The following is a 133,394-nucleotide window of genomic DNA, read 5'->3' as shown; positions in this document are numbered from 1 at the left end:
GGGGGAGAACCTTCCACTGAGAAAACTCAGGGGCAACAGTCATCATGCAGTGGAGGGTCTGCAAGTTCAGACCCCAGCTTGATGAGTGTAGGGGAGGCGCTGTTGAAGCCGTGTTACCTCAGATAGATTTGGGGTCAGAGACAGCATCTCTCAGGAGGGACAAACAATCAAGGAGGCAGGGTGGGGACGCAGAGAGGACACTTCAGGCTCCAGGTCTGACGGCCACAGAGCCTGGCGCTGGAGGCAAAGGTGAGTGAGCTGATTTCATCAGGAATCAGTGAGACTTGGGCACAAATGGTTCTACTCCCACCACAGGTGAGAAGTGCCCCCTGGTGTCGGGGGGTAGGAGGTCTCCCATTTCCATACGGCACACAGAGCGGCCCTGACACAGCTACGGGTAAGCGCAGCAGTGCACTCCGGTCTGGTGAGTCACAGCCATGAAGGTGTGCACCCCCTTCCTTCACTTGCAGACGATAAGAAGTGGAGCTGGACAGAACGCACCTGCACACCTGCTGTAAACAGGTGTGAATGAATCACCTGGGAGACACGGGCTTACGGCAGGCAGAGGTTCTGACGTTTTGGGGGTTTTGCTGGTACTCTGGCCTGGTGAGGCTTTGGGAAGCTCAGGTTACAGGTGGGAAGGAAAGATCACAGAGCCAGACAAAACCCGTCCTGGGTCACTTAGCCACACGGTGACCAGCACTGCCACTTTAACCACACAGCTGCTACTCTTCCTATGACTGGGTCTCCATGCCTAGGGCAGTGCACCTGCTCTGGGCCAGCATTCTACCCCCAGGCATGGGCCGAGGGGCTTGGAGTTCAGCCAACTCCCCAGGCCCAATGTCTCGGGTCTGGAAAAGTGACACTATGTGTGATGCAGCCAGACTCCAGGCTCAAGAAGGACGTACAATTACCAGGAATCAATGAGAGTTGTGAGTGTCCATGCTTTGCAGACCACGAGCACCCCCATGCTCAGATTTTGGTCTCTAAAACCAGCCTCTACTCAAAGGAACCAGGGCTCCTTGGAGAAATGGCTGATTCCAGGTCTAGGGGCAGAGAATGTACAAAGTGATCATGGGACATCTTGTGCCAGAAAGCAAGGAAGCTTTCCAAGACTAATAGGGTCATGTCAAAAGGACACAGGAACCAGCTCAAAGAGGGTACCCCTGGCCAAAGCTGTGACCATTTGAGCATCAGAAAGAATAATGATTGAAACACACTGGATATATAAAAATCCATTATAATCAACAAAGAAAAAGCAAAGACAAAACAAGCAAATAAAACCTTCCCTGCCTTTCTTGGAAATTATTACACTTACTCCTTAATTTGAAAACAGGATATAAAGAGAACAAATGAAGTGTCAACACTGCCACTCAAGTAGGAACTGTATTTAATGACAACAGAATGGCCCAGTTGATGAGGCAAATTCTTCTTTCAGAAGAACGTCAAGCAATAAACGTAGAACTAGACTAGAAAATCCCCATTTTGTAACTCTGAATGAAACGACTGATTCAAGCAGGGTCATCAGCAGGTGCTGGTGACAGACTGGCAGGGAACTACATGTTCTTCCTGTGCCACAGTGTCCCCCATGGGTTACCCAATGGCCCCCAAGAGGGGAGCCGTGGCTTTAAGAACGGAGAGGGCCAGCTCTCACCCCCGAGCCCAGGGACCAACCTTAGAATCCCCGAGAGGGGTGTCACCACTGGCCACTGTATGCGTCCTCATGTGACGCATCACCTACAAGACATTCCCGCCAAACGTCTAACCTTCTGCTTACACCTCGTTCAGATCTGACACCCATGTCATAGCCAATGTGGGGCGACAAAGCGAGTAACAGCAAGAGGAAACAAACAAATCCTGAAGGTTGGACACTCTGCAAATCACCCGGCCCAGTCTCTTCCACAGTCAGTGTCATAAAAACAAAAGGGGAGGCGGGTCTGGTTCTAGGTTACAAGTGACATATGAGACTTAACAACCCAGTGCAAGGCACCATCCTTGATCACATCTTGATTGAACAAGTCAGCTCTGAGAGACATTTGGGAGATAACTGGACAGATTTGAACATGGACCAGGCGCTCAATGACATTAAGGAATTATTGTCAATTTTGTTAGCTGTGATAATGGCATTTTTGTTTTGCTTGGTTTCGTTGTTTGGCTGCGCCATGTGGCATGCGGGATCTTAGTTCCCCGACCAGCGCCCCTTGCAGTGGAAGCGTGGAGTCTTAACCACTGGACCGCCAGGGAAGTCCAATAATGGCATTGTTGAAGTAGGAGATGTCCTTTTTTTGGCCATGTTGCACGACTTGTGGGATCTTAGTTGCCTGACCAGGGACTGAACCCAGGCCCCGACAGTGAAAGCACCAAGTCCTAACTACTGGATTGCTAGGGAATTCCTGAAAATGTCTTTGTGTGTGTGTGTGTGTGTGTGTGTTACGCAGGCCTCTCACTGCTGTGGCCCCTCCCACTGTGGAGCACAGGCTCCGGACGTGCAGGCTCAGCGGCCGTGGCTCACGGGCCCAGCCGCTCTGCGGCATGTGGGATCTTCCCGGACTGGAGCACGAACCCGTGTCCCCTGCATCGGCAGGCAGACTTCCAACCACTGCGCCACCAGGGAAGACCGAAAATGTCTTTTTTTGAAGATACGTGTACTCAAATACTAAGGGCGGAAATGTCACAAAGATGGCAACTTACTTTAAAATAATTTTGGAAAAACCAGATGAAGCAAATATGGCAAAATGTTAGCAACTGCTAAATCTAGAGGATGGATGCATAGGCATTTGTAATGCTACCCTCTGTACTTTTCCATATGTTTGAAATTTCTCATAATAGTCTTTTTTAAACTTTCAATAAAGATCAAGTACAGATCACATGGGGGACATGGGCGTTGTACAGCACACAATTACAGTGGCAACAATAAAGAGCAGTCGATGGCCCTGACGTACAGGGAGTAGCCGTGTTGGAAATTCCACGTGGGTGCTTGGGAGGTGGGGACGGGTGCCAGAGGACGAAAGCCCTGGGGGTCCCGGGGGCACCTTCTCCAGGGCTCAGCACCAGGTCCATGGCTCCCACACCCCACGGCCAGAGTGGAGACGGAGGAATTGTATGACTTGTCACAGACCACATCATTAGCAGGTGAGGGAGCTGAGTGTTGAACAACAATTTTAGAAACTGGAGAGCATGGCAGCCTGGGGACACTTAGTGAAGGAGCAACATAGGGGCATGTGAGTGGGGAAGCCCCGGTGCTCAGACTACAGTCTCCACCTGAGACCTCCGCTCCCGACCGAGCACAGCACCTGCTGAGGCTTCTGGCCAGTTCAAGGTGTTCCTTGAGCCACACGCCCCCGCAGGCCAGTCTGCGCCCTGCCTGGGGGATTCTGGCCACCCCTGACCCACCTCCAGTTTCATCGTCCCATTGGGAGGATTTGCTTTGTTTCTGGACAGGAGCTGCCTGTGTGAGGCTGGCAGGATTGTCTGGTGATGTGCGCTGCAGGCTCTCCCTGAGCCACTTTCATGGAAGAGGCGCTATTTACCCTCTCAATTCGTTTCCAGGGGGCTGGGGGTGTGGGAGCCTTGCCAGGAAAAGTACTGAGAAACTGCAGTCTCTGAGAAAGGTCACTGGTCCCTGCGGCAAATGCAGCGGCCCGGCTGGTCCGTGGGTGCCCCCAGGTCACTGCCCTGGAGTGTGCACAGCCGTCCTCGGCTACAGGTGGAGGCACAGCGAGCTGTCCCCAAGGCAGCCATCCCGGGAGCCAGATCTGAGGACGGGAGTGTCGTGGGCACATGCGCTAGCAGCCCTGGCTCAGCTCGGGGGCCATGCATCTACCCGGGTTTCTTCCGAAGGCTCAGCCATCTGGGGAGTGGGCGAGTCTGGAGTTGGCCCTTCGGAAAGGCCCAAGGCATAATGTGACACCCCAAATCAAGGGGAAGGTCTCCAGGAAGGAGTGCTGCTCTACGGAGTCAGGTTTGCTGACATTTAAGAACTAACGTAATCCAGCTATAGGTATTGGAGAATGCAGACTTCTACCATGTTATTATGTTCATTAGCTTGTCTCTCAAGTTTCAGGGGACCCTCAAGTTGGTCTGAGTCCTTTGCCTGGAGGAGCCTCGGCTGCTGGACCCCAAGGGGCTGTGTGGCCGTGTTCCCAGGACCACAGCCGCAGAAGCAGCCGGCGGCCCTTGCTGGCGTGCACTTCCTGTGTTCTGCTCCCCTACTTCTCTCTTCCCTCTGAGACCAAGCAGGCCTCCTGTGGCTGTGAAAGCTGGAGGGAAGGGACAGCGGAGCAGACAGCCTGTGACAACACCCGGCTGGGCTGAGCTGGAGCCCGGAATGGCTCTGGGGGCCTTGCTGCAGCCGAGACCCTGCAAGTTTCAGACTAGCTCTGGTCACATCTGAGAAAGGAACCGAACCCTGAGTGTGACTGCAAGGTCCTCAGGTCACCATGAATCATTGTCATCACGGGCTTCCTCCAGTGGCGAATATTTATAAAAGACTTGCTGTGTATGTGTCAGGCTCGAGGCTAAGCACACCATGCACGTGAGCTCATTCCACCCGGAGAATAACCCTCTTGAGATTTAAAGAGGTCCCATAGGGCTTCCCTGGTGGCGCAGTGGCTGAGAGTCTGCCTGCTGATGCAGGGGACACGGGTTCGTGCCCCGGTCCGGGAAGATCCCACATGCCGCAGAGCGGCTGGGCCCGTGAGCCATGGCCGCTGAGCCTGTGCGTCTGAAGCCTGTGCTCTGCAACGGAAGAGGCCACGACAGTGAGAGGCCCACATACCACAAAATTTTTTTTTAATTTAAAAAAATAAACAATAAAGAGGTCCCATAGCTTCCCCAATGCCGGACAGGTAGCCCGTGGCAGAGCTGAGGCCTGCAGTCCCCAAGCCCTCGCCAGCTCCCTGACACCTGGGCTCCCGTGTCTCGGTCTGCAGACGTCCAGCCTGCAGGCATGAGACAGGACACACGCAGACCCCAGGGCTGTGGGACGTGCCTGAATGAAGACAAGAAACCCCCATCTGGCTCTGACCGAGGCCGTCCCAAGGGAGTCGGGAGAACAGGCTGAAAACAGGAGCGACGCTCTGCTCGTCTGGGGCAACTTCCCTCTGATGTGCACGTCGTGTGCCGGAGCTGCTGACCCCGTCTGGATGACAACGTCAAATGCGTGACTGGATGCATGCGCCCTGTTCTAGGACAGACGGACTCAGGCCTTAGGGTATGTCTGACCCCCACATCACACGCACACAATTCTATCGCTGCCCCCAAATAACTGTATTCGTGATGTAAGGAAATTCCCCACCATGTCTAGTTTCATTTATTAAACAGAAAATCAGGAAGTAACCACAAGGGGAATCTGGCATTACTAAAGGATTCTTTCTGGGGGCTCCTTTCTACACCCTTTTCCCAGAGCACATCTTCAAATCTGATCTGATCTACTGGGAAGGTGTTTACTGAGGAGCCTGCAGTCACGTCTGGACCTTGAAGTCTGAGGTGAGTAGTTACTGACGAGGATGGGGATGAAGAGGGTCCGTGAGGCTGAGCGTAACAGCTGGAACAAAGGCGGGCACTGTCCGGAGGTGAGCGCGTTACTGTCTGGTCCAGATGTCCCAGCCCGGATCTGCAAGGCTGTGTTCTCTGTGCAGGATCAGGCAGGGGAGAGTCCATGTCGGGGCCTGGAATTCAAACTCCCTTGGCTCTTGGTCCAGCCAAGGAGACTAATTTCTGCCCGCCCCAAGCGTCTGCAATCTCAGTGACTGCCGTGGGAGAACTGGACCTTGGAGGAGTCCGAGTTGCACCCTTCATTAAAACCACACTCCTCGCACTGGCTGCTGCACTTGCAATGGGCAGAGCACCGATCTGGGGGCCCAGGACCAGAAGCCAAGCTCCAGCTCCGCTTCCGTGGACTCGCTGTGTTACTTTGGGCAAATGTCTTAACCTCTCTGGACCTCAGTTTCTTCCTCCCACTCATGAGAGTGCTGGATTAGAACAGCAACTGGGGATGGTTTCACCCCCACAGAGGGGCAGTGCACAGTGTATGGAGACATCATTGGTTGTCACAACTGGGGGAGGCTACTGGCACCTGGAGGGCAGAGGGCAGGGATGCTGCCAAACACCCTACAGTGCACAGACAGCCCCCACTGCAAAGAATGATCCCGCCCAGGATGTCAGTGGGGCCGAAGTTGATGCCATTTGTCAGGATGACGGGGCAGGACCAAGGTCGTAGCCATCCCCGGCTGGGCAGGACTCACCCGGGGAGGCGGGGAAGGCTCACTGCCCAGTTCTCCCCCCGTCCTTGAGGGTTTCCAGGGAATCTGGTGACATTCCAATGGGATTCCCTCCAGCTCTGGGAGCAGCAGAGAAGATGTGGGGAGCTGGCAGCCGAGGCTGGAGCTCGTGACAGTGAACCCTGGGAACTCGGGGTCAAAATGTCACATTCGGGGCTCAGAGTACAGGGTGACCGAGGCCTGGGCCTGCCCTCTCTCCTCCATCCTGCCTTCGTTTGTTCATTTCCTAATAGCTTCAGAGACAGGTAGGCACCCCTTTAACCTGATAGATGTTCCCTGCCTATTTCCAGAGGCAGTAGAAGCAATATTCTTTATGTGGTTAATAAAAACCCATGTGCCTCTTTCAGATCTGTATTGGGAATCAGACCCTGCCCAGGAAACAGCCACCTGCTCCAGAAGCCCAAAATTGACCCCTAACAAGTGACCCACAGCAGAGTAGAGCCAATGTTTTGGGGCAAAGCCTTCCCCACTTGTCTATAGTTTGCATTTTCTCTTCAGCTTTCTCTTGTAATTTTTCCAAACCAAACAGCGTCCTGGGAAGCATACTGAAGTGTTTTAAAATGAGGCAAGGGACCTCCCTGGTGGTCCGGTGGGTAAGACTCCGTGCTCCCAATGCAGGGGGCCCGGGGTTCAATCCCTGGTCGGGGACCTAGATCCCACATGCCACAACTAAGACCCGGTGCAGCCAAAATAAATAAATAAAAAAAATTTTTTTTTTTACAAAAGACCACTTGATTTAAATAAATAAAGTGAGGCAATAAAAGAAATCACTTGTCATCGGACAACAGCCGCTTAGTTACCTGGCCACGTATTTCTGGGACTCAGCACTGACGCGGGGATGCTGCCAGCTTTGTGTCCACGTGAGGGTGATCACGACTGTGGCCGCTGGGTATGGAAAGTGTCCACAGTCAACACCTGAGCCGACTGGCATTAGCACTGCGATTTTTCAACCCTTAAAACTGTCTGTTCACAAGCAGCTGCCCAGCTGGCCCTGGCCCTCCCTGGGGACCTGCTACTGTCTGCCTATTTCTCCCCGCCCTTCCTACCCCCCACTCGGCACCAACCCCTAAAGGATTTCTCACGAGGGTCTCAAGGAGCTGGAAATGAGTTTGGCCCTGCAGCGGCTGAATCTAGAGAGTCACTGAAGATGAATCAAAAGTCACTACATAGAAACCAACATCTGATGCATCAGAGATTTAAATGTGGAAAAATAAAGCCATGAAAGCACCTTAAGAATGTAGGAGATTTTTTTTTTTTTTTTTTTTTTTGCTGTGCCACACAGCTTGTGGGATCTCAGTTACTCGACCAGGGATTGAACCCGGGCCACTGCAGTGAAAGCCTGGAATCCTAATCACTAGGCCACCAGGGAACTCCCCAAGAATGTAGGAGAATTTAGCATGGGGAACTTCTTTCTAAGCAAGATGTAAAATCCAGAAGCTACTAAGGAAGAGATAATAGAGTTGATCTCATAAAGATAAAAATTTTCTGTTCAAAAATAAAACAAAAAGTCAAGGCCAAAGGATAAAAAAGACACTGCTCCCACCTCATTCAGAGCTTAAGCCAAAAAGCTGGTGGCCTCGCAGGACCCATATAGCCTTTGGGGACCTAGCCTCCCCTCCCCCCGACTCTGACCTCATCCCTGTATTTGTCAGGACAAGCTCCTTTCTGCAGTGGTGACAGATAAACCCTGACGTCACAGAGGCGTAATGCAGTATGAATTTACCCCCACTCACGCCAAGTCCAGTGAGAGGCAGGCAGCAGCCACTCCACACGGTGACTCAGGGATCCAGTCCATCCTGGGCACGGGGTCATCACTGTTTGAGCTTGTCCAGAGGCAGCTCCTCTCCTCGGTACCAGGTCCCCGTCCCTAACAGCCAAGTCCTGCGGTGCCAAAATCAAAGTGCAGGTGAGGGAGAAAATAGCAGCAGGTGCCTGTCCACAGACTCACACCTGTCCTCGCTCTCTTTCCCATGCAGAACTCCAACTTGCCCTATTTCGCTTCCAAACACAAAGGGTCTCCTATTCGCTTGTCTGTGGGTCGGCAGAGAGCGGTTCTGAAATAGGTAATCAGGTCCCAGGAAGCTGAGCACCACCCTCCACATGCACCCACCCACCGACCACCAGGGACCCTTCTCCTCCTCCAGGCTTCTCCTACATGGTCTATAGGGCACGGATCCTCCAGAGACCTCCGCAGGGTCAACACAGACCCAACGGGCGCACATACACACACACGCACACATGCATGCACACGCATGCACACACATGCCAATGCCTAGGGCCGTGAGGGAGCGACATCCCCTCTGGGAAGCGCTGCAGGGACAGGGCTGCCCGGCAGGGCTCAGGGTTTACCTGTCAGCGGGTGGCTCCGGACAGGACTTCTGGAAACCTGGCAGGCGCCTCCCCTCGCCCTCTGGGCTGCCCTGCCACTGGGCCAGCGCCGCCTTCCTCACCAGGCCCGGGAGGCCGGCACCCAGGGCCCAGGATTCTTCCGGGGGCCCCCAAACGTGTCTTAACTTCTCTTAAAATCAGAAGGAAACATGAGCACAGCCGTCCCTTGGTTTCTGGGGGGAGTGGCTCCAGGTGCCCCCGTGACGCCCAGACCCCGCGGTTGCGTGAGTCCCTCACCCAGAATTCTTCCCGCGGCTGCGGATTTCGCATTCGCAGATTCGCTCCAAGCAGCCACGGTCAGTTGAATCTGAGGATGCGAAACCCGCGGCCACGGAGGGCCAACTGTGTCCCAGGGCTGAGTGTATAATGAGTCCAGACTGGATTACGTGCATCTTTATGCCTCCAGACAGAAACGTCCTCAGCCACCTTGTCGAATAGAGGAAAGCAAACGTGCCCAGCCCATGGGGTCAGAATAACGCCCTGACTGCGAGGCCGGAACGATGAGAACTCCACTTTCACTGCACAGATATTTTGGGATGTCTGCCCTGTGGCAGGCACTGTCCTAAGCCCCAGCAGGACCAGAGCCACGGGCTGAGCTGAGCGAGCCCCCGCCCCTTGAGCGTGGGAGCCTCGTCACGCCTTGTGCTGAGCGCCCCACACGGAGCGTGATGAGTGAGGCCAGCAGGAGGCCAGCGTGAGGGCAGAGAGAAGGTGCCAGAAGGCCTGGGAGCAGCTCTCCCGGGCAGCCACCTACCCGCCCCCCCAGCCCCTGGCTCCAGCAGCAAGCCGTCAGACGTCCTCCGGTTCTCACGGGCGCCTGAGCAGAGGGACATTTACCCCTGTGGTCGTCTCATTTCCTCCCCTGAAGAGGGAAGGGCGCCACAATGCTTTCTTACTGTTTGCCCTTTCTGATCTCCCCTGTGGTGGCCTGCCTTCTGTTGATGCCGAGCTTGTTCTTCTCCCAGAGGACCCTCCCGCGCAGGCATGGCGGGGACGGGCAGGCCCTGATGTCTCCTCGGACCTGGGCCTGGCTGTGCTCCCAAGTCCTTGGTGCACCCCGGCTGTACCGTACTCCCCGCGTTCGCAGAGCGCTTGCAAGTGTGTGACATGCTCTAGTATCGCTTGCTCATTGTGTCTTGACGACGACCCGAGGAGATAACCTGCTTCTTCCCACTTTATGATCAGCGGCAACGACAGCGAGATGGAAGGGACGCGGGAGCTCTCCCGGCTCAGCCTTCACGGTGGGCGGATGAGAATCGGGGCTGAGGAGGTGGACTCACGGCCACCTGCTCGGGGAACACCCCCCCTCACCCCTCTGGGCTGCACCTTCTCAAGCTGCAAGAGCTGGAACCAGATCAGGCTAAGCTCTTTGCCCAGCTCTGATGGACTGGAATTTTTTTTCTTTTTTTCTTTTTTCTTTTTTAGAAAATTTAATGGCTGCTTCCTTTTTTTAAAATTTATTTTGGCTACATCGGGTCTTAGTTGCAGCATGAGGAATCTTCACTGCGGCGTGCGGGCTCTTCGTTGTGGTGCGCAGGCTTCTCTCTAGTTGTGGCACACCAGCTTAGCTGCCCTGCAGCATGTGGGATCTTAGTTCCCCAACCAGGGATCAAACCCACATCCCCTGCATTGGAAGGGGGATTATTAACCACTGGACGACTAGGGAAGTCCCCAGCCTGGAATTTTATTCTACATGAAATAAAGAAGGATAAGTCTATTGATAGAAAAAACCCAAACCCAAACACACACACACACACACACACACACCAACGAGATATGATTCCAGATTAACCAGTTTTTGGTAAATGTCAAAGGCTTTGCAATGCCAGGACTTTGGAGCAAACTTCCTGTAATCGGTCAAGGTTCCACAGAGACACAGACCCAATAGGATGCCTATATACAGAAAGAGGCTTATTATGAGGAATTGGCTCATGTGACGATGGAGGATGACAAGTCCAAAGACCTGCAGTGGGCAAGCTGGAGACCCAGGAGAGCTGATGGCATAACTCCCATCTGGAGGCTGGCAGGCCTGAGACCCAGGAAGAGCCAGTGCTCCAGTCCAAAGGAGAGAAAAGCCAGTATCCCATATCATGGCCATTGGGCAGGAGGAAGCCTCTCTTACTTGGGGGAGGGTCAACCTTTTTGTTTTATTCAGGCCTTCAACTGACTGCATGAGGCCCACCCACATTAGGGAGGGCAATCTGCTTTACTCAGTCTACTGAGTAAATGTTACTCTCATCGAAAAACACCCACACAGGGACTTCTCTGGTGGCACAGTGGTTGAGAATCCGCCCACCAATGCAGGGGACACGGGTTCAAGCCCTGGTTCGGGAAGATCCCACATGTCGCGGAGCAACTAAGCCCGTGCACCACCACTACTGAGCCTGTGCTCTAGAGCCAGCGAGCCACAACTACTGAGCCCATGGGCCACAACTACTGGGCCCACAAGCCACAACCACTGAAGTCTGCACACCTAGAGTCCATGCTCCGCAACAAGAGAAGCCACCACAATGAGAAGCCTGCGCACCACAACAAACAGTAGACCCTGCTCGCCGCAAGAGAAAGCCCACGTGCAGCAACGAAGACCCAATGCAGCCAAAAATAAATAAATTTATTTTAAAAACACACACAAAAACCAAAACACCCTCACACACTCAGAACCTTAGTTTGACCAAATATCTGGCCCATGGCCCAACCAAATTACCACACAAAATTAACCATCACACCCCTCCCAAGGTAAGATTTCGGTAGACATGTGGGCTGGAGACTTTGCTCCCATGGCTCGGACTCCAGGGGCAGAGCTGAAAGGAGCAAAGACACGCCCATCGCCCCAGCTCAGTGACCGGGATGCGCATCTCCCATGTGGCCACAAGGTGGCGCCCGCGGAGGCAATTCCCTGGATGGAGCCGTGACAACCTGCAGCCGGCTGGAAAGGGGCTCCACCTGGGGGCTGAGGTTGGGTTTCACTCTCTGGCTGTAGCCCCAGGGACTCAGATCTAGAGTGTAGACCAGCCTTGCAAAAGGGAAGGAGAAGGACTTGGCAGCCAGACAATTCCATGGAAATCTGAAAGGCTCTACAGGTGGAGCTGAGAGGGTCCTCCTTTCTGCAGCCAGGCACTTGCCCCTCTTTGGTTCCCAGAAATAGCCCAGAAACCCTCTGTGCTTGTGTCTCACTTTGACACAGAGTGGTTTGGGGCTGGTGCACAGAGGCTGAGTAATTTGAATCTCCCAGGGCTCGTAGCTGGCTCTCTGTCACTGTCAAACTGGGTCCTGGTGACTGACCGAGCTCTTAAACCCAAAGGCAAGGTCAGAGTGGGAAACAGTCTAGTTGCTTCTATTTGAAGGAAGAGAAAGGACGGGTCATGGGCAGCACATGTCAAGGGGCAGAGCTTTAAAGGGATTGGCCTCAGATTTTCTCCTGGAGAACTGCAGGAGCCTTGCTGTCACTTGTCACCAGCTGGGTGACTCTGCTTTGCTGTCCTGGGCACAGACACAACAAACGCAGGATCAAACACTAGCTACTGCAGGGTACAGTGCCTGGGCCATAGGTGCCAGCAGTCCCCACATGGTGATTTGGGTAAAAGGAAACTCCCAATTCAAGAACCTGCGTTACTTTCCTTGAAGGCAAACTAACCCACCTAAAGCCCTAACTAAAACAAAAAACCTTTCTATTGTAAGATAAAACACAGACATGGAAGAGCACACATGTCGAATCTGTGACTCAGTGAATAAGAACTGCCCCACGCCTCCCATTCCATCCCATGCAAAACCAACACTGAATGCTATTTTCACTCTCTGCCTTTCTTCATGAACGCAAAAATCCTCTTCGGAGTTGTTACCGAAAGTGGGTATTAATGTAGGTCTTTCATAAAAGCAAAATGGTGCAAGACGAACTCTAGGAAAGCAGGCTATACCTGTATACACACACACACATACATACACACAAACATGTTATATATGTATCCACACATATATACATCAACATGGCTATTCTTAGTATGTGACCTATGTGTCTATGTATGTGTATATATGTGTGTGTGTACCCACACACACCTATTACATACCAAGACGCTCAGAATAACCATGTTAATTTCTTGCATATGCCGTCCCCACTCTCCCCTCATTTTTTTGGGCTGCGCCTCATGGCTTGGGGGATCTTAGTTCCCCAACCAGGGATAGAAACCGTGCCCCCTGCAGTGGAAGCACGGGGTCCTAACCACTGGACTGCCAGGGAATTCCCAGACACTCCATTGTTTAACATGAGTCTTGTGACTATAGCTGGTTTGTGCCTCTATTTGGGGCTGATGAGGATACCTTATCCCCTAGCTTTGTTGTAAATTATGTCCATAGTTTTTTCTTTTTTTTTTTTTAACTGTGGAGACTATATAAGCTTTGCCATTTAACTATTTTCTAGGGTACAAGCCAGTTGTACCTAGTTTTCAGGTTCCACATTGGTCTTTCTGTTTTCATGTGGGGATGACACTACAATCTTCCCAGAATCCCCTGCTTTCCAAAGCCCTAACTTTTCAAACAAAACTGATTCATTGGTTTGTTTCACACCAACACTTTACCGAGAACACCCCTGCCACGACTCAAGATTGCGATGCGGCCTGTGGTTAGGCTCTGTCGTCTGATGAGACCTGGTGTTAAAGGGAACGACACACTTACGGATCAATACATGTTACAGCTTGGTGGCCCGGTATAAAAACCTGACGCCCACTGTCAGGATGCCCCGTTTCACTGTGGCCCTGAGATAGTCAGGGACGGGCAGCGGGGGACAGATGCTCACAGCCTCACCTGCTTTTCATGTTGCTCTGGTCACCGTTGTGAGAACCTGACGCTAAACCAAAGGCTTGGTAAAGTGGGCCCAGGAGATGGCAGAGCTCGAAGGAATTCGTGGAAAAAGCCTTTCCCTTCCCTTGGGGACAGGCTGGCTGAGTCATCAGTTGCACGTCCTGCAGGTGCTGCTGAGGGAGGACTGAAGCCCGTCTCCTGTCTCGACTGCCGGGGGGGTGGGGGTGGGCTCACAATCCAGGCTGGGCCGCGGGCGTGGGGGCTCATGCAGGCGTCACCCGCTCCCGCCCCGCGGCCGGGCCGATCCCACGGCCGCTGCCACCAAGGACGGGCCCTCGAGGCTCCTGATGGGGTAGGCACTGCTCCTGCATCTGCGGCACCCCAGCCCGGCAGGCCCAACTGCAGGAGCTGGGGACAAGGCGGCCCAGGTTTCTGAAGGTCCACGCCGGCCACCTGATGGAAGGACCCATTTTGTTATTAAAGAAACACTGCATCGTGGCTGAGTCCTGTTCGACCTCATGGAGTTTAAGGAAAACTACAGCCTGTTCTCTTCCGGGAGCGAGGGAGCTGTAAGTACCGGGCTCCGCACTCCTGAGGAATCGGCAGCCCACAGCTGCGACGTGTGTGCAGGACAGTGTACAATGGCCCCTTACAAGCTAGCCAGTGTTCCCGAGCTTCTGGAACACCAGTCCTCTGGCTCCAGAATCTCCCCTTCCTTCAATCTCTAAAGTCTCCTAAGGACGTCACACTCTTCAAGGGAGACTGCCGATTCATAGTAAGAAAAAGACATTCTTTTTTTTTTTAAACAGTTCACATTTATTATTGATAACAATAAAAAAATCTTTTAAAGACTATCAGTATTGTATTACCAAGAGTGAGGTAATATGTTTACAAAACATTTACAGAATTTGATACGTAAATAATGAAATTAGGAAAGAAAGTGAATTAAGACACTAGTAATAGAGGGGAAACCAAAAGGACCGTTAGTGCTGAAAACAGGTGCAATGACAGCAGCGTTTTAAACAGAGGGCAGGGCACTGGAGTCGCGATAAACTGCGTGATCGAAGCCTACCTGCCTCACAGCCCCCTTCCAAGGAGGACGGGGCGATGGGTACTCAGCAGTACCCTGTAAGTATTTGTGCAGTGATGTGCTGTGAACGCTTAAGGATGCACTCAACTCTTTGGGGATAAGACAGTGCCACTTCTGAGTCAACTCAAAAAGAGCCGCTCTTCAGACTGGGGGACGGGTGGCTGCAATTCAGATAGTTCTACAAGCGCCCCTGGGCTGATGTGGACTGTCGAGTGAAGTGTTTTCTTGGCAGCTGTCAGCAAAATCGCCATCTGAGACACAGAGAAAGAGACAGAGAAGGAGAGAGACGGGACCGTCTTCAGGTCCTGAGAATTTGGAAACAGGAAGCAGCACGGATGCACTAACTAACCCTACTGTGCTTTCTGGAAACAAGCCTTTAGGTGCCAATGGTGAGCTTCTCTTGTGAAGGAAACGCACAGCTGTGCTCCGGACAGGCCAGCAGCCCTGGGAGATGCCCAGGAACGTCCTCAGCGTGCAGGCAGCCACCGAGCATCGCTGCCCGGGAGGGCTGCTCCGCCCCTCCGGAGACCTGCGGACACCTCCCCGCGGGCGCACGCTCGTCCACACAGCTCTCCTGCCACGCGGCACCCACCCAACACCTCCAGGGCAGGTTTACAACAACGCAACTCAGGGTTTCCGTGCCCATCACACGCTGACGATGGCCGCCTGGCTTCTGGCCCAGATCCTTAAAAGCACAGCCTCCGCCACGCACCCACCACGGCACACGTCTTCATTCACCACGGAGACTGACCCAAGGCAACACCTGGACAGATTTCGCAAAGAACCTGCTTTTCCCATAACAAGCTGAGAAAACGAGGGCCAATAAAAGGTAGACCAGGCTTGGTAATTGGAATCAAAAAGAAAAAGTAAAAAGCAGACCAACCTCACAATCTGACCTGCTTCTATGCAATCGAACCCTTCATTACTTGAACTAAGTTTCTACTCGCCCCGTCCCCCCACTGACACACACCCACCCCAAGACACACACGCCTGCAGGCACACACACACACGCCCACAATATCCTGTCACAAAGAAGCAGGGCTCCCCCAGGCCACAGGCTGTCCCGACATGGCCACACAGTGAACACAGGACAGTTTCAAAACGGCAGATGGGACTCACTGTCTCTCAAGTACCCTTCTAGTGACTAGAAGAACCATTTGGGCTCTGATGCTACCAAGCTGTGAGGGGCCCAGGGGAGGCCAATCTAGAATGAGTTCAGAACTAACGCGTGCAGGTAGGAAGAGCAACACACCGGGAGGAAAAGGGAGAGGACGGCCTCGGCCCAAGTTCATGGACAGAGGAAGCCTGCTCTCAAAGTACCAAAAGGTTTGAAAGGAGGAAAGAGGAAATAATGTTTAATGATGGCGGTGTTCTTCCTGGCATTGTGGGGAGCCCGCGAGAGCCCCTGACCCCCCAGACCCACTTTAAAACAGTGGGTCCGTCTGCCCCGGAGCCGGGCCGGGGTGCCCACAGGCTCCCTCTGAGTCCTTCTGATTAAGCGGTGTCTGCTCAGAGGAAAAGGAGCCTAGCGGGCAGTCACTGAATCCTCGGACCGCGTCGACCACCGGCAGGGATGAGGTGAGGGCCGGATGCAGGGCGGGGGACAGGTTGGCAGCTTCTGCTCCGCGGAGGAAGGTGAGTCACCTCTGACAGGTGGTGGGGAGTTCATCCACTAAGGGATGGTGTGGAGGTGCTTGGAAACATTTTTTGCATCAACATTTGAGACGAAGTCAGCCTCTTAATTGGTATATAAACTACTTTTCTTTGAAGAGAGAGCCCTTGTGCTCTGGTTGGATTTTGTGCACACTGTATACAAAACCTATGGCTATTGAGCTAGAGTTAAAACTACCTGTCGAGATCGTTTCGGGGTCAGTGACTACGTTTGCCACCTGGAGAGCTACGTGCTACCTAGAGGGCCAGAGGAGTCCGCACAACGCGGCTGCTGGGCGGGCGGGCAGCGGCCCGAGGCGGTGGGCCGTCCCCTCTGCGCACTGTGTGCTACCTGGAGACCATGGAGCTGGAGTGGGACTGGCTGGACGAGGTGGTGGCAGCGCTGAGCTGGGAGAACCCGCTGTGGCTGGACTCCAGGCTGGTCATGGAGCCTCTGCAAGAAGCACGGGGAGGGGGGGTGTGTGAGGACCCCACCGCGGCCGCCCACCACCTTCCTGGCTGATCCCAGCCCGCTGCCCGCAGCGTCCCCCAGAGCCGGGCCGGCCGTGCGGGGCCCAGGGGGACACAGCCCCCCACCACCCTCCCACACTGATAACGCCGTGAACTGCCAGCGACAGGTGGCCCGGAGGCCGCCCCGGCCTGGACCCCGGCCTCACGCACCGGAAGTCCTCGGACCCGATCACTTCAGTGTAGTACATCACTTTGCACTTGTGGGAAGAGACCTGCAGGGAGGCCAGCATGTCGTCCATGCGGGGCAGGCTGGTGGCAGCACAGGCCGGCATGCTGTGGAACTTCCACTGCAGGATGTAGAAGCCCGGCCACCGTGTCACGTGGGAGCCCTGGAACGAGTCAGGCGGCACCAGCTGAGGACCTGCTTCCCATGCCCTCCCACAACGGGTCTGACAAACGCCAGGAGACCGGGTCCACTCGGATCCAACACTGATTACTGACCATCTCGAAGCACTGGCTGCCCTGATTCGTAATCGGGGTCCATCCCACGCTGCCTCCCGGGTGTCGGCCCTGCAGCCAGGCCTCTGCCAGGCACTGGGGAGGCCACGGGAGGGACCCTCAGAGGCTGTCCGCCCCCAGGACTCCGCCTCGGGAGGAGGATGCAGGCGCCCGCAGGGTGGGAGCGCCCGGGGGTCCTCTGCTCACCCTTGAGGGCCTGGGGTCAAAAAAGGCCACTTGGACCAGGCAATGCTCTCTCTGATGTGCTTCCAATGACCTTACCGGTGTATTCTGGGTTAAAAGGACATCAATCTAAAGTAGAATGCCAATCTGTGAAAACTACTTTCTCCCTTTATTCTGGAACTAAAGACTGTGATACAGATTAAAATGTTCATTATTTAGAAAACTGAATAAAATACTCTCTTTTACTCTGCTTCTAAGACCACCAAAACACTGACAGGCTTATCCCTGAAAACCGTAAAGACCGCAAAATTATGCATCTATTATGAAGGCCAGAAGCACCCGAGAGCGACCATTCTGAGCTCAGGCGCTCTGAATAACAAGCCAAAATTTTAAACGAGCTGACAGAGCATTTAAAATAAATGAGGAGGCTTAGTAATGAGACCTAATAGTTCCCTAATGACTTGTTTCTCTCCCTTCTATTCGGGGTGATTTCCCTTGAAGAGAAGAATGCCGGCAGGTCAAAGGCCGTCTTAGCAGAAGCCTTCTCAATCCCAGCTTTGTACGTGTACCGAATGCCTTTTCCTTTCTTCCATGTCGCTTTTGTGAAAATACTTCCAGAAATAATTCATGACTTTAGATACAAGTAATGGATTCTGCTGAGCTCCAGGTCCCTCTGGGATTCGCTCGGCTTCCTGAGCGATTCTAACCGTAACCAAGAGGACACACGGAGCTGCCTGTCTACAGACGCAGGGCAGGGCCGAAGCAAGACTCCTTCTCGGACGGAAGAGCCGCGCTGCGGGGACTCCCAGGAGACCTTACCTGCACGCTTTCCCCTTCTTTGCAGATCAGAGGCGACTCCACCATGCTGTAGTCCCGGCCCAGCTGCCAGATTCTGTCTATCAGCTGCACGTTGTTCCCTCCTGGGGAGGTGATGCTGTGCGCCCCCAGGGAGTCCTTTTTGGGTGGCTGCGGCGACCTCTTGGAGTGATAGATGTTAAAGACGATGTCCCCTTTGCACACATCAAAATCCCAAGTGATCACCGAAGAGGCATCCACAATCTGAATGAGAATCTGGAAAAAGAGGTTCCATCAACCCACCAAAATGAGCGCGGGCCTCTGAGGCGACGCCGCGGCAGCAGGTCCCCTGGCAGCTTTCCCCCGGCCAGGGGGGCGCGCGTGGCCAGCCCTCCTCGCTCAGACTCCTCACCCCACCTTCCAGGCCTCTGCTCGCTCTTTTCGTTCTTTCACCCAACTGCCGCTGCTACACGTCAGGGCCAAGCTCAGTGCCCTGTCAGCTACACCTATGGTCTGAGCTTCCCCTCAATTCCCTGAGTGCTTTAAAACACCCAGTACTGGCTGTAAAAAGTGTCTTAATACAAAACAGAAATAACGCTAGACACCACAGAAGTAGTTCCGTGGGTTGCTCTGGGCTGAAGGGCACAGGGAAGGTCGCAGAAGAGCCCAGGAGGGACGGGAAGGAAGCATCCAAGCGGGGAGCGAGGGTGGACACGAGCGCAGGCTGAGTGGCCTCTGGCCGTGGCCGCTGGGCTGGGTGGGAAGAGGGCGCCACGTGGCCCGGGGGTGGGGAAGGGCCCCGGGTGTCGAGTGCCAACCTAAAAGCTGAATTTCATGCGGCGCCCATACAGCTTCCCCACAGGGAATGATCAAAGTTATAGTTTCAAAAGATTACTGCGGGAGGGATGTGAGAATTAAAACCAGCTGTAAAAAGTTATGTATTCACTAAAAAATTCCAGCAGAAGCCAGGCCCCGCGCCCCACCCTGCCCTGGAAGCCTGCCCGCTGAGCCTTCCGGGAGGCGTGTTAGCGCTTTGCTTCTCGTCAAGCAGCCCTTTTGGTCCCACCACGGCCACTTCTCACCGCTGACAGACCCACACAGAATTTCCCTAAAGAGCGGATTCCATAAGCACAAGAGCTGCATCTAAGCACAGCGGTGGCACCAAAGACACCCAAGTGGATCTGAGGGCAGAGCTCCCTTGGACGTCAGCCCCTCTGTGGACCGGCACTCTCGCTCCTGCATTCACAGCGGGGATGAGGAATTCAGTCCTCAGTTCATGAGACCGCCGTCCTCGATTTGTGCTTTACTGAACCCCCAAAGCAGAACTGCAGTTTTCAGTTTTGATGTAGAAACACTTGCACAGATACCCTGTGACTCACAAGAACACATCACACCACTGAGTTCTCTACCCTGGATGAGAGCAACCACAACCTAAGGAAAGAACTTGGTCTCCCCGCGCCTGCCGGCCTCCAAATAAAAAACTAATACAAATAATCCTCAAGACACAGTCGACTTCCCCCTACAGAGGCTGTGAATAAGGTACATCGAACCTGTCTTTTTTGCTCGCTCAAACCACAGCCCCACGTCCACTTGCCCCACGAGGCACGGGTGGGCCGTGCGGGACACACTCCGGCCTGGAGGATGGAGACAGCAGTGTGGCGTCAGCTCCCGGCCGCCACTGTCCACCCGGCCAGCAGCCCAGCCCGCTGAGCAGCCTCTCTGTGCCAGGTGCCACCCCTCCCTCGATCCTGAGCCACAAACCTCAGCCCGAAGTCCAGGAAGGGCCAGTGAGTGCTGAGTCCCTCGTGACGCCACAGCACACACGCGTGTGAAAACACAGGCACACTCTTGCTTCCGCACCACCACGTGACAGCAAGGAGAGAAAACACATGTGCTAGATTCTCCTCACTCCATCAGATTTATAAAAACGGGCAAATTCCTTAAAGGTAATAAATAACCAAATCCAGTCAAGAAAAAACAGAAGATGCGACTGGTCCTGATCACTGAGTACATTAAACTGAAGAGTTACAAATCTTCCCAAGGGGAGACCTGCTACGCGCCCCTGTGTGTCCAGGCTCTCGGGTGAACTGGACCACGAGCTGCCTACCCTCCTTCCGGGCGCCCTGACCAAGGGCAGCCACCTTCCCCTCTGAGAGAGCCCTGCCCTCCTGTGTCGACATCTACCTAAACTGCAGATCAGTGTCAACACAAACCTAAAGACCAAGACCAGAGAAAAGCATCTGATTCTCCTAAACTACACCCCACTGGGGAGACCCACAGAAGAACCATGGTGGGAAGGGGGGGCCCAGCCCCTGTGGCTTCGTGCCGGCACCTACCTCGTGCGGGGCCCCTTTGAAAACGCTCGCGGACTGGTAGATGGTTTCGGTCCAGAGCTTGAGGTCTTCGTTCTCCAGCTCCTCCGCAGTCCTGTACAGGGACTTGGGCACCAGGCCCCCCTCCGGCACTTCACACTGGAAATGTAAATGCAGTCATCCGAGCTGAGCCAACACAGGCCACTCCTCTGAGAACCAAACGCCGGCAGCACCATGTCCTGACACACGCGACTCCTCGGAGCCGCTTAGGAAATGGACAACACCTGCCACGTCGCAAAACACTCTACACTACTTAGCAAAATAATTGTGAAAAACCACTTAAATACGTGTGTCTCACTTTAAATAAAAGAGAACAAGTTGAAGCTGATTTGCCACAGAATTCACACTAGTGCGTATGAGGGACTGGATCCAACTACTGAAGCTGGTTTATATAAGAACAGTTAAGTACGTATATTGCACCGCAGAAGAAAACATTATGTTAAGAGTTTTATTCTCCGCAGCTACAGACACTATTCTTATTATATACAATTACAGTCAAGATATATAATCTGTAAGAAAGCTTTGTGTCTAAGTCAGATCAAATGATCAGTCCATGACACCAGCCAAAAAATAATAAAGAGCAGCAACTTTCGAATTTGCTTGAAACAGGCTGAATTAGAATTTGCACATTTCATAAATTTCCTAACTGACCTGGATAGAATGACTTAACACTCGAGCTCGTAAAATCCAAGCACTGCCTACATTATCAGCCCTGGGAGGCGAGCACACAGGAAAGAAACACAGCCGTCTACAGCGGGCAGTGCAGCGGGACGCAAACACGCCACAGCACCGAGGCCACGTTAGATGGCAGCAGGCAGAATCGAGCACTGTCTCTTCAACGCCAGCCCGACAGCGGCACGGAAGAGCAGAGAGGGAGCCTTAACGGCCGGCGTGGGGAGATCTCTGCTGACTACGGGACTCTTAGCATCCTCAACACCTCATGGGGGAGTCAGGTCTGCTTCTGCTGCAGCCCAGTTGCTTTCGTCGTAACTGGAAGGGGCAACCTCGCCGGGTCCTGCTCTGATGTAATCGAAGTCTGTGGGTTTCTACAGATCTGACCTCGTGCTTTAATCTCACGGGCGGCTGGGTGAGTGAAGGTCCTCTACCTCACTTGCTCCTTTGTGCTGCACCGCGATTCCTTGGAGCAGGACTGAAGGCCTGAGAGCTGATTCAAGTGCCAGTTAAATTCCTCGAACAATCCAGAGAGATTCTCCCGAGCGCCCAATCATTAGCTAAATACATGAGTCAGCCAGGGAGGCCACATCTCAACATCTCAACGGCTAACCTTATTTACTATGAAGGAGGATGGAAGTCCCTTCTCTGAGAAGAACCACTACTCCCTGCTGGTGCCCGTCACCTGTGACGTCAGCAAGATGCGTGGACCACATTTCTGTTTCCTTCACCACCCCCGTCAGGCCGTTGTGCCCCCGAGGCTGTACGATCCTCAAGGAACTAAACTTCTCTGACTCCCTCGCCACAGAACAGGGTAAAGAAGTGAGCCACCTGCCTGATAACCTAGCAACTCAATGTATTTAAAGCCCCACATCACATACAAGAGAACTAGTTCCCTTAACTATTCCTTTTAAAATGTTATCCTGATTTATTGTCAAGGGGGAAATCTTTTTGAGAATCAATTTGATCTTTTTTTTTTTTTTTTGCAGTACGCAGGCCTCTCACTGTTGTGGCCTCTCCCATTGCGGAGCACAGGCTCCAGACACGCAGGCCCAGTGGCCATGGCTCACGGGCCCAGCCACTCCGCGGCAGGTGGGATCTTCCCGGACCGGGGCACGAACCCGTGTGCCCTGCATCGGCAGGCGGACTTCCAACCACTGTGCCACCAGGGAAGCCCCTGATTTTTTAATGTTTTAAAAAAATGCACAGCTCCTCTAAAACGATTAAAGAATCTGATTCACACAAAGCTGAGTGAATAAAGCAAGCTGCAATTACACTGATTGTAAAACAAATTCTCATTAGTATTTAACAATGAAGAATGTGTGTTATCAAAAATTACCTAAATGGTTCTGTTTAGTTTAACCCAGTATCAGAGAGATGTCAGCCAAAACAAAAACTGAAAGACAATCAAATAATCCAAACTAAAAGTTCTGAAAATCCTTTGTGCAAACCAACATCCACCTCTGCTACCCTCGTAAGCAGCCAAACGTGCAGATGCTTTCCTAGATACATACCATGCACTCTCCACTCAGGAAATCTGGAATAATCTCTTTATCGATGTAATCCAGCAGGCCTCCAGGACCCTGGTAGTCATTTCCTGCATAAATAAGGAATTTCCTTCTGGTGTTGTCATCAATGAATGGACTAACCTATAAATAATTAGAAAAAACCATGTAGTCATATTTGCTTTGCTGTCTGTATTTCAAAGATTAAAATTACACGGTGATATTACGGGGGGGGCGGATTCAAGTTTGATACGCTTTTTCTGTAAAGCCCAAGTGCATGACATTAGGATCCTCGGGAATTCTTTCTTTCCTTAGATAATCTGAAAAACTTTGATGTCTCTGTGCTTATTTTGCTTTATGACTTCGAGTCACAGATGCATACACATACATGAACGCATGTGTGGGCACCTTCCAAGCGGCTACCAGTTATGCAGAACAACACAGAAACCCACCAGAGTCCAGAGGACAGGAAACACCCTGGGGGCACGCAGGATCAGAAGGCGGCCCAGCGTCTCGGGGTAGTTGGCCTCCACCACCTCGATGATGCGCAGCAGGGCCTTCACGCCCGGCCTCCAAAGGTGGCGCATGTTCAGCCCTTCCAGGTCCACCAGGCAGGTCCACGAACTGCAGGTGAGATGAACTCCGTTCAGTACACGGCACACTCGGCAAACCGCGGCCCAGAGCGACTTGCTTTTCTTTTCAACGTTATATACAGTCATTTGTATCCATTTCCAAAGATACACCAGGTTTTAAAAATCACAGTGTAATGAACTCTATTTATATCCGCTTGTATCAAGACACGGGATGGGTGTGGTAGGACTAATCCCTGAAACCTCAAAGCCGCCAAGAGCTAAGGGACCGTGACTCAAAGCTTCAGTCTGACGCACTCAGCAATCCAGCGAAGGAGGCCATGTGCTGCCCTTGACCTGCTGAGCCCCCTCTACTGACCCAGCGGGGTGTGTGTGTGGCATTTAAATACGTGGTGTGACTGAACGATAACCTAGTCTTTGACAAACGTTATTGAGTCAAGCGCTGTGGCAGGAGCTGAGAATACAGCAGTGAGCAAAGGCCCTCAAAGTCCCTGCCCTCCTGGAACTTATGTGCTAGTTAACCATCTATTCCCTTCTCTATGCCAACCTCTGAACCACTGCACATTTTCAAAAGAGTTTACCATAACTAGAAGTTTGGTTTAATAGCACAGACCAATTTTTTTCTGTCCCACCTCCCCACCACCAAAAAATAAAGGAGCAAAAACCAACCACCTGTGACTCTGGGCTCCCAAGGACCATGCAGACCTCAGATACGCCAATCCACTCAGACCGAGGGGATGGCAATGCCTGGGGGCAGAAACACCAAACTCTAGCAACGGTCCCTCACAACTGACTATATTACATGCTCTATATGTTTCTCTCTTATCTGCCTCCTAGAGCATTATGGTAAACAGTAAACTATTTCCACTTGGTCCTATAAAATCAAACCAGATTTTGGTTCTAAAAATCAACTAGAAATACTTAACTCATATTCTCAATAAGCTAGCAGGACAAACAGCACCACACAGCTACCTGATAGGCCGGCCGAAGACTTTTGTATTTTCTTCACACCGTCTTAGCCCTTCTTCATTTATGGAGAGAACCTACGTAAAAAAGGGCCATAAAGATTCCATGATCAGTCTAAGAAGCTATCACGATGGCATCAAAGCTATGCGACTGACAATAACACGGCGTGTTTTAGGTAGGTGTGTAAACCCAGTCATGTATTTAAATCTTGACACATTCATACACACAAAACACAGCACAGACGAAGAACATCTCTTTCAAAGAGAACGAGCGCTGTCCTGTGTGGCAAAGGGGACAGCTCCCCAGTGAGATGACCGGAGTCTCCAGGTGGGCGGGGAGGGCACGAACTGCTGACCTATCTCCAGAGCAGACACATCCCGAAGTGTCGGACGTTAAGTGTGCGTCAAGTGGGGACACTGTGATGCTACACGTACCAGCCAAGAGAAAAGGCAGTGTGAGAACTGACTTGAAGTCCAGCTGAAGGGAACCCTTCAATCTGGAGTAACAAGCCCTTCCCCAACAGATGTAGTCCACCCGTATCTTTGTGCGCACACGTGTGTACGTGTGGATGCGTACGTACGCCCACGTCAGCACACGCACAGTGGCGGGCGCTAACAGAATATGCAACAAAATGCCAACAGTGGATATTTTGGGATAATGGATTATAGATATGCCTTTTAAAGTTTTTGCTTGTTCATTTCTAATTTAAGGACAATATTCTTCTCTTCATAGCTGCCCACGTGGTGGAAGCTGCCCTGGAAGGGGTCAGGGAGACAGGGAAGGAGACATGGAAGTAGCCCTGATGAAAGATGCTAAGAGCCTGGATCAGGGACGTGCCAGTGGAGAGAGTGCTATTAAGAGGTCCGATCTGAGGGGCATCTTAAAAAGAGAGCGAGGGTGGGAGGGGGGTGCCCAAGTCAGTGGGAGAGAAAGGAAAAGGCGACTCAGGACCAGCTCCCCGTACCCTCTCAAGGGGCTATACTGATTTTTCTGTTCATGCTGCCCCACCATGAAAAACACTTTTATAATTTTTGTGCTCTCTTTTGAAGTTTTTGAAATATATTAATAGATCTTCCTTTCTAATTATGAAAGTAAAACATGCTGTTGCAACAGGACAGCTGTCCTCGCCCACCCCTGCGGGCAGAGAAAGAAAGTGAAGCCACAGTGGAGCCTGGTGTCCTCCGCAGGGAGCACTCACGTATCTCAGCAGGGCCTCCTCGCCGAGGGCTCTCACCAAGCCTTTGGTGTCCATCTGCCCCAGCCTGAGCACGTAGAGGGGCCGCCCGTCTGCAGGGGGAAGGACAGGCGTTGTGAGCGCCATTCCTGACATGAAGCTGGGGACACAGCTCCGAGGCCCTGACAGGGAGACGGGCTCACCCAAGTTCCAAAGGAGCTTCAAGTGCTCTCCCGCTGAGAGGCAGCGGCGGCCTTCTGTGGTGCCCACAGGGCCCCCGCAACCCTGCCCCACCAAAGCCAGCCGACGGAGCAGCTTATTAGCAGGGCCCCGGAGACGCTCTGCACGGAGCGAGGGGGCCCAGCGGAGCTCTGTCCTCCATCCGGCTCTACCACGCACACCGCGGCCATCGCCGGGCTCAGCCGTGACCCCACTCCACCAGCCACCAAGTTGAGTCAGGAAGCACCGGGCTCGCCTTTCGACGGCGCAGGCTGTCCTGCAGGGCGCCGTGTGCAGGGTAATCCAACCAACCCACGCACACCCAATCATTCATTTTAGGGATCACTGTTCTTGGTTTAAGTTTTGTTCACTCTCCATGTAGAGCTGAAATTCTGATGTGCAAAACCTGGCTACACGTTTTTACAGATATTGCAGGGGTTAAGTCACTGGGAAGTACCTCTCCTAGCACTGTGCTCCTGAGAAATCTCTGCCTTCAAAGTTTTTTAAATAAAGTCAAACTCCACACAACTAAGGAACGCAGTAGAGCAGGCTGCCCGAGGGCAGCAAGAACGGTGAGGGAGCAGCAGCATCAGGCCCTTCCTTCCGCTCTACGGGGCACCCCCAGGGTGGCGGCGGCGGCGGCGAAACGGGCATCCACGTGCTCAAGCCGGGGGAGGGAGGGGCAGCACACCCACAGGCCTGCCTGTCCCTACACGTGTCCCGATGCCAAGTTCCCAGCTACCTTTGTCGTGATGGTGCCAGCCTCCCGCGTAGTAGTCCTGAAGGACCTGGGGAGGCTGCCAGGTGTCGAGGATGTAGTCCACCTGGTGCTGCTTTCGCCAGGTCAGAGACTGACACAGGGTCTCTCTGGCTTTGTCTATGTTGAAGTCCCGGGCGCGCAAGAACCGGAGAATATGCTCATCTTTCGGGATCTGTTGAGAGAAAGAGATGTTTCTAAGCAATGTTAAAAGCTGCTAAGGGGAAAAACCAAGTTACCAACGGAATAAGACTCTGAAAGTCTCACTTCTTATCAGCAGCGAGCTGCACTATCGCACTATGTAAAATTAGCCATTACCAGAAACACGTTCCTTAATGCTTTAGAAAATCAGCATGATTAGTCTGAATAATCTTCATCCTATTCCCATTTTAGTTTCAGCAAAGTACAGTGAAGGCATAAGTAATTTCTTAAACACCAGATGCTTCAATTCACTGAGCTAACCTACGAGTTATTATGATCTGTGCACTTTTCTGTGTATATATTACACGTAAATAAAAACCCAGAACACAAAACAGTGTTGTTGGTTTTGGTAGTGGTGCTGGTGTCCTGACACACAGGAACCTTCTCCAGGTTCCGCTCCTGGCAATCGACAAGTTCGACAGGTCGGCTTCCCTAAGTAAAACACAAGGCCAAGGCTGTGTCTGGGTCTCCCGTGGACTGGCTGCCCTTGACCCCGGCCACGCACTCACTGCCGCACGCTGCTGGTGCACAGATGGGGGGCGTGTGGTTGGCACCCCCTAACTACCCCACTCCTGGGAAAATAAAGCACTGAGATGGCATCACCTTCTCTCAGAAAGGACCACCGTTACCAGGAAGTGGCTAGGAATGTCGGTTCCAGGACCAAAAGGCCTGGCTTCAAACCCCAGCCCACCACTCACTAGACGTTAAGACCCTGGGCAAGTTACTGAACTTCTCTGTGTGTACCACAGGGGTGATAAAAACAGCACCACCTCATAGGGCTGCTGGCAGGATTTAATTAAGATCTTAAAAGAGAGTCTGGTGCACGGTCAGCACGCAACAAATGGCAGCTCTCACCACAGGGGCTGTGTTCTCAGTAACTAATACAAACGGTCCTCTGATGTTGGGCGCTAGTGACCGAGACTGACCGACATAGAGAGCAGGCCAGCGAGTGAGTGACTTCCCCGACACACAAATCTGCCTCTGCTCCACACTAGTCCCCGTCAGCTGGAGGATTACAGAAGTCTAATTCCTTATGAGGCTGCTTACCAAAAACCTCAAAATCAAAGCCCAAACAGTTCTAACCTCTGAATAATCTGTGAACCACTTCCAAACCTTCTGAAAATTAAAATGTATGAATACTTGGAACACAATATTGCTTTGCAAATTGACATATAATTGTTTTTCAGCAAGCCCATCCTCTGTAACATCTACGAAAGTACAGCTAATTATACACAGCAGGGCATCATAACTTGCCACGAAGGACTCGGGTGCCACACACAGGGATACGGATTCAATGCCTTTTAGACTGGAAGGGACATTCCCAGCTATGGCAATCGGGCACATTTGCTCCGAGTCACTATGAACAGGACCAGGGATCCGAGGTTTCACAACAGCACCCCTGCACATGAGTGTGAATTCTCACTTTGCCCTTGTGGGTCTCCTGGAGCCACTGGCGAAGCCGGATCAGGCAGCTCTCCTGCAGTGGAGTCAGGTCACCCAGGTATCTCTTGATGTAGTCTGCGTCTAGTTTGTCTGGAATATAAATTACAGGACATCATTTACAACAAACAACACTGAAGCTCGAAGGCTTCCAAAGTCTTCCTGCTTGGTGACGTTCCTGTGTGGTCCCGGAGTCTGAAAGGCGACTGAACCACAGGGAAGGGGGACTCTAACCAGCCACCCCAGAGACCCCCAATGACAGTCTTTAAGCCCAATCACTGCCAGAGCCACATAGAAACGTGCCGATTCCTTCACACCCCCCCGACTACCACCAGATCTACTCTGTTTGCAAAATATCAACTCTATTCATGACAGAATGACGGCTGTTACAGATATTTAATGATACTTAATTCAAAGTTACATGAGGAGGACGCACATCATATAAAACTATGAAATAAAACAAGTGGATCTAGACCTATTTTGTCTGTTCAAGAACACAAGAAATCTTCCTCATGAGGTAACATAAACTGGAAGAATGAGATTTCAAATTAAGCATAGCAAAGAAAAATTCCCAAAGTGAAAAATAAAACATATTGCCAAACTAACTAAAATACCTGCCACCTGCCACCTGTTGAAAAGTAACCAAGGGCACAGTTGAGCCACAGAGAAGAACGTATGGAAAGATAAATGCCAATAATTCAACAAAACTTATGAGGGCAGAATTTCTTGTATTTTCTTATTTTACAATGGGCACAAGGTTGAGAAATAAAAAAGGGGGGTGTGTGCGTGTGTGCGTGTGCGCGCACGGGCATAACGCACAAGAAAGGCGGCACGGCATGGTGGAGCTTGCCACTGAGCCTTAGTTAACTCATGTATAAAATGAGGACAATAAGCATTTCCTACCTAAAAGGAACGATTATGAAATGAGTGAACATTCATAAAGTGCTTAGAACAGTGCCTTGAACCTAGTAAGCCTAAAATGTGTTTGGTGATGATATAATTGTGTTAAAAAGATCAGTTCCTACCTTACAATTCCCTGAAGATACCTTCAACTAAAATGAAAAACATTTCCTGGTCTCAATAAAAGAATAACTTGATATGCCCCTTCCTGCCCATTTTTTTATAAACTCATAAAAATAAGAAAAACATTTTTTTCTTAGAAAGAAGTTTCTTCATTCTAAGAGAAAAATAAAATCAACGTGTTATATAAGCCAGAGGAAAGGGGACAGTAACAAGATCAATTTTCTGCTCGTGTAACCTCTAAGCGTCCCGAGAGGCAATGCGTCGAGGTAAGCCTGGAGTCTTGCTCTCAGAGCGAAGCCTCTCTCAGACTCACCGTCAGGGGTCCCAGCCGCGGGCTCGGGCACCCCACTCGGGGTGCTGAGGGGCTCGCTGCTCAGCCCTTCCTTTAGCGCAGGGTCTGGGACCACTACAGCCAACGGCGCTGCTGGTTTCTTGCAGGATGAGGACATCTCTGAAGAGGGTGCAAGGGAAGGTGGAGTCCAGCGGGGCACAAACGTGATGCCTTCTTCTTCTAGCTGACGAAGGTAGTACTCAATGATCTCCTTTCCCTTTGAAGCAAAAGCGGTTTTATAGTTAGTATATACTGAGCTTTCAAATTATTCATCCCTCACGGGTTTTTAAAACCGTGATAAAAACTGAGTTACATAAATAGGAAAAAGAAAAGCCAAATGCCTTTGTGGGTTTTTTTTTTTCATAATCTTACTTCCTCTTCTCTAAAGGTCTAAGACATCATATCTAAGATGGAATTTTTTATATAACTAGTTAAAAGCACTGATTTACCACACTGGTACTCAACATGTGCTTTGTGTCTCAATCCGAATGCTTTCCAGTAGCATTTAAAACAAGCCTTCAGAAAGCACTCCTAATCCCATACTGATACAGACCCCTCCTCCTCCGTCCCCCAGCGACCAGCATCACCTGCAGCCCCGCCCACCCCTTCCACCCCCGGGAGCCCTGACTAACCCATTCCCAGACTCCGGAAGAGACTCCCGCCCACCCTCTTCCTTAAAATCCCAAGACATTTAGGTCTTTAATCCATTTTGAGCTTATTTTTGTGTATGGTGTTAGGGAGTGATCTAATCTCATACTTTTACATGTCCCTATCCAGTTTTCCCAGCACCACTTATTGAAGAGACTGTCCTTTCTCCACTGTACATTCCTGCCTCCTTTATCAAAGATAAGGTGACCATATGTCCGTGGGTTTAACTCTGGGCTTTCTATCCTGTTCCATTGATCTATCTTTCTGTTTTTGTGCCAGTACCATACTGTCTTGATTACTGTAGCTTTGTAGTATAGTCTGAAGTCAGGGAGCCTGATTCCTCCAGCTCCATTTTTCGTTCTCAAGATTGCTTTGGCTATTCGGGGTCTTTTGTGTTTCCATACAAATTGTGAAATTTTTTGTTCTAGTTCTGTGAAAAATGCCAGTGGTAGTTTGATAGGGATTGCATTGAATTTGTAGATTGCTTTGGGTAGTAGAGTCATTTTCACAATGTTGATTCTTCCAATCCAAGAACATGGTACATCTCTCCATCTATTTGTATCATCTTTCATTTCTTTCATCAGTGTCTTATAATTTTCTGTAAACAGGTCTTTTGTCTCCTTAGGTAGGTTTATTCCTAGATATTTTATTCTTTTTGTTGCAATGGTAAATGGGAGTGTTTCCTTGATTTCACTTTCAGATTTTTCATCATTAGTATATAGGAATGCCAGAGATCTCTGTGCATTAATTTTGTATCCTGCAACTTTCCCAAATTCATTGATTAACTCTAGTAGTTTTCTGGTAGCATCTTTAGGATTCTCGATGTGGCACATATATACAATGGAATATTACTCAGCCATAAAAAGAAATGAAATTGAGCTATTTGTAATGAGGTGGATAGACCTAGAGTCTGTCATACAGAGTGAAGTAAGTCAGAAAGAGAAAGACAAATACTGTGCTAACACATATATATGGAATTTAAGAAAAAAGAATGTCATGAAGAACATAGAGGTAAGACAGGAATAAAGACACAGACCTACTAGAGAATGGACTTGAGGATATGGGGAGGGGGAAGGGTAAGCTGTGACAAAGTGAAAGAGCGGCATGGACATATATACACTACCAAACGTAAGATAGATAGCTAGTGGGAAGCAGCCGCATAGCACAGGGAGATCAGCTCGGTGCTTTGTGACCGCCTGGAGGGGTGGGATAGGGAGGGTGGGAGGGAGACGCAAAAGGGAGGGGATATGGAAACATATGTATATGTATAACTGATTAAATTTGTTATTAAAAAAAAAAAAATCCCAAGACAGACTCACTTTTTTAATGTTGCTGGTATACTGTTTCATTGCAATTTTTTCCACTGTACTTTCAAAACCAAAGAAAGATTTAATATCTAAACTTGCAGACTGTTCAAAACAGGTCCAATCTTCATTTTCAGGGTGAACCTGCAGGCAAAAGAGAAAGTATTCCCACTGATTATACTGACAACTGAGAATATCATTTGCTCCTCAGTCAACTGGTACCCAGGAAAAATGCTTATTTTACTAACAATGTTATTATCATGAAAACGGCGGATGGAAAAATTACACAGAGAGGTTCAAATTCATGAAAAGGCTCAAATAATGTTTCTAAAAGAGTCTAAAAGTGACTACTAGAAGGAGAGCTTCATTTTCGTTCTTGGTTCAGTCATTCATTTATTCATTCATTCACCATATTCATCGAGCCATGTTCTCCACCATGAACAAAACCAAGATCCCTGCCTTGTGAAGCTTCCAGTCTAGCAGGGGGAGACTGATAATTGGCCATAAACATACAGGTAAGAAATTATATCATTGTTGGAAGATAAGCACTATGGAAAAAAGGAAAGTTGGTGCAGGGTTAAAAGGAATGGAGGACAGGTTACAGAACTGAATAGGGCGCTCAGGGATGGCTTCCTCGAGAAGGGGAGATCTGAGCGAAGCTGGAAGGAGGTAAGGACGGGAGTCAAGCGGAGCTCTGGGGGCAGAAGGAGCAGAGGTCCTTCGGAAAGCTCGCCTATGCGACCACAGTCAGCGAGACAGCGGGCAGGCTGTGCCCAAGGCAGGCAGGACAGCAGAGGAGAGATTAGGAGAAAACGGCCTTGTAAGCCACTGCAAGGCCTCTGGGCTTTTCCTCTGAGTGAAATGCAGAGACACTGCAGGGGTTTGAGCCCAAAGAAAGCATGACATGATCTGACATACTTTTTTTTTTTTTTTTTTTTTTTGCGGTACGCGGCCCTCTCACTGTTGTGGCCTCTCCCGTTGCGGAGCACAGGCTCCGGACGCACATGGCTCACGGGCTCAGCCGCTCCGCGGCATGTGGGATCTTCCTGGACCAGGGCGCGAACCCGTGTCCCCTGCATCGGCAGGCGGACTCTCAACCACTGCGCCACCAGGGAAGCCCCTGACATACTTTAAATGGATCACTTTGGATTCAGTGTCGAGGATACACTGTAGGATAGTAAGGGTGGAAGCAGAGAGACCTATTAGGTTTTCCCAGTAATCTGGTCAGAGAAGTTCTTGAAACAGGGTGGTGAGCAGTGAAGACGGGGGGCAGATAAACACACTCGGCTCCAATCTTCGGGGGACACAGTAGCCTGGGTCCCTCAATACACATTTCTAAAGTGTTAGAGTGGCCAGAAAAGACGTGGCATATTAGTATTAAAGAACAAGTCAGGCCACCACTTGGCCACCTAAACTGCGACAACAATGTGATCCACCCTGCAGTACAGCACACCTGCCGCTCCCGCGCATCAGAAACCAGTGACTTTACGTGATGAAGAACTGCCCTCTTAGACAAAGGCAGCCCTCACGCACTGATTAAAGCAGTGGCCAAACAACTCTCAGAAGCTCCACGCCAGCACGCTCTGTGCCTCTGCCTGAGCGCCGGTTACTCACGCTGTAGCAGCAGTACTCGTTGATGATGACACGGTTAGAAAACGTTTCATTACGGGCCTCAATGTGCAAAGTACGTTCCTGAGAATTCAGTGAGTTTTTCTGGATAAAATAAACATAATCGACTCCTGCAATCTTTAAAACAGAAACAGAAAGAAAACGGGTTAATAACAAGAGCAACAGAAGCTATAAGCATAAATTCATTTTGGTTTTGGGGGGACTGCCTTTTAAGGTGTCCTTTTCAGTTACCTTTTTCAACAGTCTAGGGGCATCTATATCCAGTTTGCAGCGCCTTTCTATAACATGAACAGCCCCATCTTCACTCTTGAATTCATTCACAGTGTCACTGTCCACAAACATCGGAATCAAAGGACACGTAGGGAACCTCCTTTCATAGGCCTACGAATAAAATTTTTAAAAAGGAACTGAACAAAGATGCAACCTGACAGTCTGTCATTGATAGTCTCCCTGGAATAAAATCACCTCTTAATACATGGCAACACGTTACATCACAGCTAACTTCATCTTTACACCTTAAGCTTTCATTATTTTAAAAAGAGAAAGACACTCAACGTTAATGGACTGGAAGACTCAATATAGTAAAGACGTCAATTTTCCCCATATGGATACAGAGTTTTAACATAATTCCTATCAAAATCACAGCAAGATTTTCTTCTGTAGCTTATAGACAAGATTTTAAAATTTATATGGAAAGGAGAAAGAATGAAAATAGCCAAAACAATTTTGAAAAAGAACACCACATTGGGAGGCATCCCTCTCCTCGGTATGAAAGCTTACTACACGGCTACAGGAATGCAGGCTTTGTGCACGGGTGGAGGGAAAGACACACAGGTCAACGGACAGAGCAGAGAGCCACAAGCTGACCCACACAAACATGCCCAACTGACTTTTTTTTTTAACAAAGCTGCAAAAGCAATTCGATGGAAGAAGGATGGCCTTTTCACACATATTACTGGAGAAACTACACACCCACAGGCAAAAAAAAAAAGACCTCAACCCCTCGACCTAACCCCACACCTTACATAAAAACTATATCAAATTGAATCGTGAACTTAAACATTTCTTTAACATTCTTGAAATGACAAAATTATAGAAATGGAGAACAGATGAGTGGTTGCCAGGGTTAAAGAAGGGTGGGGGGTGGGAGGGGAGTGGGTGTGACTATAACAGGGCAACAAGACGGGGGGCACTTGGGAGATGTTCTGTCTTGACTGCATCATGTCAATATCCTGGTTGTGATGATGTACAACAGTTTCCCTGGATGTTACCGTTTGGGGAAGATGGGTAGAGAGCGCATGGAATCACTCCATAATATTCCTTGGGAATAACATGTTATTAATATACTACGAGTCTACCATTATCTCAAAATGAAAAAAAACTTAATTTAGAGAAAAGAAAGAAAAAGACTTGCTGCATAATTCATCCAAACTTTTAGAGAATGTACTTAGGCACCAGATTTAGTTTGCTCTGTAGCAATCTGTGAAGATTACTGAACTAAAGATACTGTTGAATTCACACTAAAACCTAAGCCATCCAAAGGATCACAGGTGTGCAAAAACAGGAAACCATAGGGCGTGCGATGACAAGTGTCTGGCTGTAAGAAGAAACGTGAAAAAGGAAGCCCAGGGCTTGCCTCGCAGCTCTGCCCCCCCTATAATAAGGGACGGGACCGTGAGATGTTGTCGTGTTAGGTTGACAGATGCCACGCCCCTCTTATGCGGGAGTGGAAACGGGAGCAAGGGGAATTGAGACACCCCATCTTACACCCCATCTTAAATTAGTGACAACCAAGCACAGATTTAAGGAAGAAATTCACGGTGTGGAAAGATCAATGAAAGTGTGGAAATGGCACAGATTGCTCCGACTGCACCTCTAACAAGGTGCAAGTAGTTTCAGAGCACCATCATACCAAAAAAATTGGCCTTCTTGGAGAAGTTACCTGACGTTCCCCTTCAACAGGCTCGACCATTTGGATGTAAGCACACTCATCACACGAGCGCTCACAGAAGACCCCGTAAAACACCAGAGTGACCTAGCAATTCCTCCACCCAGGATGTTCACGATCATTTCATTCCAAGTAATTCTCAGTTTTCTGGTATCTCATCTTCTCTCTGTAACATTATAAAGTTACCCCAATCTGAAAAATGTATGCTGCCCTCCTGCTGTCTATATATTTATACTGTACCAAGCTAGGCAGCATGGGAGGGAGAGGAAGAGGAAGCGGACAGTTCGGGAAACGGTGTCAGGAAAATGCACAAGAGTGTCCTAAGAATAAGCAAGTGCTGTAAGGGCTTAAGGAGAAGAAAACACACAGCTTAGAGGAACAGAGGGACAGAGGCTTCGGAAGGCTTCCAGGGAGAGGAGGCATTTACACCGGGCCTCAAAGCGTGGAAAGGGCTGTTCATAGTCAGTGATGAGGGGAGAGCATTTCCAGGAAAGTGAACCCAGGAGCGTGACTTCGAGGATACCTCGGGGTGTGAGCACAGAACCACAGCAGGCAGAGGAGGGAAATGGGGGCCTGCAGTGACGCCGTGACAAGGAACATCCCTGCTCAGCACCAGCCACGTAGCCAGGCCCCGAGAGCACAAAGGGGGTGGGGGGTGGGGAGTGGGGAGACCAGGACCAACAGAAGGCCCCGCCCTCTTCTTCAGGGAAGGAGGGAACGCCACCATGTGACCAGATGGTCAGGAAGGGAGGCAAAACCCACATGGTGACCAATTACATTTGCTTTTTTTTTTTTTTTTTTTTTGCTGTACGTGGGCCTCTCACTGTTATGGCCTCTCCCGTTGCGGAGCACAGGCTCCGGACGCGCAGGCTCAACGGCCATGGCTCACGGGCCCAACCGCTCCGCGGCATGTGGGATCTTCCCAGACCGGGGCACGAACCCGTGTCCCCTGCATCGGCAGGCGGACTCTCAACCACTGCGCCACCAGGGAAGCCCTACATTTGCTTTTTAAATGTTTTTACTTTGGGAGTTGAAAATATATTCTTCATACTTATGTACTCCCCACCATTCAAATAGATTCTGAATTCCGTGACTGCTACCATGGGATGATAAATCACACGATAATTCTCTTAATGCATATTATAATAAACAACATTTAAGAAGTTTATTCAGCTGCTGAGATTGTAACATAGATAATTTAGGCCTCCATGAGGCCCTAAAATTTGTTAGTATTAAGTACTGCACACACAAACAATTCTAGAAAAAAAAAAATTGCTGACTATCATTTGTTCTACACACTGACACTGTCTAAACTGACTTTTATATGTTACTACATTAAAAAAAAAAAAAAACTGGCTTTGTCCATTCCAACACTATGACATATCAAGAAACTGAGAATACAAGGGCTTCAAACAAAACAATTTCTTTTTAAGTTACATAAAAGGTAGAGTAAGCACTTAGCAAGAAACAACCTAGGCTCGGATCTCTCCTATTTAAGTACCTATTATATATCATTTTCAAAATACCCACATCTTTAAATTCTTGAAATAGAGTGGTCAGCACAAGGCATTACCCACACAAGTAAGCCCTGAATTTAAAACATAGTAAAAAATTTCCATTCCCTGTAAAATTATCCCCCCATGTTTGCAGAGACATTCATTTTTACCTCGGTATGCCCCAACCAAATGGCATCTGAGGCATCCAGGCTAACGGGCCACTAACACAGGAATCGGTATGTTCCTCTCCAAAGCTCTGTCGTTGTGGAAAGTGGTTAGTTAGCATCTACCCTCCTCCCTCCACATCTGTCACCCTGCCACCAGATGCAGGGTGACACTCAGCCACAGGGCAGAGGCCAAGTCCTTTTTCTCTTTGATTATCCAGGAGAACAAGGACCTTACTGAATGCCTAGTAAGAAGAGAGTCACTGTTCAATAAACATTTTTTGAAATACGGAATAAAAGCTTCCTAAATAAACCAATGAATCCAGCTTTTTGCTTCTGTGCTCACTTACCCTGGCCTATCTTTCAGAGATATGTAAGGTTAATGAGTCCTGCGTGCAGTTAGCATAGAAAACCCTAACTTTCTAGAGGGTTAAGGAAAAGGAAGACTGCAAGAAGTTGACAAAACTTTAGTCTCTGAAACTGCTTAGGATACCAGTACCCTAGTTCTTCAGCATGAACTACAACCTATAAAGTTTCTGAAGCCTCTGAAAAATAGCAGCATTCTGATTTTATTAAAAACATTAATATATGCTCTAGCTCTATCCATAGGAAGGGCCTAGAAGTGATGACACCTCAGTTGCAATGAGCAAACTTGGCATCCAGATCTTGTTTCCTAAATACCATTCTCTACTAAAAAGGAAGCTGTGCGCCTTGGAGAAATGGCTGATCACAAGTCTGGAGCAAGGAAAGGTCAAGGTTAGTCTGAAGTATTTCTTACCAGAGATCAAGGAAGTGCTCAACGACTGATGGGGAACCAGCCTGAAGGGGTTCCACTTGCCAATCCCGGGATAATTTGAGCACCAGAAAGAAAAAAGGTGGTAAAGCTTTATAAATCATAGAGTGATCCTCAAGAAAAATGGGCAGGGGAGGAAATTTTACAGAAAAAGATCACCTAATAATCATAGAAGGAATGACAGAATTAGAAAAATCATCATTCTGCAACTATCAATTTATAATAACTGATTCAGGCAAGGATCATCAATGGTTGCTACAGAAAGGTAGTTGTTGGAAGATACCACAGTCTCAAATTATCGTCCTGCCGATCATTAGTGACAAAGGCACAACGGTACCTCTATAAGGGAAAGATCTAGTAGACATCACCTTAACCAAACGATTGAACTTGGGACAATCTGACAACCCAATGGTTGCAATGGAAGCACACACAAACCCACGAAGTCCCCACGACGCAAACAGCAAACTAAAGCTAATCATGGGGAGCAATCAGACAAATCCAAATTATGGAATATTCTACAAAATAACCAGCCCGGACTCTTAAAAAAGAGAAACTGTCCATGTCTTGAAAGGTGAACAAAGAAAGCAGGGAAGTGTCTAAATAAAGACAACTGAAGAGACAGGACTATGGAATGCAATGCTGTGCTGGTTCCTGGATTGGAATAAAAATAGCTCTATGTACTCCATATTAAATAATATTATTCTATCAGTGTCAACTTTCTCAGGTGTGATAATGATGACAGTTATGTAGGAGGACGTCTGTTCTTCAGTATTTAGGGAAAGAGTGTTAATACTCAGCTTACTTTCAAATGGTTCTGCCAAAAAAAAAAAAACATGGTGTGTATGTGTGTGAAAAAGCGAGATAAAGCAAATGTGGCAATTTACCTGGGTGAAATGTATACAGGTACTCGCTATACTTTATCAACTTTTTTTTTTAATGACATTTGTTGTTGGCTTTTTAAAAATATTTATTTATTGGGCTTCCCTGGTGGCGCAGTGGTTAAGAATCCGCCTGCCAATGCAGGGGACACGGGTTCGAGCCCTGGTCCGGGAAGATCCCACATGCCGCGGACCAACTAAGCCCGTGTGCCACAACTACTGAGCCTGTGCTCTAGAGCCTGCGAGCCACGACTACTGAGCCTGCGTGCCACAACTACTGAAGCCCGTGCGCCTAGAGCCCGTGCTCCACAACAAGAGAAGCCACTGCAATGAAAAGCCTGTGCACCGCAATGAAGAGTAGCCCCCACTCGACGCAACTTGAGAAAGCCCGCGTGCATGCAGCAACGAAGACCCAACACAGCCAAAAATAAATACAATAAAATAAGTAAAAAAAAAAAAAAAAAAAATTTATTTATTTATTTGGCCGCGCTCGGTCTTAGTTGCGGCACACAGGATCTTTGTTGCAGCATGCAGGATCTTTAGTTGCTGCATGTGGGATCTAGTTCCCTGACCAGGGATCGAACCCTGGTTCGATCCCTAAGGCTCTGTGCTCCCACTGCAGGCCCCCTGCAATGGGAGCGCAGAGCCTTAGTCACTGGACCACCAGAGAAGTCCCTTTTTCAACTTTTTTTTAATAGAAATTTTTCAAAATAGAAAGTTGGGAAAAATATTAATAGGAAAAGGTAACCCTGGGGGGAAAAGTCCACGTGTAAACCAACAGTGCTTTTGCAAGTAACTGATTAAATACAACATTGTCCCATTTTATACGTGAAAATGTACACAAATTTTAGGTTTGCCCACAGCCCTAACCCAAGGCGCACCTGCTCCTCCTTGTGGGGCCTCCTGCCCGCGGCTGTTGACTGCAGCTCGGCGGAGACGCAGGCCCAGGGAGCTCCAGCTTATGGTTTTTCAAGAGAAGCCAGCAATCCGGATTTTATGAAGCTTCCCTATTTTTATAAAACCCTGTTTGGGCCAAAGAGCCCACACTAGCAGGCCTTCAATTTTATCTCCGCAGGAAGAAATCTCTAGGACAGAAGTGAGGAAGAACCCCATGTTTCAACGCTCACCAGGTTCCAATCACTGCGTCAGAAGAGCAGAGGTAACTTTCAAATGTCTTCTTCTTTTTTTGCCAACTATCTGCAATATTATCAAGTCATTTCCTAATCACACTCAATATTTAACAAATACAAAAATCAAGAAAGGCCGAACAGGGCTTCCCTGGTGGCGCAGTGGTTGAGAGTCCGCCTGCTGATGCAGGGGACACGGGGTCGTGCCCCGGTCTGGGAGGATCCCACATGCCGCGGAGCGGCTGGGCCTGTGAGCCATGGCCGCTGAGCCTGCGCATCCGGAGCCTGTGCTCCGCAACGAGAGAGGCCACAACAGTGAGAGGCCCGCATACTGCACACACACACACAAAAAAAACCAAAAAAAAAAAAGAAAGGCCGAACAAAAGTAACTCTTCCAGAAGTAATTTCTTCAGAGGGGGAGAAATGTTCTTTGATGTCCCCTCCTCTTAAAAGGAAAAATTACTTTTGGAAGAGAAATAACCATTGTAGTCATTTGCTCACTCTTTTTGTCTAACTTAGCAATCATTTCAATGGTAAAAGCAGCACTAAAGCCTTTTCCACTTGCCCCTGAGAGGAGAGTTGCTTCTGGGTAACAACTCCCGCCTACCTTCCTACACCCACTCTTCCTCTTTCAAAAGGGATTTCTGAGCCTGCAATTTGGGAGCTTGGCAACAGTACTTTCGGTTTTTAACCAACCTCTGAATGCAATTGTGACATATTAAAAGCTAGTACTGTGCTAAAGAAAACCATATTTTAGTGAAGACATTTCAACTTGTGAATTAATGAGCTTAACATTGCACAGTGCCAGGAAAACCCATTTAAAAGAAATTCCATTTAAAGAACCTACCTTTAAATTGAACTATGTTCATACCCAATTTAGCCAACAAACTAAGCCAGTTGCTTTCCCTCAATTTGGCTATCCTGTGGCACCAGACTTGACCCTCATGAACAGATAGGGTTCTACCCTGGAAAGAATCAGTAAGTGAAAAAGCTAAACATGGCTTAAGTCTCTCTTAGAAGTTGCCAGTGTTCAAAGAAATATACAACATATCAAGAAAACATGGCAAGTTGACCAAAGTCCCTCAGAGTTATATTTCTACAATTCACGGAGTCTCAAAACAACAGCTACGTAAAGAGGGCCTACCATAACGCAGCCCCTAGGCTAAGGTTCTGGAAAACACTCTAGTGGAAGACACAGAAACACACGACTGTACACAAGGGCAGCAGAGAGGCCCCAGGGAGAGGTGAGCCACCACCGAAGGGGCTGTATGACAACAACGCCCCGGCTGGGTGGTTCCAGAGGCTTCTTGGAGGAAGTACGTCTGCCGGGGGTCTTCAAGGGTGGGCAGCTTTACAGAAGTAACCTAAAGAGAAGGAAACATCCCTGGTGGGAGGGACAGGAGCAGAACGAAAAGGAAGCCGAGCTGGGCGAGCCCCAGGGAGGCTGCCAGGTTCCCGGGGAGCAGCTAGAGCGCGGGGGTCGCTGCCCCGACAGCAGCAAGCTCCACGTCTGCGGCTGAAACTCAAAAGCAGATAAACATCCAAGCTAATTCCAGACGTGAAAAGTGACAAGTACCCAGGGAACCCGGGGGCCCTGCACTGCACCTTCTCACAATTCAGCCCTCAGTGGGCCCTCGCACTCCACCTCTAAACTGAGGTTCCAAATCACAGGCCATTTGTGAATAAATGTGTTCATACTTAACAAGATATTGATAAAACCAAAATTTGTAGAAATTTGAGCCCTTTTAAAGAAAAGTTATAATCCAGTTAGTCATGATATACTTCATTCATCCAAATACTTATTGACAACCCTATCAGATTAGCTATTTTCAAACCAGTACAAGACCAACAAAGGAACAACGGTAAAATGGCACACACAATTATAGTAGTAAGTGCTATATTTAACCCAAAGTCATTTCCCTCAATCACCAGTCTTCAGATAGACCAATATATCAAGTCATAACAGCAGGGTGGATACCCACTGGTAAAATCAAACAAGAAAATATAATGATTATACTAAAACTAAAAAGATATATATAAAAATTTAATATACTCCAAGCCATTCCCTTTAAGATCAAACATATCTGAAGTTTAAATTATGAATTTCATCTTAGACAACCTCAAATTCCATGGTCCTGATAACACACTTTTTTAAAAATTAATTTTTATTGGAGTATACTTGCTTTACAATGTTCTGTTGGTTTCTACTGCACAGCAAAATGAATCAGCCACACACATGCATACATCCCCTCCTTTTTGGATTTCCCTCCCATTTAGGTCACTGCAGAGCAGTAAGTAGAGTTCCCTGTGCTATATACACTATGTTCTCATTAGTCGTCTAGTTTATACATAGTATCAATAGTGTATATGTGTCAATCCCAATCTCCCAATCCATCCCACACCTCCCTTTCCCCCTTGGTATCCATACATAACACACTTTTTCCAGCGGCAGTATTTAGTCTGGAAAAGACCTGAGTTCAACCTATGGTGCCATAATGTCTAAAGAAAGGGCATCTAAGAGGATCACATAACCCAATAAGAGGTTGATTTCTTTTCTAGAAACTTCTCGTTGAAATGTGATTTTGATGAATATTGTGGAGGGCACAATTATAGCTGAAAGAACAGATGGTGAATGCACTGCTCACATACCATGCACCAAAACTCTTGCAACTCCAAACATTTTAGACAGTTTTACCAGGAACGTATCCCTTTCTCCCAACACGCACTCTCACAGTGCACAATGATATAAACCAGCTCTGTTTACTTTTGATAAATGAGCCATTTCAACATACATTACTCTGCACAACAGAGGGGGAATGCGCAAACACTGAGAAGAAACGTGGGGAATTTTGCACCAACACATCACAGTTTCTTTCACTCATAAATCCACTCCTTTGCTTCAACAGTCCTAAACATGAAATATTTTTGTTAAAGGATAAGAAACTTCAGAACTGCTTCTAAAATCCACATCTTTTCTCTTGGGAAACAGCACACAGCCGCGGGGCATTTGTGCCAATTGGCGTGTCGGGCCTGCAGGAAGGAAAGTCACCACTTCCAGTGACCGTCTGTGTCCTCCGCCCTTCACTCACACTGGACTCTACCTTTACCACCCACCTGCCCCTTAACGGGCCTTCAGATGGCTATTAGCAGGCAACAGTGACACAATTCTAAAGGACCTGGTAAAAATTACCCACAAAATTAAAAGACTTCACCAGTAAAAAGTTTTAATTCCACAGAGAGGTCAATAATCTGATTTATCCATACTATGATATTTTAAAATAGTATACAAAAAGAAAAAAACAGTAGTAGGGTTTCTTTGTATTTTGTTTTATTTTGGCTGCGTTGGGTCTTCGTTGCTGCGCGCAGGCTTTCTCTAGTTGGGGTGAGCGGGGGCTACTCTTTGCTGAGATGCACAGGCTTCTCACTGTAGTGGCTTCTCTTGTTGCGGAGCACGGGTTCTAGGCTCGCGGGCTTCAGTAGTTGTGGCACGTGGGCTCAGTAGTTGCGGCTCACAGGCTTAGTTGCTCCGCGGCATATGGGATCTTCCCGGATCAGGGATCAAACCTGTGTCCTCTGCACTGGCAGGCGGATTCTTAACCACTGCGCCACCAGGGAAGTCCCAGTAGTAGGGTTTTTGACCTCTTAAAATATCTGGTTCGTGATGCCCATGTACTTGACTCTACTCCAAAAGGCAGCATTCTTGCAGATCTGAATGACAAGTGGGATGGAAGCGCTCTGAACCCAAATTCAGGGCGATGGTCTCGTTCTGAACAGCCACACAAGTTGTTCCTAGAGAGTTCTACCCATTTTAAGATTTTTTTTTTTTTTTTTTTTTTTTTGCGGTACGTGGGCCTCTCACTGTTGTAGCGTCTCCCGTTGCGGAGCACAGGCTCCGGACGCGCAGGCTCAGCAGCCATGGCTCACGGGCCCAGCCGCTCCGCGGCATGTGGGATCTTCCCGGACCAGGGCACGAACCTGTGTCCCCTGCATCGGCAGGCGGACTCTCAACCACTGCAACACCAGGGAAGCCCCCATTTTAAGATTTTCTACCACAAATTTTCCTAATCCTTTGGGTCCTAGAAACAAGCACTAGTTCATGACCTCCCCCCGCAAAAAAAAAATATCAGTGAGCAAAGAAACAAAGGAGTGGGTACAACAGAGCAGCAGGCAAATATTAGCAAAGAACTGGGACGTCGCCCATAAAGTATAATTGCACAGTGCCCGCCACCCCCTAAACTCTCCCTGCAATATACAGTGAATTGTGGTTGTGATTTTACACTGCACATACGACAGTCACGTGTCCTGCTAACAAACTGTTCCTGGTTCATGGGAAATGTCTACATGTTATTATTTTATAATGTTCAGCAAAGAGTACCATGGCATCTAAGTATCTGAGCCATTGCTATGAGGTCAAAACAAGTAGGAAAACAAAGAATTCTGCTTAGAAGAAAAAGAATCATCTAAGCCTGCTTACAAACTGGCTTGTTTACCTTGGCTAAAGCAAGACTAGCACAGGGCTCTTGCTTTAGATACAATGCACAACAGGAAGCCAGTCTCAGGTGGGCCCTGGTTGAAGACGGAGCACACATTCTTGTGCTTCTCTCCTTGCCAAACCTAACACGTATGTGGATGCTGTATCGTGAAAGCAGTGACTCAGCAAGGCCTTCCAGAATATTGTACCTCGAAGTTCTTGTAATGTGTTCCTCTTCAAGAATTTCCAGGCAAGACCACTTGCAAACTTTTGTTAACACAATTTAATAGACTGACAGAGTTACTGGGTTTTCAAATAAAACTCAAAGGATAATGAGTATGCTTGATTAACTGCATCTTCTGCATTTTAATTTAGGTTAGAAAACTATAGCCACCCTCACTTGTCCAACTGTGTCACTTTCTGAAAGATCTCAAGATTGACATCTAAGTCAATACCCTGGGGGCTCCATACTTCCAGTGGGTTTATTTTCTTGAAGATAATCATTGATGACATTTCTGACTGGCTTATCTGGGGTCATCTGTCCTTTAAAGCACTGTCACTTGGTGTTCTGTGTCAGAGGTTCCCAAATTTCGGTTCACAGCACCCTTAGAATCTCAGCAACTTTTTCACAGTGCCCCAAGGCCAAAAGAAATACCATTTATTAGATTATTAGGTCCAAACAATTTAAAAAGCATTTGTGTCTTAATAACTTAGTAACCATGTGAAATAAATAATGTACTTAAGTTGAAGGAAAAGATGTTTTTGTTTCATTCCTAAATAACTAGAATTACCTGAGGGTGTGTGCACCTCTTAAGAATCAAGCTGGAACCACACTGCTGCCCTAATTTCCTGTTGGACACCAACTCCTCTGTGGCACTTGCCTTTTAGCATAGCAACCACTGCAACCCTAGCTTCACCAAGATGTGACACCATCAAAGGAAATGAAGTGTGATCCTGAAACCGTGAACTACCTTGAACTAGGAGTCTGCAGTGTTTAAGAAATGTGGAGTATCACTATGCTTCCTCAAAAATTAAAAATATCCCATAGCACTGGGGTGCTCTGGGGTGTCTCAGAACAGTCTGGGAACTGTGGCTCCAAGTGCTTTAAATTTTATTCATTTATTCACAAATCCCTCTGCCTATAAATACATTATTCAAAATGCAAACAAGGGCTTCCCTGGTGGCGCAGTGGTTGAGAATCTGCCTGCTAATGCAGGGGACACGGGTTCGATCCCTGGTCTGGGAGGATCCCATATGCCGTGGGGCAACTAGGCCCGTGAGCCACAACTACTGAGCCTGCGTGTCTGGAGCCTGTGCTCCGCACCAAGAGAGGCCGCGATAGTGAGAGGCCCGCGCACCGCGATGAAGAGTGGCCCCTGCTTGCCACAACTAGAGAAAGCCCTCGCACAGAAACGAAGACCCAACACAGCAAAAATAAATTAATTAATTAATAAACTCCTACCCCCAACATCTAAAAAAAAAAAAATGCAAACAAACGAGCTTCAATCCAAGTGATTATGCTCTACCATCAAACTCTCAAAGGGTCCGGTGTTCAAGTTAAGTTTCCAATTTCTGCATAAAAGCCTTCAAAAATCTAAGAGAGGAGTGAGCAAACCTTTGCCATAAGTGAAGGGCCAAATAGTAAATATTTTCAGCTTTCTGGGCCAGTCTCTGTGGCAAATATTCAACTCCGCCTTTTAAGGACAGAAACTGCCACAGACAATATGTGAACAAATTGAATACAGTTGAGTTCCAATAAAACTGTATTTATAGAGACTGAAATTTGAATTTCATATACTTTTCACATGTCATAAAATAGTCTTTTGAATTTTTCCCAACCGCTAAAAATTGTAAGAATGATTTTTAGCTTGTGTACAAAAACAGACAGCAGGCCATCGTGTGCCCACTCCTGATCTAAGAGTAAGAGATTAACTGTAACAGGTTCCATTTAATTATTTTCTCACAAAAATTCAAGAGTTATTTTAAATGCCAACCAGTCAAAATTGTGAAGGACAAAAACTTGAAATAAAATAGAAAGGACTATGAAACCAATGGACCGTCACTTACTGTACTTGTACTTAACTAACTGTTCTCCGTTATACAGAGTGGTCCCAACAAATGTACATCTAACTTACATACACAAATTGGACTATGTACATTTAACCCAAAAAAGGAAGTGGGGAGGAGGGGAGAGGAAAGAATGAATGTGAATAATGAGGGTAACTCCTACCATTCCACTCAATGAACAGATGCACTCCAGAACCATCTCTTCTATAACCTGCAGCCACCAACCACATGCGGCTATTTAAATTTAATTAAAAGCAAATAACATTAAAATTCAGTCCCTCAGTCTCAGTGGCCACATTTCAAGTTCAAGAAGTTGCTCTGATCTTCTTGACTGACTCACCACGAATAACTGAAATCTGCAGCAAACACTCTGACCTGACAACTACATATCTCTGTCCTCGTTACTGTCCTTAGAATGTCTGTAAGGCTGTGGCGGCACATGCCCAAAATAATAAGTCTCATGATAAATTTCTTCTCTCCATGAAACCCAAGAGTCATTCGTACTTGTTGATAAATGAATCTAGTATGAGTTTCAAATCTGTCTGATCAACTAGGCTTTTTTAATTAAAGCCTTTTGTCTAGAAGCAGAATAGAAGGCTGCGCTACCTATTTAAAATTTTCTGGCATCAGAGGGAAATTTTTTAAAAAACAGGCAGCCTCTGAACGCACGCCAATCATAAAGCCAACTTACAGGTAAACATCAGCTAACTCGTTCAAGGACAGCTGACTGAGGTGGCTCAACGGCCTTTTCTGAAGAGATTCTGGGGGCAGAGGGACCACTGTCAGGCCACCGGCCCTGCGTGCCTCTGGAAGCCACACCTCCCGCCCCTGCAAGCTCCCTTCCTGTTCAACTCTTCCCCCAACTTTACCCACTGTATCCCTCCCTCTCTAGCTCCCCAAGAGTTAAAGATCTAGTTTTGTTTTCTGCCTAGAATATAACCTCAGTAACTGGTTTTTTCTCTCTCTCTCTTTTTTTTTTTGGTTTACCAACTGAAAAGTATCCCTTTGTTTTCTAGTTTACAAATATTAATCCTAACTTGAAAATAAATGATAGGTTTTACTCTTGATTCTAACATCTAAAATATTAGAAAGGTACTACTGAATCAAAAAGTATTATCTTTTTTTAATGCCTATGTTTTCCACTGCAATGTATACAAATAATGGAACACTCTTCAGCAATACAATGTAATGAACTATCTTTCATCCACAATGAATGAATCCAAAATAATTATGCTGATTCAAAGAGGCTAGACAAAAAAAAAAAAAGTTTATGATTCTATTTCCGTAAAATTCTAGGAAATACAAACTAATTTATAGTAACAAAAAGCAAATCAAAAAAAAAAAAAAAAAAAGCAAATCAGCGGTTGCCTAGAGGTGGAGGTGTGCTGGTACGGGAAGGAGGTAGAAATTACAATGGGACATAAAGCACTTTTGGGGTGATGGATATGTGCACTATCATAATTATGGTGATGGTTTCACACGTTTACACATGTCAAAACTTATCCAACTATGTATTTTTAAAACATATAGTTTATTATTTGTCATTTACACCTCAATAAAGCTGAAAAAAGCAATAAAAACATAAATACATATAGTTTTAATTGGCAGGCCAACTCAGGGAAGCATTTCTAATAGTGACCAGTATTTCCTGATAAAGAAGCTTGATTCGCCATCATCAGCACAGCTGGAAAACTCAAGGTTAAGTGAAAAGGAACGCAGCATAAAGGCTTTATTCATAATTGCCCAAAACTGGAAGCAACCAAGATGTCCTATGAAAGGTGAATGGATAACAGACAGTGTGTGGTACATCCACACAATGGAGTCTTATTCAGCAACAAAGAGAAATGGGCTATCGAGACACAAAAAGATGTACTAGAAACTTAAATGATTATTGTTTAACGAAAGAAGCCTGTGTGAAAAGGCTGCAGACTGTATGATCCCACCTATCTGACGCTCTGGAAAAGGCAACTCTACCGAGAGAAAAAGACCAGGGGCTGCCAGTGCTGGACGGGAGAAGGGAGGGATGAAGGGGTGGGGCACAGAGGAGTTACAGGGCAGTGAAACTACTCTGTAGGACACTGTCCTTGTGGACACGTGACATTATACATTTGTCAAAACCCACAGGCCTGTACTACACAGAGCGTGAATCCTAATGTAGACAGTGGACTTTAGTTAATAATAACGTATAAACACTGGCTCACCAACTAAAACAAACACACTACGCAAGATGTTAATGATAGGGGAAGCTGTAGAGGGGTGTATAGCAACTCTGTACTATCTGCTCAATCTTCTGTAAACCTAAAACTGTTCTAAAATCTATTAAATATGAAAAAAAAGAAAGGGATCGAGTAACACCTTGGCCAAAGGTAAAAGCCTATTAACTACCTGTGGTGTAAGAAAACAAAAAGAAAAGAAAAAAACTTCTAAGAAGAACCTAGAGAAATTCGTAACATCATTTATTCAACAAACATTCACTCCAGTGCCCATGACAGGCACTGCAGAGCAGGCACCAGGGACGCAGGAATGGAAGGCCAGGGCCCACCCTGCCAAGAGCTCTCACCAAGGTGGGCAAGGGGGAAAGAGCCAGCACCGCCTCCCCACAGCCACACTATAAGCAGGTTCGTGAAGATTAATGCATGTACTGGGCAGACTCTTCCTGTGAAACAAGTTTCTCCCCACTTTAAAATGAGGAAACAGGGGCTTCCCTGGTGGCACAGTGGTTAAGAATCCGCCTGCCAAGGCAGGGGACATGGGTTTGAGCCCTGGTCTGGGAAGATCCCACATGCTGCGAAGCAACTAAGCCCGTGCACCACAACTACTGAGCCTGTGCTCTAGAGCCCATGTGCCACAACTACTGAAGCCCGCGCACCTAGAGCCCATGCTCTGCAACAAGAGAAGCCACCGCAATGAGAAGCCCGCGTACTGCAATGAAGAGTAGCCCCTGCTCGCCGCAACTAGAGAAAGCCCGCACACAGCAATGAAGACCAAACCCAGCCAAAAATAAATAAATAAAATAAATAAATTTATTTAAAGTATATAATAATAAAATAAAATAAAATAAAATGAGGAAACAGAGGTGGAGAGAAGTCACATCCCAGGATCTGAACCCAGGCGTGTCCCAGAGCAACGTCATGTCTCAGAGCACAGGCCCTGGGAGAGAAGACCTGCCTTCAACCCCAGTCCTACCATCAGAAGAGGGCCTTGGGAAGGTTACTCAATTTCAATGAGCCTCAATTTCTTCATCTTCAATTCATCTTAGTTTCTTCATCTTCTTTAACGTACAGAATTGTGGAAGATTAAAAAAAGAAAATGTAGAGTGTTTAGCAGCCCTGACACAGAATAAGTACAAAACTCAAAAAATGTAGCTACTGTTCCAGGCTGCGCACAAACTTCTCAAAGAAGACAAAAGTGATCACTAAGCAAAGACACTGCCACCCACAGTCCAGGAACCAACTTGGCTCTGCACAAAAAGAGGAAGAGAACCTTTCTAATGTGAATGGCTTTAAAAACTAAACATTTTCATTTGACATTTACCTTCTCTACTATACTTTGAAAATGCACCCCCAAAATCCATGTGTTCACCAAGCTAAAATGATAATTACATTCTCCATGGCCCTAAAAACACAGGATGTAAATATCACGAGGCTTGGTTGGAAACTAATTATTTTAAGTTTATAATTAGCCAACTGAAAAAAAAAAAGGAACTAGGTGTAAGTAATATCATATAGGTCTCTTTCCTTCTTTAAGGAAAAGAAAAAGCCAAGAGGGGATATAGAAATGATACTATTTCAATTTAGGCACTGAGTAAAATATTCCCTCTGTAATATGAAATACAAGAAACACATGGATTTAGTTATATAACTCATTAATTAGCTAAATATACTATACTCAGTTGCTAGAAGCAGAAAATATGGCCCCAAAGATAAACGACCAAAGCTGGGAAGAGAACTTTCATAAAATAAACGCGGGGAAGGGGAGTTGCTGAGGAATAAGATGTTCTCTGAAAGGTTAGGGTTACAGGTAGCCCTGAATCAGGCTTAATGCTCATGGTATTAACATTTTCCACAGAATGAAGAAACACAGTATACTTGGAAGGGAAAGAACTCGCGTCAGGAAACGAATTGCTCAGCTCCCATCGTGGCCTGAATGAAGGTAAACATCAGACTGCTGTTCCCACAATCCTGGAACGTCATCTACTGTTCCAAGGACAAAAGCCTTCTCTGGGTAACCTTGCACAACTGCCTACCCGAGGGCGCCAGCACTCATGGCCTCACACTATTTTAAACTCAGAGCTCCTAGCGACTTGCCGTCCACTCCCTCCCTGCCACCCCTGCCACCCAATTACCAGGTATCCACCTCAGCTACACAACAGCGCCCCTTCCCTCCTCTCCACCAGCACCGTCACTTCAGGACTCAGACACAAACCAAGGAGCTACACGGCAGAGCCAACGGAGAGCCTGGGCTGGAGTATCACCAGGCCTTGATTTGAATCTCAGTGGTACCACCTACAAGCGCCAGCCTTCTGTTACAGAAAAGAGCAAGAAGGGCTGTGAGCCACCAAAGATGGAGCATTAGGGGGAAAGCTTACTGCCCAGCTGGGAACCAGGTCAGACACAGACAGATCACAGGGAGAACGAGGCTGGGGGAAGAGGACCAGGGAGGAACTCCAAAGCAAAGACTGCAAACTAGCCCTGTCCAGAATCAGGAAAGCCAAGGGTCTGAGCGCTGCCTGCGGAGGGGCAAGATCGGGTTTGCCTGGAGGTGAGCCAGCTGCAGGCGGTCTGGGGTTACATGCAACCTGATCAGAACCATGCTACCTGGGCCGTCTGCACCACAAGTCAGTGGGCGAGGCAGCCAGGGCAGGGATGGTTACTTGGCAAGCAATTTAAATCTCAGTTTCCTCATTTGTAAAGTGGATTAAGATAAGAGCCTATCCCAAAGGTACAAACTTCCAGTTATAAGCTAAGTAAGTCCTGGGGATGTTAACTATACTGTATTGTACATTTGAAAGTTGGTAAGAGATCTTAAAAGTTATCATCACACACAAAAAAAATGTGTAACTGTGAGGTGATGGATGTCAACTAAACTTAGGGTAATCATTTCACAATATGTACATAAACATTACATTGTTAAATGAATACAATGTTATATATCAGTTATATCTCAAAAAAGGGGGGGGAGGAGAGGGGAGAAGAGCCTACCCCACAAAGCAGGTGTGAGCAATGAATGAGATACTGGCATACAGCACCAGATACATGCTCGTCATTATTCTTAGGTCTTCTAGATGTTCTTTAAGTGTTTCTTAAATGGTGGTTCAGCTGTGAGACCCCCGTCTGCCCACAGGGGCCCAGGCAACCAGGTCTCCTCAAGGGGCTGTATGCTGTCCGGCTGCCCACTGCATGCTCAAAGCCTAGCACAGAGGAATGCCCTACCAGTCCCCTCCAGGAGATAAGATAAGAAGACCTCTGAAGGTAGAACTCGTTTTGAAATTGTTTCCCATCCCCCTATGGCATCCAGGCCTACTTTGCCTTCCCATTACCTGACTAACATTCTCCAACGAAATTGCCTTAAAAGCTTTAGGCTTTAAGTTAAAAACATGATACAGTTGTATTTGAGGGCCATTCACAATCTAAAATTTCCTTCATGAAAAACAAACATGACCATGAGAATCACAAACATAAAAAGATATTTTTTCCCCACCATTCCCCTGTATGGTGACAAAGCAGAGTCAAAATGTTTATGTTGTGTTAATTTCCACAGATTTAAGTCACACCCGGAAGTTGAAGACACTGCTATCCCTATTTTCCATTTTCAGACTCACCAGTCAATACTCAATTTTAAGTCAAAGAACTGTGACTCCTGATCCATCGTGTGGAAGGGCTGCCCACTATCACTGAAAACAGTTGAGCCAACAAGCCACTCAAGTGAATGTTTATCTCCCTCCCCACCCTCTGGTTGGTTTCAACCTTGGCTGAGTGTCAAACAAAACCCAATTCAAGGACCTAACTGATTTGGATTCATGAAAGTATAGCAAAATCTATCTCAGAGAAACAGTTTGAGTAACGTACAAACTCCTTTTAAAAGATAAAAGTTTCCTTGGACCTTTAATGTTAACCAGTTATTTTTACTATAATGTTACTTAAATATGTACAAACTGGGCAAAAACTCATACAATTATAAAATTCAAACTATCCATATAGGGACTTCCCTGGCATTGCAGTGGTTAAGAATCTGCCTGCCAATGCAGGGGACACGGGTTTGAGCCCTGGTCCAGGAAGATCCCACATGCCGCGAAGCAACTAAGCCCGTGTGCCACAACTACTGAGCCTGCGCTCTAGAGCCTGCAAGCCACAACTACTGAGCCCGTGCACCTAGAGCCTGTGCTCCGCAACAGGACAAGCCACCACAATAAGAAGCCTGCACTCCGCAACGAAGAGTAGCCCCTGCTCACCACAACTAGAGAAAGCCCGTGCGCAGCAACGAAGACCCAACACAGCCAAAATAAAATTAATTAATTAATTAATTAATTTTTTTAAAATAAAAAGATACATGCACCCCAATGTTCACCACAGCACTATTTATAATAGCCAAGACATGGAAGCAACCTACATGTCCATCGACAGATGAATGGATAAAGAAGATGTGGTGTGTGTTTATGCACACACACACACACACACACACACACACACACACACACACAATGGACTACTACTCAGCCATAAAAAAGAATGAGATAACGCCATTTGCAGCAACATGCATGGACCTAGAGATTATCATACTCGGTGAAGTAAGTCAGAAACAGAAAGACAAATACCATACGATATCACTTATATGTGGAATCTAAAATATGACACAAACGGGCTTCCCTGGTGGCGCAGTGGTTGAGAGTCCGCCTGCCGATGCAGGGGACACGGGTTCGTGCCCCGGTCCTGGAGGATCCCGCATGCCGCGGAGCAGCTGGGCTCGTGAGCCATGGCCGCTGGGCCTGCGTGTCCGGAGCCTGTGCTCCCCAGCGGGAGAGGCCACAGCAGTGAGAGGCCCGCGTACCACAAAAAAAAAAAAAAAAAAAAAACACAAATGAACTTATTTACGAAACAGAAACAGACTCACAGACATAGAAAACAAACTTATGGTTACCCAAGGGGAATGGGGGTGGAGGAGGGATAAATTAGGAGTTTAGGATTAGCAGATACAAACTACTATATATAAAATAGATAAACAACAATGTCCTACTGTATAGCACAGAAAACTATATTTAATATCTTGTAATAAACCATAATGGAAAATATGAAAAAGAATATATATACGTATAACTGAATCACTTTGCTGTACACCAGAAACTAACATAACATTGTAAATCAACTATACATCAATAAAAAGAAAAGAGTACTGTTTGGTGCCCCCAAAATAAACTTAAAAGCAAAACGTATACTGTCTAATAGCACTTAGCTATGAATATGATAGGTATCCAGATGATCTCAATGTGTTTATTTTTTTCAATTATCAAAATAAAAGCACAACATTAACCAATCCGTGTTAGAGAATTAAAGGATAATAGTCAGAAAAAATAGAGGTATACACATCTTTAAGTAGATCTTTATACTTAAGATATCTTGTCTCTGTCAATAAATCTTGAAGGTCAAATGTTTCACAGGCCACAGTTAACTTAAGTCCTAGGCAAACAAGAATGTCTGGAGTGCTATGAAGGGTTTCTCTTATCTTCATTTTTTGTATTTGAAACAGTCACATGACTGATCCATGACCCAACGGAATCCAAAACATGCCATGATTTTCCAAAAATATTCCTAATCCATGAAATTTTTTGTCTAATGGAGAGCAAACTGAGTATATGTGACAATAAAAATAGCAGTTTTGCATATTCTTCTTCAAATTAAGCTGTATTTGGCAGAGAACTGTTTTACTTTCCAGAGTGTAAAAAATAAATTCGTGGACTTCAGAAGAGCATTTGATATTCCAGGGACCTGCAGCTGTCAGCTTTTAAAGATGCCATGTGTTTGCCCACATAAAAGAATGTAATGAGCCATGGAAATATTATCCGGTCTCATGAACCAGAATAAAAAATCCATCATCAGTAGGCTGATAGTAGGAGTTGGTTTACTCTATCAGGAAAATATCTATCAAGCACTGCTTATTAAACGCCTATGATACGAGTTGTACCTCACAGACCTTGACGTGTTCGGTTCTCTCTACCACTTCCCTTCCTTTATGGCATGAGCCCCCATTCTGCTTCAGTGCATGCCCCCCAGCTCATCATTCTACATCTACTTTCAGATGCTCTTCTTTCTTTGTTAAGAAACTAACAGCAATGGCAATCATGAGATGTAACTTTAAAGATCTATTTTGAATAGGTGGAATGAAATACAGTGGTTGAACTCCTCAAGGAACTTGTCTTTTGGAACTGGAATCTATCAAATATAAAAGACCAAAAAAATAAACCTAGAGAGATATGCACTTATTTTTGGTTGGCATAATAGTCAAAAACCAGACTTTAAAAATGTACAGTAAACACAATAGCCAAAAGGTGGAAACAATCCAAGTGTCCACTGATGAATGAATCGATAAACAAATTATAGTGTGTATATCTATATACACACGCATACGTGGGATTATTCAACTTTAAAAAAGGAAAAAAACTTTTGACACGTTACAACATGAACGAACTGTGAAGACATTATGCTAAGTGAAATAGGCAAGTCACAAAAGGACAAACGTTGTGTAATTTCTCTTATGTGAGGTATCTAGAATAGTCAAATCTATAGAGACAGAAAGTAGAAAAGGGGTGGGGCGTGCCAGGGGAGGGGGGAGGGGGAGAGGGAGTTAGTGTCCAATGGGGACAGAACTTCCGCTTGGGAAGATGCAAATGTTCTGCAGACGGATGGTGGTGATGGCTGTACAACATGTGAATGTACTTAATACCACCGAACTGTACACTTGGAACTGGTTAAAATGGTAAATTTTATGTTACGTATATTTTACCACATAAAAAAAAGTACAAATCTACTCCACCTGAAAATTAGCAAATAAAGCCATACAAATAATTCAGTTAAGACCAGTTCAAGGAAGCACATGCTTGTTAATATAATTTTGGTATCACTAAATAAACTCAAGAACAGCAGTCTGGAGAAGCACATAAAGCAAACAGTCTCCTTTTAGTGTATGTTCAATCCTTCAAAAGAAAACAAAATGTAACAAGAGTCTCTCTTACACAACTGTTAAAGAATCTATCCTTTCAAAATTTTTAAATTAAAAAAAGTTATAACTGAAACCAACTTCCTTTCTTCCTATTCCATTTACTACAAACCAAATTAAGGACATCTAAACCAGTGGTCCTCAAACCTGAGCAGGCATCAGAACCATCTCCAGGGCTTGTGAAACCAGACTGCTGGGCCTGCCCCCAGAAATCCTGATTCAGTAGAGAGTCAGAATTTAGAACTGTTAGAATTTGCATTCTAAACCAACTTTGTGTTCAGTAAAATGAAGATAACATGCATTTGGGGAAGAGCTTTCTCAATATTAATAGCATATATCCTGCAATGCAACCATCTCTAAAATCAATTTACTTCTTAAAATATGTACCTGTAGCTTTTAGTTCTGGACTTGGTTTTTAAAACATATATAGGCATTAAGCTAGCAAAAAGAAAAACACACAGTTTATGATTAGGAACACCTTATGTTACAGAGTAACTTATTAAGAAAAAAAGAGTCATGCATCACCAACCTCTCAGGTTTAAACCTGTAGAGATCTCAAAAAGAAAATTAGAATACCATTCTAGCAGAGTCAAGAATTTTTTAATGAATTTTATGTTCTGTAGGAGAACCACAGGAACAAAATTTTTTATATACTTGGCATTCATTGCTATGGGAAAAAAGCCACTCAAACACCAAGTGATACAAAAACCAGGACACGTTTGTCCGTCAACTATAGTAATTATAGGCTTCAGTTCACTGAACATAAACTCTATTTTACTCACAAAAACCAATTTGTATCAGATTCCTTCAAAACATGATATAAGTATAAGCAGTAAATCCAACCAAAAGAGTATGTTCCAATGTGACCTTTTGTTGAAATTTTCACTGCCAGAAGCAGAGCAATGCAGGAAGCGAGAGCACGCATCCCAGGACTCGCTTATTCTTTAGACACATCAATTTCTGGGGCCTTCCTCTATGCTCAGGGTAAAAAGCAGAACATTTGGTTCCCACCCTCAAGATGCTCGAGTGTAAGGGAAGGTGACAAGCCTAGCGATCCCAGGAAGGCAGGGACCAGCGAGGTGACACTGGGACACCAGAGCCCAGAGCAGGAACCCCTCTGAGAACAGGATCTGACCGGTGAGAAGGATGGAGAAAGGCCCTCCAGGCACGAAGGCCAGGAAGCAGAACGGCACACTTGGGAAGCGGCCAGTGACCCCACAGAACTCGTGCAGGGAGCACATGAGGGTCTCGCCTGCGGAGACGAGGCTACGAGAAGACCTTAAGAGGCAGAAGGCAGAGGGCTCCGGGATGGAGCTAAAGGGTCTGAATTCGTCTCGGAGGTGAGGTGCAGCCACTTGAGAATTTTAAACTAGCAAGTGGCACGGTCAGATGTACAACTGGAAGCCTCGACGGCAGCAACCCCAAGAAAGAGCAGGTGGGGGAGACGGGGCTGAGGTGCAGAGCCCGCAGCAGGGCCTGGACGCGAGGGGACGAGCTGTGCTCTGAGGCTGAGCCAACAGGGCCAAAGGAGCAGATTCAGACCCAGGTCAGAAGACCTCCTCAACGGGAAGGGTCCAGCCGTCACCAGGGCTGAGTGGGGAGGGGGGCTGTCAGGGCTGTCTGGGTTCCGGGTCTGAGGGCTGGGCACGTGGCAGTGGCACTCATCAGAAGCAGCAGCTCGGAGGAAAAGTAGAGCTTTTCAGAGGAATTTTAGTGTGTGTGTGTGTGTGTGTGTGTGTGTGTTTTCTGTTGGTGTGCTCTTTGTGGGGCAGGAGGAAGATGTGGACTCTGTTTCAGATGTACTAAATCTGCCTTGAAATGGCCAGGTGGAGATGTCCTGGCAGGGAGCTGGCTGGAAATCTGGAAGCTCCTGCGTGTAGGATTCAGATAAGCTTTGAGAGCTTTGGTTTATAAAGCAGTTGAAGCCACGGGTTTAAATGAGGCTGCCCAGGAAGAGATGTCAGGTGAGAGAGAGCTGGATATTCCTAAAATAGCATTAATTACCAATTAAAACACCTGTGATGTCCAGAAAACACAAAATATTCAACTAGGGCATCTCAAAATAGCACAACAAGTTATCATTAGAGGAAGAGTCCATCTGTACCCAAGAAGGCAAGGAGGTGGGTGGAGTAACAAAGGGCGACCAGAGGGAAGGCCAGAGACCCGAGAGGAAGAGAGCTACCACCAGCCGTCTAATCAAACATGCGAGACATTTAGAACCGGACACTTGTCAATCACTCAGATCTGCACTATGCATGTGAACAGTGCACTAGGGATACTCTAGTGCAAAAGCATGTAGGAGAGATCTATGAAATACTCGTGGCGGACTTCAGAATGGAAAAAGGATTCAGTACATATCACTATATATATAGCAATTATCTTACAGAGTGATAATTACATAAACCTACATACGTACATACAAAAAACAAAAACAAAGCCAGTACTCCTAACGTCAAATTGTACCTTTCAAGAGAACTGTAATGAGATACATGCTTTCTGTTGCAACACGGAAAATTATTCCACTAGAAGTATATAAAATTGTCAGTTTCACTCTCGCACAGGTTAAAAATCAAGATAGAAGGATCAATTATCACACCTGCCAACGCAAATCCTCTCTTCAGTGAATTTCTCTGTGGGCACTTCCCCAACTAGACCGACATCCCTATCCGGGGCTCTAATGAAAGAAGCACAAACAAAGGACTGGCCAGCACCACTGCCCCCCACCCCCACCCCGCACCTCAGCAGTCCCCAAGCGCTCACAGCAGACCCTACATAGAAACCCTCTTAATCAGACCTGCCAATAAATTAACTCCTTTCAACTGCTCACTATAAACAGTAGGATCAATGAAGTGGGTTACAAAGTAACTATAAATGCAAAGACCCAGTTTAATTTGGGAAACAAATGTTTTGCATCCTGTTTGCAACTCAAAATTACAAAGGATAATCACCAGGACGAAAAAGGACCGGAGGTTTTAACCACTCACTTCAATCTCTATCAGCGAATGTTTAAACAGAGCTGCTAAAAAGATGAACTGATTGATCTGAGGCCTGTGTGTCCTCCCCGTGCCTATGTGCCGTAATGAACAATTAAATCAGCAAAAGGCTAAGGTAATTGAAAAGGACAAGTGACCCAGTTTCTGTAACAAAGCCATGGCAGGAAAGGAAACAAAGGAAAAGGAGGATGTAAGGGAACAGAGGAGGCTGAAGAAACATAATAACCAAACGCAAAGGTTTATTTGAAGCACGATCCAAACAAGTTATAAAAAGACATTGCTTAAGGGGCTTCCCTTGTGGCACAGTGGTTAAGAATCCGCCTGCCAATGCAAGGGACATGGGTTCGAGCCCTGGTCCGGGAAGATCCCACATGCTGCAGAACAACTAAGCCCATGTGCTGCCACTACTGAGCCTGCGCTCTAGAGCCTGCAAGCCACAGCTACTGAGCCCACGTGCCACAACTACTGAAGCCCGCTCGCCTAGAGCCCGTGCTCCGTAACAAGAAAAGCCACAGCAATGAGAAGCCTGCGCAAAGCAACAAAGAGTAGCCCCGCTCGCCGCAGCTGGAGAAAGCCCACACACAACAACAAAGACCCAACGCAGTCAAAAATAAATTAAATTTAAAAGAAAAAGACATTGTTTTAGACAGCTGAGACAGTCTGAACATGGACTTGCTATTGGATGACATCGGGGAATTATCAGTACTCTTGTCGGGTGGATAATGACATGGAGGTTACCTTTTAAAAAGAAAAAGGTCCTTATAGTTTGAGGTGCGTCCTGAAGTGTTTTGGGATGAATTAACAAGATGCCTGAAATTGGCTTTACATACACCAGCGGGGGAAAAAGTGGGGAGAGCAGATGAAACAAATTGGCAAAATGTTGATGCTTTTGGAGCTGGGCCATGGGTACCTTTCTCTCTACTTCTGTATGCTTGAAATTTTCCATAATACAGGGTTTACCTGTTTGTTTTTTTAGACAAAAACAGGTAAATCAAAGAGGCAAGGAGCTGAATCAGATCCTGCTTTATTTCTTCTTGAAATATCTCCTACTGAACCATAACTGTCTTCACCCTAGCACATTAAAAGTAATTCAGAGTGCATAATGTATTGGGAGAGTGGGTTTAAGAGAAAGGAAAATGCCTGGTTCTGTACAAAATAGTGTACAATGGAAGTACACTATAATTGCTCATTTTCAAAGATAAGCAAGTCTGACTACAATCCCAGCTTTGATTAAATGCAATAGCATTTACACTATGGTGTTCAAAAACTTGATAAATGAAAAGAGTACAATCTCCCCCACTAAAAACTGCCCAGGATCCTCAATATAACATTAGAGAAACTGGACCATTTCCCTTCACTCCTAGACTGAATAAAACTGGTTTTAAAGTTAGCGACCCCAAAATGCAGACTGCTTATTCCTTCGAGTAAAAACAAATTCTATTGCATATTAGGCTCACTGAAGATCTAACAATACCTCAATTAATGAAAAAGATGTATTTCAACATCACACCTAACCATCAGAAACTTGGAAACTACAAAAAGGCCCAGGGATAAAATCTAGGATGAGAGGAAGAGGATGTGCTTCGAAAAGAAAAGCAAAAGATGGAATGAAAATATTTCATAACTGAAATAAAGGTAAAAACCCAATATGCATGGGACTCAGGTCAGAGGAAGAAAATGAAATCAGAGGAAAGGGGACTGGGGCTCCCAATATCTTCAGGCAAGGAGGAAGGGGTGGGTGAACACACAGGGGCTTCAGGAGGCAGCCACCAGCCTCGGAGCAAGAAGGTAGAGCAAGACGGGCTCCGGCAGGACCCCAACCAACAGAGGAACAATCTGGAAACGGCTGCATGGGGGGGGCCTCCTTGGGAAGCGCTCTACTGCTGGGATCTCTGTGCACCTCGCCCCCGCCCCCGCCCCAGAAAGAGCCAACTTGATTGCCCTTGGTGTGAGGCTCCCCTCAGACTGCGCTGCGATACACGAGCCTACCCCAGGGTCCCCCACGTATCTCCCCAGCTGTCCTGATGTATAAACTGTGAATGGATGAAATAAAGCTTAAATATAAATACAAATGTCTATTTAATCTAAAAGAGACACACGTTCAGAGTTTATATGCCAGCATATGACTCTGCTGATTCATTTCACCTTGTATGTGGGAGCGGGACAGGGGCTGGCTGTCAGAAAGGGATGGGGGAGGCTGTGGATGCTTCCAGGCCCTGCCTCACCCACCGTCACGTCTGTGGTCTGCTTAGTTCTATCACGTCCTCACAACAGTCTCCACTAGTGACCGGCCTAGTCACTAGGTTACAGAGCACGTCCGTGGCAGGGCCCAGCTCTGCACCTAGTATCACAGCAAATCTCTTTCTCCTCCCTTCATCCTCTAGTCTTGGTGGGAAGACATGAGGTATCTGAGGAAAGAGAAAATGAACGGAAAAAAACAGAGAACAAAACAAACAAGAGAATGAAAAGAGCAGAAGCAAATGTTGTTCTGGGGGCCATTCAATCAGGAACCACACGCTTGCAAAGAGGGCTTTTTGGTTACTCAACCTGTAAAAGGGCATCACTTAAACTACTACGAAATTTGTCAAATGGGTTTTGCATAATTTATGAAGATGTTAAAAAAAAAAAGCCAACTTCATCACAAAAGGGCTTTGCTTCTAAGGGAGGCATTGGTTAACTGAAGGGTCAGAGCATGTTACTTCTTTTCCACAGGGAAAACATAAATCCCTTGTCTGAAGACAGGCCACAGATCCGAGCTTCAGCCACCAAACCCACTTCCCATATCCTCAATGAAAAGCTCAAGTGAACAAACAGACACCAGCTGATCAAAGATGTGTGAGTGCCCGCTATGTGCTTGGTACTGGAGGGAACTGGAGGGAACAAGGGAAAAAACAAAGCCTCTGCCCTCGAGAAACATACAAAATAGAGCATAAAAGAGACTAATCCCTGCCACTGACTGCACCATTAAGGAGGAGCCGGAGCAAAGGGAGAGAAGCACGAAGGGCTTCCGAGCAGCAGCAGGGAAGCGGGTGGGCCAGCAGAGGAAGATTAGACAGCGGGGGGGGGGGGGGGGGGGGGGGCGGGGGGGGGAAGGTGAGCAAGCATCCAACGCGGGGAAGGAAGTGTCAAAAGAAAGGGTGGGGGCAGGAAAAGACACCGAGTGGCAAAACAGGGACAGCACAGAATAGAGGTAAACATTCATGCTGGGAAGTCTGCATAATTACGAAATAAGCTTAAACAGAGAGGGTAGGACATGAAGGGCCCTGGAGAAAAAGCAACACAGTTTAGAACGGATATGACTGATAACAGAGGTCACCTCAACAGAGGGCTCACAAGTGGAAATAGTGTCTGGCAGGAGAACACAGTACGGACCAAAGGGAGGCACGTATAAGTAAGAAAATAACAGCTCTGGTCACACCCTCCAAAGGCTGGACCGAAGGCGGTGCTCAGGAGAGAAAGGGACAGAGATGTGACTTAAGGGCACAATCTAAAAGATACATCTGCTAGGGATACAGATGGCCAAGGGGGTCTGGGAGCACGATGACAGGATGCAGAGAACAGGGAGGGTGTGCAGGTGCGGAGAGGAGAGAGCGACGTGACCAAGTCCGTCGGACGACAGGAAGCCCGCTAGAAACGGGGCTGGACAAGGCAGCGACTCGTGGCACGGCACAGAGAGCAGTGGGGCCTCTCCTGTCACGCGCTCCAACTAGTCCCAATGGCAGCTGTCCCCAGACAAGAAAAGGATCAGAGACAGGTCCTCGCCTCCCCCGCCACCGTGACCACAGCGGCCTCAGCCCGTGCCCCGACCCCCTGCCTCTGCACTTTACTCTGTTCCATGGACTCTCTCTCCTTTGTCCTCCCTCTGTATCCTTTATGAAGGGGCCGTGAACACCAGGAGGGAGAAAGCTGAAAGTTTTAACATTTATATTTTACCTCAGAAATTTCAAAATGAAACACTCAAACCCAAGCATCTCGGAACCACGCCTCCCACCTTAAGTCCCTTCTCTGCGGGCACCTCACTAGGCCCGGGTGAGACCACAGATCCCTGAAGGCACAATCCATTGGAATGTTGTTCACTGATTAAGTTCTCCTCCCACAAGTCAGGCAGAGCAGCCCCAGGAAATGTTTCTGGTTGAGCTTGGAAAGGTCACAGACATCTCCAAGGACAAGAACCCTCATAACACATTCCAGGATACACATTATGATAAAAAGAACACCAAACTCTCTACCTCAGCTAACTGTGCAAGCTTTAACTTCTCTGAGGCTCAGACACCTCACCCTCAAAGGGGGCTGAGCTGGGGGACTTCCCAACTCACTGAAGCACCAACAATTGTTTCTGGGCTCACATCTAACAACAGAATGTCCCTCAGTTGCCACAAATGCCTCCTGAAACACCTTCACTTCAGTTCTGTTTCTTTACCATTAACATTTACACGATTTCTTAATTCACCCGTATATTGACCCCAAAACAAATCATCAGTTGTCATTAAATCAATCAAAATCAATTAACATACTTGATACCCACTGTATACCTACTGACACAGGCACTTCCTACCTCAGCATATCCTGGCAATCCTAAATTACGACAAAACTCTTGGTTAAAACAAAGGCCTTAACTGAACGGAACAGCATCTCCTCCAGCAGTCATCACAGGACCCTGTAAATTAGGACCTGGATCCACCTGTCAATACCACAAGCTGATCACCTGACGAACACTTCCGTCACTGTCACATGCTGTGATTACTGAAGCACAATCACTTTTTGAGGTTCTCAAAAATATTTCTGTTGAAGCTATAGCTCCGTTCTTGCATTAACTATATACCTCTTTGCTCATCCTGAATGAAATGAAAAGAACGTTTTTAAAGTAACTCTTTTATACCACTGTTTTTCATCAATAAGAGAAAAAACAGAGCAAGGAAAATACTGAGGGTTTTATGTTGTGCAATTACAATCAGAAAAGCTGCAAGTGACACCACAAAAATCACTACAGGCTTAACGAACATTCAAGTCTGTACCTAATTCTGGAAGGAAAAAGGTAACATATTTCATTTTCAGAATAAAAAATAATTTCTAACAACTCAAAAAAAATTTACTACTGCTTAAAACAAAAGCAAGTGAAAAATCAGTTAATTTTAAAAGATTGAGGGGTGGCTGAGAATTTCAATTTCAATTTCTTCTGTAAAACCATGCATAAAAGTGGCAAGGCAAACTGTACCATTTTGAAAACTGTAAAGAAAGGAAAATAAGGAAGCTGAACATTAGACAATCAAAATACCTCTTTATTAAAGCTAGTGTCTGCATAAGAGATTAGTCTTTGCCTCAAATGATCAGGGTTGATCAAGATTTTAAAATTGTCCTTAGCGTTCTGGAAAACATAAGACACCAGTCTCAGGCCTGCCCGCTCCACCCCCGGGCACCTCCCGGGCTCACTGCCCTCCACGGCCACACACCAATCCCCCAGTGCCACCAGCCCCTGCCAACCGAAAAGGGATAGGTGACCAAGCCCCACAAGGAATCCACAGGCCGGCCAGCAACCGACTTCCTGGGCCCAGGGGGAAGGACCAGATCTAATCTCTCTAGAATCTGAACTAGGAAATGTGACAAGAACCGGTCACTTAGAAACTGAAAGAAGGCAACAAGAAATGCCACAAAGGCAAACTGGAGCCAGAGGGGTTATGACCAGCTGAAAAAGCACAGGAGTTGAAGCCGCAGAGGAGGGAAAGGCAGCCTGTTGGTGGTGGGGGGAGAGGCAGATGGAGGAGGCGGAGCCCGGGGCGGGGGCAGGAGGTGGCGGGGGCAGTTCCGGGGACAACTGCTGCCGGGAACCACCCGCTGATGCGGGGCTCTTGGAGCTCAGCCCTGCCAGCTCGCATTCCTGGATTTCTGCGCGATCTCATCGCACACAGCATGTGTTCCACCGACAATACCCCCTCTCAGGCCGGAGTGGGCCTCTACTGCTTGTGACCAAATGCCAAACCAGCACCCAGAACATGAAACAGGAAGCAAGCCTTTCTGATAAGCCCTAGACATAAAATACTGAACAGTCCTAGTATTGAAGGAACATACAGAACTAAAAAGTACCCCCCCAACAACAACAAAAAACCCAAACCTCACACCTGACAGAGAAGGGGCACAAGGGAACTTTCTGAAGTAATGGATGGAAACGTTCTGCATCTTGTCAGAGATGCGTGTCACTCTTTTTTTTTTTTTTTTTTTTTTTTTGCGGTACGCGGGCCTCTCACTGTTGTGGCCTCTCCCGTTGTGGAGCACAGGCTCCAGACGCGCAGGCTCAGCGGCCATGGCTCACGGGCCCAGCCGCTCCGCGGCATGTGGGATCTTCCCGGACCGGGGCACGAACCCGTGTCCCCTGCATCGGCAGGCGGACTCTCAACCACTGCACCTCCAGGGAAGCCCGCGTGTCACTCTTTAGTCAAAACTGATCAAACTATAAACCTGTGACCATTTCACTGTCTATAAATTATACATCAATTTAAAAAACAGACGCCCTAAATCTAAATTGTTCCCTTGAGAAGACTTGAGTTTTGTTTTGTTTTGTTTTCCAAAACTAAATTGATCTGGATAAATCTCACAAACAATGCTGAGCAGGAAGAAGCCATATGCAAAAACACCTGAATTTCTATTTATACACGGAACAGACACAGAGAAATTCATTTCCACGTCATAGTCAGAGTAGGGGCTAACTATGCGAGACCGGGAGGAGCCCAGAGGGGCTCTCGTCGGGCTGGAAGGCTCTGGTTTCTCATCGCGGTTCAGACTGACACTTTCATCAGGGCATACTTCATGACAGAGGCATATTCCTGTACATCCACTTATATTACACCTTAACAATAACACAAAAGAGAAGGGAAAGGAAAGAATACCTTATACTAATCTAAAAGGGATTGGCAAAAAGTTTGTTTTGGGTTCTGGGGGGATTTTTTGGCCTCTAGTGAAATGCTTATTTTGAACCAAACTCTTTAGGCAGTAACAAAGAAAATTAAGACTTTAGTTACCCCATTTGTAGAATTCTAATATGACTCATGAATTTGATATTAGCGGAGGAAATTCATTCATCAGAGTCCTTAGAATCTGGTAAATTAAACTCCATCCTATAGTGAATTCATCCATAATCTAAATGAGCAGCAGAGGGGAAAAAACCACTCTCCACATCCCTTTTCTACTTTAACAAACAAAAAAAGAGCAAAATCCAGAGGAAGAATTATTTAGTCACAATCCCACTTCTGTGTTTTCAAATGGAATTTCAACTGAAATTCATACATTACCCTGAGGTGAATTATTTTAAAATAAACATGCTGATTTTGATTTTCAGAGACTTATAGTTTAAAAACATTTCACAAACTCGATAAAGTTCAAAAGCATAAAAACAGAACAAGTAAAAGTGGAGCAACAGGTCACCAAATTTGAATACCTAAAAAAATAAGAAGCTGAAGAGTAAACTGAAAAGTACTTACAGCCATAATTAATTCAAAGGGGTGTTTATACACCCTCACTGGTGACTGGTATTTTTGCACCATGATTGCAGTAAAACAGCAATCCTCTCACACCTGCAAAACACAAACATTTGTGATAAATAAACATGATGTGGAAAAAATTAAATCTGCATTTACACAACATACTACAGTCTAAGGAATCTCAGTGGGTCGTAATTCTATGCACGCAAAAGTCAAGACGAGGCTTAATTATAGAAGGACAAGGGAAGACGATAAAGACAGTAAGAAAAGGTGAAGAAAGCCCAAGTGGAGTGAGGGAAGCAGCTCTGGTCTGAGGACTGCTCCACTGCCCTACCTGTCTCACCGCCTCTCCCCGGGCTGCCCTGGGTCCTTCCCAGCAGTGAAATGTCATGATTCCATTATTCTGATAACCCATACAATTAGTTCTTGAATCATTTTCTCTTCAACAACTCCCATTAGAAGCCAAATAAAAATGGTGGCACTTCAAGATATTAAGCCCAGGACACACAAAAATAAAAGTGGAAAAAAACACTAGTGTGTCTCAAATTATGGGATATTCCTCAAAAGCTATTTTCAAAGGAAACTTGTCAATCCCCATTTTCTAAGTGCAAGACCACAACTTCAGGGACTTCCCTGGTGGTCCAGTGGTAAAGAATCTGCCTTCCAATGCACGGGAGGTGGGTTCCATCCCTGGTCGGGGAACTAGCATCCCATGGGCCGCGAGGCAACTAAGCCCACGCACCACAACTACTGAGCCCGCATGCCACAACTAGAGAGAGAAAACCCGCACGCCGCAGCTAGAGAGAAGCCCACGCACCGCAACAAAGATCCCGCATGCCACAACTAAGATCCCACGCAGCCAAGAATTTAATTTATTTATTTATTTATTTATTATTATTATTATTATTTTAAAAAGACAACTTCAGGGATCTATCTTCAGATGGCAGAGACACCACCAAGCACTCTGGCTAGAGGCTCCACTGACTTCTCCAGCCTCAAATAGCTGTAATATCAGGAAGCAATCAACTAAGTGCTGAAGCCTACTTCAAAGTCAGGAATCCTCCTGCCAGGGACACATTTACACACTGGCCCCAGCCTACCTGGATTTTTCTGAAAACACACTTTTATTTGGAGTCCTCTATGGGACTTCACTTCCCTATTTAAAAGGGAGGAAGAAAAATAAATCCAAAGAGCCTACCTGTCCTGCCGAAGATAATCATTAAGAATGTTATTTTATGCTGAATATGGTGAGAGGATATTCAGAAGTACAAAATGTAATATCCTCAAGGAGTCCAAAGTCTAGCTGTAAAAAAAGAAAACTTTACGAAGGTATGTTTTATATCATAAGATTGCTACCTATATTATTACATTTAAACAGGTCTGGAACCTCCTCTGGTATGTTTCGCATATCTCTCAGAGAGAACAGGTTCTGGCGGAAAACAGCCATATATGGCACTCTGAAAACTGCTGAAGAATAACTCTGGGAGACCTCAAGCAAGTCATTTGACTTCCCCCGGACTCAGATCCACCTCTGCAAAGCGAGGTTTGGGGTGAGATAATCTTAAAAGACTTCCAGCTCTAAAATCATGAGACTCAGAGACAAACTCCTGAATCCACCACAATCAACTGGAATGCTGTCATTAATCTTGATTCTGGGACTGGCAGGTCCTGGTGCGCTGAGACCGCGTTCTATTTAGTTTTGCCAACCTGATAATGCTGGTGCACAGCAGGAATTCAACAACCTTTTAAATTTTTAATTAGGAAAATTAATTTTAGGGTATCTCCCACAGAAGAAGAGGGTGATTACGGGGTATCAAAAGGGGTGGGGGGAGAATGTAAAAAAAAAAAAAAAAAAGGAATGCTCGGTTAAGACTCGGTAACACCCATTCGGGATTCCACTGCCCGGCAGAACCCAAAGCGACTACGCTCAAGAACCTGCTAATTCACGAGCTTCTGAACTCCTGCCAGTTCCCAGCTTCCGATGCTCTGGTCCAAAGAAACGTCCTACGTGGGAATCCGGAGTTACAACCGCCAAGTGGCACCGTGGACCAGGGCAACCTCTACTGCATGACAATCGGTGCTTAAAAATTGGCCAATGGCCAGACTCAGTGAGTCCACCCCGAGCAGGCTCAAGGGGCAGCCGGGCCCTCCGCTCGATCCGGGGGTCCGGCGCGGCGGCCCCTCGGGCCCCCAGCCCCGGCCGACCCGGGGAGGTGCGCCAGAGGCCGGCTGGGACCCCAAACTCCGCTCCCCCAGGAGGGGTCCCGGGTGGGAATATCTGCGGGTGGGGGCGGGGAGGGGGCGACCAATACAGTAGGAGCGGCGCGGGGGGCGGCGGGCCGGAGGCGGGCGGGAAGACAGTCCACTCCCGAGTCGGGGAGCCGGGGGGAGCCGAGGGGCCGGGGAAGGGCAGGCAAGGCGGGGAGGCGGACGCGAGAGCCTCGCGCCTCCCAGAGGGGCCGGGCCGGGGGCGCGCTCGGAGCCCGCCACGGAGACGCGCGCCTACCTCTTGTCAGAAGGGCCGGGCCGGGGACGCGGGGCGGCGGGGGGTGCTCATGCCGGCGGCTCCGCGGCGCCGTCGCCGTTCCACTGCAGGCGGCGGCAGCTCAGCCGCCGGTTCCGGGGAGTGGGCCGTGGGGCGGGAGCCGGAGGGGCCCGGCGAGGCTCCAGTGGTTGTTACGGGTGACGGGGAGGGCGGGGCCGAGAGAAGGGGCACGCGTGCGCGAAAGCGGCCGAGGGGCGGAGGCAGGAGCTACGACGGTTGCTAGGAAGGGGGGAGGGGTGACAACCTGGCCGAGCCGAGCTGCGCAGGCGCCAACTCCAGGCCGGCGGGCGTGGGAGGAGCTCGGAGTAGGCGTCGGCCCAGAAGCAAGGCAGGTCTGCCCAAAGGCGCTTGGCCGCCCCCAGATTTGCGTCACGGGGCGGTCCTAGTGTGATGGGCGGGGCTCGCGAGTAACGGGGCGGAGGCTGCCGAGACACAAAAGGGGCGTCCAGCAGTGGCCCCGGGGCCTTCCGCTGATTTGGAACTGGGAAGTCTACGAGGCATCAAAATAGCTGGGGCCTTCCGGCTTTGCGGGGGCCCAGGGCCGGGCTGTTCTGTCTGATCGGCGCAGGAGGCTCCCCGTACTTCCTCATCTTTTGTTGACTTCTGCGGTGCCCTGACCACATTCTCGCCGAGTAATGTAGATGAGGCAAACGCCAGGGCTGGGGAGGGGCTGGGTGGGACCCAGCAGCATCTTGTCACGTCCGGGCTGTTCGATGGACCTAAGACAAGTGGATCTGGCGTTTTGGCAAGAGCTCCAACTTTGAAGCACAAGTGTGATACACACTGAGACATTTAGGGGTTCTTAAGAGGAGCTAATGACTAGAGGACAGCACGCATGTCCACCCACACAAGGATGGTTTTATAGCCAACATACAGTTTCTCCATCCATGTCACTGTTGTTCCGTTTGCGTTAGTCACCCTCGGTGGCTGTGCATTTGACGCTGCCAGTGCACAGCACATTTTTGGAACAGTTTCGGAATTTCCTTCACGGCCAGTTTGCCAGCCACACAAGAAAATCATTCATTACTTGATCACACCTTGTTTTTCACCTCAAACCATCATTTTCCAGCTTGATCACCCACCCTGCTTACTAGACTCAGCTAGGGCTGGCTTTTGCCTGTTTGTGAAAATCACATCCACCTTCAAAAGATGGTCCGAGAGGGCTTCCCTGGTGGCGCAGTGGTTAATAAGAGTCCGCCTGCCGATGCAGAGGACACGGGTTCGTGCCCCGGTCTGGGAAGATCCCACATGCCGCGGAGCGGCTGGGCCCGTGAGCCATGGCCGCTGAGCCTGTGCGTCCGGAGCCTGTGCTCCGCAACGGGAGAGGCCACAACAGTGAGAGGCCCGCGTACCGGAAAAAAAAAAAAAGATGGTCCGAGAAAGAGACAGCCCAGTAAACAGCAGCACTTAGGAAATGGTCTCGCCCCAAAATTGACCTGATCTGATAAGCCTTTAGATGGCAACGGCCAATTTACAAGAAATAGGAACAGAGCAACATCTTAAATAATACCAGGAGGAAATAATTAGCCAAACATAAATCATGGGAAATACTGCATGACAAACACATTCCTTATCAAAGTACAAAGGAAAAAATGGGGAAAGGGCCACACCATAGATCAAAAGAGATTGAGAGGGCTTCCCTGGTGGCACAGTGGTTGAGAGTCCGCCTGCCGATGCGGGGGCACACGGGTTCGTGACCCGGTCCGGGAAGATCCCACATGCCGCGGAGCGGCTAGGTAGGCCCGTGAGCCATGGCCGCTGAGCCTGCGCTTCCGGAGCCTGTGCTCCGCAACCGGAGAGGCCACAACGGTGAGAGGCCTGCGTACCGCAAAAAAAAAAAAAAAAAGAAATTTATTGAGCCATACACTTATATTTGTTTGCTCTTTTATGTATATATTATACTTCAATTAAAAATTTTTTCACAGTTAAAAGTACATTGTTGAAAAATCCAAACTGTAAAAATCATCACCTGCCATTATTACATTAACATTTAAATAAATAGGCATTTTTAACAAACATTTAGACACTCAAAAACTGAAAAAAAAAGAGAGCAGGATTTATAAATACATAAATACCCACGCATACTTTTAGAATGAAAGCTACTGGAAGAATGAGACTTTTTTTTTTTTAATTTATCTAGGCTGCACCAGGTCTTAGTTGCAGCACGGAATCTTCGTTGCGGCATGCGGGATCTTTAGTTGCGGCATGCATGTGGGATCTAGTTCCCTCACCAGAGATCGAACCCGGGCCCCCTGCATTGGAAGCATGGAGTCTTACCCACTGGACCACCAGGGATGTCCCAGAATGAGACTTTTTAAAACGCCAATCTAGACAAGATTTTCTTCCATTCCAATGCCTCTTTCCTACACGTTGGTGATACCAAGAGCTTAAGAGAGCCATTGTTGTCAATGTCAGCATTCATGCCAGCCTCCTGTTCCAGTCTGCAGCTGATGATGAAAATGTGATGAATCTTCTGCCTTAGCTTTGATGCTATTTCATTAATTCACTTCTGGTAGTAAACTGTGACTGGTCTGCCACTTCAACGCCATCAGCCATTTCCATCACGTTGTCTAAAACATCTTTGTTGTAACTGCAACCCAGGGAGAAGTGGTTGGCCCAGACCATGGAGAGGGACAGCAGCGGTAGCTGCTGGGTGGGTCGCGGTAGTCGGACAGGTGACACAGGATGAATTCCATGTGGACCTTCCATTGCTTCTCGCTCTCTAAGTGGGAGAATTGCTCCCTGAAGTTGGTTGCCTGCCACACCCCTGAAAGCAGCTCCTCCGCCGTGGTGCCCGCCCTTCAATTAAAATTTCTAAAAAAAAAAAAAAACCCAGATACTTGAGGTAGCAACCAATTGCAATATATGAACTTTATTTCCATCTTGATTTTAATAAAATAGTAAAAGAAACTTTTATGAAACAGGGAAGCTTAAACATTATTAACAATAAATTATTATTGACAAACAACAAGGTCTGACTATAGCACAGAGAACTATGCAATATCCTGGGATAAACCCTAATGGAAAAGAATATTTTTAAAAAGGTATATATATGTATAACTGAATCACTTTGCTATACGGCAGTAATTAACACAACATTGTAAATCAACTGTACGTCAATAAAAAATAACTAAAACATTATTATTAATTGTTTAAGTGGGATAATGGTATTATGGCTAATATTGATATCTCTTAAAGAAGCCTTCTCTTTTTAGGAATACACGCTGAAATATTTGGGGGTGAAATGATGTGGTCTCTGGGATTAGTGTCAGAATAATCCAGATGGGGAAGGCCCTAGATGAAATAAGGTTGGTTGTAAATTGATCATTGTTTATTATATTACTCTGTACACTTTTGTATGTGCTTGAAGTTACCTATAGGAAAATATTTTTAACAGAAAAGATGGTTTGTCACCACTGAGGATGACAAATCATAGCATAATCACAAATGAGGTATTGAAAAATGTCTCAAGAAAATAAGATACACAAACAATAATCCCAGGGCCTGACCTGGATCACATGCCCATCCCTGAACCAATCTTTCGATCAGGGGATCCAGAGTTCTCACTTTGCAGTTCTGGGTCATGTGATCTTAACATCTTTATTGGAGTATAATTGCTTTATATTGTTGTGTTAGTTTCTGCTGTATAACAAAGTGAATCAGCTATATGTATACATATATCCCCACGTCCCCTCCCTCTTGCGTCTCCCTCCCACTCTCCCTATCCCACCCCTCTAGGTGGTCACAAAGCACGGAGCTGATCTCCCTGTGCTATGCAGCTACTTCCCACTAGCTATCTGTTTTACATTCGGTAGTGTATATATGTCCATGCTACTTCCTCACTTCGTCCCAGCTTACCCTTCCCCCCGCCCCGTGTCCTCAAGTCCATTCTTTACGTCTGCGTCTTTACTCCTGTCCTGCCCCTAGGTTCATGAGAACCTTTTTTTTTTTTTTAGATTCCATATATATGCGTTAGCATATGGTATTTGTTTTTGTCTTTCTGAATTACTTCACTCTGTATCACAGACTCTAGGTACATCCACCTCACTACAAAAAACTCAATTTCGTTTCTTTTTATGACTGAGTAATATTCAATTGTATATATGTGCCACATCTTCTTTATCCATTCATCTTTCGATGGACACTTAGGTTGCTTCCATGTTCTGGCTATTGTAAATGGTGCTGCAGTGAACATTGTGGTACATGACTCTTTTTGAATTATGGTTTTCTCAGGGTATATGCCCAATAGTAGGATTGCTAGGTCATATGGTAGTTCTGTTTTTAGTTTTTTAAGGAACCGCCATACTACAAATAGTATCTTTATTTTATTTTTTTTAGAACATTCAAACATTTTTTTTAATATATGGCAAAATTTTAAAGTCTGATAATTTTTGTTTTGGGGGGTTTTTTTAATTAATTTTTATTGGCGTATAGTTGATTTACAATGTTGTGTTAGTTTCAGGTGTACAGCAAAGTGAATTGGTTATACATATACATATATCCACTCTTTTTAAAGTTCTTTTCCCATATAGGTCATTATAGAGTATTGAGTAGAGTTCCCTGTGCTATACAGTAGGTTCTTATTAGTTATCTATTTTATATATAGTAACGTATATATGTCAATCCCAGTCTCCTAATTTATCCCTCCCTCCCCTTTCCCCCTTGTTAACCATAAGTTTGTTTTCTACATCTGTGACTCTATTCCTGTTTTGTAAATAAATCCATTTGTACCATTTTTTTTAGATTCCACATATAAGTGATATCACATGATATTTGTCTTTCTCTGTCTGACTTACTTCACTCAGTATGACAATCTCTAGGTCCATCCATGTCGCTGCAATGGCATTATTGCATTCTTTTTTATGGCTGAGTGATATTCCATTGTGTTTATATGTACCACATCTTCTTTATACATTCCTCAGTCGATGGACATTTAGGTTGCTTCCATGTCCTGGCTATTGTAAATAGAGCTGCAATGAACATTGGGGTGCATGTATCTTTTGGAATTATAGTTTTCTCCAGATATATGCCCAGGACTGGGACTGCTGGATCATATGGTAGCTCTGTTTTTAGTTTTTTAAGGAAACCCCTCACTGTTCTCCATAGTGGCTGTACCAATTTATATTCCCACATGAACAGTATCTTTAAGTAGTATAATTAAGATACATGAACAAATTCCCAAGGCCAGTAATTTGAAGGAAACAACACTCATCTAGATGCATAAGTTATGGTATGTTTGATTGTTTAACAATCAGTTCTAGGGATTTCCCTGGTGGTCCAGTGGTTAAGACTCCACGCTCCCAATGCGGGAGGCCTGGGTTCCACCCCCGGTCAGGGAACTAGATGCCGCATGCCACAACTAAGATGCCGGATGCCGCGACTGAAAGGTCCCGCATGCCACAGCTAAGACCCAGCACAGTCAAATAAATAAATAAATATTTTAAAATAAAAATAAATAAATAAAATCAGTTCTATTGGGTGTGTATCCAAAATCTATAAGAAACAGTACTGAGGGCTTCCCTGGTGGTGCAGTGGTTGAGAGTCCGCCTGCCGATGCAGGGGACACGGGTTCGTGCCCCGGTCCTGGAAGATCCCACATGCCGCGGAGCGGCTGGGCCCGTGAGCCATGGCCGCTGAGCCTGTGCGTCCGGAGCCTGTGCTCCACAACGGGAGAGGCCACAGCGGTGAGAGGCCCGCGTACCACACACACACAAAAAAGAAACCATACTTCAGAGTTAAGCAGAAAGATCCAGTCCTTTTAACACACGTGCATGGAGTTCTTATTTTGTGTCAGACGCTGCGTGAGGGATAAAGGTGAGCACGTATGGAGGGGGAAGTGGAGAAGTATCTCAGGATCAGGTTTGGCTGCCAGTGACCAAAAGCCCAAAGTACAAATGCCTTGACAAGATGGAAGTCGGTGTCCCTTGCATGTGAATGGAGTCCAGGGTGGGAATGACACCTCCACCATCACTGTCAATGGCCAACTCCCAAAAGACCACCAGAATGCGGATGCAGGTGGCCTCAGGTCTCATCCTCAGGGACATGGGTTCCTTCTGTCTTGCTGCTTTGCCATCATCATGATGTATCCTGTACCTCCGGCAAGTAGGAAGAAAGGCTGAAGAGGATCAAATGTCCTTCCTCGAATGATGCTTCCTTGGAAGCAGTGTGTGTGTGTGCAGTAGTGGGTGTGTGACAAGCAGAGCAAAGGACAGTGCTGCAGCACAGACCACGCTGCTGCTCCTGTCTTCAGCTGCGCACCTGCTCTCTTCCTCAGACAGACTCTCTCTAAGGTCATATGATGAGAATATCTGAAACACCTTGAGTGAGTCCCTAGCGTGAGGAGCATCTGTGTCCCCTCTTACTTGGTAGATGGAAGCCCTGCCAGGTACTGTGTAAAGGCCATTTATCAGGTGTCTTTGTGATGGAAACAGAGGATTCCCAAGCTCTGGCATCCACAGCAAGACATTCTGGTTCCTTTGGGCTGCTCAGCTGAGTCCCCACTGGGAGCCTGAGTGTGAAGCTGCCGTTCCTGGTGGTCACTCTGGCTGACGACAGGATGCGGCATCTGCAGCCTGGACACAGACCCTGTGGCCTGTTACATCTTCCCCAACAGGATTAACCTGAGCTGGGACACTGTTACTGGTCCCTCCGACGACATCTTCTCCATTGATCTTAGCACAATATGAAGAGTCATCTCAAGGAAAGCATGGGAAGTTGTTGACACCAAGAGGATAGGGTCATTGCAGGAAAGACACTGGGAGACAAGTGATGGTCTTAGCGAAAATTTCAGCCTGCAGGGCTTCCCTGGTGGTGCAGTGGTTGAGAGTCCGCCTGCCGATGCAGGGGACACGGGTTCGTGCCCCAGTCCTGGAAGATCCCACATGCCGTGGAGCGGCTGGGCCCGTGAGCCATGGCCGCTGAGCCTCCGCGTCCGGAGGCTGTGCTCCACAACAGGAGAGGCCACAACAGTGAGAGGCCCGCTTACCGCAAAAAAAAAAAAAAAAAAAAAAAAAAATTCAGCCTGCAGAACCCAACCTCTTCCCCACAACAGCGAGATACATAGGAAGCAAGCCTGAACGACCCCTCTGAACATTACTAAGTGGCAGTGTCAATGAAATATTTAGGCTGTGCTGAGAACACCTAGTTCTGATTCTCTGGTAGCCCTACCCACCTGGGCATTTGCACCTTGCACTTTGGCCAGCTACTGGGACGTGTCAGGTCTCTTCCACTTCTGGAAGGGATCACTTTCTCATATGGTAGTAAAAGGGTAAAAGACAGCCTTGCAAGGCATGACAGATTATCCTGACATGGACCAGCTGGCAAAGTTTCCAGCCTGGAAAAGTACGAAAAATATAGGCTACCCTACAGGCACAATTTCTTCATCCTGCTCTGGCAGCCATCCAGTGGTCTTGAGCTAATACCATTGCATCATTCCCGACCTGGGAAAACTTCAGGCCAAGAAACCAGATCTGCAAAAGTTATCATCCAGCCTTACATATTTCTAAAATATTTCATTTCAACCTGGAGAGGCAAAGTTCCCCATATCTTAATTGGTTTCCCCACCTCAGAGTCTTTCCTCTTCCAAGGCACTCTCCATGCTGCTGGCAAAATTCTCTTTCAAACACACACACACACACACACACACACACACACACACACACAAACTCACTCCTTTGCTCAAAATCTAACACTGACAATAGAGATAAATTTAAGCTTCAAAGTCTGCCATCCGAGGTCTTCTATAAATCTTTCCTCTGTCCAGAATGATTTTAGTTTCATCTCCACTTTATCTGCTCATTTATTCATTCCTTCGTTAACTCAGCAAACATGTATTCAGCCCCGTAATTTATTCAGACACCATATTTAGCACAGGAGTGTGGGAAGATCCACTATATAAAAACAGATTTTCCTTCAAGGAGCTCAGCCTACTGCATGGGAGAGACAGGTAAACAGTGACGACCACACAGCCTCTTAAGCTCTGTAACCCCTCCCTAAAGCCTTTCCTTTTCCTCTTCTCCTCTGTGTCTAAGCACTTGACACTTCCACTGTAAGGCACACTGCCTGAACTGTAAATGAATTGGGTCTGTCTCTCCCCTCCAGTTGTAAGTTGCTTGGGTCCTGGGATCACATCCACTCATGTTCTTCTGCCTATGCGCTTGGCATTTTCCAAAACCCTATTAAATACTGGTTGGGTTGAAGTGATGAGTCTTCAATTAGGCCTTGATTCTGTGTGCGTTAAACACGTCTCTCGGGCTTCCCTGGTGGCGCAGTGGTTGAGAGTCCGCCTGCCGATGCAGGGGACGCGGGTTCGTGCCCCGATTCGGGAAGATCCCACATGCCGCGGAGCGTCTGGGCCCGTGAGCCATGGCCGCTGGGCCAGCGTGTCCGGAGCCTGTGCTCCGCAATGGGAGACGCCACAACTCTGAGAGGCCCGCGTACCGCAAAAAAAAAAAAAAAAACACGTCTCTCCATCCCCTGCACTGAGCTGATGCATCCTTGGGAGCCATGCTCTCAGCACCTCACCCCACCCCCCTGTGCTGTCCCCTGTGTCACCAAGCGAGGACATCAAGCTTAGGGAAGCAGCCCAGCTTAAGAGAATTGCTGCCGTGTGCCCTGGAAAGCATAGCACTCATCCAATGAGATTTAGGACAAGAAAGGATGACCTGAGCCCTTTTAGCTTCTGGCTCAGAGGAATAAAAATAGGCAATCCAATCAGACTTTTTTTTGCTTTGTTTCTCTCACAAAATATTGTCCTTGCTTCTCCTACCCTGGTGCAGCTGTGTGGCGCTTTCATCGGCCAGATGGAGACTTAGATTAGCAAGTCAGCAACTCATCCCCGGCTACTCCACCTTGGGTCATACCAGGTAGGGTGGGGGGTAGCGCTAACAAGGGACAGACCAAAGGCCACAGAACAAGGGGGGACGAGGTGAGGATAAGAAGCAGAGCGCCCCAAATTCGATTAGTAAAACAATTTTCCCAAAGCTAAATATGGACGAGAACATCCTCCACCTCAGTTCTGTGGGCAGAGACTGGACTGCACAAGGAAGAGACGGACAGGGCCCGACCGAGCCCAGAGCTCCCCCACTTCCTCCTTGACGTGGGTGAAAGACAGGGCCACGTCAGACCCCCACATCGCCTATCCCCCCAACCGCTTTTTGTCTGTGGGGGGAGTGTTTATTTGGGGTGCACCCCACAGCCAGGCATCTTACAACTCTGCCTCCAGAATATTCTGTGACCTCCTGCTGAGAATCACACATCTGCTCATTTTACACCTGCTGAAAATTCCATCTCACCTCCCTTCCCACCATGGCAGGGCCTGTGTGCCTGACTGGGCCACCTTAGTAGCCCAAAGCAGCTTTTAGGATTTTTCTTTTCTAAAGGGGAAAACAAAACAAAACAAAACAAGTTTTTTAAAGTTGGAAGTTGATGGGATTTGGTGTCAGAAATATGTATCTCACAGGGTTGCTAAGCTGAGATAAGAAAATATTTGTGAAAACACTTTGGAAATGGTGAGGCTTATGTAAATGCTTCCCACAGCCAGGCATCCTACACAGCACTGCCTCCGGAATGTTCTCTAAGCATAGATTATTCTCCTGCCTACCCCTGTGGTTGGTTACCAGCATCATCCTCTATTATTTAGATGAGTCCTTCCCCCATCTTAAATTTCCCCCAAACGGAAAAATAATATGAAGGGTATTGTTCAAAAGATCAGTCCTCACTTGAATGGCTGTAAGCACAGACATGCTGAAACAATATGGGGTCTTTCTTGGTAAACCACTTTCCGTAATTACAAGCTACATAGGACTTGAAGGGATCAGGGGACGCATGCAGAGATGGTCATCTTGCTTAGCTGGATACAGCAGTCCCTGCCACCCTCCAAATTCACAAAGCTCACTGGAGCACATGCCCAAGAGTGAATGCATAACTGATCCTAACAGGGACGTGCCTGCCAGCCCTGCTCCTGACGTGGCCTCTGACAGGTACTGTGCTCCTGCCAGAGAGTGACCCTCAGCTGCCTCCAGGACACCAGCCAAGCTTCTGCTGCTCCCCAGAAACGTGCAACACTCTGATGCAAAACCAGGAGCCTGCTCACCCTCACTCCTTACCCCCAGGGATACAAGCTACGCCTCTGCACTTTACTCAGCAGGTTTACCACCTAGGCTCAGGAAGCAGCTGGGGCTGGTGTGTTAGTTTCCTGGGACTGCTGTAACAAATTGCCACAAACCAGGTGGCTTAAAACAATAGAAATTTATTCTCTCACAGTTCTGGGGGAAAAATCAAGGTGCTGGCAGAGCCGTGCTCCCTCCTGAGGCTCTAGGGGAGGTCACTTCCTGCCTCTTCCAGCTTCTCGGGCCCCAGGCATCCCATGTCTTAGGGCTGCATTCATGTCCTCTAGTCTCTGCATCTGCCTTTTCCCTGTGTGTCTCTGAATGTCCTTTCTCTATAAGGACACCAGTCTTTGGATTTAGGCCCCCCCCCCAAATCCACAACGATCTCCTCTCCCCTCCAGATCCTCAACTTAACTGTATCTGCAAAGACCCTATTTCCAAATAAGGCCATGTTCCCAGCTACCTGGGGTTAGGACTTGGACACATCTTTTGGGGGGAACCCCCATTCCACCCTCTATAGTTGGTTAGAACCAAAGTCCGGTTGGAGGGAAGGGGGCACTTCCTGCACATTCCCCTTTCACTGCATCTACCGGTTCACCCTGAAAGCGAGAAGAAGGTGCTTGCAACACATGGGGGGTCTCCAGGACTCCGAGGGCACGTGCTTTTGCCTAACCCCCAACAAACGTGGCTTTAAGGAAAGTGAGGCCAAAAGAAGGACAAGGCGGGCCTACAGTCCACTTTAGGGCCCGGGCTCTGAAAGAACCAGAGAACAAAGACCCTGCTCTCGGGACTTCCCTGGTGGTGTAGTGGTTAAAAATCCGCCTGCCACTGCAGGGGACACGGGTTCGAACCCTGGTCAGGGAAGATCCCACATGCCTCGGAGCATCTAAGCCCACAGGCCACAACTACTGAGCCTGCGCTCTAGAGCCATGCTCAGCAACAAGAGAAGCCATGGCAATAAGAAGCCCGCGCACGGCAATGAAGAGCAGCCCCTGCTCGCGGCAACTAGAAAAAGCCCGTGCGCAGCCACGAAGACTCAACGCAGCCAAATAAATAACAATTAAAAACAAACAAAAAAGACCCTGCTGTCCTTGGCTCCCGGGGCGGCCTCCGTGGTGGGTGGGCCTTGCTCAGAGGGTCACCACATGCATCTGCAGAGGAGTTCGTCTCCCGGGACCCGCTCGGGCACGCAAAGGGCTTCTCTGAGGACCAGCCTCTTGGCAGCTCGGGGGAGCCTTCCAGGAACCCCTGTGATGCTGGCAACCTGGACTCATTCTACACCCAGGGAAACTGAGGCACAAGGAGTCCTGCTTAATCCCCACAGAGAATTCAGATCTTTGGAGGCAGTGGGTGGTGCCTCTCACCCCATATGGTAACTGAATATGGTACCCTAGTTAAGTTAGTTATGGTTTAATAACAGCCCTCTCTGCTGCACACTGACTGTATTGGCCGGCCGCTAGGCAGGGATCCTCATAAGAGCCCATTTTACAGGTGGGGCCACCAAGGCACACACACGGTGACTTCCAGGGCAGAGAATGTGACCCTAACACTGTTTGACTCCAACACTCACGGGAGTGTTTCTGTTGCATTAACCTCTCTCTGCAGAGGTTAAACTCATTGTTTCTCCTTTTTGTTCTTTCTTCCAACTCACCAGGTTCAAGACCTGAACTCCCAGGTGTCGTGGTGAAACGCCCATCACCCCTAAGCACATAGGCATGTGGATGCCCAGGTGACATCCAACTGGCAGTGTGGGAGCACCTGATGGACAGAGACACCTGTGAGTCCCCGGACATTCTGCTGAGCTCGCAAACCGGGAACGTAACTGGCCTAAAGATATTTCCATATGACCTCTGTGTTGCAGTCAAATAGGCTTGACTCATACATTCTTTAAATAGCAAGTGGCAATAACCTGTGTGACTTTTTAATGTTCCATTTATTCTTCCGTCCGCTAATTGTTCTGAGATTTATAATAATGGAGTTCCCAAGCGCCTGGCACATGACATAATGGAGGCCAAAAAACCCTGATTAAGTTCAAGTTTGAGAATGCTGAATGAAATTAAAGGTACCCTTAACTTGGTGAAAATAATAGAAAGGTTTTTTTCCCCTTTCTTTTTCTTTAAATCCACTTATTTTTATGTCCCAGCAGCAAAGACTACGAGGCCAACTGGGGTCTTGATACAAAGCAAAGCTTGCTCCCTGATGGAGGACATTGAGCCCTCTGTCTTAGTTTCTGCATCCTTTGCATTACACAGTTTAGCAACTGTACAACAGGCTGAAAGAAACTGATGATTTCTCTGCAGCTGGTTCAAACTTGCTGAAAGTGATGCTGAGGGAATTTATGGATGCAGGAAAACCCGGCGTACCTCCAAGTGGCTCCTCTTAGCCCCACCCTCAGATTTGCAATGCTGGGATCCAAGTCATCTTCAAAACCATTTCATTCATCTTGGCCAAGCCCTTAAATGTTTAAGAAGTCTCAGATGAATGGATAAAGAAGATATGATACATATATGTGATAGAATATTACTCAGCCATAAAAAAGAATGAGATAATGCCATTTGCAGCAACATGCATGGACCTAGAGATTATCATACTAAGTGAAGAATGTCAGAAAGAGAAAGACAAATACCATATGATATCACTTATATATGGAATCTAAAATATGACACAGATGACCTTATCCATGAAACAGAAACAGCCTCACAGACATAGAGAACAGACTTATGGTTGTCAAGGGGGAGAGGGGGTGGGGGTGGGATAGTCTGGAAGTTTGGGGTTAACAGGTGCAAGCTATTATATGTAGAACCGATAAACAATAAGGTCCTACTGTATAGCACTGGGAACTGTATTCAACATCTTGTGATTAAACCATAATGGAAAAGAATATGAAGAAGAATATATATACTGTGTCACAGAATCACTTTGCTGTACAGCAGAAATTAACACAACATTGTAAATCACCCATACTTCAATAAAATAAATTTTAGAAAATTTTTAGGTGTTTGAGAAGTCTGCATCAAATAATGTCTGATAAAAACTTAGCGCTCTTCGTGGTTAAGGACACGCTAAAACTTAATTTTGAGCCATAACACCTTAAGAAAGGAATTTTATTAGCCAAGGCAGGGAGCCCTGGTCAGTGGTCTGGCTCATGTGACGCAACTGATAGACATACCTGAGGAAATTCAGGCCCCATGACTGCCAGCTGGGACTTGTTCTGTTCCTGATGTTCCCAGAGATAAAACAATACCCTGAAGCAGAAAAAGAAGGCTTTTGTTCCTGCTTAGACCGTGATTACTTTCCATGAAGCAGCAGAAAGCTTTCATAAACAGAGGGGACCCACGGACACAGCTTCTGCCAAAGCTCTCAACTGTGGTTCCAACCACAACAAGGGTGATTTAAACATTTTAAATATCAATGTAATTTTTTAAATTATAAAATAATATACGCCACAGCAGACTGTCTACACAGCATCCACTGCCCATGTCTCCCTTCCCAAGGCCGGACTCTGTTCAGGCACCCACCCTCCTTCACATGCGGGGGCGGCGGAACTCCAGGGGAAGCTGACCCTGCCCCAGCTCTGGCAGGCAGACCAGGTAAATCTAAGGCATCCCTTCTCCCAGGGACTGATTTAGGAGTGGGCATGTAACCCAATTCTGACCGAGACCCACAGGGAAGTCTGCTAGGGGGTTCTGGAAGGGCTCCTGCCATCTGAAAAGGAGACACCGAAAAAGACAGCCCATTTCTGTGTCTGGGCACTGCTGTGTCCACTCTGATTCCTGGGACTGCGACAGCTGTGCTGTGCCCACGAGGGGAAGTGGCCCTTGATGGGGATGGGGGGTCCTGGGGCCACAGAGTGTAGAGGTGGAGGGAACAGAGCAGGTCTTTGGTGACACGTCCCCGCCTTGCTTGGGGTTCCCCTTCCTGCTAGACTTCCCGTCATTTGCACTTGTCAATGTTCGCATTGTGCAGTCCAGCTTGAGGAAGGGTTTTCTGTTCCTTGTAGCTAAAAGCAACCTGAGCCCGCACTTGTTTTAGAAACGTGTTGAAATGCAGAAATGCCTAAAGAGGAAAATAAAAATCACCAATCTTCCCACCTGCCAGTAACAACCATAATTATGTTTTGTTGCTTTTCCATCACCTGTTGGTGGTGCTAATTGTGATATAAAACTACAGAAGGCATACACTTGCTTTTTGTAAAAAATTCAGATAGAATGACAGTTGAATACAGAAATAGCCGCTGTAACCCCAGCCCCTCAGTGACGGACTCTTGGCAGTTTGTCATCTATTATGGAAATTTCCCCCACAATGTCAGTGTTTTCTCATGTAATTGCTGTTCCTGAGGGATGAATTGCTCACCTAACCTCGTGAGCCCATACGCAGGTAAACTGTAGTGTGACTCAGACTAGCAGAACGTCTGGGCTGTGAGAGCGGGAAGCCGGGAGGAGTAAAAGGAACGGGGGAAGGAGTTTCCCCTCCTTTCTGCAAGCAGGCTGGCTTGGGCAGAGGAACAAAGTGGAGAGATCCTGGGCCTCGAGCACAAAGGATCTGGGTTCTAAGTCCTAATTCACTGTGGAAGGCTTTGTGACCTTGGGCAGGCCCCTTAACCATTCCGAGCCTATTTTCTCAGCTGTAAAATGGGCATAGTAATGCCCAACAGAGTTGTAAGGGTTGGAGATAATGCACGTGGTAGAGACGCAATAAATGGTAGCCATTATTCAAAATATTTGCCAACTTCCCATTTCTCTTTCTGGACTCTTCTACTACATCCTGAACATCTCTTCCCCCAACCCCGCCATCCCACCCCACCCCCCACCCCCAACTGTCTTTGCTCCATCGGTATTAGCCAGGGGGTTCTTAGTTGCAGACAATAGGATCCACTCTAGCTAGCCCAAGCCAGAGGGGGTTTCTGAAGGCCCAGAGGCTCACGGAATTGCTGGGAGGACCGGAGCTACAAGCACGAGGCAGGCTTCCAGGAACAACTGACTCCCCGAGTCACACTGGCTCACCAAGGGAGCTGCCACCTCACCAGGATCAGGACGCTGTCAAGTCCGCTTGGTCTCCAGAGACGGGCTCCCTCTGCCACGATCCATGCCAACAAAATGATGCCCTGTTTCCTGTCTCTGTCTCCATGTGTCAGTCCTGAGTCAGAGTCCCCTGCAGGAGCATGTGATTAGTTGAATCTAAATCGCACATCTGAACCCCAGTAGGTTTTATATTTCTGCATTAGAAAGGGGATACCTACAGTGTGGAAATCTGATTATCGTCGGTGTGTGGAGAGAAGGCTCAAAACCTTGGGGGCAGCCTCAGGTTCTGGGTGGGGAGCAGGCCAAGGACGCATGCTCAGAAGTGCTGTACCTCTGTCCTTGTCCATCGGAGATGGCATTGTGAGATGCTCCAGTTACATCCTTGGCTGAGCTCATATGTGAGAGGCAAAGCCAGGTGATTCAACAGCCATCCCTAGGGACAGTGTTTAATGGGTCCTTCACATTGCACTTTTAAGAAGATACTTGGGATGTGGGGTTCAGGACAGGCTGCCCCTCAATACTGCCCCTTGGTATATTAAATATTTTAGGCTGAAGGAGTTTGAGAAAATGGCAGAAGCAGGAAGTTCACACTCCTTCCCCTGCTTCTTCCTCTCCTTCTCCCCTGAAACAGGTCATAAAACCCTTATGGAAGAGGTGCCCACCCTATACCCAGAGGAAAGGAGCATCCTTATCTCCTAAGGCAAAGGGACACCAGGAAGAATCCAAATGGGCCATGCAAAGTTTCCACCAGTTTGCTACATTCACTTGATACTCTTTCACCTATCATATTCCTGCACGACTATCCACCCCATCAAACCGAGCAAGGAATACCCAGGTTTAACTGTTTCTTTGGGTCTTCATTTCTGTAGGAAGGCTCCCATGACACACAAAATTGACATTACATATATTTGTATGCTTTTCTCCTGTTCATCCGTCTTTGTCAGTTTAATTTTTAGACCCAGCCAGGGACCCTAAGAGAGTCAAGGAAAACTTTTTCCTTCCCTGCATTTGTCAACTCTAATCTCTGATTCATGAAATTTTGGGCAGTGTAACAAGTGAGTTGAAGTTGTTTTCGGTGCAGTGAAGGAAAATATTATGAGTAAGGGCGAAGGAAGCCTGAGGGTCAGAGCAGCGTGTAGAAGTCCTCATGATCAAAGTCCTGAAATTTTTCCTGCTTTTTTTTTTTTGGCCGCGCCCCACAGCATGTGGGATCTCAGTTCCCTGACCAGGGATCAGACCCATGGCCCCTGCATTGGAAGTGTGGAGTCTTAACCACTGGACTGCCAGGGAAGTCCTGTTCCAGCTTTTTTAAGCTGCTGCCTTTTCTCAGGAACACTGGATCAGAATGTATTTGTACAGGCTCTGATTTTTCTAATAATTACAGCCTTTGCTCCCAGAGAGATGAGAGCCGGTAAGTGTGAGCTCAGGCTGGCTAATGTAATCCAGGGATTACACACATGATAGGAGCATGAACTGCTGGAGTGTAACAGCCCTTCGAGACAAGCCAGACTGCGGCCCTCTTCTTATAGATGAAGACACTATTCATTGTCTGTGTTGTAGATGATATTTTGCATTCAGTTATCATAAACGATTTTATTGAATATTGACTCATTTTTCTGATGGGTGGATAAAAGGAAATGCTGCCTCTCGTCCTGCCAGAGGGTTGGCATCCTCGACAACAACGCAGACTGCTCTCCCACAGGGATACAAGCTCCTTTATGAGGTTTTCCTCCAGCTTATGCGGTGATTTTTTTTTTTTTTTTTTTGCGCGGTACGCGGGCCTCTCACTGTTGGGCCTCTCCCGTTGCGGAGCACAGGCTCCAGACGCGCAGGCTCAGCTTCCATGGCTCACGGGCCCAGCCGCTCCGCGGCATGTGGGATCTTCCTGGACTGGGGCACGAACCCATGTCCCCTGCATCGGCAGGCGGACTCTCAACCACTGCGCCACCAGGGAAACCCTGATGCAGTGATTTGAGAGTCATCCTTTCAACTCCTGAAAGAAGCGGGTATTTGTTCCTGGGTAGAACAGAAGCCTGAAATTCCCTCATAACCCCTAAGGAAAGGTGGCCTAGTGATCTTCTAGACTATTTTTCTTCCCCCGTCACCGCATGCAGCGGTAGCTCTTGGGACCCTGCTTAGGAAGGCAGCAAAGCCAGGGCTTCCTTCATCTTGTTGAAGATGAGGGGATGGTTACTGGAAGATACTAGTTATTTCCTTCTTGTTCTAAACCTCCTGGTATTACATTGTCAGTCAAAGCCTGTGCTCCCTGCATAATAAGAGAGGAATGCTGTGCAGAGAAGATGCTAATGGCAGCTAAATATAGATGGCAGCTTCTAGGTGCATGTGTGCCTGCACGAACACTAGAACAATTACGGGAAGAAGCTTTCCATGCTGCATGGATATAACCTTGACTTTAGGAAAGCATGAACTTTTCTGGCTGGGCCCAGGGCTCTCCTTCTGTTAACTGGCATTCCTGGAGGGGCAGCTGGAAATGCTCTGTCCTTTGTTACCCTTTGGACTTGGTGGTGCCCGGGATGTTATTACATAACGGAAAAGTGTCCTTTGTCACTCAGAAATATGTGGGGCTCAAAGGACAGTCCTACAGGGGTGGAGATTAATAAGCCTCATTAATTAGTCACATTCCAGCCCTTCTCCATCCTTTATAATTAGGGCGTCAGACATCCCTGTTGGCCTGAGATAATCTCAGTTGATGCCTACAGACTCAAGGGAATTATCAATAACGTCCCCTTTCACTCTCAGAAATGACCTGGTTGGGAGATAAATTTTTATTTTAATTTAATTTTTTAACTGAAGTATAGTTAATGTACAGTGTTGTGTTCGTTTCAGTGTACAGCAAAGTGATTCAGTTATACATATATATATATATATTCTTTCTCAGGTTCTTTTCCATTATAGGTTATTTCAAGATAGTGAATATAGTTCCCTGTGCTATACAGTAGGTCCTTGTTCTTGATACATGGGTGATAAATTTTTTTTTTTTTTTTGGCCACGCCACACAGCATGTGGGATCTTAGTTCCCTGACCAGGGATCGAACCCTTGCCCCCTGCGGTGGAAGCTTGGAGTCTTAACTACTGGACTGCCAGGGAAGTGGGTGATAAATTTTAAGATCACTGACTTGTAATCCTTAAGGAGAAGGAGGGAGACAACTTCGCTTTGTAGGTGTGGACCCCCTGAGAGCCAGCCTGGGTAAGAGGGCTTTAAGTTGAAAAAAGAATAGGGAGAAGCAGCTTCTCCAAACCCTTCTAAAGAGCTGTCTGTTGTACCCATCCTCAATGGCTCTAAGTGACCACATACCCCCAGCTTCTGGGGCATTGGGGTGATCAAACTAAGCCAGGGAGACTTGTTGGCCTAGGCAGTATGGCCAGACTGGAAAAATCAAATGGTTCCTGCCATCCAGTTCACCCTGGAGCTGACCAAGATGAAATGGTCACCTTGCTGCTGGCCTCCAAGCCTAAGGTCATAGTTCAAGAGAATGTCAGAACTAGGCTTGTGCAGGGGGTGCTGGCCATCTCTGGGGCTGGTCTTATTTGTAGGGTCTTCTCCCCATGCTGGGTTGTTTCAGAGCCCATTGTAAAAAGCCAAATCATTCCCTGCTCTACAAAGATTCTCACCTAGAGTGATGAGAATGAAGGGGAAGGACTGGGTGATAGCCTTAAGAGAGTCTCAAAGATCTGATGCCCCCAAACTAAATCCTTTCCCTCCAATCCACTGGGATGAAGGGCTTCCTAATCCCTCAGCCCTTCCAAATGTGTCTTCCTGCAAGAGGTGGCTAGTGCCAATAGGGGGCTGAGTTTTCTTGGGCAATCTGTTGGTGACAGGCCAACTCCATGGGGAAAATTCTCATCTAGGGCTTAATCTTGAAGTTACTCTCTAATTCATCAGCTCTGTGTAAAAGCTATAGAGCACATCGACCACCATTAGGCTGTCAAAACATTCAATCGGCTGATGAGAATTAGGGCTTTTAAAATTACCAGTCTTTTGCGAAGATGTTGGTTGGGTTTCTGCATGCACCCAAAAAGTGCCTTTGCATAGTGATTATTTCAGGAGCATTTACTGCAAATAAAGACTGGAGACTGTTGGCTAGATGACATTCTACAGACCCAGAGATAACTAATTGTGGCAAAAGAAAAGGATGCTCAAGATTTAATTTTGTAAAGATGGGTTGTTGGCCTGGAACCATGTTCCAAAAATTCCTCCTACCCGCAGACCAGCTCCCATCATACCCACAGCATTCGAGATGAGCTGGGGTGAGAAATTCTATAGTCGGCTACTGAATATCCTGCCGGGCACCTCCTCAGAGGAATGGGAGGAGGTTTCGGAAAAGTCTGTGAAATTCATGTTCGAACATGCCATTACTGATAAAAACGTCCTTTCAAATCCCAAGTCAAAACTCCTGACTTTTAAGCAAATTTATGCCTATGCTAGTTTTCAAACTTGTAAAGCACAATATGGAAACAATGATAAAAATATGAGATTTTAGTTTTGCTGTGTCCCAGGAACCAAGGGCTGAAAGCCTGGTCCATGGTGCCATCTGAGGACTTGCTGTCCCAGGAGCACATGCCTCTCTAGGACTTGGAGCTTCTTCCACCTGTAATGTCTCTTTTCCCCATCTCTGCCCTCTGAAATCCCACCCCATCCGTCAGATGTAAAGGTCAGAATTCATTCCTCTGGGTTCTGGATCTGGTTTTGCTCACACCATTATTAAAGCTCTCATAAGACTATGCCTTGGATAGAGACCCCTCACAAAACCCATCCAGCACCCAGAGCCGGAAACAGCCATGCGAATTTTTGTAGCATTTCAAAATATGTGAGTCAAAACTTTTCACTCTTTTCTTTTCATTTGCTTTACCACACAATGAACTGACTTCAAAACAGGCCATGTTAAAGAGGATTTTAAATATAAGTGCTGCTTGATTCTGACAAGTACTCTTAGATCCTTGGAAAACATCTCCCACGACCTCTCCCATTGCTGATTTTGTTCCTTTTCATTTAGGAGACAGTGATTTGTTTTCTGGGTTGTAAAAGCAAGAGAACATGCTGCTTTGGTTGCAATAACTCACGGCGTAGTCAGAGCAAAATGTCCCTTTACTTGGAGGTGGGTGGCATCAGAGAAGGGCTTTAGCCACCCAGAGTGAAGGCCCCAAGACCCCCTTCTCCCCTCCCATACACACCCCCAGCCAAGAGCAAGGGTCTGTCTGATCCCAAAAGGGCCTGAAACAAGTGGAGTCGTTGGTGAAAACACCTTGAGCCCAAACTTAGCTGCCACCGGCAAACGCAAAGGACATACAGCACCTGCAGATGCTCTCAGCCTGACTGTTCCCAATGTAAAGACCCCACATTTGAGTTTACCAGTTCGTTTGAAACTGGTGGAGGGTCAGACCCAGAAAGGATCTGGCAGGGGGCAGTCTTCTGGAGTGAATGATTAAAATAAGTGGCTAAAACTCTGCTCAATATTATGTAATAACCTAAATGAGAAAAGATTTTGAAAAAGAATAGATACATGTATGTGTATAACTGAATCACTTTGCTGTACACCTGAAAGTAACACAACGTTGTTAATCCACTATACCCCAATATAAAGTAAAAATTAAAAAATAAATCAATAAAATAAAATAAGTAGATAAAGATAAAACAAGAGTACAGCTCTGTGCCTGTGAACTGAGAGGACCTGTGATCCTGCGGTTGATGGCCTTGAGCCTCCAGAAGATGCTCCGGGGACCCCATGTTTTGTGTGAAGTTTGCGCCTGACTCTTGAATCATGAGGGATGGGGTTGGGGTAGTGGCTCCTAGGATCTCTAGGATAATGACTTTTATCACAGATACCCAGGTGGCCACACAAATAGTGTCCTGAAAAAGATGTCACTTAGGCAGAGGCGGCAGCCTGGGCTTTTGCATCTCTTTTCCACCCAGGGCGACATTTACTGATCTTATTTGCACCCACATTTAGCAGCTGGGATCTCTCTCCTGAGACCAGAAGGCGTGTGCCTGGGAGTATGTCAGGCCTGTGAGTTGGGTAAGAGGCTGTGTTTATTATATCAGAGTTTGGAGCAACTATGGCAGAAGACACATTAAGACACAGTAAGAACTCATGCCTCACGTGTAACTCCTTGGGAAGCATGAAGCCTTAAGGGTCTTCTTCACTTGTGAATTGCTGTTTGTCCCAAAGGCAGTGATAACCTCAGACTGGCAGTATTTCAGGGGCAGGTGATCAGAGAGACAAACTTATCTCGGTTGGCATTTCTTAACTTGTTCTTCATCAAGTCTGTAGCTGCAGATGCGTTTTGGGGTGCATTCAGCTTGTGACCCAGAAAGTACCCAAGAGAGGAGGGCTGGCAAGGAAGGCAAAGGGGTGACTTGGAAGAAACCCATGCCAACTTCACACTCTCAGTGGTTCTATGGGCAGAGGACGTGCTACCCCTCACAGACCCTGGGAAGGTGCCCAGGCAACCCCCTGCGGAAAGAAATGTTAAGATACCGCTGGCAAGTTTCCAATACTCCATCCCCAAAATGTAATTTGCTTGTTTCACATATTTTCAAAGTTCCATAGTAAAGCATCCTTTTACTTCAAATTTTCAACTTTAAAGCACACATTTTCGATCTGTTTTCACACATGAGGACACTCAATTAACAGCCCTGTGAATCAAGATAAGGAGCACTTCCGGTCCCCAAAGCTCCCTTTCCTCTGCTCAGCACATATACCCCTCCCCCAAATAACCAGTTTGCTGATCTCTATCACCACAGAATTACTTTTGCCTGACCTGGGGCTTTGTGGATATAAGTGGAATCATGCAATATGCTGAAACCTGTTTTCTTCCTCGCTCATTAAATTATCATAAGCACCTTTCCGTCGTACAGCTGGACCATCATTAGTTTAATCAATTTCCCCCTTTTGTGTACGGTTGCTTCCAGTTTGGGGTTAATTTTAAGAATTAAATATCAGAGATGCATCAGACTTCTTTTATTCATAGAGGCAGGTGGACCAGGGATGAAAATCCTCCCCCACACAGCCTTCTAGCTGGGTCCTCACACGTCATTATCACCCTTTTCCCAAAGTCACTTCCTTAACTGACCCCTACAAGACCCAGGCTTTCTGGAGGACACTGAGGACTGTCCCCGCTGAAACAATTGTTTTCTTACAGTCCAACGATACCGGCCACTTCCTCTCCCTGCAACCCGGCAAACTCTTGGAGCTCAGTCAGCTGTCTAATTACTCCAGCCAAAGAGCCACTGTTCAGAGCCTCTTGTTCTAGACAGGAAAAAATGTTCCTCAGTGAATAAGTCCACACCTCTATTCTGGGTAACACAGCAAAAGTTAAAACGAAGCAGTTGTCCTGCAGTTGGTTCTAGCTATTATGTTGTTTGCACAGAAAGCACGGAATCGAGAAGCACAGGGGAGCCCAGAGTATTCCAAGGAAAATGTTTGCAGGCTGACAAATTATGACGTCGCTTTCCAAAAATGTGCATATAGGATATTGGCATTTTCTGCATTTAGTTAATGTAGTAGATAACAGTCTGTTCAACTGGAGTGAAACTGGGGGCTCTGATGACTGAAAATGAGTAGATACTAAGCACTTGTGGATTATTTTGTTCCTTTTAGACTATATGGAACAGTACATGCTTCCAATGCCAGGCACAAAAAACAAATGGTACAGAAGGGAGATAGAAAGTAGACCTTAAGGGACTTCCGTGGCGTCCAGTGGTTAAGACTCCACGCTTCCACTGCAGGGGGCACAGGTTCAATCCCTGGTCAGGGAAGTAAAATCCAGCATGCCACATGGCTCGGCCCAGGAAAAAAAAAAGAAAAAAAGTAGACCTTTAACAGTTAGTTTCAGTTCGTTCCTTTCAGAGGGAGGCAGTTAGAAAATCTGATTAAACATCCTTTACTCCTGTGTCATCAGGAGTTTTTTCTTGAGATGACCATGGTTTTAGCAGAACTGAGATTAAACATGATTCAGAACATGAAACGTCACATTTATACAATCATCTTATAAAACCGGGTCCCCTCCCTCTGGGCCCCTGTTTCCCTTACCTGTGGGAGTATGCGGGGTGGAGGGGGTGGAAGACAATGACAGAAATGTCAACCCCAAATTATCTTGTGCAGAGGCTGTGGAATGGAACCCAGCAGCAAAGGGCCTTTGTCAAAGGGACTTCTGGGTGTCGCTGGCAGAGCTAGTGAGCTCCAAGGTAAAGCTTAAACAACAACCTGAACGTTTGCATGTGTAAAACCTTTAGAAGCACTGTGGAATGAGCCCGGATGTCAGCAAGAGCTAAGACCAGCGCCTAGGGAATTCCCTGGCGGTCCAGTGGTTAGCACTCCACGCTTTCACTGGCGAGGATGCGGGTTCGATCCCTGCATCCCACAAGCCAAGCAGAGCAGCCAAAAAAAAAAAGACCAGCCCCTTTAAGTCACTGGGGTCACCCCCCACCCCATGTTTGAGCAAGCCCAGGGTCGTGATTCATTCTTCCTTCCCTGTCCCTGTCCCCATGTGTGCAGAGGGGAGAGTGTGCTGGTCTGGTTCTCACAGCGTCCACTCCTCTTTTCCTGTCTCTTGGACTCAGTCAGTCTCTCTCTCTCTCTCCTTCTACGGCTTCAGCTTCGTTACCTGGGCCTAACAGAAAATGGAAATATTGATATGTAATAGATATTTTGTACTTAAAATACTGTTAACACTTTTACATTTTGTTGGCTTAAAACCAAATGAATGAGACTCTCTCTTTACTTTGCATGGCGGTGGGAGTTGGGCACGGCCCACCTTCAAGCTCTAAGTTCACCAGCTGCCTGCTGGGCTGTCCCTGTGTCCCTGGCCCTCTCTCTCTACGAGGTAGAGAAAAGAATCGTCTGGCTTCAGAAACCTGTTCCCAGGAGTAAGTGAGATGCAGGTGCCACACTGAGCCTGTTGCCCGATGTGGGCTAGGTGGTCCTTAGGTGGAAGCTATTTTAGGTTCATAGGTCTTGGTTCCTTCCCCTGTGTGACTACAGAGTGGTTGGCTGAATTAATAAGATTCTTCATCCCTGCCCCAGAATCTGAAGTCATTAAAACCCCACACGGAACAGCTGTTTCCCCCCAGTTCATAAGCAATTCCCTGATGGTAAATTGCATGCCTAGGGGAACAAATGAACTTGTAGGTGACGCACAAGTCCCTGGCCTTGCGCAGAGTGGAACTCTGTTGTCACACAAGGACTCACGGGTGTGTCAGATGTCAGAGGTGTGGTCACAGCAGGGGGACACCCAGGACTGGGGCCCCGAGCCTGACACCTCCTGCCTCTAGAGCAGATCTGAGTCATTTCAATTTCCTCTTACTTGGGAAGAGGGAAGTAGAGGGTGAGTTCCTTGATTTGTACCAAAATTAGAAAAGACAAAGGCAGGTGAAGGGATCCAGAATAAGAGTTTTGTTATTGTTTTATTCTCTGAACTCCCCCTTATAGGCCTAAAAGCAGAACTTCCCCAAATAATTCAACAGTCACAACTCCTCTCCCGAGGCTGGGATCACAACTTGGGAAGACTCCTCTCTCTGGAGAGGCATCCACACCCAGATGAAAATTCCCCAGACAGACATAAAACTACCAGAGCTCCTATCTATTCTCCTAAAGCACCATTTATCTTTCCTAAAAGTCCTTTGCTTTCCCATAATTGTCCTTCTTCCGCTCCCGTACCACTTCCCTTATTAAGATGGTTTATAAGCTCCCAATTCTACCCACCTCCTTGAATCACATTTTTCATGAACTCCTGCAGACCTGTGTGAATTTTACAAATCTGTCTTTTCTTTTGCTAAACTGTCTTTTGCAGGCCCCCAATTAACAGACCTAAGAAGGTAGAAGAAACATTTTTCCTCCCTGACACTGGAGTTCACGTCTTTACTGTTAAATGTTAGAGAAAAATACTCAAAACCCTTGTTAAAGATGGTAAGGAGAACTGATTCCGACTATCACAGTGGGAATGGGACCACTGCAATGAGATTTTACAACTGGGCTCAACTCGGAATATAGCGTGGGCAAGTGGAAAGATATGGAAAATTACTAAGAGGAAACATCAGGAGTAAAAGGGGTTCTGGCTGAAGTGACCTAACAGGATTCTTGCTGAAGGCAAGCTAGGGGGCTTCAGACATCACCTGGGGGATGATGGAGGGTGAGGAACCTGATCAGTTATCGGGAGTGGGGGTTAGGGTTTAAACTGACTCAGCGGGGCTCTTGCTAAAACTAGATTTTACAGGGAGGTGCACAGATGGGCCTAAGAGAAGGTCCAGGAGTCTGAGTAAAGTTTGGTCAAGCAAAGACTCTTTGTCATAAACTTACCCTCATTTAGTCTTTTTGAGGTTAATTTGAATGTTCTCTAAAAAGAAGATGCTATGTAATATGATGAAAAGAGAGAAGTAGATACTATATAATGAAAAGAGGATGGTAAGCATAATTTATTACAGGCCTAGTAGGTCCTATGCACTTTGCAGATGTCACCTCCTTGAGCCTCTCATGTTACAAGGGGGACATGGGCTCAGTGAAGGCCAGCTCCTGCCCTGGGTCCCGGGTTAGTGTCCACTTGTCACTCACAAACATGGACTGCACCCTCAGGCACTGTGCCAGGCACTGGGGATAGAGGGGTGAGCAAGACAGTCACCACAGCCCTGGGACAGACCAGCTGGCTGAGGTAAGACCCCCTCAAAGAGTAAAGCACACAGAAGTAATGCCTTCAGGGGAGCGCTCACGGGGTCCCTGCCTGGGCTCAGAGCAGAGGGGAGGGAACCCTGGTGGGACCTGTGCTGAGAGCAGAATCACAAGGAACAGCGGGTAGAGGAAAGTGGAGGGAAGGGCCTCCCAGGGCCAGGAACAACAGGAGCAAAGGCCACACGCACACAGCACCGAACTAGTGGTGGTGCTGGGGCCTAAACCCGGTGCCACCCAGCTCCAAAGTCCATTTGACCTCACTGAGGCCTCTGTGTACCTGTAATCCCAACAGAACCGGGCCTTTTGGCTGCCTGGTGTCAAGTAAAAACCGAATCCAGACTTAGGAAAGAGAGAATTTATTGGGAAGGTTTATTGCAAGGGAGGTGGGGGCAGGACCACGGCCACAGGGAAATCACCGTGACCACCAGATCTGGAAGCACGTCAGGCGTGGGGCGAAGAGGGAGTTTCCTTCATCGGGAGTGGTGAAGACGGCTAGAAAGAAGCAGGCTGGGTGCAAGTGGAGGGAAGGGTGGCTGGGTGGGAGAGGAGGTCAGAGAAGGTTTTAGCTGGGCTCACCCCAAAGCTCAGGGGCCTGGGAGGGAGACTTAACCAAAGTCTCACTAACAAGCACTTTGTTCCCACTGATCAATGGGACAAGCTGTCAAGCTCATTACTTATGGGGCCAGAAGGGAAAACTGGAGGGTCCGTGACAGACCTTAACACAGGCAAACGAGAGTGGGGGGGGGGGGACACGGATAAGTCTGCTCTAACTCCGTGGCATTAAATCTGTCACCAGAAACACAAAATTGGTGGAGGGGGTGTTTCTGAACCATCGCTGTTTTTCAGGAGCTCAGTCCCCCCTTTTGTTCAAGATGGAGTCATAAATGTCCTGAGGGGGTGAACAGGATGGAAGACAGTCTCCAGCCCAGTTAGAGCCCGTTCAGCCTAGTGACGAAGCCAAAAGCATCCTCAAAGGGGGCGTTGAAAAATCATTTGGGTTTCACTAAATTATGGTTGACAGAAAAAATGAAGAACCGCCAGCCACAGTTTGAATTTCAGATAACACATTTCTATAGTATAGGCATGGCCTGTATAATATTTAGGACTTACTTATACTAAAAAAAAAAAAACATTGTTTGTCTGAAATTTCACTGTGTGTCCTGTATGTTTACTTGCTAACTCTGACAACCCTGCACTGAGTGGGTGCCTCAAAGTTACCCTAAAGAACACTTTTTAGCTTCTCTTTCCTGACATCGGTCTCAGCACCGTAGCTGTTCCCTACACCCACTCCCACACACCCCAGCTCTCACCACACACTCCAGGCCCCCAGCTCCCTCTGTGTTCTCTGAACCCCTGGACCCTCCTTCTCAGCCCTTTCTCTGTAATCAATTCAGCCTCTGACCTTGTAGAGGAGCAGAATTCCCCCCCCACCTCGACCCCGCCAAAAGTTGTCTCTTTGGCATGAGGATTAATTTAGGCTGATTACTTTTAAGAAACAGAAGCCTCAAAGTTTTTATTTCCTTCCCCTTAACTGCCCGAAAGAATTTAGATAAAGGGCCTGAGGCATCACCAGAGGTATCTGCGAAGAATATGGGGAAATTTGGCAGGGCCTGAAGGTCAGAGTCCACGCTGTGTCACATTGTCTCTGCGGCCCAGCAAACGTTTGTCCACCAAACATTTGCTTTCCCATCTCCAGGTGAATTGCCTTCCTCCCCTTTGAAGTCCCAAACCCTTACCCCCAACATCCTCTTTTGTCTCTAGCTGAAGATGGCATTTAAGGTGAGGGTTTTGGCGATTTTTGTGAGTTACTCAGTCTTCCTGGGTCTTTCCCACGTATACATGTCACTAATCTTTTGTGTGATTTTTCTCCTGTTAATCTGTCTCCTGTCACTTTCATTCTTGGACCAGCCAGAAGAACCTAGAATGGCAGAGGAAAATTTCTTCCTCCTCCACAGCCTCTACCCTGAGGATGAAAAGTTCCAGCTCCTCAGAAAGGTGGGAGATTTTGTTTTGAATTATATTTCCCCAACATGTGACTCCAGATTTTTTAAGCAAACAGCAAGGAAGACTTTGGGTGTTTACCACTGCCTCTTGCTGCACCCGCATAAGTAAGAGGCCTCATAGAACCCAGTTTACATACTCTAAGAGGCCCAGGGGCATAGACTATAAGAAATTGCTACCGGGCTTCCCTGGTGGCGCAGTGGTTGAGAGTCCGCCTGCCGATGCAGGGGACACGGGTTCGTGACCCGGTCCGGGAAGATCCCACATGCCGCGGAGCAGCTGGGCCCGTGAGCCATGGCCGCTGAGCCTGCGCGTCCGGAGCCTGTGCTCCTCAACGGGAGAGGCCACAACAGTGAGAGGCCCGCGTACCGCAAAAAAAATAATAATAATAAAGTAAAATAAAATAAATACTGCCAGTAATCACAACTGTGCATGTATCATACACTACAGTTAAATCCACCATCCATCCATGAAAAATGTACAAAGCGACTAACAATACCCTCCCTCACTCCTCAAAGTGTGGTCCCCAGACTGGCAGCACCTGGGAGCTAGTGAGAAAGGCAGAGTCCCAGGCCCGCCCCAGACCTACCTGCACCTCCAGACTCTGCATCCGATAAACCTGCAGGGGATTTGTGCACATTGTTTCGGTAGCACTGAACTAGGACACTTTCATTTTTGTTCCTAGAACAAAAACACAATTAGATGGCTCTTCTTGACCAAACCAGGTATTTAACCAAAACAGGTATGATGCCCAAGCCAAAAAGAGGGACTATAGTCCCTCTTTCTTATTAGCCTGATATAATTCATATCTTCCTTTGGGGAAGAGATTGGCATCCCTGATAAAATTCATAAGGAGTTATCTGGGAAACCAGTTACCTACCCACCCAGCTGACCGTCAGGACCGTTAGCCTGGCGATGATATTTTCTTATAAAATATACCTACCTAAAAATGAACTTCTTTTTTTTTAAATTGAAGAATAGTCGATTTACAATGTTGTGTTAATTACTGCTGTACAGCAAAGTGATTCAGTTATATATACATTCTGTTTTTTAATATTCTTTTCCATCATGGTTTATCATAGGATATTGAATATAGTTCTCTGTACTCTACAGTAGGACCTTGTTGTTTATCCATTCTATCTATAGAAGCTTACATCTGCTCATCCCAACCTCCCACTCCATCCCTCCCCCAACCCCCTTCCCCTCAGGGAACCAGTCTGTTTATGTCCGTGATTCTGTTTCTGCTTCACAGATAGGTTCGTTTGTATCATATTTTAGATTCCACATATAAGTGATATCATACGGTATTTGTCTTTCTCTTTCTGACTTACTTCACTAAGTATGATCATCTCTAGTTGCATCCCCAAAAATGAACTTTTGATTTGGCCTATAGGGGTCTCTCCCCTTGCCTACGAGATTGTGATAAAACGTTCACACATACTCATAACTAAATTGTTTTCAGTCTTCTTTCACTCATCTAAAAAGAAATTAGAATGGATAGATTACTTAATGTGGTTGACCTTGCTCGTGTCAAGTTATGCTAAGAGGCTACTGTAAATGCAGGAAGAATCAGCAAGAGGTTCAAAGAAAGCTCAGCCAGAGAAACGGCAAGACAGCTATGGGGGAAAATAAAAAGGCAAAGAGTGATTTTGCACATGCACGATAGTGTAACCTCTGAATGGTGAAAACAGAAATGATATAGGATGCTTGCATTGGGAGGATGGACAAAGGGAAGCAGAGGGGAGGTGCTGAGAGCTCAGCCTGAATCCACCAGGAAGGAAGGCAACAGGCCAGGATGAAGATGGTGAGTCAAAGAGCAGCATATACAGGTTATTCAGAAACAGGCAGATGAGTGAACTGGGAAGGAGCTAAGCTGAGCGCGGAGGGCTGTGGGAAGTGGGGAACTGCTGTTTAGTGTCAGCCTTTTCATCCTATGAGCATTTTTTTTTTTTGACCCTGCTGCACGGCTTTAGGGATCTTAGTTCCCCAACCAGGAATTGAACCCGGGCCACGGCAGTGAAAGCACGAAGTCCTAACCACTGGACCACCAAGGAATTCCCTCATCCTATGAACTTTTAAAACTAGTGCCCTACTGATCACTTTAGGAAAAAAACTGAAAACAAACACCAAGCAATGTTTACATAGATCTAACATGACCAGAGGAAGTGAGGCCTTTATTTCATTTTGACTTCTTAATATCTTCTTTTTATCTCCCCCATTAACTTTCAAAGGGGTAATTAACTTTCAAGTAATTTGGAACAAAGACGGCACATTAGCGAAGGGGATTTACAGAAGCTTTGCCCATAGCTCATTACGGTAAGTCATCGTGACAGAAGATGACAACCAAGTAAAGTATGCAAGTGGGCACAAATGTTGGAAGTTTGACTCAGCGGGGACGGCCCACACAGGTGGAATACGGCTTACATAGCTGCTGGTGGAAGCCAGTTATTAAAAACCCACGTCTTGGGCTTCCCTGGTGGCACAGTGGTTGAGAGTCCGCCTGCCAATGCAGGGGACACGGGTTCGTGCCCCGGTCCGGGAAGATCCCACATGCCGCGGAGTGGCTGGGCCCGTGAGCCACGGCCGCTGAGCCTGCGCGTCCAGAGCCTGTGCTCCGCAACGGGAGAGGCCACAGCGGTGAGAAGCCCGCCTACCGAAAACAAAAAAATTTACACTTCCACAGCTGTAACTCTTTTTTTTTCCAGATCAACAGCACTTTTCCAACAGACAACCACACTGACTTTGTACAAACTTTTTTCAGTCTTGATTTGTACCTTTCAATTTCAAGTATGAACAATGTTCTGGCCAAAGATGCTTCTAAACCCTTAACACCCTGTCTGAAACTTCAAATAATGGTATGTATTGCACTGGATTCCTCACCAAAGAAAATCTTTCATGCTGAGTAGAACCACCTGTCGTCACAGGGAGTGACTCCGGACAGAAAGTTGCAATACAACGTACTCTGATGCCCAAGTGCCAAGTGTCCTATGAGCAAGCTTGGTTCAGCTGGCCCATGACATGATAAATACTTCCCAGGAGCTGTGTGCAGCTGGGACTCCCTGGCAGATTCCTAAGAAAGAGCCCAACCCTGCAGGTTAACCTTCTATGAATAACTTTCCAGTGAATAAGGTCTTGGCTAAATTACAAAAACAAAAACAAAAAAACAAAACAAAAAAACAAAATCCAAAAAACTTTGTGCCAAGTTACAAAAGAGAACAGTCTGGTGTAGGATTCCACCCTCTAGTGGACGGAGAGAGAAGCTCAAAATCTTGACTTGATAGAACTATTCTTTAGCTCCGTTTTTATTAACTTTTCTGCTATAGGCCTTTTGTGTCCCACAGCCATTTTTAACATAAAAAATTACTTCTTAGAGACCACAGTTTAATTATCCATTGCTACTAAAGTGCACCATCTTTTTGAAAGACTGGACTCCTGCCGGCTTTAACACTCTTACATAATCCAGAGGAACAAACATCATAAATGCTAAGGCCCATCCACAGTACATAGCCTCCTATAACACACACACACACACACACACACACACACACAAACGTATTCTTGGGGAAAACAAGCATGCCGTCCCCGTGCCTCGAGCAGCTGGGCCGACTCCATGAAGGGGCTGGAATGGACTGAGCAGGAGACAGCTGGGGAACATTCCAGGAGCCACACGCAGGTGTGACATCCTCCACACATGTTCTCACAAGTCTCCTCCTGTGGGTTCGAAGTTTCCCTCCATCACCCACTCAGCGCCAGCACCCTCATCATGTAGGAGAACAAATGAAAACTGTTGTCTTGAGGTGTGGTCACAGACCAGGGCTGGAGGTTCAATGTTAAGAACCCACATCCGGGCAGCATTTCAGCAGATGGAAACAGGATGCAGAGACATGTTTGTTTAACATCCAGTGCTCTAGAGAATGTTCAACTGGAGACCCTAAGTCCTTTCTCACTGGGAATAGTGTAGAATGATCTGGACAGTTGCATGTCACTAGTAGCTCCCGGGAACTGTCTTCCCCTGTAGCGTTTCTAGCATTGGGTTTCATGCCAATCTTTCCCTTAAGCCTCTGCTTCCCCCAAGGCTGGGGTGTGTGTGTGACTCTATCAAGGACTCCCTTTCAGGCCATTTCACTCCGAGATCAAGGACCTGAGAGCTGGGAAGAGCCCTGGGAGTGTCCCATGGTTGGCACCCTCTGCTCTGTGGGCTGAGGGGTCCACAGAACTTACGGGAGACCTCTGGGACCAGGCTGGCTCAAGGCCTCAGAGGGCTGTCCTGTTTCCACCAGAGCAACTCCTACTTTATCTATTTTTTCCCCCCACACATAAATATTCTTTTTTATTATTTCTAAAGTAAATGGTAGCACGGCAAACATATTTTTCTCCACCTTGCTTTTCTCTTCACTTAAAAGTATATCTTGGGGCTTCCCTGGTGGCGCAGTGGATAAGAATCCGCCTGCCAATGCAAGGGACACGGGTTCCATCCCTGGTATGGGAAGATCCCACATGCCGCGGAGCAACTAAGCCCGTGCGCCACAACTACTGAGCCTACGCTCTAGAGCCCACGTGCCACAATTCCTGAAGCCCGCGCACCTAGAGCCTGTGCTCCGCAACAAGAGAAGCCACTGCAATGAGAAGCCCGCACACTGCAACAAAGAGTAGCCCCCGCTCGCCGCAACTAGAGAAAGCCCGCACACAGCAACGTAAACCCACCTAACACAGCCAAAAATAAATAAATAAATAAATAAATTTATTTATTTTTAAAACGTGTATCTTGAAGGACTTTCTATCCACTTTCTCTTTTTTTATTGTGCTAAAATATAAATAACATAAAAGTTGCTATTTTAATCATTTTTAATTAGGAAAAATTTTTATTATGGTAAAATATACCTGACATAAAACTTACCATTTTAATTTTTTTGTTTTTGGCCATGCGGCTTGCGGGATCTTAGTTCCCCGACCAGGGATCAAACCCGCACCCTCGGCAATGAAAGTGCAGAATCCTAACTACTGGACCGCCAGGGAATTCCCAACCATTTTTTAAAATTAATTAAGTAATTAATTTTGTTTTTGGCTGCATTGGGTCTTCATTGCTGCACGAGGGCTTTCTCTGGTTGGGGTGAGCAGGGGCTACTCTTCGTTGTGGAGCTCAGGCTTCTCACTGCGGTGGCTTCTCTTGTTGCGGAGCATGGGCTCTAGGCTCGTGGGCTTCAATAGTTGCAGCACACAGGCTCAGTAGTTGTGGCTTGTGGGGTCTAGAGCGCAGGCTCAGTAGCTGTGGCGCACGGGCTAGTTGCTCCACGACAATGTGGGATCTTCCCGGACCAGGACTTGAATCCGTGTCCCCTGCATTGGCAGGCAGATTCTTAACCACTGTGCCACCAGGGAAGTCCCCAACCATTTAAAAATGTACAGTCTGTGGCGTTAAGTACATTCACAATGTTGTGCAACCATCACCACTGCTTCCAAAGCTTTTTTATCACCCCAAATAGAAACTCCATGACCATTAAGCAGTAACTCCTCATTCTCCACTCCCCCAGCCCTGTAACCTCTAATCTACTTTGTCTCTAAGAGCTGCCTATGCTAGATATTTCATATGAATAGAATCATACAATACGAGACCTTCCCTGTCTGGTTTCTTTCACTGCTTTCAAGATTCATCCACGTGGTAGCGTATGTCAAAACTTTGTTCCTTGTACAGCTGAATAATATTCCACTGTATGTATAGACCACATTTTGTTTATCCATGCATCTGTTGATGGACACTCAGGCTGTTTGCACCTTGTAGCTTTTGTGAATAAAGCTGCTATGAACATGGGTGCACAAGTATCTGTCTGACTCTTTATTTTAAACTCTTTGGGGTATATACCTATGAGTGGAATTTTGGGTCACATGACAATTCTATGTTTAACTTTTTGAGGAACTTCCAAACTATTTTCCACAGCGGCATCATTTTACATTCCCACCAGCAATGTACAAGGGTTCCAGTTTCTCTACATCTTCCCCAATGGTTCTTATTTTCAGATTTTTGGATTCTAGCCGTCCTAGTGGATAGGAGTGGTATCTCACTGTGGTACCATGACTAATGATGTTGAGCATATTTTCATGTGATTATCAGTCATTTCTATGTCTCCTTTGGAGATATGTTTATTTGAGTCCTTTGCCCATTTTTAATAGGGTTTCTTGTCTTTTCATTGTTGGGTTTTAGAAAGTTTGTCTGTCTTAACCACTGGATTTCTGAAAAAATATTGCATCTAAAAAAAGAGGTTTACTGATAAATGAAGCCTGGGACCCGGTCCAGCCTTTTTATCTCACATACAGAGAAACAGAGGCCCATGAGGTTAAGTAAGTAGCAAAACAGCCTGTCTGACAGATTGCTTCACCTCCTCCCATGTCACTCGGTACCTGGAGTGAGCAGCGCCCAGGTGCCCGGCTCTGTGAGGAACTACACGTGCAAAAACAAATCCTGTCCTTCAAGACTTCTGGGAAGATGAGGCTGGCAGGGTTGGGTGTTCAGGGAGCATGGTGAGAAGTTCCTCATAATTGAGGGAGGGAGAGAGAAGCAGCATACCAGGCTAGATTCTGAAGGATTTGAGTGCCAATGAGTTGGGATTTTTAGTCTGGAGGCCCCAAGTCACAAATTCAGACACCTTCCTGGGACCTCGGGTGCTGTAAACGTGGAGAACAGTGGGTGAAAAGCAATAGGGATTGGAGGGGGCCTGTGGCTAACCAGAGCGCCGCCCTGCCTAAAGGCAGATTCCAACACTGCTGGGTTGTGATTCCTAACATATAAAGCAGAGGGCCGATGGCTTCCTGGCTGCCCAGGCTTGGGAAAGTAACTCATCTTCTCTGCAGCACCGCTCTTCTCACCTGGAAAACAGGAGTGATCATTGTACCTACCCTCTGCCTAAGGTTGCATTAGGAGTAAAGGGATAATTCACGCTCAGCACCAGGCACCTGGATGGCCTTATTCTCTTGCTCTAGGACCCTCCCCTCTCGCTAGGGCGCTCGTCCCCATTAACCAACATCTCGCGGCTGCGGCCCCTTTAAGGCGGCCATGGAGGACCCATTTTTCAAAGCTTCGGGCGACCTTCTAGGTGCCGTCTCTATGGTAAGTCGTCACTTACGGCCGGAAGTGTGTGTGCGGAGCGTCTTTGGCTCGGGATTAGGAAGAGAGCGGCGACACGTGCTCTCTGGTGTCCGAGGGGATGTGCGCCCTCGCCCCCGACGGGTGGCCGACCCCCGGCCCGCAGAGTGATGCTGGCCCGCGGCCCCGGTTCCCGCCCCGGGCCGGGAACGAAGCTCCGGGGGCCCGGACTTCAGGGACCGTCCCCCGCATAGCAACTGCGGCTTGGACGGAGGAGACAGAATGCAGGCACCAAAATCGGGGTGAGGGGCTACTGTAGGAGGCGCTGCACCCCGCAGAAAAGCCTTGGATTCCCCGGCTTGGGGGCCAGCGTGAGTTTCTGGGGGAGGAGGGTGTAAACATCCAGTGAGACTCATCCTCCTAAAGTACGTGGTATCACATTCTTTTCCCAGGTTTTTCTCAGACAGTAAGAGCTCTCCAGACCCCGGCGATTGGATGAAGGCATGCAACCTTTCTTTGCTCCTTCTTGTCGGTGACCGTATTCGGAGTGACCTCAGTTTGGGGGATCCAGGTATGTCAAGCGTGGAGACGCAGTGTCCTGAGGCCGATGGTCTGGGGAGAGGCTCCTGTGTTGTTGAACCTGCCCAGTTGTGGGTGCAACCTTGTACCAGGCAGCCCGACCCTGACCTAAAGTAAATTCCCAGGAGAGGTTTTTCCTGGGTTTTGAATTTGCAGTAACAGGTGTGAACATTCTAGCAGCAGTTTGATGATCATGTATGATACTGCAAACAGAACTTTCGCTGAAAGAAAAAAAGCTGTAAACAGTGTTGATGTAATTTGTTTTATTCGATAAATATTTTTTGATTCTTTGGCCACCCACCATGCTAAGTGTTAGGGATACAGAGATGTTATGGCCCTTGTTCTCAGGAAGCTACAGCACAGTTGGGGAGATAAAATTAAGTGATCACCCTAAAGAGGGTATAATTCAGTCTGAGGTGAGTGCTTTGAAGGAAAGCATAGTCTAATGAGAATATGTGTCTCAAAGAATCTGATGGAGACTGGAAAGCTTTCCTGAGGATGAGACCCTTGAGCTGGACTCCGAAGGACTCAAGGATGAGTAGGAGTTTGGTGGGAAGGCCAGGGAACGACATGTGCAAAGGTCCAGTGGCCTAGCGAGTATGGCTAATGGAGGAACTGGAAAAAGGCCATTGTAGCCTGGAAAGCAAAGTGGAAAACGGTGTGAAACGAAGCTGGAAAGGTGAAGAGGGCCAGACGACACAGGGCCTGTGGCTTATGTTAGGATTTGGAGCTTTGTCCTGAGAATAATGGGAGGTTAGTACGGGATTTAAACAAGAAGATGATGTACTGAAAATTATAACATCAAAAGAGCCCTATGTACAGAGCAGCACAGTCTAGCAGAACTTTCTGCAATGCTGGAAACGGTCTATAATCTGTGTCATCCTGTAGAGCATGCCCCAAGCCTGGAGTGGAATTTTAATTTAAATGTAAATGGCCACATGTGCCTAGTGGCTGCTGTGTCGGACCGCGTGGGACCGCGCAGCTCTAGAACCTGTTGGAGGGGGCAGTGACAGATCATGGCATACAGATGCCCTTTCACTTCCTGAAGAAAGGCTGAGACAGGTTCCACTTTGGGGAGGATCTACATGTTGATCATTCCTGGGGATCTCACACAGTAACTGCTTGTGGAACTGCTTTTAGTTTTTATTTTCTTGGTGGGGTTCAGCCTGCTCCTTCATGAAGTGGCATTCCTCCTTCTCCTACCTTTGCCTGTTTTGTTGTCAGCACACAGATGGAGAAGTGATTCTTCAACTCATCGAAGTACCTACAGCGGTCAAAGCATTACGTTTCTGCTTTGGAGGGGCTGTCAAGAAAAGTGGTCCCTGGTGTTCCAGGGTTTGGGATGCAGAGAGGTAGACGGCAGGAAGTGCCCTGGACCCCAGGAAGGAGCGTTTCCAGTGGGACCCGGCAGAATGCGGCCCTGTGAGGAAGTAAAGGCCGTTTCCAGCCGATGAAACGTGACCAAAGGGAGGAAATGTGAAAGTGCTTGAGAGGGTGTGGGGAACTCAAAAGTTGGGGGGAAACTGGGGAACTGCACAGCAAGAGAAAGGGAGGAATAGGTAGGAATAGATGGGTTGGTGTTATGGGGGGCTTTGTCAGAGTTCGGCTTGTTGTGCCCACTATGGGCCAGGAGGGCCCCACATGGTGGTGGGCAGATGTCCAGGTGTGCCTGCAGTGGTGGGTTAGGAAGTCACTGGGGTGGAGCCCGTAGAGTTGGAAGGAGGGGGCTGATTGGTCGCTGTGGGGCACCGGCTGCATCGTATTCTTGGTGGAAGGTAGATCTTGGAGGGTATTTTATTGTGTTAACAGTTTTAAATTCTCTGAATATTCAGACTTGCTGAAGTCAAATAAAAACTGATGAAGTGTGCGTTTTTTGCAGGTGAGTTTGCTGGAAGATTTGTGTCTGTGCTGGGTGAAAATCTGCTGAGTTCGTTTCTGCCTGGTTCTATGTGCCTGAAATGTGATTGTTTTGTTTTAGCACTTTCCAAGTTTTGTTTGGTTTAACTCCTGTCTACATAGTTTTTGAGTGCTGACTTGCTTCATGCCCTGTTTTGTATGAGAATATAAATAAAAGGAGTCAGACCCCAAGGAGACTTTTCATACACGTTATGGGTTCCGTGCCCGGTGACCACGCACTGAGTGTGTCACCTCGGCCTCCGAGGGGGCGCAGTGGGCAGCACAGTTCCCAACTGAGAGTGACTCATGGTCACACACCCTCAGTGCTGCCAGTGCCCTGGACCGGTAAGTTAGTCCCTGAGCACCCCGACCCCAGGCTTCTCGGTGGGCGCAGAACCCCCCCTCGCCAAGTCAGACTTGTTCGACTTCAGCAAGTCTGAATATTCAGAGAATTTAAAAGTTAACACAATAAAATACTCTCCAAGATCTGAAATCTACCCCCCACCCCGACGCCTAGTGTGTGCACATATCACAGGGTCAGGAGGCTTTGTTACAGAGGTTGGGGGCTCTGCTGGCACTGGCTGGGGCCATACTTCACAGCAGAGAATTCTCCCAAATCCCATTGTCTTTGAATGTTTTGCCATCTGTTAAGGTGCAGAAAGGAAAAACCAGCCTGTGTTTTGAGCTGTGATGGTGGTGGTTCTACACGTAGTGCCATATCAGAGCGTTCCATGCTATCTTTGTGTTGTGGTCAGGGCGTTACAGACAGTACATACATTTTTTTATGCGGTGTAGAAAAGTTATCTTGGACTTTGGACCTAGTCATGCCAGAGCCAGGTACCTGCCTGACATACTTGGTGACCCTCCCGACTTCACACTCACCTCATTCGTGCAGCTCATCTCCCGAGAGGGTCTGGCCCACTAGTGCTCACCAAGGCCGAGATGTAGCTTTGCAACTTCAAGGACAGCCTCTGGTGGGTCTTTATGGACCAATAATCTAAAAGGGATGCAGGTGCCAGGGGAGGCATGGCCACCACGGGCAGTGCTGGGAGCGGCAGCTCATCAGCTCAGATGACCCGGACAGAGCAGCACCGATGGGCAGACGTAGCCAAAGGCTCCACCGCTGGCCTACAGTGTGACCTCGGGCAGGCCACTTCCCTGTTTGTGCCTCAGTTTCAGTAAAATGGGGATGATGGTCATAATGACGATGATTCCTGCCAGATGGCACTCGTGAGGGTTGGGTTAGCCAACTGTGTCAAGCACTCAGACGTCTTAGCTGGCACATCGTGATGGTCATTTACGTTCTTCCCTGGATTTTCAGTGCATTTTACAAACAAACATGGAAAGAAGGGCGTGTCGAGAGGACAGATCAGAAGAGCAGATCAAATCCATAAAACCGAGGCCTATATAGTCACAGCTCGGAATAAGCCGAGAGGTACAGAGGGTGCTGAGGACGGCAGGCAGGACCTCCTTGTAAAACCCACAGAACATAAAATTTACTATTTTAACCATTTTCAAGTGTGCGGTTCAGTTTGTTTTTTTTAAAGTACATTTACAATGTTGTGAAACCTTCAGCTCTTACCTAGTTCCAGAATATTTCCATCACTCCGAGAGGAAGCCCCCTCCCCTTTAGCAGTCATTCCCAGCCCCTGGGCACCTCTAATCTGTTTTCTGTCTCTGGATTTGCTGATTCTGGACTTTGCACTTTGCATCCTTTCATCATCCAGGCTTTCCCTAGGGTTCAAATATAACCTCTAGCCCCTGCCCCACATCACCCAGCCAGCTGGGGACTATAGAGTAGAGATTCTTAACCTTCTAAACCAGCGGAATCTGATTGGAATTAGGTTTATCCAAAAAGTCAGGTAAAGTGGGGATTAAAAAAAGCAGACATGTTACATACATTTTATTTTAATGTAAAATGGAAGAAGATAACATCCATTCGCTAATGTTTTGATAGGAAGCTGAGGCCTTTTATTTTTGGTGGGCATGGTCTAAAAATTTTTAGGGAGGTCTTAAATATGCTTGCAAAGTAATCTGAGCAAATTCATCTAGATTTTTATGACCCACCCCCCCAATCTTGTAGAGTTGTCCTGCTCACATCTAATTAAACAAGAAATATTTTTAGCTTTATAGACTCCACAGTATTCAACTAATGGAAGAAATTTTCAATATTGAGGTATGGGGAAATCATTATGGCTTATACATGATTTAACATGAATTTTATGCCAACTACAATAGCCTGCTTGTGGCCTATCAAACATACGTTGTACATCTGCTTTAATCATTAAAGAAAAAGGTGCATTGGCCAGAAGTAAAAAATGTCCATGTGAAAAATAAAGATGGGGACTTCCCAGGTGGTCCAGTGGTAAAGAATCTGCCTTCCAGTGCAGGGGACACAGGTTCGATTCCTGGTCGGGGAACTGAGATCCCTCATGCGGCGGAGCAACTAAACCCGTGCGCCACAAGCAGAGAGCCTGTGCTCTGCAGCGCTCTGCAACAAAAGATCCCCCGTGCCGCAGCTTAGACCCGACGCAGCCAAAAATAAAATAAAAAAGATGACATGCCTCCCCTTCCTGGGAGGCCAATGCTCGTACTCCTTCAATGATAAGACTACCTTCCCAGGTGCCAAGGCTATACTGACTCACTGTGTACCTACTGATATGTTTTTGTTTTGGGGTTTGGTTTTTTTTTTGAAGCCTTGAAGGACTGTATCCCTGACTTGTTTAATGTTTTGTTGTGACAAGATACAAAACAATGCTGAAAACCCTGCTTCTTCTGAGCAGTTGCTCAGTTATCTAAGAGGCTGTCTCCCAGGCTGTAGTCCTGTTTGGCTCAAATAAAATTTTTTTCTATCCCTATTATAGATTGTTAATTGATTATTTCTGTCGACACAACTTAGATTTGTTTTTATTTCAAATAGGAGCAACACTGCTGTTTTGTTTGTTTTACAGTATTTCACCAGTGTACATCATCCTTTATTAAATCATGTAATTATTGAACAAGGTCAGCTGGCATGCACAGGTTTGGGAACAAATACAAGTGGCTTTGGCAAGGCTTCAGCTCATGTGATTGGAACAGAAGCCTGGGTCCTCCCAGCGAGGAGCGTCAGCCTTTGGTGTCCGAGTTTCCTGGAGACCGTGAGGACTTTCCCTGAGGACCAGAGCCTCAGAGGAAGGGGGAGAGAGGTGTCCTGGGCGGAAACCGGAGGGGCTGCTCCATAGCCCCAGCTGTGCTCGCTGGTGGCCACTGTCGACAAAAATTAACCAATAGGCGGCTGAAAAGAGAAACAGGATTTTATTCAAGCCAACCTGAGGATTACAACCCAGGAGACAGTTTCTCAGAAAGCTCTGAGGGGTGCTTCACTTCTTAGAAGTCGAAGGCACAGTTATATGTATTTTTGAGACGAAATGAGACACTGACATTTTACAGAGTTCACCAACGGTACATAGTCCAGATCTGCACATCGGAGGCAAGTAGCAGGTCACCATGACCCCTGACAGGGTGAGGAAAGGAATGTTAGTGTTTTTTTGTTTGTTTGTTTGTTTGTTTTGCGGTACACGGGCCTCTCACTGTTGTGGCCTCTCCCGTTGCGGAGCACAGGCTCCGGACACGCAGGCTCAGCGGCCATGGCTCACGGGCCTAGCCGCTCCGCAGCATGTGTGATCTTCCCGGACTGGGGCACGAACCCGTGTCCCCTGCATTGGCAGGCGGACTCTCAACCACTGCGCCACCAGGGAAGCCCGAGTACTTGTTATTTTTAACTGCGTCTTCAAAATCCAGTGTGTATTTTACACTCACGGCTCATCTGGGTTTGCACCAAGTGCTCAGTGGTCACATGTGGCTGCCACCATGGAAGGTGCACCTCTAGAGCCTGTAGGATAGCCAAGCCCGTGCCCTGATTCTTGGGGATGTACAGGGAGGGAGGGAGTGAGATTACACTGCGGAGGCTGGCTTTTCTGTCCGTGGTGTCATTTAATCTTCAGAGCAACCTCAGGAACTAGGTATTACTGTGCTTAATTTTTAGAGGCTCAGGCTTGCCTGAGGTCACTGGACAAATTGTTCCCCCTTTGGCCTTCTGGCTGGTCAGCTTGCTCAGGGTTTTTGCTGCCAGGGCATCTGGCCAGTTCCAGTCAAGGCCAGCCTGCCCTCCCAGACCATCTCCCCAGCTGCTCTCCAGGGTGGGATGCGTGCGAGCCTGGGGAGCTTAGCACTGGGCTCTCACCCGGCTGAAAACGTACCTGGAGGCTGAAAGCATACTGGCTCCATCCCGCTTTTTTGTGAAAGGAGCCTCTGGGGACTGAGCCTCCCCCCCATGTCCCCTGATTTAAGCCCTTGCTCCATGGCCCACCCACCTCGTGGTTACAAGCATCCCGAAGACAGCTGGTGCGTTACTATCCAACCTGTGCATTTCACCGGGCACTTGAAGGGCGTCTGTGATTACGGTCACTCTGCAGGGCGGCCCGAACCAATTTCCTGAGGATGATAGATTTCTGCTCATTTGCTGCTCTCAAGCTGCGGTTCCTTCTGTGTCCGGGAGCAAAACACTCAAAAGAGGCCGTCTCCTGGGACTAACCCCCGGGGGAGGGGGCTTTGGAAGGGGAGTTGTCCCAGGCAGCACCCATGCCCACTCGGCCCCTTCTGCCCGGTGGTAGGGATGACTGCCCCCGCCCCCCAGGCTCAAGGGAAGCCAGGCTCGGGGAAGGGAGAGGAGGGAGGGGTGGGCTGGTGGGGGGTGGGCAGCAAGGCTGGGAGGGTGTGTGGAGGGGATGGGAGTGGAGGGTGGGAGGGATAGGAGTGGAGGGATGGGAGGGGTGGGTGGCAGGGAGTGGACGGTGGGAGGGGAGGGTTGTGATGGTGTGGGAGGGGCGGGGAGTGGAGGGAGGACAGCGGCAGGTAGCTCCTACTTGGATGTCCTCCTGGGGGTGGTTCTCAACTATGGTTGCATGTCAGAATCACCTGGAACTTTAAAGATCACCAGGCACCACGCACAGAGATACTGATTTTAAGGGTTCGGAGTGTGGCCTGGGATCCGGATGTTTAGAAGTTCCCCGGGTCATTCTAATGTACTGGATTGAGGCACTCTCTGTCCTGCAGGTGTGAAGAGACAGAGACAGTCCCTTGTCTAGAGAAATTGTCCAAGACTTGAAAATGGGCAAAGTGATGCTGGGCGTGCCGCGTGCAGCCCATCCCCAGGGGTTGCCTTGTTCTGGCCGAGCCTGGACCCTTGTCTTTCTCTTGACGAGGCTATTTTACAGCTCAATGGGGGAGAAGTTGAGCTGTAGAAAATGGAAATAATTCTTGTCCACAGCAATGCAAATGGATTTTGTCCCGCAGAGATACAATTGGTTTCTGTCATCTGGAGAAGATGACCTCAAACATTACATTTTGTTGCCCCATTGACCAGTTTTGCATCTATTAGCAAATTCGTTCTGGCGTTCCTGATTGCCTATATACATGGCTGATTTTCAAATTTTCCTTTCAACTGGTCTTAATATCTTATCGGTTCCCTCATTAATTAATGAGTTGGAAACAGTTACTTACATATGTCCATTTTATATGTGAAAGTCACGTTTTCAGCTTTTTGAAAATTATAATTTAGCCCCCCTAAGGGTGAGCGGGGTGCCCCTTCCTTCCTGCTTCCCCAGCCCCTACACCCGTCCCGCCGTCTCCATCGCCTTGTGCTGTCTGACCTGCCTGTCTGCCCAACTATACTCAAATGTATTCACATAAAGTTGTTCATAGTATTTATATATAATTTTTAAATCTCTCCTACATCTGGAGTTAGATCCCCTTTTCCATTCCTGATACTGTTTGTCTTTTACCTTTTTTCTTGCTTTTTTTCTCAGCTAGTTTTTCTTTTTCATAACTTTTTCAAAGAAAAACCTTGTTTTATTGATGCTCTCTCTTTGTTTTCTATTGATAGTTCATGAATTTTTGCTCTCACCTTCATTATTTCTTTTATCTCACTTTCTTCAGCTTTACTCTGCTGTCTTTTTTTTTCTAGCTTCTTGAATTGCCTGCTTAGCTCATATTTTCCACCTTTCTTATTTTTAGGGGTTTCCGGCACCCTTTAAGTACCATGTTAGCTGCATCTTCCATGTTCTGATGACCTAGTGGACACCTCCTACGCACTTCTGTGGCCCCCCCTTCCTTTTTTTAAAATTAATTTTTAAATTATTTATTTATTTATTTATCTATTATTTTTTGGTCATGCGGCATGTGGGATCTCAGTTCCCTGACCAGGGATGGAACCCTCACCCCCTGCATTGGAAGCGCAGAGTCTTAACCACTGGGCCACAGGGGAAGTCCCCTGGTGGCCCCTCATCTTACTCCAGCTGCTGCCAGCACTTCTGCCCAGAGGGCGCATCCAAGTGGAGAATAAAGAAGCTGCAGACTCTTTGAGTCATAGCCTTGGAGATCACAGTATCACTTCTGCGGCATCCTATTGTCAAAACAAGTCACGGGGTCACCCCGGATTCGAGAGAGAGGGAAATAGACTCGACCTCTTGTCAGAGAGTGACAAAGAATTTTCCATCATCTTCTATCTACCACCACAATGAAAATACTGCCCATCTAGTCTGTTTATATAAAGTTCAAAACAGACAAAACAAATTACAGAAATAAATAGGTGAATAGTGGTTGCTTCTGGGGGTTGGGGCTGGGGATGGACTGAAAAACTATACAAGGGGATTTTCCAGGGTGCTGGCAAGACTCTAAAGTGATTGGGGGGGTGTCATGTATATGTATTTGTCAAAACTCATCAAACTGGACACTTAAAAGCTGTGCGTTTTACTATATATAATTGTACCTTAATAAATAAATAAACAGGCAACAACACATACTACACAGCTGTCTTAGCCTTAGTTCCCCTCCCCCCTCACACACACACACACACACACACACACACACAGAGCCAGAGACAAAGGCTTATTTATTTGAGAAGTAATCCCAGTGAGCAGGAGTGAGGAATATGGGGAGCGGAACAGGGGAGATGGGAAAATCAATATAAGACGCATCATCAATTTACTGCCGCCCGTGGTGACTGGTGCTTGATTTCACCAGGACCTTCTCAGGAGCCTTATGAAATGTATCTCAGAACTGTCTGCCTGGAAGGACAGAGGTGAAGCATTTTTCCATTGGCTCCTGCCCCCATGGTCCAAGTTGACTTTTTGGCATTAACTCCCTGGTACTGAAATGGAACAGGACCCTGGGGTCCTTGCCTCCCATGTCCTCAGCCTGCCTTTTGTCTGTGGAAAAGCTTTGGCCGAAGAATAAGTTTAATCAGAGAAATGAGAAAACACAGAAGCAAAGGAAAACAGTCCAGCAAGACTAAATAATAATAGTTTAGTCACTAAGCAAAGTCAAGGACCTTTAGTTCCTCCTCAAGGGCTGTAGATGATATTCTGAGCCACATCCTCTGAGCTGTCTTATAGATACTGAAAGCCCCACCAGGTGGAAGAAGTTAACTACATGATGACCAGGCTGTAGCCATGACATGGCTACATGACATGACAGCCAAGCTGCCACAATTCTGAGAATTGGCCTCAAGGAAATGGGAACAAACCGACCCTGGGAACTGAAGACTAACTGTACTTAAAACAGTCAAGATGATGCTGGTCAGACCACCGATGACCAATTTCAAGATGCCTGTCAGAGCTGACTGTGCTGTTTCTACATGTAGCCCCCTCCCTCTGCCTATAAAAGCTCTTGCCCCCTGATTGTCGGTTGGGGGGAGTTGGCCCTCCCCCATCCCAGTTGCTGGCCTTTGAAGTAAAGCAAACTTTCTTTTCCACCAGGCTTGCCTCTTCGTTGGCTTTTGAGCGGTGAGCAGCCGGACCCCACTTTCAGTGACAGTACTTTTGAGTTCCCAGCTGTGATAACCAGCTCCGAGATGGCCCCCAATGATTTTTGCTCGTGCATGCACGGCTCTGTGTGGGGTCAGCGCCCTCTAGCACTTGTGAACACAGCACCATGTGTCGGCCATCCATCTGGTGCATCCACCACATCCTGGAGGACGGCACACTTGTGCCGCAGGATGTTAACTCCTTCTCAGGTGCCTTTGATAAGCCTCTAATGAGCCATCCTACTGTTCTCTGAGTCCAGATGCTTCCAGATGATGGAGCATCTGGTGAGACCAGTGGCTCTGATAGTGGTCGCCTGTACATTATCACATCTCCTTTGCCTCTGGGAGTTGGGAGTGGGGATTGATTGGGACAGAAGGGAACCTTCTGGGGGGATAGTAGTAATGCTCTATATAGTGATAGAGGTTTGGGATACAGTGTATGAATTTGTCAAAACACAGCGAATATGCACTTCAGATCTGGGCATTTCATTATGTGTAAATTTTACCTCAAAAGTAAAAACTATAAATAAATAGCTCTAGCTAATGATAGGTGTGCTGAGTTATTTAGGGGAAGTGTACAGATGACAGCAATTTACTTTGAAATGCATCAAAAATAAGATACATGGATAGATGGATGTGGGGATGGACAGATAAAGCAAGAGTAATAACATGTTAGTGGTAAAACTAGGTGATAGATATATGTGTTCACTGTTTAGTTTTCTCAACTTGGCTGTATATTTCAGAACATTCATAACAAAATGTTGGAAAAAAGAGTGGGAAGTAGCTAGTGGCGAGAACCCAGTGGGTTCACTTCCATCTAGTGAGTTCATCACAGTGACACAAGGAGCAGAACAAATTGGGGATTGATTTGGGCTGGTTCTGATCTCCTCGAGGGTTTGATATGTAGGTGAGTCAGGGCTGCAGGGAGCCCATAACTGGGAAGAGGACTTTTTAATCTTGCAAAAAAATTTTTTTGCAGCAACATAGATAGCCTAAATTATGTCCACTTGGGGGTAAGGTGTTTTAACCTACTCTTTGGGGAGGCCATGTAATGAATGAAAAACACTGGTCTGGACTCAAACAAATCCAACTTTTAGCTTCAGCTCTATTACTTATGAGCTAGGTTGCTTCAGGCAAGTCACTGGATGTTTAAGTTTCAGTCTCAGTCTCTCCATGTGTACTGGGGGGCATAGTTATGCCCACCTCGGAGGTAGGGTTGAATCCTGTCTTTAAGACAGTTTGTGCCTGGTACAAGTATGTTCTCAATAAATAGTAGTTTTTATTCCTCTACATAGGTAAGTAAAGACACTTGCCCAGAAATATTTGATTTTGTCTGGAGCACAACTCAGAAGGATAATAAGGGTAGGGTTTTGAACTGAGAAGACATCAAGTACCATATTTCTGACATGTGGTTATTCAAAGATCCTCTACATCCACTGTTTCTCAGCTTCTTTGATTCTCAGTGGAGCTTGAAAAGAAAATCCACCCCATCTCACCACGTTTTACAGCATGTCAGTGTCACCATATTATTCGCTGTGTTTCTTCTCCCGTCTTTCAAAACAGCAGTCACAGGACGAGTAGCATGTACATGTTTCATAGATTCTTTCTCCCTCCTGTCGATTTCTTGGCAAGCGTCTGATTCCATTATGACATGGAGAATCAACTTCGGGCCGCAGGAGGCTCACTGAGCTGCTGTAATGCCGGGGCATTTATTCATCATCCTCTCCCATGCTGCTTCCAGCCTTGTCACTCAGCACAACAAATACTTAATGGATCCCAACTCTTGCGAGGCTTCGCATTTCACAACCAGGAGGCTCTGCAGTGGGTCTGCTCTTTCCCGCTTTCGTGAAAAAACTGGCAGAGGGATAATCGGAAAGTTTTATTCACCCATCTCCTTCTCATCTGTAAGGGCTTCCAGACACACATGACTTATTTATATTCTCAGTCTGAGAGAAGCTTGCTCCACGAATGCCTGCTGGGTAATTGAAATGACGATCTTCAGAATTTTTCCACTTCCTGTCATTACGTGTTCTGTTGTCAACAGTGGCATTCCTGAAGGATATACTGCTCTTGCGAGCACTTGCTGAGGTTTTCCAAGGGTCTTCAGGAGCCATTTTGACTTTGTTTACGGTGGCTGTCTCTTCTGGTTACTCGACATGGTGATGTGCTGGATGGTACCCAGCAGTGCTCAGGAAGAGCCCTTGTGGGTAGAGAATGATGGAAACATTGTAATAGGGAAGAACCTTTGTATTCTGTTACAAGTTGATCACTAAAGGGATGTTGCTTATAAGCTTAAATTATACATAATGGCCCATCTCTGGGAACCCTGCCTCCCAGGTAATGAGCATTAAGCTAAAATACCTCTGTTTAGCTCACAAGAAACATGCTGACCAAGTCGACCTGTGAATGACTGCAAGAAGGAAGAAATGAACACATCCCCTCCAGAGGCTGACCGGAACCAGGACATGTTTGACTTTACTCCCTCCTCTTTTAGTATAAGAGAAGCCTGAATTCTAACTCAGGCAAGATGGTTCTTTGAGACACGAGTCCATGGTCTGCTGGCTTTCTGAATAAAGTTGCTACTCCTTGCCCCAACAACTTGTCTCTCAATTTATTGGCCTGTTGTGTAGTGAGCAGCACAAGTTTGGACTCGGTAACAACATCTTTCCGCATACTTTTCTCCATGGTTTTTCTATTCTTTTTTCTTTATTGCAGCTATGATGGTTTGCCAGAGACAGAGGTCAGTGTAGCAGAGGGATGAGCACACAGGCTCTTGAGTCAGACAGCCCTGAGTTCAAATCCTGGATCCCCAACTGTAGTCGATAAGATCTTTGCTTCTAATTCTTTACTCACTCCCAGTATCAGAATTAGACATTGTTGCCCTTCCGGCATGTGACTTTGTAGCCCCTCCCGCTAGAGTGGGCAGAGTACGTGGGACGTGGAAGCCTGGTCTAGCCGAGGGCTTCAGAGGTGCCGTCTGTCCTGCCTACGTGTCCTCCATCTACCCTGAGAAGAATATGCCCTGGGAGACTGTTGCGTCCCAGAACAATGCAGATGGACCCCACCTGAACCCATCCTGCAGCCTGGAGATAATCCCAGCCAACCCAGAGAACTGTGAGTAAGAAAGACAAATGTTGGGGAATCCCCTGGCAGTCCAGCGGTTAGGACTCGGTGCTCTTACAGCCAGGGGCCCTGGTCGGGGAACTAAGATCCCACAAGCCCTGCAACATGGCCAAGAACTAAAAGAAAAAGAAAAAGAACTGTTAGCAGGGTTGGTTCACTTTTCTTTACAGGACCAGAGAGTAAATAGTTTAGGGTTTGCAGGCCCTCATTCTCCGATGCAGCTCCCCAATCCTGCCATTCTGGTACGGGAGCAGCCACAGACAATCTGTAAACAAACGAGTGAGGCAGGTCTAATAAAACTTTATTTATGGACACTGAAATTTCAATGTCATATAATTCTCTCATGTCACAAAGTATTCCTCTTCTGGGTTTTGGGTTTTTTTTAAACCGTTTAAAAATGTGAAAGCGATTCTTAGCTGTGGGCCATAGACAAGTGGTGGGCTAGATTTGGCCCACTGGCTACGGTTTGATTCCCCCCCCCCACCCTGCCAATTTTCAATTTTTTCATCATCAGATGGAGGTAACAATAGAATATTTCTCTCTGGGGAAATGAAATGATGTATAGGGATGGCTTTGATGATAAGCATTTAATCTGTTATGGTTAATCATGATTAATTATGAGGAATCATTATGATTTTATTCTACAGTTCGGTCATTCTAGTAGAGGGCAGGGAGAAGTGCTCTTCCTTTCAACCCAAACCAAGAGACGGAGTCATTCCCTTGCAAGCAAATCAAACAAGTGGGGCTCCGAGGGGATGGCCCTTAGAGTTGGGGATCCTTATAAGAAGAGGCCACAGGCAGCTCACTCCCAGATGGGCTCTTGTGGATCTGCAATCTTCTCCGCTCCCTGCTGTCAGAACAGACTGGGGCACAGAGGAGGTGTGCCCAGGGGAGCTTGGCCTGGGTCCTCTGGAGTATCATGTGTAAAAACCATAGAAACAGATGTCTGCTTCCACCTGGAATATGCTGAGGGCAGGAATGTGGCCAGAGCAGCTGGTGGAGGCTGGGCAAGTAGGGACTATGACGCAGTTGCCAAGGAAGAAAGGACATGGGATCCCCCAACCCATATCTTCACAGTTCTTAGAAGGCATTGCAGAGGCCTTCGTTGGCTCCTGTGGTTCCATGCCAATGACAGTGAAGAGGCGGGAGTCATAGACCGCCCAGGCTGCCCTCAAGTGGACCACTGGGGAAGGGCCTGAGGTGATACATGGGCGTTCCTTTCAGAGGGCGTCCTGAGCAATGGAGACGATGTCCAGCATGAGTCTGAACAGCCCCCTAGAAAACCTGGGGACTGATGGTCTCCATGGAGACCACCTTGAGAGCAGAAACTACCTGGGGCAGATGGACCAGACCAAGTCAGAGTAGATGGGCAGTGAATCCCTTCCACTCCTGCCTCAGAGCCACGGCTGGGCTGGGGTGGGAGACTGGGACCCGAAAGCTTTGAACTGGATGTGAGGCAGTGATTTAAAGCCAGCAGGATTTGTAATAACTGGAAGTGATCAAGAAACAGTGGGATCTGCCTGGCTATTGGTAGGAGAAGGAAAGCAGAATTTGACCGAGTGCGGCTGACAGCAATTGATTAGAGAAAGTGTAAAACCATTTTGTTTATACCCCCGAGTCTGAGACTGCTCAGTAAATGAGCTACACAACTGATTACAATCTTCATATTTTCCCTTCACCCCAGCTCCCCAGCTCCCCTGCCTTTGGGGAAATGTTACAAGCCAGTTATACCTTTTTGCCAAAGGAGGGAAGGAAAAAGAAAGAACGGAGAGAGAGAAAGAAAGAAAAAGCACCGTTGGAGGGCTATTTGCAAGGACACGCTGAGGCCCAGGGCGCACCATGTATCATGGGAACTCCCCTGAATTAGATGTAACCTCGGTTCCCTTTCCACTCTGGTGATTCGACTTCAGATTATGATCCACGTGGCTTATAAAACCATGGAAACACAGCTAAAAAGAGAGTTTACACTTCTGAGCTCAAATGAACCAAATGTTTGCTTCCTTTTTGGGTCTTTTCCCTGCTTTTCCCCTTAAAAGTTCCCAGTTTGAACTTTATCTTCTCTACCAGCATGGTTTAAAGACTCATTTCCTGAGTTACAACCCTTAACTAATGGAGATCTGAGGTTCCCCCCAGCCTGACTGAAATGCAAATTAAGTCACAAAAAATAAAGACATATTCTTTATGTCTTAATATAATGGTATATTCTTTGTATGTCTTAATATAGAGACATATTCTTTATATGCCTTAATATATCTCTTAATATCTTAATAGATGTCTTTATATTCTTTAAATGTCTTAAGAATTTGTTGACTTGGATTTATAGCCACCACACCTAGAAAGCTTTCTCAACTTTGAGAATCTAAAACTATCCAGCCTTTTTTTTTTTTTAAATTTATTTAATCTATTTATTTTGGCTGCTTTTGTTCTTTGTTGTGGTGTGCGGGCTTCTCATTGCGGTGGCTTCTCTTGTTACGGAGCACGGGCTGTAGGCGCGTGGGCTTCAGCAGTTGTGGCTCGCGGGGTTGGTTGCCCCGTGGCATGTGGGATCCTCCCGAACCAGGGCTTGAACCGTGTTCCCTTCGTTGGCAGGCGGATTCCCAACCACTGCGCCACCAGGGAAGTCCTCCAGCCTTTTAAATTTTATTTATTTATTTATTTTTGGCTCTGCATTGTCGCTTGTGGGATCTTAGTTCCCCAACCAGGGATGGAACCCAGGCCCCCAGCAGTGAGAGCCTGAGTCCTAACCACAGACCACCAGGGAATTCCCTCTTCTAGTGTTTTTTGTTTGTTTGTTTGTTTGTTTTTTGTGGTACGTGGGCCTCTCACTGTTGTGGCCTTTCCCGTTGCGGAGCACAGGCTCCGGACGTGCAGGCCCAGCAGCCATGGCTCACGGGCCCAGCCACTCCGCGGCGTGTGGGATCCTCCCGGACCGGGGCACAAACCCGTGTCCCCTGCATCGGCAGGCGGACTCTCAACCACTGTGCCACCAGGGAAGCCCAACGCTTTCATTTTTTACATTGATGTCTCTGATCCAAATTGGATTAAGTTGTGTGTAAGGACGGAGGTGAGAGGCACGGTTTTAAAACAAATGCGTGTTCCCCTGAATCATGTGATGCTACAGTTCCCAGCTTCCCGCCTCCATTTCACACGTGATGGGTAATGTTCACTTGGACGATGCCGCCCACCCACCCTGCCCCGACCCCGTGAGCCTGTGCAGGGCTGAGCAGGTGGCTGGAGGCTCAGGAGAGTGGATGGGACACAGACACGGAGGGAGGGCCCTTCTCACAAAGACAGTGGAGGAGGTAGGAGGGGGAGGCATTTTCCAAGGAAAGTAGCAGAAAGAGAAAAGGAAGGTGCTGAGAACGGAACTCGGGCACTGCCTGGGCTAGGAAGTGCGAACAGGAAGGAGCACCCTCAGGGTAACAGGCTGGTTGGAGGGTTAGGGAAGAATGGAGTAGGTTAACGTAGCAGCAGCTTGGCCAAATATCACACAGAAGGATAGCCCAACAGCTAGAGTTGCTTCTGCTGCATCCAGGATCTCATCAACATTTTGGGGGGTAGCTGGTTGCAGAAGCAGGAGCGTGGGCTTTGGGGTTTGACGTCCTGCCTCAGTCTTAGACTAGCCGAGCGACCTTGACCAGGTTAGCTACCCTCCCTCAAAAGCCTCCACTTACTCCTTTATAAACTAGAAACAATTCTTGTCTCTGGGGAGGATTAGGTAGGAACAGCTGTAAAGCTCGCAGCACAGTGCTTTGTGCCTGGGAGAGGCTAATACCTTCATTAATTTTTCTTCCCCTCCCTCTTCTTTTGATTCCACAAGAGGGAAGCAGTGGCTGAGGACACAGCTACACACATTTCTTCAGGTGAAAAAGGTTTAAAGGCCTTCCAGGTGGTTGCTTTTGGGGTTGGAGATAGTGGTGAAATTGGCGGGGGTGGGTGCTTTGGGCTGTAAAGCAGGACTTCTTTATAACATCCACTCTGGAGGGGAACAGAGCCCCAGCAATACACCTGCACCTCCTTTCTTGGGTTCCACATGTCTGTAGCTGGTATTTATTGTCTGCAGCTTCCAGATGGTCTGTGACTGGAGGAAACAACGATGGGGGTCCCACGTGGACCCATCTCTCAACTGTAAAATAGAAACACACCAGCGAACCCGACTTGAAAAGGTTTACAAGGGAACCAGGCTTACTGGAGCATCTCCTCAGCTCTCAAGTGGTACCCAGCAGTAAGATGTGGATCTGAGTCCTCACCACCAGCAGAGGTCAGTTTCCCACAGGTGTCCAAGAGGCAGGTCTTGAAATCATCTTGTAGCTGCGAGAACACAAGTCACCTCTTCTTCGATGTTGTTTTATGATTACTGCTCGAGAGGGACAAAAGAGAGAGACTGACAGATGGGAGTGTGGGGACGAGAGAGACAGAGAGAGAGAGAGAACGCACTAAGGAAGGACTCTCAGATAATAAAAGAATTCCAAGTCCAATTTTTGTCTCTAGAGGTTCTCATTTTGCAAGCTGCCACAACGATGTGGGTGTTCACGTGCAAACACAATTCTCCATAATCCTGCAGCACCTGGGCCCAGTGACAGACTGAGTCTGGGGGACATGTCACCCATCTGTTCTTCTGACCAGGCTCCTCCCACACACCATCCATCAGGCATGGTTGGAGCGAGCAGAGCGTTTCCATGCTCCCCGGATGCACTGTCTCTCTCCACCTGCTGGAGATGCCTCTGTAGACAGGATGCAGTGGGACTGGCCCCAGTTGGGCTCTTTTGCCTCCTTTGCCCCCCCCTTTTTTTTTTGCTTTCTGGTCACGCCGTGCGGCATGTGGGATCTTAGTTCCCCGACCAGGGATCGAACTGGCGCCCCCCTGCAGTGGAAGCACAGAGTCTTATCCACTGGACCGCCAGGGAAGTCCCAGCCTCCTCTGTCCCTTTGCTTTGGGTGGTCTCCGAGGTCCCCGGAGCTCAGGCTGTCCTGAAGCTGATTGCCTTAGAATGATCTCCCAGTGACACCCATCAAGGTGTTCTAGAAATCTCCTTTACTCCGGTTTGGGGGGCAGAGATGGAAAAAAAGGACGGGAAGTTGAGCTTCCGGGCCCTCCAGTTCTGTGCTTCAAGGGCTCAAAGGAAAAGGGGCTTCCTAAGCAGAGTGGTCAGGCTGCCTTTGCAGTTATGGGGGTGATGGGGCGATGAAAACACAGGTGCAGCCCTGGCGCTGAAGAGGCCCCGGTGCCTGAGGAGGGAGTTGGCCGCGCGGGGGCGCTTGTGGGCCAAGTACACTTGGACCCTCAGCTCCCCGCCCCCGCCCACTCCGCTTGGCACCTCGCCTCTGTGCCTCCCGCCTGCTTCCTGCCAAAACTTGTTGGTCCCCCCACCAGCTCCCCACAATGGCCGTGACAGCTTGTGCTGGGGCCACGTGGTGGGATGGAAGGGGGTTTATCTGTCCTAAACACTCGAGCCGCTGGCATGTTTTATGGGATTCCAAACCTGTGGCGAGTGGAGGGAAATTCTTCCCTCCAGAGAGAGAGAAAAAGAAAATGAGGAGTGAGAGAGATGAAAAGGCTTTTTTTTCTTCCCCAAATTGGAACCACACTTCAGATGAAAATCATGCATCTTGAAGGTGGTGATAAGATGGAAGAGAAAATTGCTCTAGAAGCGTTTAAGGTGGTGCCTCCCTCTCAGCTCCTTGTGCCCCTGCCTGTGGGGCACGGTGTTTTCTGCTGACTGAAAAACCCAGAATGTGGAACAAAAGCTGGTCTCTGAGACCCTTAGCCCCTTGTTTATGGGAACAGATGTATATGTATAACTGATTCAGTTTGTTATAAAGCAGAAACTAATACACCATTATGATGCAATTATACTAATAAAGTTGTCAAAAAAATAGCCCCTTGTTTAAAGTGTTTAATTTCAAGCCTTCGACACTTTTTTTTTTTTTTTTTAGCGAATCCATGAGGCAACTGTGGGGAGGAAACAAGAGGAGGCTGCCAGTTAGTGCTGTGCCTTGCTTGCTTGTCCAACTGCTCCATCTCTTGTTAAAGCCATAAATGCATTTTTCCAAGCCACTTGGCTTCTCGGATGCTGTATATTTAATTTGCCTGGAACATTCCACAGACTGCGCGCTTTTCAACAGCATCTCATTAGAGCCTTGTGTGACTGCCGATCTCTTACGGGCAGTGCAGTGCTCAGCTTAACGGGCAGCCTTCCTGGCTGACTTTCGTCAGAGAAAATGCACGACTTGTGCTCATGGGTTGACTTGTGTCCCCTCCAAATTCATATATTGAAGTCCTAACCCCTAGGACCTCAGCGTGTGACCTTATTTGGAAGTAGGGTCGTCGCAGGTGTAATTAGTTGAGGTCATTAGGGTGGGCCCTAATCCAATATGACCGGTGTCCTTATAAAAAGGGGAAATTTGGTCACAGAGACATGCACAGAGGAAAGACAGCCATCCAAAAGCCAAGGGGAGGCACCTGGAACAGATTCTCCCACCAGCCTCAGAAGGAGGCTGCCGACACCTTGATTTCAGACCTCTGGCCTCCAGAACAGGGAGAGAATAAATTTCCATTGTTCAAGCCGCCAGTCTGCGGTGATTTGTTACAACAGACACAGGAAACTCAGACATCACTCAGACATCATAGCAAAAGCCGCTGCGTGGTCTAGGGGGTGAAGGAGGCTGCCTCACTTTCGCCACGTTGCTGAGCAAGGACCTGGTTTATGGGGCAGCGTCGGCTTTATTCAGCCCTGTTTTTCAGGCCTCTCTTCGCTCGCCTTCACCCACCTGACTCACACCTGGGACCACCAGTCCCGGAGGCCAGGTAGAGGTGAGAGTGGCCTGCTGTCTGGTACTGCTCCTTCAGCACCAGTTCCCGTGGACCACTGGGCCCTGCTCTGGCTGCCTTAGAGGTGCTGGGTATCTCAAATATCTTGCTCTGGCCGGCACATCCCTGACCTCCAGGCCATCATCTTCTCCAAGGCTCTTGGGCCCACGTGGGTAAAACATTTCCTTAACATACTAAAAGGCTAACCATTTGACCCAGGAAGCCTGGCTTTCTAGGACATGTTTTTTCACAGAACAATTGTCTGGACACTTGTCCTTCAGAGGCCTGCCTGGACTAATCGGGCAGTGAGAACATCTTCTGAGCCCCTTCTGACCATGAGAAGCGGGCTGAGGGGCTGGATCTTAGAACACGCCCTACACGGCTGCCTGTGTCATTGCAGCTGGTGCCTGACTGCCTGCACCTGCCAGTGGGGAAAGGGGCGCTGGTGGGAGAGGCTGGAGCCTGGCAACTGATCTGGGGACACTTCATGGGGTAGGGACAACTCTGTAGCCTTTTTTTTTTTTTTTTTTTTTTTGCGGTACCCGGGCCTCTCACTGTTGTGGCCTCTCCCGTTGCGGAGCACAGGGTCCGGACGCACAGGCCCAGCGGCCATGGCTCACGGGCCCAGCCACTCTGCGGCACGTGGGATCCTCCCAGACCGGGGCACAAACCCGTGTCCCCTGCATCGGCAGGCGGACTCTCAACCACTGCGCCAACAGGGAAGCCCTCTATAGCCTTTTAAAGATGGGAAATGATGGAGCTGATCATGGGAAGTGAATTCCACTGTGAACAAGGCCAGACTTGACCAACGTTTTGAGGTGGGAGCCGGCAAACCCAGCGTGGAGGCCCCGGAAGTGAAACCGACCCCTAAAAGCAGGTTCCTCTGCTGAGTTGATGATTCCAACACCTGTTCCCCTCAAGATTGGGGAGTGTCAAAGAAAAAGGGGGATCGAAACCGAACAGGGCCCTCCCAAGTACAATAGCCTTTCTGTGTCCCCTGTTGCTTGTTTGTAGGAAAAAGGCTTCAGCCTCCTTGACCTTCCCTGAGTTCCAAAGGTCAGATTCAAACAATTACTAATTAGGGAAGGGAGAGAATGCAGCCAAGAAACAGTAATGCGGCCATAAAGCAGGGTCCTTAACAATATACTCCGAGCTCTTCTGCAGGAACGAAAGCCCCCACCCCAGTGGAGGATGGTAACTTCAGGCTGAGCACAAGCACGCGGACCCTAGACTGGTTGGAACCGGAAGGCTGATGATGAGATTCCTGGAGCACCGCCCTGTTACCTCCCAGCAACCAATCAGAGGAAGGTCACACACCTGCAGCCCGCCTCCCAAATTTTGCCCATAAACGCTCTCCCCTGAAGACCAGCGTAGATTTCGGGCTTTCGGAGTGCGAGGTTCGTGTTCTCCTTGCTCAGCCCCTGCAGTAAACCTTTCTGCTCTCCAAACGCGGACGTTCTGGTTGGTTTGGCCTCACTGTGCGTCAGGCCCATGAACTGGACAGTGCAGGGCTTAGGTGAGGGCTGGGGCAGAGGACACGAGTGGACCTATTCTCGACTCCAAGGTAAGAAGGGAACCCAGAGAACGAGTGCTCCATCTCAGGGCTGCTGTGGGCGTAATCGTGTACCCCCATTCAAGTCCTAACCCCTGGCACCTGTGAATGTGAGCTCATTTGGAAACTGAGTCACTGCAGATATAATCAAGTTAAGATGAGGTCATACTTTTTTTTTTTTTTTTTTTTTTTTGGCCGTGCCACACAGCTTGCAGGATCTCAGTTCCCCGACCAGGGATTGAACCCAGGCCACAGCCGTGAAAACGCCAAGTCCTAACACTGGACTGTCAGGGAACTCCCGAGATGAAGATATACTTGATTAAGGTGGATAAGGGCCCTAAATCAATAGGACTGGGGTCCTTATAAGAAGAGAAGACACACAGACAACACCCTGTGGAGACAGAGACTGGAGTGATGTGTCTACAAGCCAAGGAACGCTGAAGATTGCTGGTGACCACCAGAAGCAGGGAGAGAGGCTCGGGACAGACTCCCTCAGAGCCTCCAGAAGGAACCAACGCTTCTGACACCTTGATTTTGGACTTTTGGCCTCCAGACCTGGGAGAGAATAATTTCTGTTGTTTTGAGCCACGCTGTGTGGTCATTGGTTACTGCGGCCCCAGGACACGAATACAAGGGCCTACAGTGTGCAGGGCTTCACGTATGTCTCCATCGGATCGGAGCAGCCGGGACGTGGGAGGTGGCTGCATTTTCCGGAAACATGGTCCCAGGGAGCCGCAGGGTGAGTACATGAACCCTGGCCACCCGAGTGCTCAGAGGGCCCGCCGGGCAGGGGTGGAGACTACCCCTCTCCCTCCAGGATGTTTAACTCACTCGACTGTCTCCTGCTCTGGAAAATCTTCCTCCCCTGCTTCCTGGCCCAGGCAGGGCCAGCCCTGTGCCTTCCACACACTGCCCATCGCACCCGCCGGCCTCTGGCGGGCAGAGGGGTGGAGCTGGATGCCAGACGGAAGGCTGTCCCCACCATCTGAGGTTGGAAAACCTTCTTCCACAGGCAGGACAGCAGGATGTCTGGCCGCAGACACTTGCTCCCCCATACAGGTCACCCCAGGGCTACGCCAAGCCTATGGCTTTCCAGAGGTCAGGGCTCTGGGTTTGCCCAGCAGAGGTCTGATCCAGACCAAGCTAAACTCTACAGCATCATTTTAAAGGCACAGAGAATTCTGGTTGTCACGAGAACTTGAAACCCTGTCCACTGTTCTGGAACACTCCTGGCTACCGGGTCTGGGAAGCCACTAGATGGCAGTAGAGACCGGGCCTGGCCCCAGTCTAACCGAGAGGGACTGAAGGGGAGGAGGGAACCCAGAGGAACCCGGGAAGGGGGGCATATGAGTCACCTGTGTTAGTGAGGGACCCAGGAGGGGCCACCAAATTGTCAACATGTGGGGAGTATGAACTGGGAGCCCCATGGTTAGACCCGCAGGAGCCTCCTGCTTGGAAGGACGTCCCTTGGGGAGTCCACCTGGGCCCTCCATTTTTTAATTTTTTTTTTTTTTTTTTTTTTTTTTTTTTTTTTTCTTTTTGCGGTATGCGGGCCTCTCACTGTTGTGGCCTCTCCCATTGCGGAGCACAGGCTCCGGATGCGCAGGCCCAGCGGCCATGGCTCACGGGCCCAGCCGCTCCGCGGCATATGGGATCCTCCCAGACCAGGGCACGAACCCGCATCCCCTGCATCGGCAGGCGGACTCTCAACCACTGCGCCACCAGGGAGGCCCCATTTTTTAATTTTTGAAAAAAAAATTTTTGGCCACACCATGTGGCATGCAGGATCTTAGTTCCCCAGCCAGGGATCGAACCCTTGCTCCCTGCATTGGAAGCGTGGAGTCTTAACCACTGGACTGCCAGGGAAGTCCCTGGGCCCTCCATTTTGAAGCAGGCTGCTTTCCAGAGCCCCAGGACTTCCTCATGGGGCTTCCAGGGCCAGAGACTGATGGCCAGACAGTGCCCACCTGCGTGTCAGGCCAGGGAGATCCAGGGAGATGGGGGGGGGGCACAGCTGAAGACACAGCAGAGGCCGCTGGGAGAACAGGGGCCTGGGGGAGAAGCCGGGTGCCAGTACCTGCCAGCTGGTGACCCCAGCCGGGTTACTTAACCTCTCTTCACCTGTGAATTGAGGGTATGGACAGTATCTACCTGGTAGGGTTACATGAGCCGGTGCCTGCCACCCAATCCAGCCCAGAGTACGTGCCATCGCCAGCATCACCAACTCTGTCATCCTCGTTCTTCTTAATGGTATATGGTGACCTTAGAAAGATGGGGTAAGTGTAAAACAGACAAAACCAAACCAAACCTGAGTCTTTCACATTCATGGACAGTCTGGACACGAGAAGCCCAGCTTTGAATGGCATCGTGGTCCACCCAGCCTCCTCTTAGACATCTTCCCAGGGTGACCCATTCCCGTGGGTCACTTGGGGCGTCTGCAGGTGTACCCAGGCTCCCTGCCGACCGTCAAGGGGCACCCTCTTTGCCAGGTTCCTATTGGGCAGGGCCTCTATCTGCCATTATCTGTGATGGTCAAAGGCGATAAAGGAGTTGTGTTCTGGAGGGGCCCCTAGGTCAAAGGCAAGGGAGCAAGCCCCAAACTGGACGTCAGTCTCAGGGCCAGGCTGAGAGTAGGAGCCACTGTGTGGAGTCTAATGAGAGAGGATTGAGGTGGGACGGAAGGTCTGAGAGGCCACATGCGTGGAGGCTGGCAGGGGAGAAACTCCAGAGAGAAAGCGGGGGCATGGCCGCCTTTCAGGTCCTTCTGCAGCACGTTTGGTTAATGATGCTGAGCAGTGCCGAGTGGGCAGCGTGCAGCCTGGATCGCCCTCGCAGGCTCATGGGGGTATTTGTTTGGTTCTCTGGAGGCATGTGGGGGACGCTTATGGGTTAGAACAGGAGCCTGTGTGTCCCCGCCATGAGCCCCTCTATGCAGAGTGTTCTCTCTCAGTAAACACTGAAAAGAAGTGTCAGTAAGTGAACTTCTCCAGGTCACTTTGAGCATCATGTCCTTCATTCACTTCATGTACATCAGACAGGATCCTTCTGGATCAGTTAGTTCATCCAGATCTTTGGGAACCTCTGGAGAAGCATCAATTACCGTTTCCCAGCAAGCCTGGCCACGTTCCGTTTCCCTGAGCCAAAATCACAACCATCCCGTAAGATGCTTCACAGGCTCTTTGGACCTGGTGTTGACAGTGATGAAAAGGCACCAGGGAAGCTTAATGAAGACATTCTTAGTTCTTAAAAAATAAAAACGACAGTAATAGCTAACATTTGTGGAGTGTGTATGATGAAGCAAGTATTTTGCATGCATCACCTAATTTAATTTGAAATGACCCTCTGAGATAGGAAATAAAATAACTCCTGTCTTACAGATGAAGAAACCGAGGCTCAGAGACCTGTGCGGTGTCACAAATCCAGAAAGTCTTGAAGCCAGGGTTCAAGGCAGGCCCTGGCTCTGGTGAGCCCCCTCTACAAGAAAGATGCTCAGCATGTGTGCAAAGGCTCAACGTCGGGACGAGAGGTAAGGAGTTAAAATTGTCGTGAGGAAGCGGTTAGAGGAAAGCCTTTGGGTTGCAAAGTTGCTTAAGGTCCAGTCCCACTTTCCCCCAAATATCTTTTGAGAACTTTACAAAAGATTACATGAAAAGAGGGCTCCATGGATAAGACAGCTTGGGGAATGCTGGGTTAAGTCAAGTGCGACAGGGTTCTTTGTGGCAGGGTTTCGCCGGGGTTCCATTAAAGCCAGTGTGGGTCTCTGAGAAAGGAGGGGAAGGAGGGACAATGGTTCTGAAAACTGTTTGATCCAGAACTCTCTTCACTATCACGCGTCTGATGGGACTCGGGTTCCAAGGGACACACTTTGGGAAACACTGCTCCATTCAAATCTGGAAGGCTAACGTTCCCTGTGGTTGGCAGGATAATGGTCCCCAAAGATGTCCTCCCTCTCCTGGAGCCTGTGAATATGTTAGTTTCATGGTGTGCAGTCAGGGGTAAACCTTGCCCAGAGAAAGGCTCCTGGGAGGTCACCTCTGAGCCCCGAGAAGGTCCTGCTAGATAAGAGTGTCTTTGTTTACCTGGGGGCCTTGGCCAGCCAGGTAGTCTCTGCTAATGATGTGACTTGGTGGTGGGGAGCAGAGGGGTAGAGAACTTGGGCTTGACTTCTGGAGGGGCTGCAGACTAAGGTCGGCCACGTGGACAGTCCGCTGTGTCTACATGACTGAAACCCAGTGAAGACTCTGGGCACCAAGGCTCAGGTGAGCATCTCTGGTTGGCAGTATTCCATGTGTGTTTTTGCACATTGTTGCTGGGAGAATCAAGGGCCGTTCACACAGCTCCCCCTTGGAGAGGACACCTGGAAACTTACATCTGGTGTCTCCTGGATGCTGCCCCAGGTACCTCTTCTTACTGCTGTGGGAGGAAACAATCAGTGTCCTTTCGCTGCAATAAACCATAACTGTGAGTGTAACAGATTGTTTTTTTCCTGAGTTCTCTGAGTCTTTCTAGTGAATTATCAAAACTGAAGGTGGTCTTGGGGGCTTCCAAACTTTGCACATGGCAAAGGGGACTTTGCAGATATAATTAGAGATCTTAAAATAGATTGGGGCTTCCCTCGTGGCGCAGTGGTTGAGAGTCCGCCTGCCGATGCAGGGGACACGGGTTCGTGCCCCGGTCCAGGAAGATCCCACATGCTGCGGAGAGGCTGGGCCCGTGAGCCATGGTCGCTGAGCCTGCGCGTCCGGAGCCTGTGCTCCGCAACGGGAGAGGCCACAGCAGTGAGAGGCCTGCGTACCGCAAAAAAAAAAAAGAGATTATTTGGCATTATTGGCAAGGGGTGGGTGGCTGGGGGGGGTGTCATTATATGAGCCCTTAAAAGTAGAGAAGTTTTTCCAGCTGAAGACAGAAGAGGAAGCAGAGAGATTTGAATTGTGGTGGGCCCTCCACCTGCCACTAGTGGAGGGGACACGTGGAGAGCATGAGACAGAATGTCAGCATTATCTAGGAGCAAAGACTGGCCCCAGCGGACAGCCAGCAAGGAAGGGGGAACCGCAGCCCTACAACTTCACAGAACTGAATTTGGCAATTACCCGAATGACCTTGGAGACAGATTCTTCTCAGTATTTGTTGATCACAACCCAGCCTGGCTGACACCTTGATTTTGCCCTTGTAAAGCCTGGAGCAGGAAAACCAGTGGACCAACTGGACTTCTACCCTGTGAGCTAATTAATTTGTGTTGTTGTAAGCTGCTAAATTTGTGGCAATTCGTTGCAGCTGCAACACGAAATTAATGTACTCACCCTTTATGTGTTCTTTCTATTCCTGTTTTCCAGACCAAACTGCATGATCTCTGGCCCGCTTGCAGCAATGTTCCATCCTGGGCATCCCCAGGGTCTGTCGCTCTCGACCCCGGCTCCAAGGGTGAGGCCTAAGTGCCAAAGCTCAGAGGTCCTTTTCAAATTTTCAGTATGAAATGGGGTCTTTGAAGCCTGGAGAGAGCGGCAGGGGAAATGTGTTTGGCCCAACAAAAGCTATTTTGAATTTCAACACAAATATTCCAAATCTAGAAGCCTTCTCCAGCACACAGGCTGCATGGAAAATTAAAGTTGCTTAAATATGATTATCTGGCTTTATGCTGAGTTTAAGAAACCAGACACAAAAGAGTCCATTCTCTGTGATTCCATTTCTGTGAAGTTCTAGAATAGGCAAAACTAATCTATGTGACAGAAATCAAAATACTGGTTGCCTCTACTGCGTGAGTGGTGGGATGAGGGGGGGGTGGGTAGAGATTGACTGGGGAAGGACAGGAGGGAACTTTCTGGAGTGAGAGAAGTGTTCTAAATTTTGATTGGACTGTGGAACACACTGGGATGTATATTGGTCAAAAATCCTCCAATTTGGGGCTTCCCTGGTGGCGCAGTGGTTGAGAATCCGCCTGCCAATGCAGGGGACACTGGTTCGAGCCCTGGTCCAGGAAGATCCCACATGCCGTGGAGCAACTAAGCCCATGTACCACAACTACTGAGCCTGTGCTCTAGAGCCCGCGAGCCACAACTGCTGAGCCCACGTGCTGGAACTACTGAAGCCCACGTGCCTAGAGCCCATGCTCCACAACAAGAGAAGCCACCACAATGAGAAGCCCATGCACTGCAACGAAGAGCAGCCCCCTGCTCCACTCACTGCAACTAGAGAAAGACTATGTAGCAACGAAGACCCAACGCAGCCAAAAATAAATAAATAAATAAAATTTTTAAAAAATCCTCCAATTTTGTACTTAAGATATATTCATTTCAATATATGTAAATTACCTTTGATTAGAAATTTAAAAAATTAGAATAATTGCTTAGAGAAAAAATAAGAGTAATGCGAACAAGCCTTTGTCATTTAGAGGAAAGGAACTACAGCTTTACAGATAAAACAAATTTCTCTCTATACCTTTGTGCATTTGCCCCCCATGTCCCATTTTTAGTTTTGTTTTCATTTTTATTGTATTTTAATGGTTTTTCTTTTAACTGCGCCACGTGGCATGTAGGATCTTAGTTCCCCAACCAGGGATCTAACCCATGCCCCCTGCAGTGGAAGCACGAAGTCTTAACCACTGGACCGCCAGGGAAGTCCCTATTTTTATTTATTTATTTGTTTGTTTGTTTATATCAGGGTAAAGTTGCTTTACAGTGTTGTGTTAGTTTCTGCTGTACAGCGAAGTGAATCAGCTATATGTATACATATATCCCCTCTTTTTTAGATTTCCTTCCCATTTAGGTCATCACAGAGCACTAAGTTCCCTGTGCTATACAGCAGGTTCTCATTAGTTACCTATTTTATACATAGTAGTGTATATATGTCAATCTGAATCTCCCAATTCATCATCACATCCCCCTTTCCCCCCTTGGTGTCCATACATTTGTTCTCTACTTCTGTGTCTCTAGTTCTGCCTTGCAAACAGGTTCATCTGTACAATTTTTCTAGATTCCACACTTATGCGTTAATATACACTATTTGTTTTTCTCTTTCTGACTTACTTCACTCTGTATGACAGTCTCTAGGTCCATCCACATCTCTAAAAATGACCCAGTTTCGTTCCTTTTTATGGCTGAGTAATATTCCACTGTCTATATGTACCACATCTTCTTTATCCATTCATCCGTCAGTGGACATTTAGGTTGCTTCCATGACCTGGCTGCAATAAACATTCAGCACGGTAAATAGTGCTGCAAGGAACACTCCTATTTTATTTTTAAATGCGTTAAAAATTGTGCTAGTCTCCTTTGCTGTATGAACTTCAAACTGCATAAAATGCAATAAATCTCATTTTAGATTAAAAATATATATATACATATGTATATAAAACACACCCTTCAACAGGCATGCTTGGCTCTGGGGTTCAATGGTGATAGATAGACGTTGGTCTGTTTCTGCTGGTCTCCATCCCTGTGGGTCCTAACTGTAGGAAGGTCATCAATGTGTGATAGACTGGGAAAGGATGGGGATTCTGGTATTGGGTTTAGGGGCTGGGGCACAGGACCTTGAGGTGCCCATCAGATGGGTTTGGGGCACATCCAACGGCCCCACCTGCCTTTTGTAACCGGGAGAGGCTGGGAGGGTGTTAAGTGCTCAGAGAGTTAACCGAGTGTGGAGAAAACATTCCCTCAAGCACTGAGGTGTTACAGTCTTGGATGGTCCCTGCTGAGATTAAGAGTTGGGTCAGAGTTGACCCTGCCTGCTTGCCTGGGTGGGAATCAGTGTCCCTCGGAGGAGGCGAGGAGCTGAGAGCTCTGGTGACCCTGCCTGCATCTCCTTTGGAGCATCTGAGGAAGCTCTTGATAAAGGTTGGTGTGTGGATGCCAGGGAGGTCTGGGTCAAGGCTGCAGGATGTGGTGCCTAAGCGAACCCCAGAACCCGGGACAGACCAGGGAAACAGGGCTGTTCCCATCATCAGTCCTAAAAGATGGCTGGGCAGAATGCAGGATGAAGACAAAGTGGAGGGATGTACTGAAAATCAGACGGCAACAGGGAGTTGGGAGTCTGGACTGGTCCTGGGTCCATGGAGCCTTTTAGAGGTGCTGATGAGCAGCCCATGGGTGGATGAGACCCTAGGAAACCCAGGGCAGGCATTTGACTTTATTTTTTTAACTTTTAGATTTAGGGGTACATTGGTAAATTTTAACAACTGATTCTCTGAACCAAAAAAAAAAAAAAAAGCCATGATTTATAGTATTTACCAATTTCTGTGGTGTAAACACTCTCCCACTAAGACTGATTTCAATCTGTCAGCATGAACACAGGCTTAAGTTATACCATTATCTAGTATTTCCACCATATAAATCCAATAGACATAAACAACCTCAAGAGCATAGATGATGTAAAACATAGTAATTAGCAAGTGATGAGTTTGAGTATTCATTGTCTTTTTGTATAAAGTATGTTGTAAGTTTACATAATTTATTTTTTAAATAATGGCTGTGTTTAACAATTGGTTTGCCAAAGAGCTAAAAATTTCACAGTCTTATGAGCCAGTATGAGCTGGCTCCAGAGTCCCACTGTTGAGACTGAA

The 133,394-nt window shown here is 47.7% G+C and overlaps 1 protein-coding gene and 1 long non-coding RNA gene across 3 annotated transcripts; one reads left to right on the top strand and one right to left on the bottom strand.

Annotated features, from left to right (window-relative positions):
- Positions 1 to 15,893: 15,893 nt before the first annotated feature.
- Positions 15,894 to 68,279, bottom strand: SEC14L1 (SEC14 like lipid binding 1). 2 transcript variants are annotated; one of them, XM_081219473.1, is made up of 17 exons: positions 68,107 to 68,279; positions 66,799 to 66,903; positions 65,601 to 65,693; positions 33,213 to 33,362; positions 32,967 to 33,098; positions 31,368 to 31,496; positions 29,383 to 29,617; positions 28,030 to 28,139; positions 26,391 to 26,580; positions 25,454 to 25,542; positions 24,262 to 24,332; positions 23,152 to 23,323; positions 22,709 to 22,843; positions 20,487 to 20,621; positions 18,175 to 18,426; positions 16,885 to 17,063; positions 15,894 to 16,657 (listed from the first exon to the last, which is right to left on the bottom strand). In XM_081219473.1, the coding sequence occupies exons 3-17, from the start codon at positions 65,661 to 65,663 to the stop codon at positions 16,552 to 16,554; spliced, it is 2,148 nt and encodes a 715-aa protein (XP_081075599.1). In that variant the 5' UTR covers positions 65,664 to 65,693; positions 66,799 to 66,903; positions 68,107 to 68,279; the 3' UTR covers positions 15,894 to 16,551. The 2 variants fall into 2 exon arrangements, with proteins under 2 accessions (XP_081075599.1, XP_081075598.1); XM_081219472.1 differs by lacking the exon at positions 66,799 to 66,903.
- A 34,838-nt stretch (positions 68,280 to 103,117) lies between these two features.
- On the top strand, positions 103,118 to 109,122 carry LOC308607704. The gene is made up of 3 exons (XR_014014029.1): positions 103,118 to 103,338; positions 103,489 to 103,607; positions 104,840 to 109,122. It is a non-coding gene; the product is annotated as an uncharacterized lncRNA (long non-coding RNA).
- The last annotated feature ends 24,272 nt before the right edge of the window (positions 109,123 to 133,394 follow it).

Source organism: Mesoplodon bidens (assembly GCF_964165515.1).
Source record: "Mesoplodon bidens genome assembly, chromosome: 19".
Classification (NCBI taxonomy): Eukaryota; Metazoa; Chordata; class Mammalia; order Artiodactyla; family Ziphiidae; genus Mesoplodon; species Mesoplodon bidens.
The sequence above is the reverse complement of the archived record's forward strand: the minus strand, read 5'-3'. Positions and strand labels throughout refer to the sequence as shown.

Bases quoted from the DNA above. Each gene is read 5' to 3' on its own strand.
- SEC14L1 (XM_081219473.1), bottom strand. From the start codon at position 65,663: ATGGTGCAAAAATACCAGTCACCAGTGAGGGTGTATAAACACCCCTTT. The intron at 25,543-26,390 runs GTAGCTGGGAAC...TTCCCCCTGCAG, and splicing joins CTGGCACCATCACGACAAAG to ACGGGCGGCCCCTCTACGTG. The intron at 17,064-18,174 runs GTAAGGTCTCCT...GACTCGTTCCAG, and splicing joins AAGAAGGGGAAAGCGTGCAG to GGCTCCCACGTGACACGGTG.